Here is a 144,179-nt window from a genome sequence, read left to right on the forward strand (position 1 = left end):
AGCGATTTCACCAGCAAAGTGCTGGGCAAATTGTTCACAGCAGGCTGTCAAGTGGTCAGAATTTTCATCACATGAGCCAGACTGTAGAAGGCCCCTGGCCACTCGAAACAGCTCCGCTATAGTGTAGCCATTGTGACTATATGGTGACCCAGATTTCCCTCAGTTCAGCCATTCAGTCTTCTGGATTCAGCTGGTCTCCAACTTCCCACATGAAAAATACATTTTCTCTTCAGGCAGACACCACGGGAAGTTCATTGTTTACTGAAGCAATTGCCATTAGCTCTTGTTGAAACTTGACTGAAAGAGTTTGATTGCCTTGAAACTACAATCATTGTGATGGCTTCTAAATCTCAAAGATGCCTCTCTCCATAGCTTTGTCTTGGGGTCTCCAGTTTTGTATAAAGGGAAGAAATGCCAGGCATTCCGAGATGTTACAGGCTCAGCCTAAGATATTTTGCTGTCTGAGGCAGACAAGATGGCACTGCCCCTCAGCCCATGTACAAAAGCCAGCCAGTTGAATCTTTCTTCAACACTGGTGAAGGGATAATGTCCTCCACTGTACCTGAGGGCAGCACTGTAGCTTAGGGGCACAGGGCAGACTGTATTGCACCCACAATTCTGTCAGCTCTCTGCCCCTTGGTATCTGCCACCTGAGGTGGCTGCCTCACTTTACCTAATGGTAGGGCTGGCCCTGTCAGATTTGTTGAGAGAATCATTTCCCTTACTGGAGTCATATGTTTGTGTGAATGATGTAACATGTAAACTAACTTATCGACCTCAATTGCACCTGCTCTGGCTGTACTTTGGAAAAATAGGAAATCTCTTAGAGATTGGCTCGCACACATTACATTTCTTATGAGCAAATTACCCCTGTGAGTGAAAAAATGCCAGTAAGACAAGGCAACACATGAGCCAGTTTAATAAAGTATGTCCCAAATCCAAGCATTTGAACCTTGAACTGCAAAAGGTGGCTTGACAATGTCCTCTAAAGAAAGAAATCTGGTGCCTCTATAAAAAAACAAAAATACCCCCCCCCCAACCCAACAGAATAGATTGCATTTATCTGCACAGCATAGGAGGTGCTTTCAGTGCAACCTTGCTGAAAGGGAGGGAGAAAAGGTTCAAGGAAATCAACTGCATTAGGTTACCATTACCATGACAAAGTGCCCAGAGATCTAAGGTTCATTTAGACTGAACATTTTTGTGATGAGACAATAAAGAAGTATACAGTTTCTGACTTCACTTTTCAAAATTATCTTTGGTCTTGTTTGTCTAACCAAAAGCTAACCATGAACATATATGCATCTCTTTTCCCCTGCCCCCTCAATGAGATTTGCTGTTCTATGAAGAGGAGAGAATCACACAGAAGCTAACAGTGTGATATTATGTGTGTATACTCAGACTGCAATCCTGTGTGTACTTCTTTGGGAATAACTGCCATTGAACTCAATAGGACTTACTTCTGAGTAGACGTGTATAGGATTGCATTGTAAGTCCCATTACGTTCTATGAGGCTGTCTCCTAGGAAAGAGATTTCAGCCTAAATAAAACATTTTTATGCTTCAACTTCTTAGGTTGCAATCCTTACTGCATTTATAGACTGGGTTCACACAATACACTAATCTAGTGGTTGAGTGTGAATTGTTGCTGAACTGTACGTTATCGTGTTGTTTGAACACAGCATGTTTTCTGCAGGGTGGCTTGTTAACTATGCAGTGTGGCTTATTTTTCTTGAACAAGACGCCTTGAAAACCCATGGTTTGCTGTTGGGTTGTTCAGTGTGGTTCAGAAGCCTCACTGCATGGTTAACAAGCCACCCTGCAGAAAACAAACTGACTGTATTTAGATGATCAGTGAGGAAACAATGCAATATGGGTTGTTTCCCCCACTCGCATGTGACCAGCATTTCCCTAATTACCCATGCCACATCATGGGTTGCCATGTCATCTGAACCTGATGCATGGCACAGTGGGGTGGCTTCGCACCCACTCCACAACCCCTACTGCAGGCCATGGGTTGCAGGGTGGGTTAGAAGCCACCCCTGTGGCACCATGTGCTGGGTTCAGATGACATGGCAACCTGCAACACAGTGCAGGTAATTAGGGAAATGCCAGTTGTGCAACTGACACCCACGAGGACAAGAAAAAGAACCCACATTGTGTAGTTTTCCTGGCTGATCGTCCAAACCCAGTCACTGCATTCAGACAACACGATAACCCATGGTTCAACAAGAACCCATGGTTTAACAACAACCTCAACCACTAATTGTGGGTTAGCGTGTTGTGCGTACCCAGCCATAACCTGCATTTATGCCAGTGACTTCAGTGGTTTGGCTTTAAACTGGTTTGACATGAAAATCTTGCAACACTTTTTACATTTCACACTGTATTGTCTAACTGGCTAGAATTTACATCTCATGCTTTCTAGCCTTTATCAATAATAAGCAGATGTTCAGATGTGCATTCGCAGAATGTATTTATTTATTCATTCATTCATTTCATTTCTATATGATCCAATAGCTGAAGCTCTCTGAGCAGTTCACAAAAATCTGAAGTCTGTGTGGGCATTCATTTCACTGGAAGAGACAGGGTCCTCTGTAGATTCTGTTTGTCTCTGGCTTTAAAGTGACAGGGTAAGCTCATTTATATAAATCATTCAAGTGTTCAGTGATCTTTGGATTCTTGAGTTCAGTCCTTACAACAGTGCTGTAAGGTGGGCCAATGTTAAAAAGAAAAGAAAAGGATCTGCATTTTGAAAGGGTGATCTAGGGCTAAGATAATACTGGATTGTCCTATTGCTCCTGGTTAGTCTGTGGCTGAAGTAAGATTTGAGTAAGAATTCCCAGTGCTGGATTGTAACAGCAGGGGATCACACCAAATAATGGTGCAAGCTAAGAGTTAATTTGTTATTGGAGTTTTTAAACTAGTTATTAGCTTCAATAGCAGGGGTCACTTGGCGTGCAAAGCTAATTAACAGCTCTGGATGCATCAGAGAGCCTTGGGTGCAAACAGGAGTCACAAGGTGGAGAGTGTGGCTTAGCAGCCTGGTGGAACCAAATGATTGTCCTTTTAAGACTGGGTTTCTTATGTATAAACAGACTAGCATGTTCAGCATGCTTAGTAGTGGTGGGGGTTTCATTCTATTAAAAGCCTAGCCTGATTAGTTCTGCTGAGTTATACTTCTGACTGCTTAGGTAGGGACTATCTGTTTATGACCCAGTAAAGTTTGCCAAGCCCTTCACTTTCTGAATTCAGTCTCCTTTATTCACCCACTTCTGCTAACACCCAGCTCACACACTTAGGCATTAAGCTATGCCAGCACTTACAGCAAAATCCTATGCATGTTGACTCAGAAAAAGTCCAACTGAGCTTAACAGTGAGGCTTACTACCAAGCAACTATGCATAGAATTGCAACCTTAAAGTTCCACAATTATAACTTGGTCCACCCAGATCCTAAGTTTGGGTCAAGAACACAAGATCTACAATGTTTCAGGCCGCTATCAATTTTTATTTTCTCTTTTCTCTTCCCTCTTTTCAGCCATTTTGGATACCTCCTCCTTTCCCATCAGCATAGTGTTGACAGGAAAGCATTGTGTTAACTGTGCACGCTACTTCCCAAGTTAGGTTTCCATGAGCATGTAGAGTGGGGGGGGGGTAAGTTGTTCTCCAGTTTGTGAACTTCTTTCCTTCAGGGATATGTCAAAGCCTGAACCTAAGTATCTTCTGGAAGCTAATAAAAAATTCCTGCCCATTTAAAAGGGGGTGGGGAGGGAAGCAACAACCATGTTTCTAACAGATGCAAAATCTTTCTGTTCAGAGAAGCAGGAGATTCTTTTAATTTAATGCCAAATATAATGTTAAACTACTTTGTCAAGTTTTTTTCTTTAATTTAGCATTTTTATTGCTAAAATGTGTAAACATTGTTATTCTGCCTGAGTACTTTGGAGAGGGGACAGGGCAGGATAAGCATCCAGTAATAAAGAAGGTTTCATGTCAGAAACCCAAGAAGCTAGTAGTAACTTCCTTTCTTTAAAGCAGAGATGGTGTGTGGCAGGCAAGGCAGTACAACTCCTGAAGCAATTTTATCTGGCCCCAGGTGGCCTGTTAAATTTTAATCAAGTCAAGGCAAAAGGCTTGACTGCAGTTTCACTCATAAAGATTAACCAAAAAATCCCCCTACCCATACCCACAAAGTTGTAAGAGATGGAAATATTCTACTCTTTAATGTTACATTTCTCTCTGGGTTTTGGAAGTAATCACTCAGGTTTTCCTGAGTGCATTTGCTCCATAACTGCAAGATGGCAGCCATTTCATTAGAGAATCAGATCACACCTAAAGGACTCATTTTCCAGGGCTGGCCTTACCATCAGGCCCCATGAATAAACCCACGGAGGGAGCAATCCTATGGCTGCTAGACAGCAGCTAGATGGCCAGAGGATATCTGGTTTTCCAGGAACTGACCTCGGAGCCCACACTCCAAGGTCCGTTCCCGGAGAACTGACCTCCCCACACTTCCACGCTGCCTCAGAGGCAGCACGGAACAGCCCCATGCTCCACGCTCACAAGAGAAGTGCGGAGCGGCTGAAAAGGGGCATGTCTGGGGGCGTTCCAGGGCCAGGAGGCCAGAAATGCCTGTACAACACATCCAATGTATCACACAGCAGCCTCCTCCCCTACTCTGCCCTCCCGCGGCTAGACAGCCACAATTGGCTGTCTAGCCGAAAACACAGGGCAGGAGGAGTGCAGAGGGAATGATCCCCTCCATGCTTCCCTTGCCCTGCTTTCTCCTGCTCGAGTTTGGAGGCGGCTGCCTATCTGAATAGGATTGCGCCCCGAGGATAGCTACTTATGCATTGTCAAAAAGGGCATGGGTTTGCATAAAATTTGGATATGCCCATTTGTATGCATAAATGCAAATATAATAATAATTATAATAATAATAATTTAAATAGAAAAACAATATAATGGGCAAGACTAGTGTGCTCGCTGCTCACTCTTCTGTCCAGGTGCTTATGGGCAACTTTAAGGCCCATCAGGCTCTGAGAGAGCTTCAAACAGAAGATTGTCCTCCATAAAGCAGTTCTGTTCCAGGAAGCATTCCTTACATGACTAGCCATGGCTTTTATTGGCATTCTGTTTTTACTAATTTAAATACAGTGTTTTCATCTTTTATCTTTTTTACTATTGTACCTCTTATGTTCGCCACTCCAGAATCTGTTTTAGATGGGGAGTGGTATATAGATGTTGTAAATAAATAAATAAAGTAGGACACAAGGCCCACTTCAAGCAGCAGACTTTGAAGTGCTATACAGGGGGTGGGGGGATATTTTAATATTTTAACCGCGCCCCAAAATGTTTGGGCCCATTTCTAGTGCCCAGAAATTGGAGCCACCCTCAAAAATCCAGAAATCAGCCAAGGCTGCCTCTAAATAAGGGCACAGTCCTATGATTTCCCCCCTCAACGCTTGTAAGCCTCTGAATCTGGAGGCTTATGAGCATCCAGTGCAGAGCAGGAGGGGCAGCAGAGGTGATCGCAGCCTCCCTAGCTTCCCGCTCTGCATTTTGGCTAGACGGGCTTTTTAGCCCATCTAGCTGAGGTGTTCCGGAGGGGGAGGGAGGGAGGTTGGAGAGGACTTTGTATAGCTCATACCTGGCCTCTCCAGTCTCCCCCCCTCCCTGCCCACTGGAACGCCCCCTTTATCTCCTCTCCAAGGATGAGTTCCCACCCTCAGAGTGGCAGCCAGCATGGTTCTTTCTGCACCAGCTGTGAAGGGAAGAGGAGAGAGAGGAGGGATTCACAGACCTGAGATCAGAGCACTTTCTCCAAACTAAGACCTGGGAATCTAAATATCCTATGGCCCCCCAGACACTGTGTAGTAGGCTGTTCACCATAGTTGTGCTCCCTCCGGTAGTCTTACATTTTCATGCTTACTAAGGGCACAATCCTAGGCATGTTTAAACAGAAAAAAGTCCTAGAACTCCCAGCATTCCCCAGCCAGCCATGACTGGGAATTGTAGGACTTTTCTCTGTCTAAACATGAATAGAATTACACCCTAACAGTGAAATCCTGCACATGTCTACTCAGAGGTAAGCCGTGTTAGGTTCAATCAAACTTACTCCCGGGTAAATTAGTATAGGATTGCAACCTAAGACTATCTAACAGACCCCTAGAACGATGGGACATTTCAATAAAGTCATAAGAGTTGGTCACCTTGTACTTCCCTCGTGGGGTATAGATATCTCTTACACAGCTGTGCACATGGCCATTGTCACTTCAGCTATAAGCACAGATCCTTCCATGTCCCTGGAGGTGAATCTGAAACATGCATTTCTAATCACTTATCACATCAAGAACAGGTGGGTGGCTGAAGCATCAAATACACTCTATGAGCTCCGGGGATTCCTTTGAGGATGGAGGTGTTTTGTGCCCCAGATCTTAAAGGCATTTCTTTTCCCTCTTCTCTGCTTGTTCTATTGCTGATTAAAACAGGCACGAATGCCAAGCATAGTGTTTTCCAGTTCAGGTTTCACTGTGCTAACCTTCTGCATTTGAACATTCTACTCTGGGCTGAATGACATAGACTTCTCCTTTGCAATCTAGGAAATCCTATGCTAAATCATAAAATCCTGTGGGCATTTAGGACAGAGGCCACAGTGGCTAATACAAAGAACAAAGGGTCCTCTAACAACTTAATGACCAACAAATTTATTATGGCAGAAATGTTTGTGCACTAGAGTCCACATCATCAGATGCATGAAGTCTAATCCTCTGCTGGTAGGTATTATGCACTCATGTGGGTGTAGAGGAAAACATTGTAAAGCAGTGGGGTTAAATAACAAGGCAACCCAAACAGTGGTCTGTGAATAATTCAACTGAGTGATTGTTCACAACCGCAGACAGCCTACTGGGAACATATTACACCAGTTCTGAAGGAGTTGCACTGGCTGCCAATAAGCTACCAAGGTGCTTATGATGACATATAAAAGCCTACATGGCTTAGGACCTGGTTACCTGATGGAGTGCCTTCTCTCGTGCTAGCTCCAGGTTTCTGAGGGCCCGTCGGCAAGATACCTTCAATGGGCCACCTCCCACAGTGAGGCTGCCTTCTCACTGCCATTGCCACTAGCTGCAATTGCTCCTCGTCCTGTTTCTCCTCATGTATGTATGTATGTATGTATGTATTTGCATGTATATCCCACCTTTTTTCCACCAAGTAACCCAAAGTGGGGTACGTAAGTAATCCTCCTCCTCTCCATTTTATCCTCACAACAACAACCCTGTGAGATAGGTTGGGCTGAGGGTCTGTGACTGGCCCAAAGTCACCCAGTGAGCTTCATGGCCAAGTGAGTGGGGACAAGAACCTGGGTCTCCCAATTCCCAGTCCAACACTCGAACCACCGCACCACACTGGCTCTCTACAGCTACTGCTTTGTTGCTTTCTTGACAGGCAGAGAGCCAGTGAACAAGCAGGTAGTGGCATCTCCTGCTCGACTTTCTCACCACCACTGTTGTCTGGGCCAGAGTGAGAAGCAGGTGAACAAGCAGGTTTCAATGGTGAAGACGAGGAGCAAGTCCAGGGGATTCTTGTCAGTGGTCCCTGCTGGAGTGTGGGCCCTCGGCATGTGCCCAACAGTACCTACCCTTGGCACTGGCTCTGGCTTTCTCCCTTATGTACCTGCCCAGATATTAAGACTGAGTGGGGATCTTGATGGTGCCACATTTGCCTGGGGTTCAATACGTGAGAGAGGGAATTCTTGGTACAGGCACCCAGACTGTGGAACTCCTTTCCCCTCTCAAATACAGGTGGTGCCAGCTAAGTCCCAAACTTTTGATTCAGTTTTCCTCTCTGTTCTTTTGTTGCATCTTGCAAGCTGTTATTTATCTGTTACAATTCTCCCCCATTTGTTTATGCAATTTATTTTGATCAATATTGTATTATTTTACTCTGTTTTATTTTTTTTGTTCCCCACTTTGGGATTATTTTATAAGAAATCTCTTAAATAAATACATTGTTGATAACCAATCTGTTGTCTTTAGTTGGCAGGTATTATTTATACCTATGGGTTTTGAGAGAGAGGGAATTGACCAATGAGATCAAATGGTAATGAAATGCAATTGAAGTAAGACCTTCCAATTCACAGCTTTGACAGTTCAATTAAGAGAGCGATCTTATGGTCCATGGTAGGGTTTCTCAGGACTCTGAGGATATTGCAGACCTCCTTCTTTGTGGGCACATAGGAAGGTCCATGGGCAGAGAAGGAAGTCCATTGCCAGGGGCCTCCTTGTTGTGATGGCAGAAACATCTGCTGCCATTGGTCCTGTGCTGTTAGTGCTCCAATGGTGGTAGGGTGTAAGGGGCAAGTTGGTGGTGGATCAAGGCAGGCCTTGGATGTACAGGATCCAAAGCCTTCCCATTTCCCCAGCACACCCTGAGGCAGCCCAGAAACTATGCCAGTTCTGGAGCTACTATGGTGACTTTTCAGCCATTGAATTTTCACCCATAAGATGAGGTACAAGCTAATCTCCTCAGGGGTAAGACAGCCAGCGCCTTATTCAGAGCCCTCCCAGCCAGGGGACACAGCCCTGCTATGGTCCCCAGGATCAGAAGATAAGTTCCTGGCAGAATGTCCATCTCTCCAGCATCCCAGAAGTTTCAGGCTACAAAATCAGGCCAAGGGCCCTTTAACAGTCTAGCCAGTTCCTCCGGGAGGACAAAACCTGAGGTCTTGTCAGTCTGCATAAGGCTTCAGTAGGGATGTCAGAGAATTCCACCATGGTTCTCAGTTCTGCCTGAAATCCGTGGCAAAACAAAGCCCCCCACCCCACCACCCTGCGAAAGGCGCACGAAACGGAGCACTTACCTGGTGCCATTCATGCTGCTTTGTGAATGGCGGCCGCATCTGCAGCCGCCATTCGCTTCCCCATTTTTGCCATGATAGGCTACATAAATACTTGCGTAGCTTATCATGGCTAATGCAGGGACACCATTTGCATCCCTGCAGAGGCCGTGATAGGCTACATAAATATTTACGTAGCCTATCATGGCAAAAAAAGGGAACACAAATGGCGGCCGCTGTAGCCGCCGCCACCACCACCACCGCTGCCATTTGCACCCCTGTTTTTTTGCCATGATAGGCTATGTAAATATTTACGTAGCCTATCATGGCAAAAGACAGGGGCGCATGGTGGCTGCCCTACCCGCCACCATTTGCGTCTGCAGGCTCCGCATGCCTGCAAATACACCCAGCCGGCAACTCCACAGACTTGCCGCAGAGCAAAGCCGCCCAGGTTAGGATTTCAGGGGGAGGTGCGGAGCGCTTCCCCCCCACTGCGAATCACCCCCTTTGAAAAGGTAAGTGACTTTTGCACATCCCTAGACTTCAGTTGAGTTTAGCTATCTGCTGAGACAACATCCTCCTATTGTAGTAGGAGAAAGTTGCAGCCAGGAAGACTAGCGATGAGTGAAGTTACCACGAGTGAATTTGTTACTTCCTTGGAAAGTAACAAATTTGTCCATGTGAGCTCGGATGAGAGTTCTCATCTAATACAAAATCCTGTTCCATGTTCCAGTTTTTTGCACATGCGCAATATCAAGGTGCATCCCGGGAGCTGTAGTTGCACAGCATGGCATGACATCGCACCACTTTCTTGACTGGTTGCTTTCATGCAGCCTGCCTGCATGATGATGTCATGTGATGTTTTCTTGCTGTTTCTGATTGCCAGTATGAAGATGGACCAGCAGAGTCCTCCTCCTTGGAGCAAGAGCTTCAGTGGCAGCGGGGATGATGATGAAGAAAGCAGCTAATGAGACTGCTTCAAGTAAGTTTTGTGCGGGGGTCTAGGTGGTAGGATGACTGAAAATTTAGCAATGGGAATCTGTGTACTACTTTACTGTGCATGCTCCAAAGCACATAATCAATTCCAAACTTACTCATAAATTCCTAACACATTGATCCAGGCACACTGCAATGGTTACAAGCCTTGCCACCTAAGTACGAAATTCGGTGGCATCACTAAGCAGGACCCACTTGGAGCTATCCGAGGTGCTGCTTTCATCTTGCCTTGTTCTGACCGGCATTGAATATGCTACCAGCTTCCCCAGTGAGCCTCGAGGAACCACAGAGCAGGCAAGCCTTCTTCCGTTGCCTCCGAGGGCCAAGATTCTGAAAGTGTGATGCAGTAGGGATGTTGCAGGAATCCGAGAGGGGGTGGAGTCAAGCAGACGTCCCCCTGTTCAGCCTCCCAAACCCTGCTCACTGAGCTGCTGCACTTACCAGAACTGCTGGCCAAGCTGCCGCATGGTCCGCAAGCACCCGGCAGCCACTTGTCCCCTCAGTGAGCTGCCATTTTTTCACAAAATGGTGCCTCAGGTTTTTCCATAAATGTAACATTATGGAAATGGTGGCAGTAAAGGGACCATTTATGCAACATTACAGGAATAATGTGTTTTAATCTCCCTGTAAACTGCTTAGAGATATTTTCAAACCTATGGTAAGCGGTATATAATGATGATAATGATGATAGCTTGGGGAAGGCTGGGCCAAAAAAGAAGACAAAAGAGGACATGGGCTTGCATATGCTAATTTATAAGTACAGATGCAAATTTAGAAAGAATTAATATAATTTAAATAGAAATACAATATATCTCACCATGGTGGTAAGATCATGATCTGTGTGTGCTTGCGCAGTCTGCTGTCCTTGCACAGTTTATTTATTTAATTTATTGAAAACATTTCTTGGCCGCCTTTCAGGGCGGAAGCCCTCCCGAGGCAGCTTACAGCAATACAATACATAAAAACAGTTTAAATATTAAAAAGCAATAAAAACATAAAAACAGCAATAAAAGCCAACAATAAAACCAGCAGCAACAACAATGGCAGTGACAGCAACAACAGCAGTCATATCAAGAGAAGGCCACAGTAAAGGAATGTGTTTTCAACAGTACAGTGTCATCGTCCCTTCATATCATTCTTCATGTTTAAACCAGACAGCCCTTCAAACAGAGGTCTGTCCTCTATAAAGTAGGGGATATGGACACCCTAGTGCACTAGAAACCATTTGTAAAGGCTCTACATCTTTTAAAAACTCGAGCAGATAGCATGCAGATTTGTTTTAGCTGTCCACGTTGATGAGATGTATTCAGTTGCCCCTGAAGAAATGTCCTAGAACTCAAAATACAATGGGGCCTTAATGAATTGTTTCTAGTGCACTTATGAGGTCTCCGCTTTCCTATGCTTATGTATTCCCTTCCTTCCTCTGTTCCTTTGTTCAGAAATATGACAGGGAAGAGCTCAGTTCACCGCAGGAAATTGCCTACCTGCTTGCTTGTCTCTTTCTTTGTGTCTGGCTTGGCCCAGAAAGTGGATTTCTACACATGCACACACACACACAAGTTCAATACTAGCAATGGTGTGTGCTGTATGGTCTTCCAGCACCAGCCTTACCATTAGGCAAAGTGAGATGGCAGTGGATACTCTATTTTGGAACATAGGAAGCTGGCTTGTATAAGGTCTATTGGTCCATCTATTTCAGTGGTGTCTATGCTGATTGGCATTGGTTCTCCGAAGCTTCCGACAGAACTCATTCCCATCTCATACCAGGAGATTCTAGGGACATTTTACATGCAAAGCATGGGTTCTACCACTGAGCTATGGCCCTTCTCCACTGTGTTATCTAGTGACCTGATAGGATAAGTGATCAGGAGAAGGAAACTAATTAACTCACCCCCTCCCATTTGTAACCACATTGCTTGCAATCTGCATTGTACCTGAAGGCTTCAGCAGCTGAGATAAGAGATATAAGATTGGCTGTTGTAAGCAAGCACAGCTGTGCTTTCCCATACATTTTTCTAAGGGGCCATCTATGTGTTCAGAAGAAGCATGTGGTAAAGCCATCCCTGGACTGTACCACTTAGTAATGCAGGTGAGGGAATACATCTCTAAATTATCTCCAGTGTTTTTGTTTTTATATAACTGTTTTAATTTCATTTTTTTTCCCTAAGGTACATAATGATTTTAACATATAGTCATAACAACAACGGTACACAAATACATGCAGTTTGTCTTACCTTGTTTGTCAGATATGGGAGAATCAGAAAGTCATGAACAAGTAGTTTGGAAACATGGTCTATTTAGATTTTCAGCTGATTGCAAAAGAAAATTAGTATTGCACACTGGAACCACACTACTCTTTCTAGCGATTGTTCCCTGCTAGGATTTTTTTAAAGGAAAGATTCAAAGACCTTCTGTTAATCCTTTAATTTTTTTTCCAAAAGTTAATTTTTAAAAATCAATTTTTATCTTTTCAAATGACATCCTATAATGCTCATATATATATAATGACATCCTATAATGCTCATATATATATAATGACATCCTATAATGCTCATATACTAAACTGCAGTTTTTCTGCTGACTCTTTTGGACTATTTTACATATTTCATTTTTCCTACACAAAAAGATCTTCTAAGTGTGTGAATACACATGTATGCATCATGTACGATGACTATACTCATGTATTCCATCGTTTGTACATCTGTTGGCCATATTTTCACAATTTGTGAGCCCATGTACACCAAGCAAAATGCAATTTTGCGCACAGAAAAATTGTGTGCACAATTGTCAAAATGGTAGCTACAAACAAGATGGAAGAAACACATGATGTGTGAAGCAGGCCCTAATTCCAGCTCACTGTGTTTAGAATTGATCAGCCAGACTCATAATGAATTAGAACCGCACATGGAACTGAAACCATGTGAATAAGAAGAGACTTTTCTTTTCTTTTTTGGCTGTAGCACAAAATGAAATTTGCCATTTGCAACAGGAGTGTAATTTCTTGTTTGTTTGTTTACACCATTTATATACCACTCCACATCTAAACAGATTCTGGAGTGGTGAACAATAAAAGATTAAACAATTAACTCGGTATTAACAATTATTTTAAAAACAGAGTACCAGTAAAAATTGTGGCTAATCAATTGGAGAAGGCTTGTTGAAATAAAAATGTCTTCAACACAATGTTGGCTCCTGCCTGACATCCGGAGACAGGGACTTCCATAGAGAGGAAGCCACCACACTGAAGGCTCTTCCCCGGGGGATTCCAACGAGGCCATGTGGAACCACCAGCAGCACCTCATCTGATGACCTCAGTGACTGGGCAGCTTGATAAGGGACAAGGTGCTCTCTCAGGTATCCTGCTCCCAAGTTGTTTAGGGCTTTATGTACTAGTAACAAAACCTTAAACCTGGCCCAGGTGAGAATAGGCAGCCAGTGCAGTTTCCTCAGCAAAGGAGTTACATGCTGAAAAGGGGCAGCTCCTGACAGCAAGAAAAATGTGACCATATTACTGAAAATAATATCAGGTGACTGGGCTGCCCAGTTTGTTTGTTAAATATAGTGTTGTAGGTATTGGTTTTAATGTTTTGAGCAATGTTTATATCAATGTTTTAGCAATTATTACGTACTTTCATGTATATCACAATGTATTTTAATATATTTAATGTATTTTAATCAAGGCCAAAGGAAGAGGGGCCGACCAAGGGCAAGATGGATGGATGATATTCTGGAGGTGACGGACTCGACCTTGGGGGAGCTGGGGGTGGCAATGGCCTACAGGAAGCTCTGGCGTGGCCTGGTCCATGAAGTCATGAAGAGTCGGAAGCAACTGATCGAATAAACAACAACAAACCACTTAGAGATTTTTTAAAATGATGGTAAGTTGTATATAAATTGTATGATGATAATGATGATGATGATAGGTTGGGTAAGGCTGGGCCATAGTATGTGTAGCACTGGGTGCTTGTGTTGTGTAGTAGTTAAGCATATGAAAACCAGAAGACTGTAAGCTTATGTTGGAATATGAACTCCCCAGATCAGGGCAGGGAAACTGAGAAGAGGCCACACACCATGATAGCATCATTCCCCACTGATGTGCCAGCTGGAGGCTGCTTCATCCTTACTGCACTTTTCCCCATTGGGGAGGATGTAGAATGGGAGAAGTGGCCCTAGTCAAAACCATGGCTAGGGCTGCTTTGCCTGCACTGCATCCTCCCGAATAGAGGAAGGCACCACGCAGGCAAAGTGGCCCCAGCCAAACTCATGGCTGAAGCCTTAGCTGGGGCCATTTGCCCATGCCACATCCTCCCTGATGGGGGAATGTGTAGCACAGGCAAAGTAATTCAGAGGGCAACCAGTGCACTACAGGGAAATCCCCAGTTTTCTCCAAAAACTGATCAGAGATAACAGGGTGATTTCTCTCCCCACCCCTCCAGTAGCCTCCAGCAGAAGGAGCAGGAGAGGAATCTCCTTGTTATCAATTATCAGAGATAACAGGGGATTCCTGCTCCTTCTAAAGCCCCTAGTAGATTCCTGGGTGTGTGATTTGGGCAGGGGGTAGGGCCTACAGGGGGAAATAAAACCTCCATGGATTGGATGGGGAATGCCTGCAGGCCAAAGGTTCCCTTCCACTGAACTAGATGGATTCTTAGATGGATTCTTAAGGCAGATCGCTGTCTCGTAGTCTCAACCCCCAGTTGCAATATGGGAGATTATAATAGTGACCTATCCTTTGGAGTTATAAGGATTGTTGAGATAATAATATATGCAACATACCTTGAAAACTCCAGAAGCGCTACATGAATTCTAATCGGGATATAAATGCAATAAATAAATAAATAAATCATTATCTCAGGAGGGGGTGTTTCTCCACGACAACAGAAGGAGAAGCAAATGGAGGATTACCCGTATTTTTTCAAGAGATCAGCTTTGGTGTGCTGTGGTCCGCGCAGGGCTCCATGAGTGAGTGCACTGCACCAGTATAAGTTGCTTCACAGAACATACTTCCGGGTGGGGTTGGGAGGTTGGAATGAATGTCATCTGACTGGCAGGGGCTGCTCAACCAACAACAGAGGCTCCCTGCCCCATCCAGGCTCTCCCCACCTTTGATAAAATCACTCTCCTTCTCTCCCCCTGCATTACTTACTCCCTTAAAGCAATAATAATTACAAGAACAGAGTGTTCTCTTTGCCTTGAACCTGCCAAAGCTTGAACATTCTCCTTTTCTCTCCCCTCCCGCCATTACTTACTTCTTAAAGCAACAAAGAACACAGCATTCTCCCTGCTGTGTTGTGATCAATCGAAGCTTCGAAGCTCTGACATTAAAGCTCCTAAATGCATTATTTTGATTCATGGGAACCTCAGTAACTTCGGGAGTGCGCATTTCTGAAACAAACCTCATCGACCACAATTACTTCTGAGTGGCACACTTATATTTGTGCTGGGAAAGGCAGGGACAAGAAACAAAGGGATGGGAAACCACCCCCTTTCTAACCCAATGCTGCACAGGATCGGATGATCAAAGGTGGAAGTAGTTACTTCCAAAGAGCAATAAACCAAACAATGGAGAATCACAGCTCCGAGAAAGCGCTTTACAGCTTTTAGGGAAATAGTGCTTTAAAATGTGCTATTTCAATGGTGGAGGGATCTCTGTAAATGCTGATGTGTTTCATTGACCACAATGGGAGTTATTTCTGAGTAGACAGTAATTGGTTTGTGCTGGGAAACACAGAGACAGGAAACACCCCTTGACCAGGGTCATGGTGAAAAGCACACCCCCGGGCAGGGCTAGCATACCCAAGGTCAATGCGGGGGTTGGGGCACACAGCAACTGTACTGCGGAGAACCCGACTTAAGGAACAGAATCAGGCTTTAAGCAGTCTCAGGAAATCTGGTTTTTCTGTGATAAGCTCTGGGGTGGCTGCTGGATGGCCATGACATCATGTATCCCTAATGACCTCCAAACACAGCCAGCTTGGAGTAAATCACTCATGGAGACACCCTAGGTCATTTAAAAGCAAAAGAAAACCGTAATGATCATTATAAGTCTCCATTCTTGTGCTGTGTTAACCTGATCCCTAAAAGCAGGCCTGGATTTAAAAAAATCTAAGTCAATTAATGACATGAGTTTATTGATCAATTCATTGATTGATTAAATCTGCATATGTTTGTATATGATAAAGAAAAAACATACTTTGTTTTCAGATAACACAAGCATGCAAAGAGAGGGAGAAAGAGGGACAGAAGGAGGGGGTGATTCTTTTAAGATGGGTACGTATTGCCTGCAGATTTAGTATTTGAATTCAAAATAATGTTTAATTTAAAATTTTATTTTTCTTGACATTTTCAACAAAAAGATAACAGCTAACATAAAGACAAATAATAAAGCAATAAATGCAAAGTTAATCTAATCAATTACATTACTAAGGCTGCAATCCTATATCTACTTACCTGTGAGTAAGCCCCATTGAACTCAGTGAGACTTAATATGAGAAGGCATGTATAGGATTGCACTTTAAAAACTGCAACCCCACCGGAAAACCAATCCAAACAGATTTTACAATGCTTCCACAACATGATATTGAAACCAATGGGTTGGATCCAGACTTAGTCATTTCTAAAGCAACTTATTGAAATCTAACTTAATTCCCACTGATTTTAATGAGAATAGTCTAAGTATGACAAAGTCTGGATTCAACGCATTGTGTATTTTACTACCTTAGAACTCTTAACAGTGCAATCCTATGCATATCTACACAGAAGTAACCCACTTCAGTGTCCGGGGGCAGGGGGTTACTCCCAGGAAATTGTGTATGGGATTTCAACCATAATTATGAATTCTAGTCATAGGAGGATGTAGTAAGTTATCCAATACCATTATGATTAGAAGGGCTTCCCTTTAGTAGAGTTAGTAAATGTAGCACTAAACTCTCTAAGAAAGCAGTTCAAAATGTATGGGGGGAACTAGATACACTCTTGTATATAATCCTGAGAAAATATTGGCTTGAGAACTAATGTAGTTTAAAAAACACACACACAAGCAACTCCTTAAATATCTACTAGTTTTTTAGTTAAACAGCAAAATTCTTACATTAGACTGTAAGAACTTGGTGCTTTTGGTTTGCAGAGACATGAAATTCAGCCTCCTTTTCCTTAATATATATTAGTTTGTGTTTCCAAATGCATTGAACCATGTGATATTTAGTGCTGGTTCATTTATATCAGATGAAGTGTGACTGGAAATAAAGCTCCACCTTCTAAAAAAACACAGTCATATCTGATCTATATTCCAAACGGAAAACAGACAGGCGAATTTTATTTTAGTGCCTACATTTCATCAAGCTGCTTCTTCTTCTTCTTCTTCTTCTTCTTCTTCTTCTTCTTCTTCTTCTTCTTCTTCCAAAGTGAAGGCTAACATAAGGACAATTGCTAAAGAAGCAATCATAATATCCCTGTACTAATGAAATCCAGACTTACAGCTACTCAAAGGAAAAATACATGACAGATCCATTGTTCTCTATTAGCAGGATATTGTCCTAGCATAAAAACGCAGGCAAACTTTGAAGGCTTTGAATATTTAAGGCAGGACACTAGTGGCTCATCACAGTGGGAACTACCAAAAAGGAGAACCTGATTAAATTTAATGTCATTGTCACTTTTTTTTTTCCATTGCTAAGAATTATATAGGTAGCCATAGCTACCGCACTGTTCAGACACCATGACCACAATATTCTCCCTCAGAGGTTGGCGTCATGGGCTGAATTGTTCACTCAAAGAATGTAAATTCATTATGGGATGTGATTCCTATCAATTAAAAAGACTCATCAGTATCGATATATATTTGTGGGGGGGACAGGATATGCGGAAATCACTGTGCTAAATTCTGGAAACTGATTTGTTTTCTTTGGTAGAACAGCTTATTGGAAAAGCCTTTTGCAAAATATCAAGTAACTCTGTGTAAATTCATTTTTCCTCAGGTCATGCTACCACTTCACATCAAGTTTGTTCTTATTTGCCTGTCATCATTGCCCTTTGTGAAAAAAAAAATGCAAACATTACAGCTTCATTTTTGAACCAGCAACTTGTATAATACCAAATTAAAATTAAAGCAATAGATTGAATGGAAACTGCACACTGGGTTCAGAGCAATAAATAACTTTCTCGAGACTCTAATACTTGAAAATGTAGACAAGTCTGCTTTGAACAGAAAAGAAACTTAACATCTCCATTCTAAAACATTACTTAAATGGAAGCCCCAACAAAAGGACTAAATTTCACATATATGATAATCATATACTGTATATTAAAAACTTTTTCAAAAGTTCTAAATAACGTTGACTTCTTTCATACTGTTTTCACTCCATGAAAGCTTTCTACAAAACAGAGGGACTTTCTGACTCCACTAAGTACAAAGTAATGGCTGTAACATATCAGCTATAGCAAATTTGCTCCATCCTGAAATTTAACAACTATTCTTTAGCTGGATGGACTAATTAGACTAATTTCCATCCTAAATAAGTTGGGCAAGCATGCCTCATTTACCACTCACTGAGACCCATGAATAAAGAAAAGTCTCTATCTTCCAAGGATGGCACCATTGCAAAATAGACAACAAATGACAGGTCTGAGAATAAAACATATCTGCCTTGCTCTCCAATAGCGATGATGGTTAACATTTAAGGCTGATTCACACTTTCTGTGGCAGACCAGTTGTCTCCAAGCAACCATGTTATCACCCACCACGTGACTCTCAGCAAAACCCATTATGTTTAAAAGGGAAACCCATGGCTGTAAATGCATGGTGGACATGCGCCAAGGTCATGCGCAGCCAATTATGATCCCATTTATTTATTGCATTTATACCCCACCTTTTTTCCTCTTGCAAGGAACCCAAGGCGGCTTACATTCTCCTCCTCCTCTCCATTTTATCCTCACAACAACAACCCTGCGAGGTGGGTTGGGCTGAGAGTCTGTGACTGGCCCAAAGTCACCCAGTGAGCTTCCATGGCCGAGTGGGGACTAGAACCCAGATCTCCCAGCTCCTAGTCCAACACTCTTGCCACTACACCACACCATAGCATACATTCATCCTGTGTGTCCATGTCTGTTTGCAAACATTTCCCTTTGCCAGATACAATTTTTTGTTGAAGGGCAGAGTATTCCTGAATGGAGTTGGTGGGGAGCAATGAGGCAAACCTACCACCTCATCCCCAGACCTGCTGGCAGATCAATGTATTTATTATTTTCCCACCACCATCATACTGACCACAATGGGGAAGAGAATTTGCTACACCAGCATGAGGGATGGTGTAGCCTATAAGCCCAGATTAGTCTCCACTGCAGTGGATTCCGCTGGAGGAAAACCCAGCCATCAACATGGGGGAGAGTAGAATTGTGCCATAAGTTCTGATAATTCTTCTGACCAGTGGAGGCTGGTGGCTCTAATGTTAGTGGGGAGGTGCATCCGGTCTGGGTTTCAGTCAGAACCAGTTATTCTCAGAAGCCATTTAAAAGCCGTCAAAGCACTTGAGGGCCAAAGTAGCTGTAACTTTAATGGCATTTTTAAATCCCATGCACAGGTAAAGTGTTAACCTCCCTCCTCCCATGCCATAGTCCCAGTCCAGATCAACCCAGTGGCTGCTTTTTGTAAACAAAATGACAAGTACGAGATCCACACATGCCATCAAATGTAAACGATTAAAACAACATCTTCTTTAGCCCTGCAAGCCACTAAAAGCCAGTTGGGGAAAAAATATGAAAGGCATGGGACAACAATATCATTTTATCTGGTGCATAAAGGTCATCAAATTTGGAACCAGGTGAATTAATATGGGGAGTGAGCTCCATAGCTAAGATACTACCACCAAGAAGGTCCTGTCCCTCATAGCCACCCACTGCATCTCAGAAGAGTTGGGTCTCTGGTGAAGGTCTTAGGGCCAAACTAGATGCACATGATGTTAAATGCATGACTGCATTTAATGTGTTGAGTCCCCCAGCCCTAAATAACAGCTGCTGGGGGAGGAGGGGATCAGGATCAAGAATGCAGCATGCAGAAAGGGTTTTTAACCCTAAGAACATAAGAGGAGCCATGCTGGATCCAACCAAGGGTCTATCTAGTCCAGCATTCTGTTCATACAGTGGCCAACCAGCTACCCATGGGAAACCCCAGTCAGGACATGAGTGCAACAGCAGCACCCCACCCATGATCCCCAACAACTGGTGTACATAGGCATATTGCCTCTGGTACTGGAGGTAGCATATAGCCAGCAGGACTAGTACCCACTGATAGCCTTCTATTCCAGGAATTTGACCAATCCCCTTTTAAAGCCATCCGAAGTGGTGGCCATCACTACATCTTGTGAAAATGAATTCCATAGTATGTGTTGTGTTAACCCTTCCTCCCTTCATCTATTCGGAAGGTGTCCTCTGTTTGAAAGTCTGTCCAGTCCAAGCCTTATCTTTAAATTTAAAAATAAAGAACCATCAGAACAGCCTTTCCCAACCTGGTGCCCTCCAGAGGTGTTGGACTTCAACTCCCAGCATTCCCCAACCAACCATCATCAACATCACCTGGACAGCAGATGGAGCAAGGCACACAAGTCACCTGGTCAGTCTCCCACACTATGGCGAGAAGTTACTGTCTTTCTATTTAAATTATAATAATTATTTATAAATTTGCATCTATACAGATATATTGGGATTTGCAATTTTTATGCATATCAATGTCCTCCTTTTTGGTGATGCATTTCCTCTCTTTTGGCAGTCCATAAGTGGACACCCTGTGCAAGAGATTAAGCACAGACAGGTAAATGGAAATGAGGGTCTTGTTTTGAGCCAGACTCTCCTTCACCTTGGAAAGCAGAAGTGGGCTGGCAGTTAATCCACATCAGGGTATTTATGCTTGTAGTTAGGTTCTATTTTAGTGCCATTGGCTTCAAGGTCCAGTGACATCTCTGTCCCCATTGGAAATCTATAAGGGCCCAACGACGTATGACACAATCAGCAAACATGTTGTAGATTTTAAAAAAATAAATCCTGGGTTGGGCGGATAGTCATCGACACTGCAGCACTTGGGGGGCGGGGGTTAAAGGCTTCCCTCCCCAGCCTCGATCCCAGTAAAATCCCTCCCATGTACCAAGAAGCAATAGGGAAAAACCTTTTGTTGACACCAATGGGAGTTTTGTTCCTAATGCTAATTGGCACATATGGAGCAATTTCTACTAACGTCATGGCTGGGGCGGGAAGATGCAATGTTGTGATTAGCACTCGCACCACTGGATTTTTAAAAGTAAATATCATGGGACAGGTGTTGAGGCAATTGTCATTGGCACCATAAAGCATGATGCAGGGAGGGTCATGCCTTAACCAGTGGTGTAGCGGAGCTGGGGCTCACAGGGACACAGCACTGGCACTTTTTTATGAGCAGGGATGATAGCATCATCTGCCACCACCACCACCACCCTCAGAAATCTCTGCCCCCTCCGAGCTTAGCTGCAATTCTCTCAGAGCTGAGAGGAAGTGGATTTTCCCTAGAACAAAATATAGCTCCCTTTTCTAATGCAAAGTATTTTGGGGTGCCTTGGTCTTGAATGGGCAATTAATTCGCTTTACAAGAGACCTGATCCTGGTAGAGGTGAAAATTGCTAGAACTGGTTTCTTGATATGGATCACAAAGAAGAGAAATGGGTTCTCAGGATGCAGGATAGAAGTTATTATAAGAGGCCCAATGCATTATGGCCTTTTTTCTTATTTTAGGCCTTCTTCAGGGGGTAAAGAAAAAAAGGTCTGCAGAATTTTTTCAGCAAAAGATTGTCTCTCGGAAGCTAAGCAGGGTCAGCCCTGGTTAGTACTTGGATGGGAGACTGCCTGGGAATCAGGCTTCCTGCACTGAGCAGGGGGTTGGGCCCGATGGTCTTGTAGGCCCCTTCCAACCTTATGATTTTATGATAATGCTGCCCTGCTTTACAGGGTTGTAATCAGGATTATTGACTTCATGAATGCGGAGTTCTTGGGGAAGGGTGATACCAATGCTAACTGTTATTATTTCACTGCCCATCGTGTCAAGAGAGGGCTTGCTGTCAATTCTGCTGCCAATTTCATTCCCGCTTGATGAGCGTGCTGGCACTCTAACCAAAGGCTGCAATGCCCAGGGAGTTATTTGAACAAATAATAAATCAGCACATTGGCAAGCTTTCCAAAGAAAGGGTTAAGAAACCCCCAGCATGGGTTTTTCAAGAATTTATCATGCCAAATCAGAAGATGAGGGAGCAGGTGCTTAAGAGAATGATGTGCCAGGGCTTATACTTGCCCAGGAGACATGTCTTCTCACATGCAACCCCCCCACACTTTTAACCCTAGGCCTGCAGGGGATTGTTGGCTGTGGTCACTGAGTATGGAGGGAAAAGCACTCTGTATGTGCAGAGTGGCATTTCATTTTATATTATAAATTCTAGAGCTTCACGGTGGCTTTCAAATCAGATTCCAGAAGTGAGTTCTGGCTTAATACTGGCATTAGAAGGAGAGCGCCACAGCTGACTTGATCTTAAAGGGAGTAATATTCAGCTCTACTTGCTTCGTATATATGAATCTGCCCATGCCCCAAGAGTGGCTGGCATGGCCACTTACACATCACCCCAAAAGAAGAAATCTATCACTGAAAAAGAGGATGCAGATCTACATAAAAATTGCATATGCTAATATAAACATATAGATACACATTTAGGAATAATGGGTTTGATCCAGACTTAGTCATGGTTAGAGTAGACTCCTGTCTCATTGATTTCTATGGGTCTACTCTAGGTATGACTAACTCTGGACCAAATCCTATCACTATAATTTAAATAGAAACAAACCTTACCATATTGAGGAAGACTGTGACCAGGTGACCTTTATGCCTGCTCAGGCTGCTGTCCGCATGATAACTGTGGATAGGGCAACCAACTGTGGTTTTCATATTTTGGGAAAATATCACCACCTAGAGAACTTTTACTAATGGACAGTATAAAAATGTGGTTAAGAAAGAAAGAAATACATTTATTCAGGGAGGGCATTTCATCAATTTGGTAACACCACCGAAAAGGCCTTTCCTCTCCTACCTGTCCATTGAATCTCCAATGGCGACAGTGTCACACTTTACAGAGTACAGTCCTCTATCTGAAGGGCTTACTATTTGAAGACATGCTCTATATGAAGGGCTCTCGGGTCCAAGTCCAGTTTAAACCACAAGAACCATAAGAAGAGAGAGCCACCCAATGGGCTTTGAAGTTGCCGATCAACATTTAGCACCAGGACAGCAGACTGAACAGCACACATATCACCTGGTCAGAGGCTTCCCAGCTATGGTGAGTTGTGTTTTATTCCTATTTTAAATTATAGTAATTATGTCTAAATTTGAATGTATACTTATAAATCAACACATGCAAATGTTATTAAATTCTGAGTCCTCTTTTGTCTTCCTTTTTGGTGGTGCCTTTCCTCTTTTGGGGGTGATATGTAAGTGGCCACCCTCCCTGCAGCCTTGTTATAAAAACCTGCTCCCAAATCCTCTGACATCAATGGAAAGATGCTTTCTACCAATAGCTGCATAAAGTTCCTTAAAGCCCACAGCAACACTGGTGTTCTGTGCAAAGGAAGGCTGGCATCTAGTGGACATTCAGCTGTTGTGTCACAATTCTGCTCTTGAACAGAGAAAGCACTGCGCACAGAGCAAAAGGAAAGCAACATAACCAGGCCTGTAGCCAGACATTTTGTGGCAAGGAGGCCAAAGGGTGAGAGGAATTACTGCAGAACAACCAGCCTAATGCATTTAGGGTGCAATTCTATGCATGTTTAGACAGAAAAAAAGTCCTATCTCCCAGCATTCCCCAGCCAGCATGGCTGCCTGTGTAATGCTAGGAGCTGTAGGATTTTTACTTATATCTGCACAAATAAAAGAGAGTAAGCCCTATTGAACAGAGTGAGATTTATTCTGAGAAAACTTGTATAGGGTTGCACTATTAAAGACTTACAACACAAATCCTACATGTGTCTACTCAAAAGTAACTCCCATTGAGTTCAATGGGACATACTTCCAGGTAAAAGTGTACAGGATTGCAGCCTTACTCTTTTTGCTTTTTTGTTTTAATGAAAGCTAAAAATTAGAGGGGGGCATCTGGACTACCCATTCGGTCACTAGGCTTCCTCTGGCTAAAGCCTTAAACATCACTTTCAAATACAAATGTTCTGAATGTGTTTTCAAAAAAGCATTTTGGTTAGCTTTTAGTATGCTGTAACTGCAAAAAGTTACAATGATGCAAGTTAAACGAGACTGGAATGTATTAATGCTGGACTGAAATGTAGCATTTGGTTCAGCATAGTAAGAAGCAGAGACATCACCTTGCCGACAAAGATTCGTATAATCAGAGCTATGGTTTTCCCAGTAGCAAGTATGGCTGTGAGAGCTGGACTATAAGGAAGGCTGAGCACTGAAGAATTGATGCTTTTGAACTGTGGTGCTGGAGAAGACTCTTACAAGTTCCCTGGACTGCAAGGAGGTCAAATCAGTCCATCCTAAAGGAAATCAACCCTGAGTGCTCATTGGAAGGACAGATACTGAAGCTGAAGCTCAAATATTCCGGCCACCTAATGCAAAGAGAAAACTCCCTGGAAAAGACCCTGATGCTGGGAAAGATTGAAGGCAAAAGGAGAAGGGGACGGCAGAGGATGAGATGGCTAGATAGCATCACTGATGCAATGAATATGAACTTGAGCACACTCCGGGAGAGAGCGGAGGACAGGAGGGCCTGGTGTGCTGTGGTCCATGGGGTCACAAAGAGTCGGACACGACTTAACGACTGAACAACAACAACAACACATTCCTGAACTTCTGAAATTAATTTATTTCACACACCAATTCTGAGCACACAGTTAAATGTAACACATGCTTTAAATAAGAGCAAGAGGCCCAATCAACATGTATGTTACGAAGTAGAGGATTGGTAGATTGCCAAGCCACTTGGTCCAACTGCGATCAGTCGCTAACTACAAAAAAAAAACCCTCAACAAAGCGTATCAATGATGTACATGAAGCATTGATGCTATCTTTGTACATGCATGCCTTTGTAAAGGGAGTCCCTGCCCCATGCCTCTAGAAATGTGGAATGGTCCAGTGACATCGTAATGCCACTAGACCAAGTTATCTAAGAGATGGCCTCCTCCTATGTAAGTCTTTATGTTCTGAGTGGGAGGCCTTGCTTATTGGACCACACCCTACTGATGCGCACTTATTGGACCACACCCTACTGATACACCCTACTGATGCGCACTCCATAGTGTGGAGGAGACTCTTCTTCATTGTGGTGTCCACCATATGGAATGATCTCCCCAAGATCAGGCAGGGTCCTAGAGTGGAGAATTTCTGCCAACAGCTAAAGACATATTTGCTTTCCTGGGTGTTTTCCTGACCACTAACAATGCCAGCTATACTTGCTTATTTTAATTAGATTTTTTTTTTTTTTTTGCATTAGTACTGAAGTATTGTTCTGTTGATTGTTTTTTATTGTATTTGATTATAATTTTACTTTGTGAACAGCTTTGGTGTTGTTGTTTTTAAGAAAATAAAAAGTGATATAAAATATTTCTGAAATAAAAGAAAATAAATCAATATATCCGTGGTGCATGCCTATATAAGGATGGTTCTGCTTGTGTGTGCATCACTGTCATCTGGGCTGAGGAATCTTAAAATGGTGAGAGAGCAGTGTGGACAGCAGCCAACCAAACATTGGTCTGAAGTCCCCCGCTGGAGCAACTCAGCAGCAATGACCTGCTCACCCCTGATGTGAGGATGATATGCTTGCATAACATGGCAGAACCATTTGCCTACTCTAGTGGTTCTTTGTATGTGCTGGAGCTCTTGGGCAGATATGGAGCTCACATGAAGGCTTCACACTCAGGGCCAAACACAATGAGATGTAAATAACAGGCACAGCCCCCCCCCCCAATTCAGATCACCAGCTTGGGGAGTAGAAAGCAGGGTGTCCCAATCCAGATCAGGTCCTCAGCACCTGCTTTTCATATTGGGAAAAAGCTTCCATTGGTACCAAATAACAGGTGTGCCCCCTTCCCAATCCAAATTAGGACTGCAGCGGGAGGCGGGGGCAAAGGGCTAAAGTCCCCTACGACCCCACACGGTCATGATCCAGATCAAGGGGACACACCTGCTATTTACTTTTCTTAAGCCATCAATGTAATTGCAAATTGGGTGAATGGCATCTGGTTTAGTCTGGCTCTCACTTTAACGACAAGGGCAGCTCTGGGTGCATTTCCCTTCGTGAGAGTTCAGCTGCCGCTACATCCCAGTAAACAGAGAAGTCAACCCATAGGTTTTGTTCTTCATTTCGGCCTACATATATTTTGAGGTTTTAAAAAGCATGATGCAGCATGGAAATAACCCACCTTTTGTGTCCAGCAAACCTGCACTCTGTATGTCCCCATTTTAATCATGGGTGGGCAAATTGTGACCCTCCAGGTGTTTTGGCCTACAATTCCCATGATCCCTTACCAATGGCTATGTTGGCTAGGGCTTATGGGAGTTGTAGGTCAAAACATCTGGAGGGCCATTAATTGCCCACCCCTGATTTAAATGAAACTTGGAGCAGGTTTATACATGCATGCATACTGTTTGATAATGATATTCAGCACTTGATTACTGATCACTCGATGGCTCACAGAACTGTGGAGAGAACCACATTAGTACATGTTGAAGTGTTTATCTGTGCTAGATTTTTTAACATGCAATGTGTTTTTAGAGCACTGCAGCCTTCTCCAATGTGCTGCCTGCCCAGATGTTTGGGACTATAACTCCCATCAGTCCTAGCATCACCACTGGTCAGCGCTGATGGTAGTTGTAGTCTAAAACATATGGAGAGCACCAGGTTGGGGAAAGTTGAATTTGCACTATGTGACATTCAAGCACATAGTGCACTGCCCCCTTAAATACAACCCAACATCCAAACTCCCTTGTTTACCTGGGACTTAGGGGAAACCCTGCTGCAGACCTGTGTTAGAGCTCTGTCAGGGGCTCTATATAACCCTGCATTAAGCCTGAATCAGTAATCAAGGTTCAACATAAAACACATAGATTGCCAACTTTATGCTTGTGGCTTGCAATGTTTTCTGGATGCTGTGTTAGTTGGGGTGATTATTTTCTCCCATGAATCTCCAGATTCATTTCTTCACTATGCAGTACACCAGGGGTAGGCAATGCAGTGCTCTACAGATGTGTTGAACTATAACTCCCATGATCATTGACCACTGACCATGCTGGTTGGGACTCATTATCAACCAAATGGAGCAGTCCACTGAGAACCGGCATACCGAGTGAAGGAACAGTGATTGTGTTTTGGACTATCTGCAATATGGTCTCCGCAGTACTGGAGGACAGCAACTGTGCACTTTACATTTTCAGCACATCACGTCTACTCATACAACCAAACTACATGTGTTACAGGACTGCACACCTCTCACTAACCCACTTTTGTCTTATCATTAATGTATGCTCAACCAAATTTTCTGCACCTCTCAAAGTGGTTAAAGGGCCACCCACATGGGCATAGTAACTATTACTGAACAAGATTTTTCTGTAGTCGTCATGAATGTGAATCCTAAGAATAAGATGCATGATCAGCTGATCACATGATGTTGTTGTTGTTCAGTCGTTCAGTCATGTCCGACTCTTCGTGACCCCATGGACCATAGCACGCCAGGCCTTCCTGTCCTGCGCTCTCTCCCGGAGTGTCACATGATGTATCTCCTCCTAAATTATACCACTTCAAAGTGCAAAAGAAGGAATGAGATGTCATCAACATGGGGTGAGATGTGCGTAGAGGAACCTTCCTGCACATTCAAAACTGGGCAGGGGGTCTGGCTCAGTGGCAGAGCACCTGCTTTGCATGTGGAAGGTCCCAGGTTCACTCCCCAGCATCTCCAGGTAGGGCTGGCAAAATTCCAGTCCAAAACCTTGGAGAGCTGGTACCTGTTAGTGTCACCAATACTGGGCTAGGTAGCTTCTTACGTTCCTATGTTGTTGTTCATATGTAAAGCTACAATGTCAGGGAGAAAAACAGGCTAACAAAATGTGGACTTGGGATAATTTAAGTTCTTGAAACTATATATCCAACAGTGACTGTCATAATTGATCTGGACTTTGTAAATTTACATTGTAATCCTTTAGATGTCTACTCAGAAGTCCCATTGAGCTCAAGGGGGCTTACTCCCAGGTAACTGGGTATAGGATTGTAGTCCAAATGAGACATTGTTAAATGGGAATTAATTACTGCTTACGATTCTAGGATATGAACTTGACTCACAAACTTCTCTCCCTCTAGTGGACATGAAAGAGGAATAAAATAAAAACAAAACTACAGCGTGATGGCCCAGTTCTCCCTTCGTTGCTTCAGCAAAGCTCCCTTTGACTCTCAGCAAGATGATCAGGCTCATGACTTGCTCCAGAAATAACTTTTATCCCAAATTTGGAAGCAAGTCACAGTTCAAGTATGAACTTGAGCACACTCCGGGAGAGAGCGGAGGATAGGAAGGCCTGGTGTGCTATGGTCCATGGGGTCACGAAGAGTCGGACACGACTTAACGACTGAACAACAACAACAACACAGTTCAAGTGATAAAGTGTGCGTGGGGGGGGTGGAGGGCATAGTAGCTCAGTGGTAGAGCACCTCCAAGATCACCGCAGACGGTGACTGTAGCCATGAAATTAAAAGACACTTGCGCCTTGGGAGGAAAGCTATGGCAAACCTAGACAGCATAGTAAGAAGCAGAGACATCACCTTGCCGACAAAGGTCCATGTAATCAAAGCTATGGTTTTCCCAGTAGTAATGTATGGCTGTGAGAGCTGGACTATAAGGAAGGCTGAGCACAGAAGACTCGATGCTTTCGAACTGTGGTGCTGGAGAAGACTCTTACAAGTCCCCTGGACTGCAAGGAGGTCAAATCAGTCAATCCTAAAGGAAATCAATCCTGAGTGCTCATTGGAAGGACAGATACTGAAGCTGAAGCTCAAATATTTTGGCCACCAAATGCAAAGAGAAAACTCCCTGGAAAAGACCCTGATGCTGGAAAAGATTGGAGGCAGAAGGAGAAGGGGACGGCAGAGGATGAGATGGCTAGATAGCATCACCAATGCAATGAATATGAACTTGAGCACACTCTGGGAGAGAGCGGTGGACAAGAAGGCCTGGTGTACTATGGTCCATGGGGTCACGAAGAGTCAGACATGACTTAACGACTGAATGACTGAACAACAACAACAACAACAACAGAGCACCTGCTTTGCATGCAGAAGGTCCCAGGTTCAATCCCCGGAATATCCAGGTAGGGATAGGAAAAAATCCTGCCTGAAACCCTGGAGAACCATTTCCCATCACACAATACTGGGCTAGATGGACAAATTGTCCGACTTAGTAAAAAGCAGCTTCTTCTCCTGTTCCATAGCACAGCATTCGCCAACCTGGTCTCCTCCAAGTGTTTTAGACTACATCTCCCAGCATTCATGGACACTGGCCATGCTAGCTATTCTTGCATAGCTGCAGATCCTTTTAGGATCTTGAACAGGAGGTCTTGTTGGACTGTGCACTGTGCTTACTGGTATAATTAGGATAATAGTTGAAACTCCAGCAGATGTTTTGCCTACTAAAAAATGTACCATAGAGGAACCAACCTGGAGATATTATTATTACAAGTATTATTTTAAGTCCTCTGGCACGTACCTCTGACTAAAGGTGCATTATAAGAAGATAAGCATTTCATCAATCATTTTGGGCTAGTTCGGGCTAGCAAACTTTAATTTTATAGAACATTAAGAAATAAAAGGGATGTTATTATCACTAGGTGTGGTTGCCTGGGTGGATGAAAAGAAAGTGGCATTGATCTTTGTTGGTACTTCAAACCACACAGGCAACTGCTGTAACTTTGTGGGAAGCAGCAAACTCATTATTTTTACTGGACTGATTCCACTATTTAAATCTTTATTATTCTTGCTACAAATTGCAAAATCAGTTTAAGGGAGGTATTAGGCAATATCCTGGGGCATGTCCCAGTATCAGGTTCCTGTACTCCAAGGATTGAGAACTAAAATGCTCAAACAGGAACCAGAGAATTGACCTTGAAAGGAGCAGGTACCTTTTTGTCCCCCAACATCCCATAGAAGACACTAAGTAACCAATCACGCGGACTGCTTGCTTTGATCTTAGCATGAACTTTGGTCAGTCTTAGAGATCATCAGAGCATTCTGCAGGGCATCAGATACGCTGAAACTATCTAATTCCTAAATTAAATCTGTCCAAGGGCCTCATTCACACACTAAATTTTAAAGATGCATGCCTACATTTAAAAAAGACACAGATGCACACCTAAAAATGTAAAGTGGCATTTAGCAAACAGCTGCACCCATCAGAGAGCTGTTGTGGCTTCCCACAGAGCATACACACTGCTTGGCAAACCTGTGTGTGGTGTAATGTGTGAAATCAAATGACACTAAGCAGTGCCAGCACCAGGTTTTGGAGGAACCTTGGCCAAGCAGCTGTCAATGCCCCTCCCCTCCCAGTGAGTCTCCCTTCTCACCACCATTGCCACTAACTGCTCTTGCGCCTCATCTTCTTTCTCATCATTGCTACCACTTGCTTGCTTGACAGGCAGAGAGCTGGTGAGCAAGGAGGCTGTGGCATCTCCTCCTCCTCCTCACCATTACTGTCGTCTGAGCCAGAACAAGAGGGAGATGAACAAGCAGGTTGCCATGGTGACGAGGAGGAGCAACTCCAGGGGTTCTTGTCAGTGGGACCCTGCTGGGTGTGGTCCCTCAGCAGGTGCCCAACCATGCCTATGCTTGAAACTGGCCATGACCCTAAGGCTACAAACCTATGCTCAATGGGACTTAGCCAGTACCAGCCCTACCATTAGGCAGAGTGAGATAGCTGCCTCAGATGGCAGATATTGAGAGACAGCAGTAGGGTGCTGGAAGAGACAGTTCTGTGACACAGATTCTGCCCTGTGCCCCCTAAGTAGTCTGCTGCCTTGGGTATCGTGAAATACATTGTCCCATTACCAGTATTGAAGAGGGATTCAACTGCCATTCCGGCCAGCTTTTGTGGATGGAATGGGAGGGGGCACCATCTCATTCTTTTCCTCAGGCAGCAAAATGTCTTGAACCTGCCCTGGACTTACCTCTGAGGAAATGTGCATAGGGTTGTGCTGTAAGACTGTAATCCTAAACACACTTACCAGGAAGTAAGCCCCACTAAACACAATGGGACTTACTTTGAGTAAACACGCATAGGATTGCACTGTAAATGTGCCTTTAGGAATGACTACATAATCAGTGAAATACTGAATGGATGGTTCTCATTTAGTAGAATGTTACAGGACAGCTTTTCCAACATCCATTTGCTGGTGAAGAGCAAGTCCTGGATATAAGAGATACTTTGTTTATGAATATACAGGTAGAGCAGATAGGAAATAAGTAAGCACACACGCTGACAGTACCAGTATTAAAGCAACATCTGTTCAGCAATGCAAAATCCTAAAAGTATGGGGGAGGGATTGTCTTGTCAAAAACTCCCTGATAACCTTTAACAAGGTTCAAAACAGCCATTTCACATTCTGTAGCTAAAGTCAAAACTATATAAATTGTTCCTTTAAGCCAGCTTCCCCTACATGAGTTCTTGCCTTCAGAGCCCCTTACCCAAGGAGCTTTTATCTCACTCAGGGGGCTCCCTCCGATACTGAAAGTTGGCCTGATTTAAAGAAAGGGGAGGGGCTACAGGCACCATAGGTGAAGGCATGGTTCAACACTCCGTGTGCCACTTTGCCCCTTTAAATTGCAACCTCCACTCATCACTTTCTACGTGAATGGGGCAGACCAATGTGTAAAAATATCACATGTAGTATGTTTCTAAGGCAGCTATATCTCTAGCCCTGCACTGCCATTCCCATTTCATTTCATTTTTGTCCCACAGTATCCCAGTTAGGGCAACCACTTACACATCACCAAAAAAAGAGTACGAAAGGGGACACAGATCTGCATCAAAATGTGCATATGCTATTTTATACCTATAACTATAGAGTTAGACATGATTGCTATAATTTCAGTAGAAATACAACACATCTCCGCATACTGAAGAAGACTGTAACTGAGTGAATCTGTGTGCCTGCCTGCTCAGTGTGCTGTCCCGGTGCTAACTGTTGATGAGCAACTTCGAGGGCTCTGCTCTTCTGGTTTCTTATGGTTCGTTATCCTTCAACCAGCTTTGGACTGGACAGTTCTTCCAACAAAGGACTGTCCTCTGTCAAGTAGGAGACATGGCCACTCTGGTCCCAGTACTTCCTACTCACAGAGATGCAGTTTAGGCTCCCCACCCTTAATCCTGTAAGAGCACTACATTTGGGAAACATGCCCTTGTACACACCCAGCTAAAATAATGCAGCTTGCCAAAATGCGAAAGGGAGACTTTGAAATGGGACCTTCAAGGAACCAGGTTTTAATTTCTGCTAAAAGGAGTTAGCCAGTGAAATTAAGAGGGTGGCTAGGTAACAGGATGCATGGTGCAATTTCTGCAAATTCACCACTTACATAGTGAAAGGAAAAGGCTGACAAAAGTGACTACTGTACACTACTGACCAATCACACAAAACTTTTTTTTTTAAATGAGGTATAAGCTTTTGCATTTTTTAAAAAAGGAAAGTGGAGTGCAAGGACTGGCCAATGTTTCTGGTGATCGAGTGTTCTGTGGACTACAGATCAAGTGCAAAACCAACTAATATGGATATATCCTTAAACTGGATGACTGAGAGGGAGATCCTTTTGCCGTGGATTGGATCCAAGGACTGGGGTGTTAGTCTTACAAGTGCCAGCACCTACCACATCCTTAGGGAAAGGGGAATAACTAAGGCACATGGACGCCAATCTTGCACAAGTTAACTGAGAAATTCAGTGGGGCTTACTCTCATGGAAACATGCATAGGAGTACTTAGACTATTCAGTATTTAGAGTATGCATTAGAGTACTTTCTCTAGCAGACCACTGTTTTTTAAAACACACACACACTCGAACTTAAAGGATTTCTTCCAGAAATGTTTTACAAGCATTTAGTATTTTTTTATTTTAAAAGATTGTTAGGCTGCCTTTAAGGGTAGAACCCTTTCAGGGTAGCATACAAGATAAAAACAATACAAAAATATGCAAATACAAAGACAATAGATAAATATTCAATAAAACACTACTAAAACAGGTAACATTGCAGGCCACTGATTATGAAAATGCCAGCAAAAACAAATGGGTCTTCAGAGACTTCCTGTCTGAAGATCTGCAAAAAAGGGGGGGGGCTGGTGAACCACTGATGGAAGCTGATTCCAGAGGTGCGGGGCCACCACTGAAAAGACCCTCTCTCCCTTGTACTCACCAGCTTAACAGCCTTTAGCACTATTTGAGCAAGCGATACTAAAATACGTTGGGAAAGGGTGGTGATGGAATTAAATGGTTCCCAGTCCCTGTCTCCCCATAGCAGACAATAGGGATGCAATCCCCAATTACTTGTATGGACCTATTGCGGATTGCAATCCCAGAAGTGTGAAGATTTGTCAGTTGGTTATTTCCTTATACATTTTCAAGAGAAAGTTTAAAGAAAAAAAAAAAAGCACTCTTGAAACAAAAGAGATAGCACTGGGACAATTTTGACCTGAAGCTATACTCCGTACTCACCAAGCATTCCCTTCAAAATAGTACGGGAATCTGTGCTTAAGGTATGGTGCTGTTGCTACAACAACCTCATGTACTACACACAGCATTGCTCACCACTTTGCCAACTACAGATGTGTGAGCTAGTTTAAACATCTTTGTAATTTTTTTTTAATTGGCAATCAAGTACAATCCCATCTGCCGTTGACAGCTTGTCTTGTTGCTCACAATTTATAACATTAGAAATACCTCCCACCAATTCTATACAAGACCTAGAAGCAGGCCTCGACGTGTGCTTTGAGATTCCATAGGAGCCCCTGTGCTGCAGTTTACTCTCCCATACTAACTGGTTTCAGACAAATTTCAAAACTTACTGGGTATCTGCAGAGAGAAAAACATTGGAAGAAAATCAGTTTTGTTATCAGTCGCCATCATCGACATAGTTTTTAATTAGTGTCTACACTTGCCACAAAACTATATTCAACAGCATTTTGCCAGGGCTCCAGAACAGAACACAATGGCAGAAGGTGCTTTGTGGACCATCAGTCAGCGATCTAAGGTTTTGTGAAGCTCAGTTAAGATCACTGACTGATCTCCACAAAGCACCTTGTATCTCTTGACTTCCATTTTGGGCTGCTGGCAAAATGCTGTTGAATATAGCTTAATGGCGACTGTAGCTAATTATCTTGAAGGCACTCTCACTAGCATTTTATAGCAAAGTTCCAAAGATAGCCTGATCTTATCTGTAATTACAGTTATCTGCAATTACATTTTAGTGGTTTGTAGACGTCAACTTATGTCAAACAATAGAGGTATGCAAAATTATACACAGTGTGGAGGAAGTGGATAGGGAGACATTTTTCTCCCTCTCTCATAATACTGGAACCCAAGGTCATCCCATGAAGCTGATGGGTGCAACATTTAGGACAGATAAAAGAAAGTACTTCTTCACACAGCACATACTTAAACTATAGAGTTCGCTACCACAAAATGTAGTGATTACCACCAATTTGGATGGCTTTAAAAGGGGATTGGACAAATTCATGGAGAATAGGGCTAGTGATGGCTACTAGTCATGATACCTATATACCTCCTGCAGTATTAGAGGCTGTATGCCTATGTACACCACTTGCTGGGGAACATGAGCAGAATGGTGCTACTGTGCTCATATCCTACTTGTTGGCTTCCCACAGGTAGCTAATGGGTCACTGTATGAATAGACTAGACTAGACGCTGGCCTAGATGGACCCTTAGTCTCATTCAGTATGGCTCTTCTTAAGTAAAGGAGAGCTAGCATCATCCAGGTAGGGTGACCAAAGGCAGCGATTTGGTATCTGTAGTAGTTTGCAGAAGAGGGAATTCTTGCATGAGCAGCTTATCACCCAATGTGTAGTATGGATGAGAAAATGCACAGCTACCAAAATTCCCTCTTATATGCATCTTGTCAAGGTACAGGAATGCTATATAAAAGATCTTCTTCCCTATGAATTTGCCCATCAAGAGCTTCTTCTGAGGCCCTTCTCTGTGTTCCCCTTTTCAGACATTAGGGGAATCATGACCAGTCTTTTCTCTTGTGGCTGACACGATCGTTCCTACCTTTTAGACACCAGGCAACCTCCATTCCATTCACTCAGACTTTTAATAGAGTTGGATCCAGAGTTGGTCATACTTAGAGTAGGCCCAGTGAAATCAATGGGACTAAGTCAATCCTATTAAGGGTGCAATCCTGTGCATGTTTAGACAGAAAAAAGTCCTACATCTCCCAGCATTCCCAAGCCAGCCATCCTGGCTGGGGAATCCTAGAGGTTGTAATACTTTTTTCTGTCTAAACATGCATAGAACTGCAACTTAAAATGCCCACTGATTTCACTCTGTAACCAGATCAAGTCCAGCCCATAGTGTTTACGATTTCTGCTGTAACTACTTATATACTTATACTTTTTCAAATTTTTGTGATATTCTTGTCGAATTGTAATGTTTTCATGAGTTTGTAAGCCAGCTTGAGAGCTTTCTTAGTAGAAAAATAGGCCAATTTTTTAAAAAAATATCTTATATTGCAACCATTCACCATAGGCACCAAAGCTTGAGAACTACACTCAGATCCTACCTTTGCCACAGTCTTATTGCATGGGTTAAGCAAACTGTGAAGATCATCATTAATTTATGTGAATTGCTCAGAGACCTTCGGCTACGGGATGGCATAGAAATATAATAAATGAAATAATAAATTAAATGAAAACTGAAAAAACAGGAATAATAGTGATCTACCCTACAGAGTTGTAATTAAAGGGGACATCATAAAGCTTAGAAAGCACTTCACAAATAAATACCACAAGGGGTTGGATCCAGGCTTAGTTAGAGAAGACCCAGTGAAAGCAATGGAATTGTAGTTAGTCACTACTTCATTGGGCACAGTTCAGCTGCTTAACTCTTGTTTACTGCAAGAGCACTCATTGCAGGAACTGCACTCAGAATAAATAAATAGTAGTAAATGATTTACTTTAGTGATTTGTAGACTGAAGTGGGAAAAAATGCTAATCGTCAGGTCTTCCAAGATGACATGCCTACCACTTCTGCTGAGCTCTATGCATTTTTTTTCTTAAAATTACAGCTCTTTTGACGTGCAAATAATTTTTCTTCGTTATGTTCTTTAGGACATTCTCCTAAGACACCCCTTCTATTTCTGCCTGTTGGATTTTCAACCCTATACCAGCACAATCACCAACAAAAACTCTGACTTCTTGGTTTCTCACAAAGCAAGCTCTTGGCTGGTGTACCTGATCCCTCAACTGTTTCTTTAGCCCACTTTCTTTGCTAGGAAGACATCTCAGATATATTTGTAATCATAACAACACTGAGCAATTACAGAGTCTTTACAAATTCAAAACAGTGTAAAAAATAATAATCCATCTATTGCAATATTATCCAAACTTCCACTAAATGTTGTTTTAATATCTAACATGCTTTGCTTTGTTTGTATTCTGTAACTGTGTTTCCTTAATATTTAAGCTTCAGGTTAATTCTCTCTTCCTGGTTTTCTTCACCCTTCACTTCCCCACTGTGTTCCTTCCAATATCCTGCCATCTTTCTTCAGAATCTCTTACTGCAGAATATAAAGAATGCTCAACCATTATGGAATTCTATGGCCTGTCTGCTTTTTTAAAGTAGTAGCAGAACAATGTGGCAATTTGGCCATGGCAGCTGTAGAGATTGCTCTAATAAACACTTTTCTACACAGCTTGTTCGTCCATGCTAGAACACAAGCAAAGCCCACTGACTTTGAAAAGCAAACAGAATTTTTTTGCTATTAGTTCTCCTCCTGCAGGAGTCTGCCAAGCACCACCCCCTGACCTTTTCCTGGCTCCACCCACATACTGATATTTTAGAAATCCAAAGCAGGCAACCTTACCATCATCTCTGGCTCTGCTTTGCTCTGAATCAGTCTTTCCCAACCTGGGGTCCACCAGATGTTTTGGACTTCAAGCCCCAGCCAGCATGGCCAATGGTCAGGGATCCTGGAAGTTGAAGTCCAAAACATCTGGAGGGCTCCAGATTGGGGAAAGCTGCTCTCTGATCAATGTACACATTCATTCTGTAGGGGCCTGGATCAGGAGTGCACAAACATTTTGGCCCTTAGGGCCACAACAGGCAACGCCAGGGAGCTGCACATGAATTTGCACACATATTTTTTTTTTATTATTTCATTTAAATAAATAGCCAAAGCTCTCTGGCCAATTCACAAAATTAAAACCACAAAAATGCAATAGAAAATACAATCTAAAATCTCAAAGATTAAAACTACAGAATAAAAATACAATCAGAGTAAAATCTAGCAGCAGTGCGTACAGTCAGGGCCAGAAATATTGGAACAAGGATAACTGTTTTGGCAGTTGGCCTCTGTACACCACCACATTGAAGTTGAAAGGAAACACACCCAGATGGGAGCGAAGTCAGGACTTTCAGCTGTAATTCAAGGGGTGTGACAAAAGTGGGGCACTAACCATTCAGGAAGGACAGCCAGTGGCATACACACACACCTGTCGTTGGTGGCTCATAAGTAATGGAACAAACCAACAACATTTCAAACTTAAGGATCGCCTTTAATACCTGGATGAAAATCCTTTGCAGTCAATGACTGCCTGAAGTCTGGAACCCATGGACATGACCAAATGCTGAGTTTCCTCCCTCAAGATGCTTTGCCAGGCCTTGACTGCAGCTGCCCTCAGCTGCTGCTTGTTTGTGGGTCTTTCTGCCTTCAATCTTGTCTTCAGTAAGTGAGAAGCATGCTCTATTGGGTTGAGATCAGGTGACTGACTTGGCCATTAAAGAGCATCTCACTTCTTTGCCTTGAGAAACTCTTGGGTAGCTTTTGCTGCATGTTTTGGGTCATTATCCATCTGCAATATGAAGTGGCGTCCTATCAGTTTGGCAGCATTCAGCTGAATCTGAGCAGAAAGTATAGCCCTATACACTTCAGAATTCATCCTGCTGCTTTTATCAGCAGTCAGGTCATCAATAAACACCTGTGACCCAGTTCCATTGGCAGCCATACATGCCCATGCCATAACACTGCCTCCACCATGTTTGACAGATGATGTGGCATGCTTTGGATCATGAGCTGTTCCTTTCCTTCTTCATACTCTTCCCATCGTTCTGGTACAAGGTAATCTTGGTTTCATCAGTCCAAGGAATCTTATTCCAGAACTGGGTAGGCCTTTTTAGGTGTTTGCTGGCAATCTGGCCTTTCTGTTTTTGAGCGTTACCAGTGGTTTGCACCTTGTTGTGAAGCCTCTGTATTTACATTCATAAAACCGTCTCTTGACTGTAGATGTTGACAATGTCATGCCCACCTCCTCAAGAGCGTTCTTGACCTGGCTAGATGTTGTGAAAGGGTTCCTCTTCACCATGAGCAGAATTCTGCAGTCATCCACTTTAGTTGTCTTCCGTGGTCTGCCAGGCCTTTTGCTGTTGCTGAGCTTGCCAGTTAATTCCTTCTTTTTCAGGATGTTCCAAACTGTTGTATTGGCCACTCCCACTGTTTTTGCTATCTCTCTGATGGGTTTATTTTGTTTCCTCAGCCTAATGATGGCCTCCTTCACTCACATGGGCACCTCTTTGGACCTCATGTTGGGAGTTCCAGTGAACAGCTACCAAATGCAAATGTAACACTCAGAACTACCTCCAAGTCTTGGACCTGCTTGATTGGTCATGGGGTACCCAGGAAACAGGCCACACCTGGCCATGCAGCTGCTTGCCAGCCATTCGTTCCATTACTTCTGAGCCACCAATGACAGGGGTGTGTGTATGCCACTGGCTGTCCTTCCTGAATGGTTAGTGCCCCACTTTTGTCAAACCCCTTGAATTACAGCTGAAAGTCCTGACTTCACTCCCATCTGGGTGTGTTTCCTTTCAACTTCAATGTGGTGGTGTACAGAGGCCAACTGCCAAAACAGTTATCCTTGTTCCAATATTTCTGGCCCTGACTGTATATTTAAAACACAGTAGCAGATTTTAAACAGCATAGCTAAAAAACTGGAAAGCTAAAATGCTAAAAATGCCTAGGAAAATAAAAAAAGTCTTCACCTGGCTTTGGAAAGAGTACAACATAGGCACTGGGCAAGCCTCTCTAAGGAGTTTGTTCCACAACCAGGGTGCCACAGCAGAAAATGCTCTTTTCCTGGTAGCCACCTGCCTTACCTCTTTTGGTAGGGGCTCCTGGAGAAGAACCCCCTGAAGATGATCTTAGGGTTTGGGCAGGTACATATGGGAGGGGGCAGTCCTTCAGATAACCTGGCTGCAAGCCATTTAGGGCTTTGAATGTTAATGCCAGCACTTTGAATCAGGCCTGGAAAGGCCTGCACTGGCAGCCGGTGCAGCTGGGAAAGTACTGACATAATATGATCTCATTGGCCAGTCCCCGTTAACAATCTCGCTGCCCTGTTTTGGACTAGCTGAAGTTCCCAGACCATTTTCAAAGGCAGCCCCATGTATAATGCATTGCAGTAATCCAGATGAGAGGTTATCAGAGCATGGATAACTGTAGCTAGGCTATCTCTGTCCAGATAAAGGCACAGTTGGTATATCAGCCTAAGCTGAAAAAAGTGCTCCATAAACATACACACATGCATGCACACTCACATAAACACAAGCACATGCACACAAACACGCAGATGCAGACACAAATGTGTATGCACATATGCACGCACGTGCACATACACACACACACACACACGCCTGGGGTTTTGTGAGGGAATCCTTTCCTTATCTCGGATCAGAGATAAGGGAAAGGGTTCCCTTGCTAGCAAGGGAAAGGCTGGAATTTCTCTTGCTAGCACTATTGTTAGCAAGAGAAACCCCAGGCTTTTCCTTCCTAGCCCTAGCAAGGGAGTCCCTTCCTTATCACTAATCTCTCATCAGAGACTGGAGATAAGGAATGGATTCTCTTGATAGTGCTAGCACAGGGAACCCCAGGCAGTGCCACAATTCTTTCAGTGGCAGCAGCAGATGCAGGGGGTTCTGGTGGACTGCCAGAAATGGCTTGGAGGGCCACACTTTTTGCACCCCTGGCCTGGACAATGCTTGTTTCAGCCTGGACTACAACATGTACAGGTAACATTTGTCAAGCTGATCCACCACTCTAAAAACAAGAATGGACCCACTTCCCTAATGTGATGACATGTTACACAGTTACACTGTAATTTGCTTTCAAGTCAAATTATGAAACTGTAAGTTTACCAGATGCAATAGAGGACAGGGGTTCTATATCTTTAAGAGTGGAGTACAACAGTGAATTTCCACATGCACAGATTTGTTTGTCCTTTCATTACTATGATGTGACAAACTGAAACTGCAGATCTTTTTCATCCTATCCAGGAACTCTTGACCTAGGGTCGGTTAATCAACCTCCTTTTCTGCAAGGTCTGAAGTTGAACTTTCTCATCTCCTCCCTTGCTGTTGTTGTTTTTAAATGATGTTCTAGATTTCATGTTACATAAGGAATACATTAAAATAGTTATCTTTTCCCAGTACAGGATATAGAAGATATGCACCCCAGCATGCTCTCCCTTCTTCTGATGCATGCGAAGTCCACAGGACTGCTTAGCTTTAGATCTCTTATTCTCTCCCAACCACACATCCCAACGGACATTTGCAGTTCATTTCCCCCACTCTGATTCTGATATAACTTCTGATATAATTTTAGGTTTCTCAGTGTGCAATCCTATGCAAGTTTAGACAGAAAAAAAATCCTACAGTTCCCAGTGTGCCCCAGCCAGAATGCTGGAAGTTGTGGGACTTTTTTTTTCTGTCTAAACATCCATAGGATTGCACCTTCAACTCTTCCAGTGTGCCTGTCGACCCTGCCAAGGCAGTGGAGTCTGGTGGCTCCAGTTTCGATGGGGCTGTGCATCCATTGTGACTTTCAGTCAGAACCAGTTAGAACTCTAAAGGAGCTATCCAAGCTCCTCCAAATAGGTTCAGCACCTTCAATAGCTCCTTTAGAGTTCTGGCTGGTTCTGACTGAAACCCAGAGCAGATTCACAGCCCCACTGACATCGGAGTCACTGGCCTCCACTGCTCAGAAGTAACTGCTCCGAAGTAACACAGGAGCAGGGCCAAGAAAAATAGCTGGCAACACTAAATCACACGTTCTTGAGTCTGTACTGGCACAAATACAGGGCAACCAATTCAAGCTCAATCCGACCAGAGGAAAAAGGGCCCACCTTTGGCCAGTGGAAGCTGGTGGCTCCGATTTCGTTGGGGCTGCGCACCCATTCCGGGTTTCAGTCAGAACCAGCCAGAACTCTAAAGGAGCGATCCCAGGTGCTGAACCTATTTGGTGGATGGGTCTCAGCACCTTGGATAGCTCCTTCGGCGTCCCGCCTGCTTCTTACTGAAAACCGGGAAGGATTCGCAGCCCCAGCGAAACCGGAGCCACCAGACTCCACTGCGCCCGGGCGCGCAGCCCTCGCACCTTTCCGGCCGGACCGCGAGTTGGCGAGGCCGGCCCGCTGCCGCCACGCGCGTGCGCGCTGCGGGGGCTCCGTGCGGTGACTTGGGCGAGCGGAATTCGCAAGCCGCTGGCGAGGGCGGGCGCGCAGGAAGGCGGGCGCGCAGGAAGGCGGGCGGGCGCGCGCGCGCGCGCGCGCTCTTGCGTGCGCGCGCCCGCCCGCCTGCCCTGGCCCTTGCGCGCGCATCGAGGTAACATTGTTCCTCGGCTTGCAGGAGGAGGAGGAGGAGGAAAAGGATGCTGGGAAAAAGCCAAACTCCGTGAGGTCATCACCAAGCGCCCGCTTTATTTTTTTTTTCCACAGCCCTCCAGCGGTGCTTTCTTTCTTTGCTACTTTGAGGCGCCGCCGCCGCCGCCGCCTCGCTCGTAGCTTTTGCTCCTTGTCGTCGTCGTCATCACAATCGCCGCCGCCGCGCCCCCCTCCCCCCTTCTCGGCGTCCGCTCGCTCTGCCGCCGTCGCCGCTGGCCGGTGTCGGCGCTCTGAAGGCTCGCGCCTCATCGGAGTGGGGGCGGGGTAAGGAAGGAACGAGGGAGCGGGGAGGAGGCTTCTGGCGGCGCCGGTTTCTTCCCCTCCCCCTTCTCTTTGTCTGCATCTCTCCCCCCCACCACCACCACCACGGCCACCACCACCACGGCCACAGTTTGCTTCGGCCACGGGGCAGGGGGTTGTGCCCGTGTGGAAGAAGTTGTGAGGGGGGCGCTGCGTGTGGGAGGTTTAAAGGGGGGGGGAGAGGAATTGGGGGAGGGGGCGTTCCTCAGTAAGAAAAGGCAGGCAGGCAGCAAAACTGGATTCTTTTATGGGGGGGGGGGCTGGGGAGGATGATGTACGCTCCAGGCCGTGAGAGAAGATGGTGGAAGGAAAAGGCCACCACTATTGTGTGGTGATTATTAAAAGGGAGGGGCGGAGGGGGAGAGAGAGAGTGTGTGTGTATGGGCGGGGGGGGGGATTTTGAGTGCAGAGGAGTATCTAGAGTAAGCTCTCAAAGCATGGTGGGGATTAAAGTTGGCTGCATTATGAAGGGAGAATGGAGTGCTGCGGGGGAGAAAGTGTGTTTAGTAGGAGGGAAATGTAAAATGTATTTTCTCTCTCCCTCCCTTTTTTTTGTTGCTGTGGTGTCCCATGTTCTTGTCATAGGAGTTTGGTTGCAAGCAAATGGTGAGCAGGTTGTTAAAATAATGTAAAGGGAGTGGGGGAGGGGAGGGGAGGGGAGGGGAGGGGAGGAAGAGACAGCACCTGAAGGAATCTGTCCAGATATACTTCTCTGGCTTTACTTCATGCTGAGTTGCTAGTTCAGTCCGTTCCAGTAGTTTGAGGCAGACTAAAACCTCAATCTGAAAAACCATGAGGAAATAACCTTCTAAAACTACTTCATAGCTGCTTGAAGTGACACATTTAAAAGGCACACTATAATTTGCAGAGTGTATAGGCAAGTGAAGCCCCATAGCTGGGGGTGGGGTGGGGGGTGCTGTCACAAAGAATTACTTTATACTGATTCTGAGCTGCATGGGCATGCACAAACTTGATTTAGTCAAGAAGGTGGTGATCTTAAATATTTTGCTGTAACAGCATGGTGAAAATACTTGCTGAGATGTTGAGGGTCCAAGATGTTTAAAGATAAATAGTTCAGAACTAATGACTTCAGTTATGCACAGAGTAATAGTGAAGATGCCATAGTACTGGTGAAGTGCACTCTTAAGCTGAAATCCTGTACACACTTACCTGGGAGCATGTTCCATTGAACTCAGAGGGGCTTACTTTTGAGTAGACTTGTATAAGATTGCAGTTTAGTGACCCAACTCCACATTACACAGCATTTTGCACCAGTTGAAGCCTCTAGATGGGGCAGCCTTCTGTAGATAACTTGTAGCAATACAGGGCAGCAGTCAGAAAAAGGAGTGTACATATTGTACATATAATGAGCCTGTTCAGACATCATGCTAAACCACTGTGGTTTGCATTTTTGAGTGAACCAAGGTGGCTTGGTATGTCATGTGTGGGGTCAAAATCCCAACCACGATGGCTAGGAAACCACCCTGGCTAACCACCCCTCTACAGTGGGGTTAAGGGGACCCAGGGTGGCATACCATGTCGTGTGGTGGGATCTCCATTGGTAAAAATGGCCACTCCTTGTGAAAATGCAAGGACCATAGAGACAGCAGCCTAGAGCGTCTGTCACTTTCGGCGATGCTCTAGACAGTATGGCTGGCTCTGTGGTTGCTGTCACATAGCGATGAATGGAATGGCCAACGCGCACCATTTTCCAGCGCGACGGCCATTGGGATAACTGGTGGTGGGAGGATGATGCGGTAACCACAAAACGGGTATGGGTAAGTAAACCATAGCATGCCACATGGTTCCTGGTCATATGACAGATGTGCATGTCGTGGCTAGCCTAACCCTACCTGCTCCATAGTTACCCTAACTACCCTTCCCCCTTTTGTGTATGAATAGGGCCAGTATCTGACAACCAAAGATAATGCTAAATGCATGAGATAGCGTTAGTACTACAAAACTTATGTCATAATAAATGTGTTGGCCTTTAAGATGTCACAGAACTCTACAGCAAAAACAACAGACTGATATCCCCCCTCCCCCCGGAATATATAATGGGTGACCCCCTTTGGCCATAATTCCTTTAGTTGTGTCTGAATGCTGCTTCAGTTGGTTTACTTTTATGTGCTCCAGTACTAGAGGCAGACACTGAGACTGCAGAACTTCAGGTACTGAAAGATGTAGATCTTTACATGATCAGCATATCTGTAGATATGCTCCAAACCCCTATATAGTCTTGCCAAGTGATTCATACACATTTCAAACAGGAGTCTGACAAGATGAAGCCTTGTGATCCTTCATAGGGAAGGATGCAAGAATATGATATGTAGCCATTGCTGCTGTCTTGGATTATGCCACAGGTGCATTGATGTCTTATGGCTAGCATAAAGCCATATATAAAGTTCATAAAGCAATAATAGTATCAAGTGGTACAGAGATAAGGGCCTTCCATCATATTCTATGGCTTTGTCATGTCTCTTCCACCCATACCCTGCTTATTGCTTTCCAGATATACTTATATGGTGCCATTGTCATTCCGACGGACTGTAAAGTTGAACTCCATAAACTGTAGTAGAAGCGAAAGGCTAAGAGAATGAGTCTGTTTAATCTGGACCGCTTTCGCTTTGAAAAGAAGACAAAAGTTGGGGAAGAGAATGCTCCATCCCCTGCATATCAGGAGGAGGCTGCTACTTCTGCTGCTTTGGATGCCGTAGATACAGATATTAAACTTCCTTGTGCTTCAGAACATCATGCTGCTCTTGTAGGTGGGAAAGATGGCAATGCTACTGATCATAGTAGCAGGCCAGCCACTCCAGTATCTGATGTGTCAGAGAAAACTGGTAAGTTCTGTTTTGTTTAATTCATAAATTATTAGAAAGGCTATATATGTCTAGCTTTAGTTTGCATTGCATATAATTCACGGTTGTTTAAATAGAAGTTTGTGGTTTGTTTTTTTAAAAAAAAACTTTAATTGAAGTATTTTATTAATTATATACAGTTCAAACTTCTCAAAGTTGCGGAGAAGGTTAAGCTCATCCAAGGTGTAAACTGTGCTGTGAATTGCGGAACTTGTTCCTTAATTTTTTGCTGAGTTGACTACTTCTTGTTAATGTATAAACATAAGTACAATAAAATGGAGGAAAGTCTGTATAGTGAAACAACTTTTGTAGCTTAATGTGAACAGATCTCTGAATACCGGTTGCTGGTGAAAAGCAGCTTTGGGGCCATTGTAGAAAATAGAATGAGGGACTAGATACATCTTCAGTCTGATCCAGCAGGGCTTTTTAATGTTATGTTCTTTATGTTTAATTATCCTGACATGATTGGCAGTGTTTTCTGAAGTCCTTGTCTGGTGTGTGTTGATTTATTTAAAATATTTCTAAGGGTGCACTCCTATTCATGTTTAGACAGAAAAAGGCCTACAATTCCCAGCATTCCCCAGCCAGCCATGCCCTTCATTTAGAGGATTCCAGAATGGTGCATGAAAATGTGAATAAAGCTACTTATACAAACATAAAAATATATTATAATAAAAACAGCGAATAAGCACAATGGACTAGAACACAGCAATTAAGCAGATTTTAAGAACAGAATAAAAGCATAAAAACTGAATGGAATTTCATCTAAAATTCCAGGTCTACTAAGAAGGGAGGAAGATCTTAATCTGGTGCCAATAAGTTTTTAGTGTCAGCAGCAGTCAAGCCTCTTTGGGGAACGCATTCCAGAGTTCGATTGCCACCACAAAAAGGGTCCTCTCCTTTGTAAATGCATAATTTGTTGTTGTTCAGTCATTCAGTCGTGTCCGACTCTTCATGACCTCATGGACCATAGCACGCCAGGCCTTCCTGTCCTGCGCTCGCTCCCGGAGCGTGCTCAAGTTCATATTCATTGCATCGGTGATGCTATCGAGCCATCTCATCCTCTACCGTCCCCTTCTCCTTTTGCCTCCAATCTTTCCCAGCATCAGGGTCTTTTCCAGAAAGTTTTCTCTTCGCATTAGGTGGCCAAAATATTTGAGCTTCAGCTTCAGTATCTGTCCTCCCAATGAGCAGTCAGGGTTGATTTCCTTGAGGATGGACTGATTTGACCTCCTTGCAGTCCAGGGCACTCGTAAGAGTCTTCTCCAGCACCACAGTTCGAAAGCATCAATTCTTCAGCACTCAGCCTTCCTTATAGTCCAGCTCTCACAGCCATACATTACTACTGGGAAAACCATAGCTTTGATTAGACGGACCTTTGTCGGCAAGGTGATGTCTCTGCTTCTTACTATGCTGTCTAGGTTTGCCATAGCTTTCCTCCCAAGGAGCAAGCGTCTTAATTTCATGGCTATAGTCACCGTCTGCCGTGATCTTGGAGCCCAAGAAAGTAAAATCTGTCACTGCTTCCATTTCTTCCCCTTCTATATGCCAGGAAGTGATGGGGCCAGATGCCATGATCTTAGTTTTCTTAATGTTGAGTTTCAAACCAGCTTTTGCACTCCCTTCTTTCACCCTCAACAAGAGGATCTTTAGATCCTCTTTGCTTTCTGCCATTAGGGTGGTATCATCTGCATATCGGAGGTTGTTGATAATTCTCCCGGCAATCTTAATTCTGACCTCTGATTCATCCAACCCGGCATTTCTCATGATGTACTCTGCATATAAGTTAAATAAGCAGGGTGACAATATGCAGCCTTGTCGTACTCCTTTCCCAATTTTGAACCACTCGGTTGTTCCATGTCTGGTTCTTACTGTTGCTTCTTGACCCTCGTACAGGTTTCTCAGGAGACAGGTAAGGTGGTCTGGTACTCCCATCACTTTAAGAATTTGCCACAGTTTGTTGTGCATAATACACCTCTGCTAAAGAGAGTACTTGGCTAAGGGCCTCTGCAGAAGATCTTAAGGCATGGGCAGACTAGTATGGGAAGAGACATTCCTTCAGGATTTTAGGTCCCAAGCCATTTAGGGCTTTGAAGGTAAATATCAGCACATTAAATTGGGCTCAGAAGCAAACAGGCAGCCAATGTAATTCTTTCAGAGTAGGTAATATGAGCAATTGTGGATAAACTAATCAGGATTCTGGCAGCTAGTTCTGCACTAATTGGGTCATCTTTATTGAAAGCCCAACATATAACGCATTGCAGTAATCCAGTCTCAAGGTTACTAGAGCATGAATTACTGTGGCCAGTTCTTAAATACAAACCAGATTTTTTTTTCCATTAGTCTATTCAAATAGTTTAAAGGTCTAGAACTGCCTTCCCCAATCTGGTGTGCTGGCTGGAAATGATGGGAGTTGCAGTCCGCATACATGTCAAAAGCACCAGGTTCAGAAAGTCTAGTCTGGAAAGTGGAGAGAGAGGGGGAGAGAGAGGTGCTATGTATTGGCTCAGGAAGGGTGAATTTGAGACTGACCTATGAAAAAACGGTTTGAGTAGCTGACGTTTTACTGTCTTCAGTGGGGTATCTATTGAGTGAATGCAATTTCCATTGATGCAGTTTTCCATGACTTGCCTTTGTAAATGAGAACACCATTGGATTCTTCTTGGTGCTATATTGCTTTTTGTGACTGCAAGGATTTGCAATCTAGCCTTAAGTGGCATATGACTACTGTCTGGTATATGCAATTTTCTGTTCTGCATTTATGTGTAGTTTTGTGTGTGTGCACAGATGTGCACTTTTTGTTTTATGATTTGATCATTTGAGTAACCATTCGTACCACAAACTTGAAAATTCATAGCCTATTAAAAAAAAGATATTTTGCTAATCCTTAAGAGGTGACAATTCCTTATTAGCATGTTCTTGTCTAAAAGACGAGTCTTGTTCTTACCTGTTGCATGCAGCACTCATGGTGATAAGTTGGTGTTTGGCCCCAGCTTAAATGACAACGTAGCTAGATAGACTGTTGTTGTGCTTTGCTTATGTGGTGGTGGAGTTGAGCCAAGCAAGGCAGAGGAGTTAAGACAATGTAGCAAGTTGGGTCCTTTAAAAGGGGGGGGGGATTTTTAACATTTAAATAGGACTTTTTTCTGTCCAGTTACGATTAAACCTTACTTTGATGTATCAGTCGTGGGCATTTCAATTTTGTTTGCTACTTTGATTTTTTGTGAGGTCATGACTGAGCTAAGACAGAGTGAAGCAGAACAGCGCAACACTAGAAAGAAAAAAGAAGACAAAATTGTCCAATGTCCATTTTCCTTTATTCCCATATTAAGGCTGCAATCCTATACCTACTTACTTGGGAGTAAGCTCCATTGAACTCAACAGAATGTATTTATGAATAGAGATGCATAGGATTGTGTGCTGTTAACCTCAAACTGTCATGGGTGTTGGTTGTAAGAAAGACCTTGGATGGGAATATTTTAAAGATATTTCCTCTATACATAAAAAAGAAAATTGTGCAAAATATATACAGTGAATCTTTTATTCAGTGGAGATAGAACCTCTCTTGTGAGAATTCTCCCAGTGCTTGTCAGATCAGGGAGTTCGGTCACTAAAAGGGAAGGGAACAGGGTATTTGTTGCTCCCAGACTTCCTTCTAATTCAGAGAGCCTGAGTGCTCTTGGGAGCAGTCCCTCTAGGCTGGAGGTATTGCTGTTGAATATCAGGTTGGTGAATGGGAAAACAGCCATCCCAGACTTGATCTTGGATGAGCAAGTTGACCTGGCTTGTATCCTGGAGACCTGGCTAGACAAAGGTGGGGCAAATCTTTCCCAGCTGCACCAGCCTGCTCATTCACAGATCTGGTTTTCTGTGTTGGGTGATATGATGGTGATCTGGGTGTGGAGGGACCTCCTACAGTTGTCATGGACAGTTCACTACCTGGCGAGGTTTATACTTACTGGGACTTGGAGCTAATGCAAGGCTAGGGAGCTGATTAAGATGGTCTGCCCCAGAAGGCGGATGGATTCAAATGGCTTCCTGATGGCTGTTGGAGGATTTTCCTGTTGCCTTCGCAGGCAATTCTGTTGAAGCCCTGGTTGACTTCTGGAATGGGGAAATGGGCTGGGCAGCTGACACAATCACCCCTGAGCACCCTCTCCCACTGAGTAGAGCCAAACAAACTTCTTGGTTTTCCAGAGAGCTTGGGGTGGTGAAGCAAGCGGGACAACAGCTGTAGCTATGTTGGTGGCAAACTTGGAATGAGCCTGTCCAAGTCCTTTCTCAGTCCCGCCGCTTTCAGAGGCACACTTGATTGGCGTATGGGAGAGGGCTTTCCTGGTGGCTGTTCTCAGGCTTTGGAACTGTTCGTAGGTGTCAGGAGCACCCTAGCTGCCTCTTGCAGTCCCCACCAATATCCAACTCAGGACACAGACAATGAGGAATTCTTTCCAAGACTTTATTCCTTTATGACTCTTTCAGAATACTAGTTGCTAGTGCCAAAGCAAGGAACAGCACTGGGGAAAGATAGCTGAGTAGTCTAAGCTCCAGGTAAGGCAGTTGGTCCCCGTTTGAAGGAGAATCACGGGAAGACCCTGAACTTATGGGCTAGGGAGAGATCCTCCCTTTTTCCCTTGGGTCCTCGGGACGCGACCGTTCTTTGCATGCCAAACGAGCGCCACACCTCCTTTCAGCGCCCTCCATCTGTCGTCGCTCCCTGCATCTGCGCCGAGCATCCAGCAAGCCCCCCTCCAGTGCTCTCTCACTGCCAGGGTCACTATCTATCCCAGGAATGCTGGCAGGAGGAATCTCTGCCAGCTGCTGTGCTTGTGAGAGATGAGTGAGCTCCTCTCCCACGGATTGCTGTTCCTCCTCAGAATCAGAACTGCTCTGGGGCTCTATTGGCTCAGTTTCCTCGCTCCTATGAGGCCCCCCCTCATGCTCCTCCCCTGGGGCCCCGGGTTTGTGGGGGTACAGCTGGTGGAAGCGCCTCAGCAGCAACGGAGCATGCACATTTTCCGTGGGTTCCCAGGATCGCTCATCTGGCCCGTACCCCTTCCAGTCCACCAGATATTGCAGGCGGCCGCGAGAAAGGCGGGAATCCAGAATCTCTGTGACCTCAAACTCCTCCTCCCCCTCCACCAGCACTGGCTGCGGGGGGGAGCCGGCCGAGCGATGAGGGTTGCCAGAAACCAGGGGGGACAGCAAGGACCAATGAAAAACAGGATGGATCTTCATGAGGGGGGGAGAGCCAGGCGAAAAGCAACAGCATCTAGGCCATAATCTGGAAAGGCCTCGTGCGGCAAGGCGCGAACTTCCTTGCGGGCGAGTGAGAGGGGAGGTATTGGGTGGACAACCAAACCCAGTCCCCCGGTTGCAGAGATGGACCCGGCTGGCGCCGTTGGTCTGCAGAGGCCTTGTAGGCTGTCTTGGCTTGCTCGAGGGAGTCTCGTAAGAGGTGGTGTACTGCTCGTAACTCCTCTAAAAAGTCATGGGCCGCCGGCAACGAAGAGGGAGCTAGGGTGGACGGGAAAGCCTTGGGGTGGTAACCAAAATTGGCAAAAAATGGAGTTTGGCGGGTGGAAGCATGGCAGGCATTGTTATAAGCAAATTCTGTGAGAGGCAGCAAGGAAAACCAGTCATCTTGCTGGTAATTGACATAACAGCACAAATATTGCTCCAGAGTCGCATTGGTGTGCTTGGTCTGACCGTCCGTCTGTGGATGCTGGTTGGAGGAAAGACAGAGCGTCACATGGAGAAGCCCAAGTAGTTCCCTCCAGAAATGGGCAGTGAATTGGGGCCCCCTATCCAAAATGAGACCCTCGGGCCATCCGTGGAGCCGGAAAACATGCACCAAAAAAACCTCCACCGTCTCCCTGACTGTGGGCAACCCAAAGCAGGGGATGAAATGGGCCATCTTAGAAAACAAATCCACCACCACCAGAATAGTGTTCTTACCATGTGAGGGAGGCAAGTCAGTGATGAAGTCAAGGGAGAGCAGTTTCCAAGGTCCTGAGGGGTTAGGCAGGGGTGAAGCAAGCCTGTGGGCTTGCCTGAGGGGGCCTTCGCCTGCTGGCAGGTAGGGCAGGAGGCGACATAGGTCTTGACGTGCCGACACACCTGAGGCCACCAGAAATCCCGCGTCACTCCGTGCAGGGTCTTGGCGAAGCCAAAATGCCCAGTGGTGGGGGAGTCGTGGCACTGATGGAGTACCTTCTCGTGGAGGGGTCTAGAAGGCACATAGACCCGGCCGGAATGGTAAAGCAGGCCACCTCGCAAAGAGAAGGGGGGAGATTGGGGGAGGCCAGAGGCTAGCCCCAATTCCTCCACTTTTGTGCGGACAATAGCATCCTGAGCCTGTTCAGAGTGAATAAGTTCCTCCCAAGAGTGAGGTACCGCAGCTGCCGCCAGGCTCTGGGGGGGAAGAATCAGAGGGGGGGGATTTCCCTCACCCCCTGGCTGGAGGTCCGGCTTACGAGAAAGAGCATCTGCTTGTAGGTTGTCGGAGGCCTTCACATGGCAAATCTTAAGGTGGAACCGGGGAAAATGAAGCGACCACCTAATCTGCCGCTGGTTTAAGGCACGGGCTGTCTGAAGATGTTCCAGGTTGCGATGGTCGGTTCTAACTTCAACTGGGTGCTGTGCCCCCTCCAGAAGATGATGCCAGGTCTTCATAGCGGACTTGATGGCCAACAGTTCCTTCTCCCAGATGGTATAATTCCTCTCAGACATGTTCAGCTTCCTGGAGTGGTAGGTGCAGGACTGCAACCCGCTGCCCGCCCGATTTGGCTGAAAAAGCACCGCCCGCACCGCAGAGTCAGAGGCATCAGTTTGCACCACAAAAGGCTTCCTCGGGTCGGGATGTAACAGGATCGGCTCAGAACTAAAAAGCATCTTAAGTTCCTCGAAAGCCTGTTGGGCAGATGCCGTCCAATGAAAAGGAGATTTCCTGCCTTTAAGGAGGTCCGTGAGAGGAGATGTCAGCCAAGCAAAGCTGGGCAGGAACTTTCTGTAAAAATTAGCAAACCCAGAAAATGTTGCAAGTCCTTCTTGGTGGATGGAGCCTGCCGGGAGAGGACAGCCTGGACCTTTTCAGGATCCATCCTGATACTGTCAGCTGAGATAATGTAGCCAGGATAGTCCAAAGAGGTTAGGTCAAACGCACATTTCTCCAGCTTGGCATACAGATGGTTCTTGCGGAGGTGCTGGAGGATGGCGGAGACATGATGCTGAGGGGCATGGAGGTCCTCAGAAAATATAAGTAAATCATCGCGATACACAATGAGCAAAGTGTCCAAATAGTCCTGGAAGATGGCATTCATAAAACGTGAAAATGGGGGGGGGGCCCCGCAGGCGAGCCCAGACGGCATCACTAGGTATTCATATGCTCCGTACCGGGTGCCGAAACAGGTCTTCCACTCATCCCCCTCCCGGATGCGAATCAGATTGTAGGCACCACGCAGATCCAACTTTGTGAAAATCTTGGCTCACCCCAGGCGCTCCAGAATCTCCGGTATGAGGGGGAGGGGGTACTTGTCAGGGATGGAGACCGAATTCAAAGCTCTGAAATCACGCACCGGGCAGAGTTTGCCTGATTTCTTGCGCACAAACATGGTAGGGGCACAGGTGGGGGAGGAGGAGGGGCGAATGAAGCCACGTCTGAGGTTTGTGTCCAAAAACTCGCGCAGAGCTCGAAGCTCCGGCTCCGACATCGAATACAGGCGGCCAGCGGGGATGGTCGCCCCAGGAATGAGGTTAATGTCACAGTCAAAGGGGCGGTGGGGGGGGGGGAGCTGGTCGGCCTCCTTCTTGTCGAAAACATCCCGAAAAGCCGCATACTTCTCTGGGAGGATCACGGTAGCTGAAGAACTGCCAGAAGCAAACGAAGAGTGGAGCTGTAATCCGGGTCACGGCACCCAAAGAAGGAGGAAGCCCATTGATGGTCTCCACTGCCAAGGGGGCAGGAAGAGGCAGGGTAGGAATCCTGTGTAAGAGAGCGAACGTTTCATCCATGAAACTGGTCATAGCCCCAGAGTCCACTAAAGCTATGGCCTCCACCACACCCCGCTGGGAGGAGCGGAGGTGAACATGCAATAGCAGATGGGAGGGAGGGGGGTTGCAGAAGGCACCCACCTGGTGAGGAACCAACCCCCACACTGGAGACCCCCAACAGGCTTGGGGGGCAGCCTAGTCAGGCCTGGGGACGAGGAGGAGGAGGAAGGAGAGGAGGGGGAGGCAGTGGGGCTGCAGGTCTAGCGCGGCAGGTTTTGGCGAAATGTCCCAGCTTTCCACACCGAAAGCATTGGCGCCCCATGCGCTGCCGCTCTAGTACCTCCAGGGGCAGCGGTGCTCAGGTAGCTCCCAACTGCATCGGGGTCTCCTCCGCCCCCAATGTGGGGGAGGGGGCAGCAAACATGGGGAAATGGGAGGAGGGAAATCTCGGCCCCCGGCGCCCCTCCGGGTCTGCCGGCGCCCCTCCATCTATCTGGAGGCAGGTCTGGATGAGGTCCTCCAAAGTAGGTGGGCTAGGCGTGTGTGCTAACTCATCCAAGATCTCATCGTTCAAACCGTCCAAAAACTGAGCCAGCAGCGCAGCATCATTCCACTGTAAATCCTGCATCAGCAAGTGAAAAGTTGTTGCGTAGGTGGAAACTGAGTCCTTGCCCTGCCTGAGGCTTTGAATCTCTCGGGAAGCCGTCTGCGTGCGCAGGGGGTCATCGAAAAAACTGGCCATCGCTGTCATGAAACCTTGATAGTCCCTGAGCAGGGGGTCATTAGCGAGAAGAAGTCCCGAAGCCCATTTAGCTGCCACGCCTGAAAGTAGGTTAATGATGAAGCCCACACGAGCCTGTTCTGTCAGGAAATCCTCTGGTCGTAGGCGCATGTACAGCTCCGATTGGGCCCGGAAAATCTGAAAAAGTCCTTTCTCACCAGAAAACTTCTCTGGGAGAGCCACCAGGCACTTGCAGCGGTGGGGAATGGGAGGTGGGGGGGGTTGAACCGCAGCTTGCAGACTTTGTACGGCAGTCGTCAGTTGAGCCACTTGATCACGAAGAGCCTGGTTCTCTTGCACCAGCGCTTGCACCGCCGGGTCCATGGCAGCCTCCAGAGGCAGTAGGAGCAGAGAGAGAAAAAAGAGGAACGGGGACCAAGCTTTCAGTAGTGCCCTAGCTGCCTCTTGCAGTCCCCACCGATAGCCAACTCAGGACACAGACGACGAAGAATTCTTTCCAATTAATAATTGTTTATTACTTTATGATTCTTTCAGAATACTAGTTGCTAGCGCCAAAGCAAGGAACAGCACTGGGGAAAGATAGCTGAGTAGTCTAAACTCCAGGTAAGGCAGTTGGTCCCCGTTTGAAGGAGAATCACGGGAAGACCCTGAACTTACGGGCTAGGGAGAGATCCTCCCTCTTTCCCTTGGGTCCTCGGGACACGACTGTTGTTTGCATGCCAAACAAGCACTATGCCTCCTTTTGGCGCCCTCCATCTGTCGTCGCTCCCTGCGTCTGCGCCGAGCGTCCAGCAAGCCCCCCTCCAGCGCTCTCTCACTGCCAGGGCCACTATTTATCCCAGGAATGCCGGCAGGAGGAGTCTCTGCCAGCTGCTGTGCTTGTGAGAGATGAGCGAGCTCCTCTCCCACAGATTGCTGTTCCTCCTCAGAATCAGAACTGCTCTGGGGCTCTATTGGCTCAGTTTCCACCCTGACAGTAGGCTGCTTAGCAGTAAGGCAAGTAATGTAGGCTCCTGTGATAGTTGGCAACACTGGGGGAGGTCGTTTTAAAAATCTCTGCCTGAGCAAAGCTAGACAAGGGTGGGAAAATGGAATGGGCAGAAAACTGGCAGCACAAAGCAATCTTGCCTAAAAGCTCTGCAGCTTATGTATGTAAGGTTGTGTGCGTGTGTGTGTGTGTGTGTGTGTGTGAGAGAGAGAGAGAGAGAGAGAGAGAGAGAAAGAAAGAAAGAGAAAGAAAGAAAGAAAGAGAAAGAAAGAAAGAAAGAGAAAGAAAGAAAGGAAGAGTGAATCATTGAGTTCCCTGATGACAAGACACACTATTGCCAGGTTTAAAAGGTCCCTTAACAAATGTGTGTCCTGAGAACATGCACAAATTTGTACGTGTGCCTAGAGGAGCACATTTGTTAGCAGAACTCATTGCCAAGGGAGGCCAGATTAGCTCCTACTCTGTTATCCTTCCACTGGCAGGCAAATATATTTTTACTCTGACAGGCTTTTGGCACCTAAGTTGATTTGCTGCCCAATTGGGTTTTTAGTCTGGTGGGTGCTGTTATTTCTTTCTTGTTGATGTTCTTTTACTTGTCTTTTAATTTTATTTGTGTTTTATTGGATGTGTGTTTAATTGAAGAGTTCTAATGTCTTTCTTTTTTTCCTTTTTGGTATTTTATTTCTAGCTGCCTTGAGAGCTATTTTAGTGGAAAGGTGGGATATAATTTTAATAATGAAAATAAAGCTTCTCTGCTCCTCATTTGCTGGTGAGACCTCATCTGGTTTAATTCTTGAATCAGCCACTGTAATAAGAATGTTTCAGCTACACTTTGTCAAACAAGGGTTTGCCGATGGTTGCATTTGAACAATCATATCTTGGCGCGCCAGAATGAAATGCAGAAGTTTCCAATTAACTGTAGTTTCCTGTCTTGTCCAAACCAGGAAAATATGGTTAACATCTTTGAAACAAGTTGGAATCTTAAACAGGCGTCAACACTTTTGTTTATTTACACTTCTTTTTTTTACCTCACCCTTTTGAATTTTGTTTCCTCACCAGGTGGCTAACAAACACTGATCCTGTGATATGCCCTGAAATGCACACCACAATTTATTGGGATAAGATTTGAACAGAGCTGTTTAACTTGCAGTTTTCACACAAAACTTTTATCTGCTGACTCTGTATTTGGAGGGAGTGTGGTAGAGCACATTGTTGACATGTTGAACGTCATGGGGTCAGTTCACACACCTCTACCTAAAAGGATCTCAGGCAGCAGGGCTGGAATGACCTCTGTTTTAATCCTTGGAAAGTATTGTATTAGAGTATATAATACTGGGCTAGTTGGACCAATGGTTTGATACAAGGCAGCCTCATTTGCATTCATGTAGAAAGCTGACACTTGACTGGTTTGTTTGGTATTTCCCCGCTGTAGTGAGTGGCTTGTTCATTTGTTACAGTGTTTACTGATTTCCTCTGTATATTTGGTAAACGGTTTCTAGGAAGAAAGAATCGCAAGTAGCATGTTTTTGAATGATCAGCACAACTTATCAGGAAAGACTTTTCGAGTATTGGCACCTACAGGAAAATTTTCCGAGATATTATTGTCAGTATTTGTTGATAGTTTAGGCAGCATGCTTCGTTTTGTAATTTACAGCATGGCACGGTACATGGCATTGCTTTTCTTATTTGTCCTAGCACTTCCCATTAATGAATGTGAATAAACAACTGGTGCTTGTCTTCCTATCTGCCTTCAGTGTTTCTTTCACTCATTTATTTTAACTAGTCACAGTCCAAAATTCTATAGAGGGCTTTTCAAACTCTTTCCCCACCCATACGTAACACAGCAGCTATGTTCCACAGCTCACCATGTACCTGAATCAGATCCCCATTTTCTACCTCCTGCCTATTTCTTCTGAATAACAAAAGTAGCCTTAATTCCAAGCATATATATATTTATAGAATTTGCTTGGAATAATTATTTTAATATTTTATATGAAGCATGAGGTCTTGCTGAATCTTAAACAAACAAGTTAAAGGCTACTGGATGGTAGAAATCAGAATTTCCCGTTGAACTGTCAAGCTGTGTGGCTAAGGTCAGTGGAAAGTTGGTTTTCATACTGTGGACTGATGCATACAGTCAATGAACATGGGTTATGGATTGAGAACAGGCTGTGTGATCATGTGCCCCCGCTCCTTGTGCTGCTCTGTTCCCCACCCCTTCTAGCTGGTTCAGTGTGATGGCTGACTGTTGCTCCACCCTGGCTTATTGGGTACTCCTGTTGAGTTTAGCATAGCTTTAATCAGTCTTGGTGATGATCAGATGACCAGTGAATAATGGGGGCAGGGGGACTATGTGTTCCAATGGCCTGATTATTAAACCATGATAACCTCATTTTACTATTAAATAGAGCTGGTATCTCTTTCTGAACTGCACTTTTCATTCAAAATCCACTGCACTCCAAGTTGCAAGTTCTTTCTTGATTTGCATCTCCCCCTACTTCAGTAAATCTCTCCAACTGTATGCCCTTGCTGCCATTTGGCAATAAACTTTGACTAAAACTCAGGGGGAATGGCACACCTCCCAGCTTCGAAGTTCACGCTGTGTAGTAGTTTTCAGTGTCAGTAAGTTGCTTGAGGTTATAAATGCTCAAGATTTATTGGAATTTCCATTAAGCATCTCTTGAGCACTTTCAGATTTTAAATTTATTTCCCATAAACTTTTGTCAGGCAGCAGTCCCATTCTGCAGCTGCTGTTCTTCTATGTGTTACTGTCTTTCCTATTTAGCCTTGCATGCCTCCAGGGTCAGAATATTTCTAGTCCTGAAAGGAGCCATAGATTGCTATTTGTTTTTGTTTAGGTTCTACACAGTGGGGAAACCATTATCTTTTCACTTCTTTCCCTTTCCCACTGCCAGACATTTAAACTAGGAGTGAGGAAGGACATTGAAGCTCTGCCCTTTGATGCCAGAAGACCTGTACAGACACACTCTAGTTTCTGAGCGTACACATGGCAATGGTTTTAGCTTATGTGTGCTCAATTTTTTCTCTGCAACGATTGGGTTTGCCATTGGGTTCAGTTACTTTTTTTAATGCAAGCTGAGGCTTTCAAGATGCCACAATTAGGATCAGATTTTTATTTATAATTTACCACATTTTCATGCCACCTTTTAACACTTGTTCTCAAGCAGTTTATATACAACAAATGTCTGAAATTACAGAATGTTTAATAAAACAATTCAAAAGCAAAAGCAACAATAAAAGCACACTTCCATTTAACTTATGGATGTTCAGCATGGCCATTTCTGGTGAAACATCTGCTATAGTAAGACATTTGTGTTTATGTAAAATATATTTATTCTTCCTCCTTCAAAATTATTTCAAAGATGACTCCAGTGTTCCAGAAACCCCTGAAGCAAAGAGGACAGTGCAGTCGTCTTATTTTAAGTATCGGAAAGATATTATTGAATTATCATCAGAAAGTGAAGAAGAACAAGAAGAGGAAGAAGAAGGGCCACCAAAGCACTCCCATGCAAAGCAACTCACTGCTCCCAGGAAGGATGTGATTATAATGTAAGCCTTTATAACTCCTTTTGTAATGCCTTTCATTTTGAATTTGGCAATCAAAGTGGATTCCCTAGTTGTATTTGTAAAGTGATATTAAGTCTATGTTTCTGAATGCTTTCTTACCAGTACTGAATTTATAGCATAAAAAATAAATAACCTTGCAAACGTTTACCCCCTTACCTGGAAGTAAGCCTCACTGAACTCAGTGGGACTTAGATCTGAGTAAATATGTATAGGACTGCACCATAAAGCTTTTTAATCGGTAACTTCATGAAAGCCACTGAATAGTGTCTGTGACTTGGTCACATTCCCGTTCAGCCTATAGGCACTGGGTGGTTATGGAGAAACCCATCCCTGAGAATTTGCAACCTGCGTGTGCATATATTTTATATGTCTGTCTGTCTGTCTGTCTGTCTCTCTCTCTCTCTCTCTCTCTCTCTCTCACACACACACACACACACACACACACACACACAGAGAGAGAGAGAGAGAGAGAGAGAGAATGAGAATATTCTTTGAAACCATCTGTAAAATTCAGGCTTATCGTTGCCTCTTTAACTTTATTGCTGTGTGGTCATTGTACCTCTCAGGATGTCAGCAGTGGCAGTAACCATATCTTGTGCTTGACATAACTCTGTGGCGGAGGGGACATCACCATATAATGAAGTATTATACTGACTGGGTTTGGACATCATGATAACCCACGATGGGTTAATTAAGCCACAATGGCTTAATTAACCCATCGTAGGTTATTGTCTTGTCTGGTGGGAGTTTTTTAACCCACGATGGCTTATTTGGCCAAAATAACCCACTCTGATAACCCATGGTCTGCAGAGCGGGTTATTTAACCTATTGTGGGATATCCAGTCATCTGGCAGTCACCGTTGGTTATTTTGGCAGGCTACAGAGCTGTGCAGGAAGAGCAGTCAAAACTTCTGCATGAATTCACAATTGCAGTATTGGGAAGAGGTTAAAGCCTCTTTGTCAGCAATGGCTATGGCGAGAATTGCGCTTTAGCAAATGAGCATTACATCTCTATGAAGCTTGGTCCTGATCCTGCAAACGTCCAAGGTTCTATCGCCACCTTAGGTTTTCACTGCTGTCAGTGTCAGGGCACTGGAATTTGAGTGGGCATGGGGTGCCACCTGAGTAGAGGAGGCTGGCTATGAGGTTTGGTCCTGATGCTGTAAACCCCCATGGTGTTATAGGCATCTTCCTCTTTTTGCCACACTTGGGATTTTTGCTCCCTTGGGGTAATTGCACAGGGTTTTGATGGTGGATCGAGTGCCTCCTGACTAGGAGAGGCTGTGTATGGAGTTTGCTCTAGATCCTGCAAACCCCCAAGGTTTTATAACCACATCCCCCTTTTTGGTACACTTGGGATTTTCACTCCTTGGTGAGTGATCGCGCCAGGTTTTCATGGTGGATAGGGTGCCACCTGACTGTGGGAGACTGTGTATGAAGTTTTGTCCGGACCCAGTGAATGTCCAGCTCTTTACAGGTGAAAAAGCACCAGTGCTCGAGTAAGAGGACTGCAGCAGGACAGAGGTGGGGCGGCGGGGGGCAGTGAGTTAGATTACACACAGTAGCTTAATAAGCTACTCACAGTAACTTATTAGCCTGGTTGTGTAACAGGGCATCGTGGACTTCCTATATTCTCAACCTAACTTCACAAATGTTCATGTCTACTGGTTATAAGAAAGACTCTATATGGGAATACTTTCAGGACATTCTGTCTATAGGTTAAAAAACAACCATGTGCAGTGCAACAAATATATGAAAGTCCTGGTTGTAAGAATGAAATAGTGTAGATAATACTGTAGTAGTAAATCTACATGGTCAGATTTGCACCATTGTTTAGGAAATATATGAAGTCTCAATAGGAAACTTGATTTAAATTGCCTTTTTCTTATTTATGTAAGATGTTGTCCTCTTTTTTCTTACTTATGCGCACCATTGTCTATCCTAATTAGAAGGGCTCACCAGGGCTTCAGGCAGAGGTCTTTCCCAGTTTGGCTGCCTGGGAACCTTTAAACTGGAGGTGCTAGATTCTGAACCTTAGACCTTTATGGATGCAAAATATGTGCTATAGCTCCTCCTGTTTGAAGTTTTTTTATTGTGGACACTGCTGCATGCCTTTGACCCAGCAGCCCCTGGATCAAAAGTTGATAGTGGTAGAAAGCTTGTTCTGTGTGTTCACCTCTTCATATACACACCTCATCCCTAGGAAAAGAGGAAATAGAGAATAAACCCTACAGCCAGCCTCTTGAAATCCAGTAACTTCTGCATCAGAAGCAGAAATTACCATTAAGGGGGATGTGCTCCTTGCAAAGATAGGCAAGCACAGTGAGTAATCTCCACTGCTGTCTGCCTGGGATCTGAATAGCTCAGATCAGAAGCAGGTGGAGGAAGTAGGTACAATGTTCTCTGACCTGGAAAGAAGATGGAGTTCCTGCAGTACAGCTGCTGTATGCACAACTCAGTTCCACCTCTACAAATGTGCTTTGAGCAAAGCAGCTAGGAAGAAGTGAGAGTGAAAGTTTCTAGGGCCCATTCTTTGCATTTATGCCTGAACAGAGGTGGCTCTTCTGGCTTTTCTAAGCCATGGACATTATATGAAAAGGTGGGATATACATAAATGCAGCCCTTCATTTTCATAAAGTTTTCCTTTTTCTTAGCCTAAGACTGAGGCCCAACAGCACATATTCCAGCATATTGCCAAGAATGTTTTGTGGGATCATCACATAATGTTCTTAATCACAGCAGCATTTCTATGTGTTACATACTTCATAAATCCTATACTGTTGAAAGTAGGATGGTAAATTTGAGACTGAAAGAACCATTGTCCATTTAAAAAGTTCTCCCAATTATAGATGAATATCTTCTGCAGTCAGAATTTTCAGTCTGTCTTTTGTTAACTGCATAAAATTATTTTCCAAATCAAAATTCTCAATAGAATACTTGTTTATATGATCAGTTGAGCCAGTTTGCTTTATTTTAAATCTGCTAATACTTTATATTCTTTAATTACACAACATCTTCAAGAAAAATTATAAATGACAACTTGATAATTAAATGTGCATTTTAAGATGCCCTCAAGTATTCAGTTTTATAAAAGATTCAGAAGATAATGTCTTGAGAATTATCTTTTCAGAGAAATGAATGGGGTTTTGAAACTTCTACTTACTTTTGTAATTAACCCAACTATATTTAATCCTTTTTCCCAAGGCAAATTTAAGGCAAATTGACAAGGATTTAACACCTTCTCTTAAGCTGTCCAGCATTTCACGGTCTTCAGATGTTGCAATATACAAAGACCCTATTGCTTAAGCATGTAAACTAGTTAATGTTGGAAAGGAGCTTCTTATTCCTGGTTGTTTCTACTTGGTTAAATGTATTTGAGTGTCTTCTGCTCTTAAGTATTTGCTGTGATCATGAGACAGACGAGGCCGGGCGGGGGGCGGGGGGAGCTCAGTCTGTGTCTCTTCCATCTTGGTGTATTTACTGCCTTTTTTCTTAAAAGGCTTTATAAATAAACAGTGACTTGCAGGTAGACAGGTTTTTGTAAATATAAAAGTGAGTACTTCTTTACCCGCGTGCATGCACACAAGCTCGTGCACATGGTAATGTCCCAAGATGATATCTGGTAGTATGAATTGACAGCTACCAACGTTTGTGGATACATTTGCAAATATAGCCCCATTTCATTTTCAGAGAATGGCCCTGGGTTGCCTAAAATGTTTATGTATGACCAATGTTGTCATATGACTCAAGGGCATTGAGTACCATTTCCCATCCCACCCACCCCACACACACACACATACTTTTCAGCCAGGATTGGGTCCCAAAGGCACTTAAAATTTTAAAAAAGCAGACGAAGTGACAGCTATAGTGGGGGGTGGGGGGAATGAATGGCAGTTTTCTGATTCCTACCAGTTGGTGACATAGCCCAGGCTCTTCTCTCCAGGGAGAGGGTCAGAAGGAGATGCAGATGGACTTAGGCTAGCTGATGGAAAAGTTGCCAGCACACAGAAACAGTCACTTCATTGATCTGCAGAGTCTTCTTGATCTATGCTGTAAGACATGATAATTTTAATGTATGCATGTGGGGTGTGTTATCTAAGAATCATTGTAGCTACTCGCTGTACAACTAATGTAATTCATATGATCTTGGTTGTTCATCTATAAAGCTTTTATTTTATGCATTTCTTAGCATGTTTCAACACTTCAGTCTTCCCAAGGCAGGTTACAATATCAAACATACAATTCAGTATCAACATAACAAATTCACAAAATCATAATATGCTTTAAAACAAGTTAAGAGTGAGCCAGTTAAAAACAATCCAAAACTTAAACATAGCAGCATCCATAATAAAAATTTTCAGTTAAATGCCAAAGAAAACAAATAAGTGTTCAAAACCATCATTAAAACGGCAACAGAATGAGTCAGCCATATATATGTAAGGCAAAAAGTTCTCTATGTCCTCTCATGAATAGATGCAACGTTAAAAGCCAACAGGGCTGGGATACACAAAATTTAAAACAATGGTCCAGTACACTGTATAATACAGCTACAGTTTGTTCTGTTTTTAATGACACTTTTTGTTTCCCTGTTTTTTTTTACAGTTCCCCCTCATGGTGGGTAGGGGATGATTTTCTATGGGACAGCTCTGACAAAATGCTACTTTGATATCATAAAGGGATAATCTCAAAAATCAGTGTTTACCTAGCTGCAGCTGCTGCAGCAAAAGATTCTAGACAATAATGCGAAGACATTCCCCAGAAAGAAACATAGCATATAAACGACTTATGTGTCTGATAAGAGTTTATGAAAAGGCTTAAGTTAAGTGCTTCCTCTCCTGAGAACTTGACTGTTGACAGGACAATTGGTTTCTAACAGTTATATTCCTACAAATGTTACTCCAGTTCATATGTCTTTGAAAATGCTATTTTAAAACTCTAGACTAAAATGGCCTTCATATATTTATGTTAATACTTGACAGCTCTGAACCTTCTGATAGTGAAGAGGGTGAAGGTGAACCACCGTACCAACCTTCAGATACCACAAAGGAAGAGGAGGAAGAGGAAGAGGAGGAGGAAGATCTGAACTATTGCAAACTCCAAACATTAAAGGAACTCTTTCCACAAAAAAGTGACCAAGAGTTATTACAAGTACAGTAATATAATTTTGGGTTGTTACCAGTTTTGAAGTGAGCATCCATATATAGGCCTCTTGTACATTTGGAAGATCAATCTCATTCACAAAATCTGATCGTAGTATGCAGATTGGTTTATTTAGTCTGCTTGAGCAATGTTAGTATACAATTTGAAGAAAGTTCCTCATGCACACACGCTACACCGCTAATGTAGCATAGTGGCTAAAACTGAGCCATAGTCCAGGACATCCCTGTTTCAAATCCTGCATCTCCATGAACACATCATTAGGTGCCTGTGAGTCAGTCACTCATTTATATCCATGTAACAGGTTAACAACTGTGACACCTAAGCTATTTATCTTTCATGGATTGTGCTTGATTAAAATATTTATACCTTGCCATTCTGTCCCACAAAGCCATGCCCCCAGTGCCTCACAAAAATGATTTTAAAACATAACAAAATAACTGTTTAAGTGAACATCAACTTAAATGGAAAACTCTTTGACATTCAAAACAACGTATTAATGCTAAGTATTGTCACTGCCATTGTCAAGAATGTAGGGTGAGCACAGAAATCAGCTTCTTGACAATCTTCCTTTCTTAAATAAGTTTTCTTAAACATGTTTTCTAGCTCTTTTGGCTGTAAAGATATGCTTAAAACAATGTGGGCAATGTCTTCTAAAGATTTCCAGTAGTTGGGTGCATGGTTACATTACCCTGCATGTTGCTAGATTCAAACTTGTTGCAGCATTTGAACACAGTGGGACTTGCTTCTAAATTAACATGCATAGGATTTCACTGTAAATTCTTCAAAGTTATTTAAAATGGCTCTAACTTAAAAAGAAAGAAAGAAATGTTTGGCTTATTTTGTTTTCTCTCTAGCTAATAGAATCAACTGATACAATGGATGAAGCTATAGCTGCTGGCCTGAAGTTGGTTGAAGAAGGTATACAATCATTTTCTGTTAATGATTTCTTGTTCAACCAGAGTGTTTGATGTAACTTTCCTTCCAAAAAAGTCCTTAGCTAAACAATGTAAGAGTATAGGGAAATATTAGGAATTGCAAGGCCTTTGTTGCTAAGCCTTTCTTTACAAAGAATGAATGGACAGTTTCCTATACCCAGGGGCTTACGATCTTAAAAACAGATACAGCAGAGACAACAGGGAAATGGGAGGGAAATGGGGCAGGACATTTAGGAATATCTCTGTGTTCTGGCCTCAACACAGATTGGAATGTGTGTCTATCCAGGCAGCTAAATTCATATCCAGTCCACACTTCCATGTAAATCAGTCTTCAACTTTATTGAAAACACAACTTGAACAGCAAGCAAATAATAAATACAGAAGATCAAATACGTAACTGTAGAAGGAGGATAAATGGAAGTTGAAGCAGTTGAAATAACAAGTAATGGTATGAATGAGAAGAAAAGACAATGCAAAGCCAGGCCTACTAGGCTGCAGCTCAGGATAGTAGCAGAGAACCAAGCCTGAGGGATGCTTGTGTATGCTGAAGAAGAACTACAAACAGGATTACAAGTTATTCCCAGGAACATCCAGTCACTGCATGATAATAGACAGTAAGGCATAATCAGTTGCTGATAGATTTATTTATTTAGATTATTTTTTATCCCACTGCTCTGCCAAAAAGGCTCCCAGGGCAGCTTACTTATTATCAGTAAAACAAGGACAGTCCCTGTCTGCAGGGTTACAAACGAAAAAGGTATGACACACATATCTTAAATTAACAAATCTTACTGTTTTTCTACGACTGAATTTTCAGATCTTGCTTACAGTCTCACATGGGTATCTTCTCTGCAACAGCAAACACTTGCAGCAAATATTACAGTGGGTGTTCCTATGTACCAAAAGTTGGACAAGAGCAAGCATGCCTGAACATAATGCAATGGTGTGTCTGACTCTGGGCACATTTTAAGAGGCAGAGGAATTGCTGAACAGCTGTTTTGTCAGTCAGTGGCTTATTTTGTTTTTTGTTTTTAAAGCTATAGTTGACTGGACAATTTTTTTAAAATGGCAAATGTATCTATTTTTGACCACTTGAGTAATCTGAAGTGTTAATGTAAACAGTTGCGTCAAATTTCTCCTATAAAATACTACTATATCGTATTCATACCTTGAATTATGTTGTCATTTCTTTGATAGCTATTAATATATAGTAATGATAGCATTTATTATACAGTAGGTATGCATACCAAGTGTTACTGATTAACTCCACTAACAGAGCAATCCTAGGCATGTTTACTCAAAAATTAGCCTCGATGTGTTCAATGGGGCTTACTCCCAGGTAAATGTACATAGGATTGCAACCTAAATGAATTAAAAAGTGTGTGTTTTTTTCATTTCTATACTACCCAATAGCTGAAGCTCTCTGGGCGGTTCACAGAAATTAAAACCATAGAGTGCAGCATAAAACAATATAAAATATGAAAGCTTAAAACCACCAAGTATAGCTCTTACTTGAGAATCTGGCTGTTGCTGAGATCCAGCAAAGCCATTTGCACATATTGGGAGGTTGCATGCAAACAGTTTGACTTTTAAGTTATAACATAGCACCATCACCAGTCCCTTGGAATTTAGAAGTGACTTGTAATTTAATGCTGGGGAGTTGGAGGGCTGCCATGCCATAACAAAAACCCCAAAGCATAGCAGGTGTCAAATCTAAAACACACAACATAATGAGATTATGCAGTAATCTGGATTGTGGTTTATGTCTTTACTCAGCCTCTACAATTGTTCAAAGGTGTTGGTTATTCATCCAATGGTGTATGGAATGGCCCTACTTTCAGATATTAAGATTGCAGCGTAACTTTGCTGAAATCTGGTGCAACATCATATTTATGATGCACTAATTCAGAAATTGTTAACTGCTTACTTCCTGGTGCAGCAGATGTAAGATTGGGCCATATGTAGATATGTCTCTTCATGTCCATGTAAGGACTAACTTATGTAATAGGGGAGCATGAAATGGACTTGAAGTTTTAATATGCTACATCAGTTCAGGGAGAAATGTATACCTCTGTACCTGGCACATGTATAGGAAATAAGTATTGGATTTCTAAAACGTGTGGGGATGGGCCAGTCAGTGTTAAGCATTTTTAGGTCTTTCATTTTGATGGAGAAGATCATGGGACTTGTTCTTTAATGGGATTCTGTTCTGCATTAGCTGCTTGTATAATAGATGCAGTGAATGGCCGTTTTGATTAATTGCCAGAAATAACTTAAAACATCCTAAAGTGCTCTGATAAACATCCTAAAGTGCTCTGATATTAGACTGCAAATAGTTGTATTTTTTATGTCTTCTTTTTATTTTAAAAGGTGGATCTCGAAAGAGGAGGCTTGGGGAAAGTGATACAGATGGTCCTAAAGATAATGATGACCAAAGTACAAAAAAAAAAAGGCTTGATCCTGTAAGTACCTGGTCATACCTTCTTTTCATACTGAAACCAAGACCCAATTTCTCTTTGGGCCCAGATATCTGAGAGACCGCCTCCTCCCAGATGAACCTGCCTGGAGCCTACATTCCTCATCTGAGGCCCTGTTACGTGTCCCACCTCCTGGGTAGGTGGTGGGGATCTAAGAGCAAGGCCTTTTGTTCTGCGGAGCTTTTACAAATTAAGGCTGCTCTTTGATTTTAAGAGATTCAACTGTTTTAGTATGAGGAGCAGTGTTCAATCGGGCATTTGATTCCATTGCGCAAGCGGGATGCACTGCTTGTGAATTAAGATTTAACGCTTCCTATAGGAAGCCCCTTAACAAACACTTGTTTCTGGATCAGGACAGATAGGTAGAGCTCCCTTATGCAAGGTCCCCTAACCTGCCCTGTTCCAGAAACTAGCATTTCTTTTCATTTCCAGTTGCTCCCAGAAGTGCTAAATCTCCGTTGCACAAGTGGTGGAGCTTGCTTGTGGAACAGAATCGGGGGCACAGCACCCTGTTGGATACTGCCCAGTGTTTTGTATTTTATCAGTGTTGTTTTAGTTCTTGTTTGGAATTGTTTTGTCTTATATTTATGCTTTTGCTGTAAATTGTCTTGAATGCTCATTGAGTGGAAGGAAGATTCAGAAATGTATTAAATAGATTTTGTTGAATAATTTGCCATAATTTTCCATCTGTTTTCACTTCGTGAATTAATTGTGAGTACAAAGACAGCATTACCAAACCTGAGGTGTGCTGAGAAAATATTGATGACATCAATATTTGAAATACTTCTTCTGTTGGAGGCTGGGAATATTTGGATCCACTCCATAGAATTTAAGCCATATCTGGCTACACAGCTGTGGCTGCTGAACATAGAAGATAGCAATATATGGCTACACAATTATAGTTTCTGATTTTTGTTTTCATTCAAGGGGAAAGTATATGTCAGATTTATAGGACTATGTTTAGTAGTATTTTAATTAGTAGATTAAGATTAATGTTAAATAAATGAAACTTTTCTGAACCATAGTTGCAAAGTCCTGAAAACCAGTGGGAAAAGCGTGAGAATTTGGTAAGCAAACTGCACAAAGAATTTCCCAGCTTGGATAAAGAGGTATGTCGTGTTTGACACAAAATGTATGTTTTATATAACCCTTATTCAGAAATTATAAATAGGTCCATATTCTAGCTATTGTTATTAGCTGCCTCTCGTTTTAAATAAGTTTTGGGGTTGCACGAAGCAAACCAATTCACTCACTTCCATCACTTTGGCCCCCTGGTGCTTGGAAATGTTCCCATGATTGAGTGCAAAGTGTATATTCCCCTCCTACCTGGCAGCTGGAGCTCTGGGCCCTTGGGAGTACATTAGAACTTAACCAACACATGGCTTTTGGCTTGCCCATTTTGCTTAACAAAGGTTGCAATCTTATGTGCACTTACTTGGGAGCAAGCCTCATTGAACATAGTGGGGCTTTAACCCAAGTCAGCATGCATAGGATTGTAGTGTAAGGCCTGTCCCAGGGTATAGACTTCTTTCTCCCTTAGGCTCTTGCTACCTTATGAAAGTTGTCTTGCGTAGTTTGTTAATTGGCTGTTTTTTGGTGGAAGAATTGTTAGAAGGCATAATGGTTAAAATCTAAGTAGATTAAACAAATGGGACTTGTAACAAAAAGTTTCCAACAGAAAATTGGAATGCTCCAGTTCATGGTGCATACCAGCCATGCCCTTTTCCAGGATACTCCACTCCAGGTCATTCCCCATTCTCCCCACATGATATTCTGTGGCCAAGGAGCATGCTCAGTCCTCACTGGGGTGTCTTTGTTCCTCCCACCCGGTTAGGGCTTTTCTCTTAAAAAAAAAAAAAAAAAGTACTTCTGCAAACCTTGGGGTTCCCCCAAGCCTGTTGATACCTCCACCTGCAAGGATGGTGCTGTTTTGTGTGTGGATGGTGCCTTTTTGGCTACATAAGAATTGGCAGTTTTGGAGATGTTTGCTATTAGTATAGTCAGTCTGCGTTATGAAGTAAAAGGGGAAGTCATTATCAAGTTGGTAGATTGTAACTGTAAAACGTGAAGGTTCCTAAAGTTTCTCATCCTGGTTTTAATGTGCATAGATTTAAGTTTGTGGAGTTGTGATAATACTTTTCTATTTATAGGTTATTAATTCTGTGACTATACAGGATTTCTTGTGATATTTTTCTTAACTAGGAACTGAGAGATGTGCTTCGGGAACACAACTGGATATATCAGGAAGCTCTGGAGTCTTTAAAAGTATTTATGGAAGATCAAGATGGTAACTATTCATTTTTGTTAATATATATCATTCACCCAAGAAGCAAACATCTTTTTTACTCTCCTGATTTGCTTTACTTGTCCCAGTGAGTTGCATTTCTTGTTCTAAGTTTTAAATAGGAAAAAATGACTATATTCAATGTTAATGTGGAAATCTACCTATTACCATCAATAAATTTGTGGAGGAGTAATAGTTGAGTACCTGTTAGTCATCTAAGGCTTGAGCGAGAGCTGTCAGCTAATCTCGACAAAGTTGTTGTAATTTATTTTTAACAATGCAATGTCTTATCCTTTGGTAAGAGCCTCATATATATGTACCTAAAGCCCTTCCATGTAAGGAGAATTCACCAACTGCTGCTTCTGCTTGCAGTCCCTCACATCAACCTGCTTCACATGTAATGACGACCCATTGCTTGAAAAACTGAAGGGTTGTCCGGCAGATTGGCTCCTTCATAGGTTGTAGAGTGTGACATGCGAACCTGGTCCACTGGGTTGTTTAGGGGCTAAACAACCAGTCGTTAACCCATGGTTTGTCATTATGTTCAAACAGGACCATTATGTCAAGTACTTCTCTGAAATGTTTCCTGATCTTCACAAATGACTTCTGGGGGGTGGGGGGTGAAATAACAGCAAAGCTGCTGTGTGGAGGGAGAGCCCCAAAAGTCCCAACGCTTGAGTAGAAGCAACTTGTACAGTGCTTCTGTGGATTCCTGCCATTCTTCATTGTTGTTTTCTGCCTTTCTTCCTCCCCACCCAGATAAGTATAATATTGATGTAGCAATGTAGGCGTTTTGCCTATTTCAACAAGCTGCCTTCTCTGTTAATGTCCATTTATTGCTGTTATTACTGTTAAAATCTTTTAGATTGCAAGTTGTACTGGCAGGGACCCTGTCTGCCTTATTCTTTGTATACATTGAAGTGCTTAATACAATGCTGCCAAGATGGATGATGCAAGCATTTTCATATCCTTCGTTCTGTGATGGTTACTAAATACTTCTTTTCACATTCAAATGCACTGCTTTCTTAATGTTCAGTTCAATCTTGATGACAATTTCTGCTGCCGTTTAGGTGGGTTTTCACATATCTTTTCTGCCAGAGAGCTGGCACATACTACTACTATTACTACTACCACTACTACTGGCAGCAGATTCTTCACAGCTTTTTAGATTTACCGTCATACTGCTTGCTTTGACTTTTTTCACCTTAAATAATATGTCAGTTGATATAAAAACAACAACATAAAATGACTTCAACTGCCTCTTTTAAATCAACTACCTACTTTAGAACTAACAGTCAGGTGAGAGTTCGGACTGTTTTTGTATTCAGTATTACCACGTTTTAAATTTTTGTAGTGTTTAGGAGAGTTCAGAAATGAGAAAAATAATAATTTCAGAGTGATTTGTCTGTGATTTGGATCCTAAGTTCTGTTCCATTCACGTAATGGGACTTCCTTGCTTTCCCTTTCCCCCTGCAGTCCCCTGTGCCCCCTGAAAATCTGCTCATGGTAGTTGGGGGGACCTCTGAAAGACAGTGGCATGGGAGGCTGCAGCATTGTGGAGCCTTGCCTGGAAAGAAGGACCTTCTGCTTGAGCAAGAGAAACTTAAAATCCAAGCTTATGTGATGTTTCCAAATGTGTTTGTAATTCTAGTCTTGGGTTGATACCCAAAGGGGTCAGGCCTGAAGTCAGTATGAAGATAAATGGCAAAGTCTCATTCTGCTTTTCTGAAAGGGGTATGTGTATGGATTATGTTTTCACCCAATAGCCAGTTCTGAGTGGCAGCTCAAGAGTTTTATGGTATCAGGTTGGTCAAAGCAACCTTTTCTAGCTTAAGCAAGCAGTCTTCTACTGTAACATTGGTGCTTTCCATCCAGAAAGCATGACATTTCCAGGCATTCTACAATCATCCCCCTCCCCACACACACCTGCGGGCATCTGGTGTGGGAAAGGATCCTGCAAGATTAAAGAAGGCAGGCATCCTATAAGTTTTAAATTGCATGCTGGGCCCACACCATTAATTGCCAACGTAACATACATGTGAATAAGGAACTGGGGGTGTGCACCAAACATCTTTGGGCCACCCCAAATCATACACTGAGACCACTGGGAGACTGTCCCTAATGAGAAGGCTTAGTGTCATGTTGTAGTACAAGAAACTGGCAAGTATGCTGCTCCATTGCCATTTTTGGCAATAGGCATATAAATAAGAAATGGGATGTGTACCCCAAAATAATCTTTAGGACACTCCATCCTACACTCACACTGCTAGGAGAATGCCAAGTACAAGATGCCCTGCTATCATGTCCAGCCCAGTGTTTCGTTTGTATGCGTGTCACTGTCAATTGTGGAAAATGGAAACTATTTTTCAGTTTGTTTTGACATGTTGTCATGGAATTTGATAGAATTTGCTTCCAATCATGTCTTGAAATTCTGCTATGCTGCTGCTTCAAATTCATGAGCTATGAGAAGATCTTTGGCCATTTTGGAGGGCGAGGAGGACTGCAACACCAGTGAATAAGCTAGCTTTGCTTGATCATAGTATATTGGATTCAGGTCAACTAAAGAAAAGATATCTGCCCCATCTTTTTAATGATAGTGGGGACTCTGTCCAGTCTAAAATGTGGCAGGTTTGTTTCTTTTGAGGGGTAGTAGAATGAAAATGTCATGCCAATAAGATTTAACACACATAAGTTACAAGCAGAAGTGTGGCTATCCGTGGTTACTATTCACGATGGCGATATGCTACCTTCCAGTTTCAGAGACAGTGTGCCAATTGCTGGGGAAGTACAGTGGGGGAGGACTATTACCTTCATGTCCTACTTGTGGGTTTCCCTGAGGCATCTGATTGTCTATTGTGGGAATCAGGATGCTACACTAAGATAAGCCTTTGTTCTGATCCAGCAGGGTGGTCATTACTTTCTTAGCTGGGCCTCCGATTGAACACATTGGGAAGCTTACAGGATATGTGCCTCCTTTAACTGCTTCTGAAATGAGGAGCTTTTGTCCAATCTATCTGATGTCCTCAGCGGGGTGGGTAGTAGAATGCCTGCAGATGTCATGCCATTTGGATGGGAAATACCAATGTTACAGGCAGCAGAAGACTGGCTGCTTGAATTAGAAAAAATTGCTTTGGCCATCTTGACATAAAATTTCTAAGGTGCCACTCAGAACTGACTATCATAGTCCATGCACATACACCTGTTAGAAAAACAATTAAGATTTTGCTAACTGACATTATACCAAGATGTTTTGCTTTATAGGCAAGAGCTTGAAAAAATAAGCACATAGCTTACTGAGAGGTGTTGGGGAAAGAGAATAAGTTTGAGTATCTTAAATGTGAAAAGCTAGAAATTAATCATTGATTAAGAAAACAAACTCTGGAGTACATTTATTGATTTTAAAATATGTATGTCCTATCTGACTAACGATTGGCCTTGAAGGCTACTAACAATCAGAAAAATTAACTTGTGATAAATATAAAAAAGAATTTGGCAGTTGTGATAGATGAAGGCACTGATTGGAATGATAAAATGCCCACTCCCCAGTCCTGAGACCTGCAGCTGCTGTGGCTGCTCCAACAACTGCACTTTAGTTCTGCAGTAGCTACGGGGGCAATAACCCCACGGTGAAAGTGTGCTATATAATGACCAGAACCAAGCAGCACCATATAGAATCATAGATCATAGAATCATAGAATAGTAGGGTTGGAAGGGGCCTACAAGGCCATCAAGTCCAACTCCCTGCTCAATGCAGGAATCCAAGTCAGAGCATCCCTGACAAATGGCTGTCCAGCCTCGTCTTGAAGGCCTCCAGTGTGGGAGAGTATTTGTATATGTTTTTATACAAAAGGAGTGAAGCTTATTACTTGAGTGGTTGGACAGTCTGCAACTCCTAGCTCTTCCTAGCAGCAATGATTAGTGTTGAAGACTCTGAAAGGGATGATATAAAACATCCTACCCCCACTCCACACATGCACACGTGAGCGCGCGCGCGCACACGCACACACACGTAAATACACAGTGTCAAAGCCTTTTCAGTTTTAAAAGAAGTATGTATTTGCATATGGGAGCATCTGAGAAATACAAGTTTAAAGACTCGGCCTCACTGTTGTTTGGATTGTGGCCTTGATGTGCTCAAGTAAGCTGCATTAAATATTTTATCTGCAAACATGCAGACTACTTTAGGACACAATCCTATGCATATTTAGACAGAAAAAAGTCTAAATATGCATATTTAGGCAGAAAAAAGTCCTACAACTCCTAGCATTCCCCAGCCAGCCATACTGACTGTGAAATACTGGGAGTTGTAGGACCTTTTCCTGTCTAAACATGCATAGGATTGCGCCTTTAACTTCTATTTTAAGTATTGCGTGAATTGATTGAATTGCTGCAACTCTATGCTGGACATTCCACAAATATACTTTATCTATAGTGCAACTAACTTCCTTGATTTAAATGTTGTGCAGCTACAGTTCTGCTAAATGCATTCCATTTGCCTCTATAAAAAGTCTGTAGCATGCATTCATACTGTCGTGATTGGTGAAATTCCTAAACTGACTTCCCTTAACAAGGCTAAAATACAAAGCCCACTTACTATGACACACATCTTACTGTTTTACAGCAAATTCTTGCTATAAAGTTGAATTCTATAGCTGTCGCCTGTAAACAGTATTTATTACTACTGAGAAATATTACAAAATAACAAGGTATTGAGTTAAATAAGCTACCATAGTGCTAGAAGGAGAACTGAAAAGAGTACACACATTAAAAAGGTATGCGTTATTTTCTGAAAATATTTCACAACAGGTAACATGTCTTTAAAAATAGGGGATTACATAAAAACGCAGTAAGTGCTTGGATTACTAATACAGGGACGTGTTTTTATTGCTACTGAATGGTACTATGTGGTCACTTTATTAAAACAGATTAATGTTTAAAATTGGAAAATTATTTTTATAGTTAAAACTGTCAACAAATGTCCTCGGGAACAAGACATTAGATTTAATATACTTCATTTTGAAGACATACTGGCTAGTTAAATCTCTGATTTAATGAGGTAAGATTTATATATAGCTTGGGGAGCAAATATGTATTCTTGGTTTTAGAACTTATGTCCACCCTATATGTGACACTGACAATGATATTTAAGCTTTTAAAAGCAGTTGTACAGTGTTCTGCTGCAACTGTGTCACAGTATCAGAATAGTATGGATGTGCATAGAAAAACTGCCAAATATAGAATAAAATGTTTTGGAGTGAGGAAAGGGAAGCTTATTCCAGAAGATATGTATTGTTACTTTCTAGTCCCCCTCCCATCACAATTTTGTCTTTGTATCTTTTTTATGTTATATATACAGATACACAATATCCTTCCAAAAGTGAAGTTTCAAATGGAAAGGAGGTCTCCATTAATAATACCCATTATCCCCAGAATGACACTAATGTGACGCTCCAAGAGAAACCCACAAAATCTCAGAATGGCTTCAGGAAAAAAGATAAAAAGAAAAAAATTTGGAGTACTAAAAAGGACTCGCAAGATTTGGAATACGAGTCTGCTTCGGAAGCTGGTAGCTCCCTTGATGAGGACTACAGCAGTGGTGATGAAGTGATGGAGGATGGTTACAGAGCTAAAATACTTAGCTTTCTGCAAGATGCCTCACTTGGTGAACTCACTTTGATCCCACAGTGTTCTCAGAAAAAGGCTCAGAGAATAATAGAGCTCCGTCCCTTTAATAGTTGGGAAGCTCTGGTAAGTCTGCATTCATTTTTTTTAATATCCACAGTATATAATATAGTCAAGGATGTCTTAAATCCAAGAAGACATAGATGGGTGGCCTTTTCCTGATTAGGGTAAAACACTATGCTCATTCTAAGCCAATAGCATTTCAAATAGTGTCAGATGACCTAATTTTGAATGAATTAAGGGGTGATTTTCCTGAAAAACACAAGCTGATTGGCTGGCAATACTGTCACTCACTCTTGAGCACCGAAACTTGGTTCATTTCACTGCAGAAGAAGAATTTAGAGCTTTCATTTGGGAAGCTGTTGTTTGCTAGCCTGTTCTGATCTGCTGTAGCTGAAAAACCATGCAGAAGGCAAAAATGTGGCAGAATTTTTACTGCAACAACTTCAGAGAATCAGCAGCCAACTTCCAGGATTGCTCCATGATTGAAGATGCCAGGATGGATATTTTAAGCTTCACTGTTTGAAGAAACAGTTCTCTGATTATTATTATTTTATTGTTCCTCCTTTAAATCATTATGCGCTGTCTCTTTAACCTTGGTTTTGCAAACTAAGCAGCGTAGCCATTTTATGGCGTGCTGTAAGTTTTTATTTTCAAAAGCAAAATCAAAAAGTCTTAACATGAGGATGAAAAGAAGAAAACATAACTACTGGTGAGTACATGATACACTTCCCAGACTTCAGTGCTAGCTTTCAAATATTTTCCATAGTGGTGTGCTTCAAACTACGTGTGTTCCAGCACCGTGAACAACCTCTAGACTGAGCAGTGTGACTTTTGTGATTAGAAACGGTAATTCTTCAAAGGAAAAATTGTGGAATTCCAGTATTTCTGATTCAGTGACTTCTGTTTGACGTGGTTTTAGAGAAATAGTAGAAAATGGGCCCTTTTATCCAGTTAGCTATTGTGCAAAGTGTTTGTTCTTTAAAACAGTATTTCTTGGCGGAGGGAAGATCCCCCCAAAGTAGATTTTTTGTATGTATTCAATTTTTTACATGGTGGTGGTGGTGGTTGTCGTATGTGTTTTTGAAAGCATTTTTATACCTGCTGATACTACTATATACTAGGAATTTCATTGTATTGGACCCTAAGATAACTTGGTCAACTTTTTGAATGAAAAAATAATTCATGTATATTTTAAAGAGCATACATGAAAGATGCAAAAGTACAGCTTTACTGAGACGCTGCTTCAGAGACTGTTTTGCCTGAAGCATTTACCTTTGAACAGAACATCTGTCTCTTTTGAAACATGTTGAGCTTTGCCTAAACGGATTCTTTGCAAAAAGTAATTGCTAAAGGGCTGCCATTCTTTGAAATGGTCCTATAGAATTAAGTTGTGTGGGCCTGTTTGGATTCAAAATCCCTTTCATAAAAAGTACGTATGTCAGCACTCAGAAATCTACATAGCTGCTGTAACTACATGCCCAAAGTATTAATAAAATGCAGCAAATTAGACTTTTGGAAGTTAAAAAAAGGAGTAGCTTCTAAACATACTTAAGGCAGACTGTGTAGTAGTCCAGCATTTTTGCTACTAAGTGGCACAATGGTATTTTGAAACGTGTTTAAATGTATTATTTTGGTGATAGTTGTAAATAAAGAAGAAAAGACTTCTAGTCTGTTTTCAACAGAGGCGTGTTACAAATGTTAATTTTGATTTTACAGTCTATCCTATTTAGTCTCTGGTTAAAAATTATTTTATATAACATATTTATAAATGGTCCGTCCATCCACCAGTCATTTGAGGTGATACAACATTTAGAATAAATCAGAATATGGCCAGAGCATTCATCACAATAAAATCGAAAACATTAAAAACCAATAAAAGCTTGACAGAACCATATAGTCTTTATTGGCCACCTAAAGTATAATAAAGAGAGGATTAGTTTGATCTTCCTAGGGAGTGAGTTCCATAATCGTCAAATTCTTACCCAGTATTCAAGGCTTAATTGCCCTTAATGCTTATAAGTCGGTAGATATGACAAAATAGAATGAAAATTAATTGATTTTATCCATAAAGGTTTGCACTTCAAATACCTTAATTTATGGAAATAATTCATATAGATTAGGAGTCCACATATTTAATTATATTTAAATTGTTTAATGGTTTTAAATAACGGAAAACATGCTTCATTAATTAATGGAAAAATTGTTAAGAGTTGGATGCATAGGGTTGGATGCAACCCCATGTTAAGTACATAGGGTTGCATCCAAACATTCTCTTCCCTAGCAGAAGGAGCTTCCACCAAAAGAAGGACATACTTGGATGCAACCCATTATGTTCATTCATTTATTTTGTGGGAAGGAAACATGTACCTAAAGCTTCTCAAGGGACATTGGTGCTAGTGGGACCTCATCTTTATATCTAGTTTTTTCTACACTTAAACAAGAGCATGAAGTCTGAGCATGGCCTTTTTTTAAAAAACATGAAGCGTGTTTAAACAAAAGCTTGCAAGTTGCCTTAAATATGAAATGCTGCCTTTTGCCATGTGATATCTGTGTATGTATGGTAGCTTTTTTCACAGATACCTGATGGAACATGTGATACCTTTTTTGTTAGACAAGAGTCAACTCCTAGTAATAGTCCCAACAGTTGTGTATACCAAGTCCTCAGCTTTGTAACAGTGTGAATCTGGTTGGAAAGAGTGGAACTTGAAAAAGGTGAGGATTTGATCCACAGTCTTCCGAGCTGCATACAAGCTTTTGAAAGTGTTGGGTTCAATCCAGCCGCACTCAGGAAGGGGCTGTGGCTTGGAAGCTTTGCAGAAGAAGAAGGAGAAGAAGAAGAGAGACCTTGAATAATTAGTAGGGCTGAGAAAAGCCACCGGTAGGCAGCATGGACTGGATATATTTTATTTGTTTTAATAATTTTAGACTGCTTTTTAGGGCATAGCCCTCACCAAGGCAGCTTATGGGTAATCACCACATATAAAAGTATAATAAACTAAAATAGCAACCAATTTAAAACAATTAGAACAGTGGTCAGTATCCAACAGTGTCATTCCACACCACCAAATCTTTCCATTGCACAACCGGTTGCCCATTATTATGCCTGCACAAATGGTTGCACAAGCAGAATGCGCAAGTGGTTGCACAACAGGTTGCACAAGAGATATGCAAATACTTGCACAACAGGATATGCAAGCATAACATACCACCAGTTGTGCAACTGTGCTTGCACAAATGTAACTTTAGTTGGATTTCCCTCTTGCACATAGTTTGAAACCTGGTTTCTGCTAGCACAGGGTCATTTGCATTAACAGAATTACACAGTTGGATTCTGCCCAGTATCAACAATTATATAAACAGCAGCTTAACTCCTCATACCAAGATATTTCCCTAAAAGTCAGCTTAAGGTTTTTCAGACTTCACTATGAAGAAAAAGTAGCCCCAAATAAATAGTTTCAAAGGAATATTTAAAGTTCTGCACTGAAGGGGCCATTTGAAGGACTGTTGGAAGGGATTTCTACAACCAGATATCATCACTGTAAAGGCCCTAGCTCCCGTGCCCGCCATCCTGACAGATCTTCCTGGTGGATCTATGAGCGGGGCTTCTTAGGCTGGTATTAAAAGATGGAAAGGTTCATATCAGTGGAAGTGGTCAGGTAACTTGACCCCAAACTGTTTAGAGCTTCAAAGGTCAACACCAGCATTTTGAATTGGACCCAGGAATGCACCGGCAGCCAGTGCAACTGATACAGTATTGGTGGAACGTGCTCTGACTGCCTGGCCCCCATCAACATCCAGGTGGCCACATTTTGCACCAGTTGCAGAACCATCTTCAACGGTATCTCCATGTAGAGTGCATTACAGTAGCCTAGACTGGATGGACAAGATGAACCAATGGTCGGACTTGGTTTAAGGCAGATTCATATGTTCATAGACAAGCACTTAACAGATTTATTGACTGAAACTCTCTTCCATTTAAGTCGATGGGACTTTACAGTGGTTAATTTTGGCTGGATTGTGGCCATACTTACCAAAAGGAACAGTGTCTAAACCTGAACTGTTGTGTGCAAACTGGGTATAGCCTATTATTAATGAGGCTCATGTTGGAAAACAGCTGAAGGTACTTCTTGTTGTAACTTGGAAACAGGTGCTAACAATCTGACATGAAACAAAATGGGTGGTGTGTGTTTTATAACAGATGGTTTCACTTCAGGTGCATTGTTTAAAGATTACAAGTCGTACCTTCATGCCAACCTGAGCTTTAGGCATTTAGAATAGTTATTGGAATTTTCAGTCTCTTATTAAAAATACCTTTGTGGTTTAAAAGAAAACTACTTATACTCTTGGTGGTTCAGAGTTACTTAGAATCAAAAATAATTTGTAAAAGTTTAAACTTACTTTCAAAGAAGCTTCACCAAATCTGCCAAATCAGAACTATACCAAGTTCTTGATAGCCATGTTTTCAAATGGAGTGCTGCTTAATCATGGATTTTACCATTGTAAAATAATTAGTTAACATTTGAAAAGATTAAATGGTATAAATCCCATTGGTGTGCCACGTTAAAAAAAAAAAGCCCAGAAAATAAATGTTACAGCTGAAACAGAAATTTTGGAATAGGAAAATATCCTGAATGTGTAAACTATATACAGAAAAGTAACTGTTTTAGAGCTCCCTCTGTTCTTTTAAGGACTGTGTCCCCAGCCAGTATGGGCAGGAGTCAGGAATTCAGGGATTTGTAGTCCAGAACATCTGGAGGACACCAGGTTGGAGAAGGCTGGTGTAGACATATGCTCCATATAAAAAGGATTCATCTTACACATTATGCATGAGATTAACGTCTATAGAAATAGATGCTGTCTCTTACTGATTTGCAGTAGTGGCCACAACAAAAGTCTTTTACAGCTTTAGGATTAGAAAAATAGTGGCTTATTTTGCATTCTGTTCTTCATATCTTTGAATCACTTCCCAGTTTAGACAAGCGTAGAGGGTGGCTCTGGTGCTGGAGGCAATCTTTGAACAGCAGCCAGATACCATGACAAGTATTGTCCATGTGTATTAACTTGGCTTTGAAGGGACGTTTCCCCCACTGTCCATGTGGGAGGTGCAGGACCATGAAGATCTTAGTTGCTCGCGTCTTTCTGGAAATGGTGGTCCAGCACATGTTAGCCTTCTCACTGTTGCAAACTAGGAACATAGTCCCCAGCAGGTCACAAGTAATCCCCACTAATGCTCTGTAGTTCTTTATTTTTGACTGTGAATGATCCTTGCTTTGTCATCTGCAGTTCAAACTCACAAAATAAATAGAAGCAGACATGAATGTAACAAAACTACATGCATTTAACTCGGTATTGATAGTGCTCTCTGTTGTTGAAACATGAATGTTCAGTTTTCATACAATGGTCTAGATGTGATAGCTAAAAACAATATTGGTTTTAAAGATTTTAATATTTTTGATTCTCATTGAGCACATCCCTGACTTGACACACGTTTGTATTTTGTATGGGCCAGAAAATGTAGATTATGTGTTTATTCCACGTGTATTTTAATAAATGCAAAGCCAATCTGGCAGTCACCTAACCAGCACCCTTATTTATTTAGATAAAGTTTCATAGAACTGTTTCATAGAATAGTAGGGTTGGAAGGGGCCTACAAGGCCATCAAGTCCAACCCCCTGCTCAATGCAGGAATCCAAGTCAGAGCATCCCTGACAAATGGCTGTCCAGCCTCATCTTGAAGGCCTCCGGTGTGGGAGAGCCCACCACCTCCCCAGGTAATTGGTTCCATTGTCATATTGCTCTTACAGTCAGGAAGTTTTTCCTGATGTTCAGCTGGAATCTGGCTTCCTGTAACTTGAGCCCATTATTCTGTGACCTGCACTCTGGGATGATCAAGAAGAGATCCTGGCCTTCTTCTCTGTGACAACCTTTCAAGTACTTGAAGAGTGCTATCATATCTCCCCTCAGTCTTCTCTTCTCAAGGCTAAACATGCCCAGTTCTTTCAGTCTCTCTTCATAGGGCTTTGTTTCCAGTCCCCTGATCATCTTTGTTGCCCTCCTCTGAACCCTCTCCAGTTTGTCTGCATCCTTCTTCAAGTGTTGTGTCCAGAACTGGACACAGTACTCCAGATGAGGCCTAACCAGTGCTGAGTAGAGGGGAACTAGTACTTCCCGGGATTTGGAAGCTATGCTTCTATTAATGCAGCCCAAAAGAGCATTTGCCTTTTTTGCAGCCACATCACATTGTTGGCTCATATTCAGCTTGTGATCGACAACAATTCCAAGATCCTTCTCGCTTGTAGTGTGGTTGAGCCACGTATCCCCCATCTTGTAACTGCATTTGGTTTCTTTTTCCTAGGTGCAGAACTTGGCATTTGTCCCTATTAAATGTCATTCTGTTGTTTTCTGCCCAGTGCTCCAGTCTATCCAGATCACTTTGAATTTTCTTTCTGTCTTCCAAAGTATTAGCTATCCCTCCCAATTTTGTGTCATCTGCAAATTTGATCAGCATTCCCTGCACCTCCTCCTCCAAGTCATTAATAAAAATGTTGAAGAGCACTGGGCCCAGGACTGAGCCCTGCGGTACCCCACTCGTTACCTCTCCCCAGTTTGAGAAGGTCCCATTGATAAGCACTCTTTGAGTCCGATTCTGTAGCCAACTGTGGATCCACCAGATCGTTGTTTCATCTAGCCCACTTTGAGCTAGTTTGCTCATCAGGATATCATAGGGCACTTTGTCGAAAACGTTGCTGAAGTTGAGGTATATGATGTCTACAGCATTCCCACGGTCTACAAGGGAGGTTACTTGATCAAAAAATGAGATCAGATTTGTCTGGCAGGACTTGTTTTTGACAAATCCATGTTGGCTTCGAGTAATCACGGCATTGTTGTCAAGGTGCTTCCAGATGGATTGCTTTATCATCTGCTCCAGAATTTTCCCAGGGATTGATGTCAGACTGACTGGTCTGTAGTTCCCAGGTTCCTCCTTTTTACCCTTTTTGAAGATAGGGACAACGTTAGCCCTCCTCCAGTCATCTGGCACTTCCCCGGTCCTCCATGATTTCTCAAAGAGAATAGACAGCGGTTCTGAGAGTTCTTCTGCCACTTCCTTTATGACTCTAGGATGCAGTTCATCTGGCCCTGGAGATTTGAACTCATTCAAAGTAATGAGGTGTTCCTTGACCATATGCCTGTCGATCTCAAGCTGCAATCCTGCCCCTTCAGCCTGTATTTCGCCTTTGCCAGGGGGGTCATAGACCCTCTTTTGGGAGAAGACTGAGCCAAAGTAGGAATTGAGCACCTCTGCCTTTTCTTTGTCATCTGTTATCGTTTTGCCATCCTTATTTAATTGCTGAACCACCACTTCTTTCCTCTGCCTTTTACTATGCACGTAGCTGAAGAAAGCCTTTTTGTTGTTTTTAACATCCCTTGCTAACCTCAGCTCATTCTCAGCTTTAGCCTTCCTGACGCCATCCCTGCAATTCTGTGCTATCTGCCTGTACTCTTCCTTTGTTACTTGGCCTTCTTTCCACTTCCTATATGTGTCCTTTTTTGTTTTCAGGTCATCCCTAAGCTTTTTGTGAAGCCACATTGGCTTCTTCTGTTGTCTTCCACCTTTTCTTCTTGTTGGAATTGCTTGTGATTGTGCCTTGAGAATTTCCTTTTTTAAAAGCTCCCACCCATCTTGGACTCCTTTTCTCACTAGCATCGCTTGCCATGGGTCCTTACTGATCATTGTTCTGAGTTTATGAAAATCAGCTTTCCTAAAATCCAGGGTACGCGTTTGACTACACTCGGCTTTTGCTTCCTTCAGAACCAAGAACTCAAGTACAACATGGTCGCTTTCCCCCAGAGTTCCTGTAACTGCTACTTTATCCACTAAGTCATCTCTGTTGGTTAGGATCAAGTCAAGGATAGCCGATCCTCGAGTTCCTTCCTCTACTTTCTGTAGGAGGAAGTGATCCGCCACACAAGTCAGGAATTTCCTGGAGGGGCCATGTTTTGCAGAATTTGTCTCCCAACAAATATCGGGGAAATTGAAGTCCCCCATTACTACTACATCATGCTTCCTTAAAACATTGGCTATTTGCTTTTCAAAAGTTTCATCCTTGTCTTCTCCTTGATTGGGTGGCCGGTAGTAGACTCCGACCACCAGGTTCCTTTTATTCTTTGCTCCATTTATTTCAACCCAGATGCTCTTGATGGGGCTACCAAGCTCCTCCTCCTGTATTTCTGTGCAGAGATATGTATTTTTCACATACAGTGCAACCCCACCTCCCTTTCTGTTCCTCCTGTTCTTTTTGAACAAGTTATATCCTTCAATTGCTGTATTCCAGTCATGAGAGTCATCCCACCAAGTCTCCATACCTATCAAGTCATAATTTCCCTCTTGTATTAAGAGTTCAAGTTCGTTCTGTTTGTTTCCCATACTCTGGGCATTAGTATATAGACATCGAAGACCATTAGTATATAGACATCGAAGACCATTAGTATATAGACATCGAAGATCATAGTCTGGCTTTCTTCCTACATGTGTCTGAAGACTATTATTGGGCGCTATCAGAGCTGTTCTCTCCATTGCAGTGCATGTGCCTATGTCCATTGTTACCCCCAACATTACATCTCCCTTCCCCGTAGGATTCAGTTTAAAGCCCTCCTGATGAAGTTCTTCATGCTGTGGCCAAACACATTCTTCCCATCCTTTGTGAGGTGCAACCCATCCCTAGCCAACAGCCCATCTTCCAGGAAGTATAGCCCGTGGTCCCAGAATCCAAATCTCTCTCGTCGGCACCACCTTCGTAGCCAGTCATTCACCCGGAGTATTTTTCGTCCCCTTTCTATCCCTCTTCTAACTACTGGAAGGATGGATGAGAAAACTATCTGGGCCCCAAAGTTCTTGAGTTTCCTTCCCAAAGCTTCAAAGTCTGACGTGATCTCTTCGTAGCTCTGCTTGGCGGTATCATTTGTTCCCACATGGATGAGAAGAAAGGGATACCTGTCAGTGGGCTTTATGAGTGCAGGCAACCTTTCAGTCACGTCTCTAATCTGTCCTCCTGGGAGACAACATACCTGGTGAGTCCATGGGTCTTTGCAACATACTTGGGTCTCGATCCCACGCAGCAAGGAGTCTCCCACTACTACCACTCTTCTCTTCTTCTTCTTGTAGGCCTGGGTTTCATCGCCTCTGTTTGACTGACCTTTAGCCTCTTGCTCACTCTCATGCAGGTTCCCCTGTGATTCTTCCTCTGCAGGCTGTCCTCCAGTCTCATCCGCAGGTACCTGGAATCGGTTCCACAGCTCCACTGCTTCCACTGGTGCAGAGTGGCGTCTAGTTCTTCTTCTCCTAACTGTCACCCTTTTCCAAGGAGTATCCTTTATTCCATTTTTCTTCACCTCAGCATTTCCCACTGCCTCATCTTGCTGTTGCTCTTCAAGCTTCTGGTCTGCCCTTTGCTGCTGTAGTTCCCCCATTCTGTCCAAGAACTCTTCGTGTTCTCTTATTCCCCGGAGGGTTGACAGTCGCCGCTCCAGTCCACTTACTTTTTCCTCCAGCAGCGTGATCAACTTGCACTTGTTGCAGGTGTAGGCCATGTTGTTCTCAGGCAAGAAAACAAACATTGCACACACCTTGCAGGTCACCACCACTGGAGAGTCTTGTCCTTCCATAGCCTCTTTTCCCTTTTTGTGTCTAGCTTTGTGATTGTTCTAGACTAGCCTGTGCCTGCTGCTCTACTCAGTAGAGGTTAAAAGTTATATCCTGCCTTCCTTCTAAATTTAGTGCTCATGGTGTCTAACAGTAAAATACAGAAAAGTTATTATCAAAATATTAAGTTAAATTACATACATTAAAAACAACTTCAATAAAAAGACCAACACAAGCACATCAATAAGAAAATTAACAGCACCCAGCAGATTTAGAAACCCAATTCAGCAGCACATCAGCTTAGATGCCAGAATCCTGTCCGCACTTATAAATCACCTTTCTGCCAAGGCACCCAAGGCTGTTTACAGCTTAAAATACTAAAACAAAACAAATGCTACACAATACTTTTTTTAAAAAGAGTTGTCTTAGACTGTTGATAGTCCCTTCAGGACCTGATGCATTCCTCAGGGCACACAGGTCTTTTAAGCAACCAAAGAAAAATGTAGGGAAGGGACTGCTCCGTTTCCTTTAGCCATAATAGCTAGTAGCCATTGATGGACTAATTCTCCATGTATAATTAAAGCCTTCTAAGCCTGTGGCTATTTCTTTTCTAATTTCCATAGATTTCTGTCTATCTGTGTTTTGCACTCCTGGATTTTCAAACAAGCGTCCTATTTTCATTTTGCATTTGCTAACTTAAAAAAAAACTCTTAATATTTAGGGAGGTTTGTTAGGAAAAAACACAAAACCTGTGCAATCAGAATGCCAGGGGACAGAATCTAAAAGCAATATCTATTGTCAATAAACCCACTTTTAAAAGCCTTCATTTACATCCTAAGGGCTGTTTTTTTAACCATGTCCTAAAAATTAATAAAACTGCATTCACAAGTATGTGTTCTCAAATACATGTTTCACTTTCTTCCACATACATCAGTGCCCTCCATTAATTCGTATTGGGCATAATAAATAGGCTTATATAAACCAAAGAGGACTCCTGCTAGATCAGACCAGAGCGCCATCTGGCCAAACATGGTGTTTCTCACAGTAGCCAACCAGATGCCTCCAGAAAACCTGCAAGCAAGGCATGAAGACAACAGCTTCCCCTCACTCTTGGCCTGCACCACCTGGTATTTGGGGTATACTGTCTCTGAACATGGAGGTTTCATTTAGTTATCATGACTAACAGCCATTGATAGGCCTATGTGCCATGTATAATTAAAGCCTTCTAAGCTGGTAGCCATTATGACATTTTGTACCAGGTCATTTCACAAATTAATTGTTGTATAACTACTAATTATGGGTAATTGGCAAGATTGTTGGAGGGGATCACATGGGGAAGTGGCAAATACATCCTCTTGTTTCCTCCAATATGTGAGTTTCCTGTGCAGAAAAAGAAAAGAACTGCACTCAGGGAGAAAACTTTCCTCTGACACGATGCTGGGCAGCCTCCGCCATTGGGGACCCTTCAGTATACAGGTGGTCTGGGTACTTTGTTAGGATACCCAGTATGCCTTTTAACAGACTTTTGTTGTTTTTTTAATTTTGCTGATCTGTAGCACAATGGCCTGGATCCAGAGTTGTATGGAGTGAAACTGTGCACACTGGATGATCCAGCAAGCAGAAAGTGGGAGGGGTCTTTTGCTGATCCTTCTTCCCCTGTGCTCCCCAAACTCTACTATGTAGGGTTGGGGGACCCTCCAAAACAGTGTGTGAGGTGGCGCTAGGGGCCATACAGGGAAAGAGGAATTAGAGCAAATTGCCTCTCCTTCCTCCAGCAGAGAGGCTCACCTGGATCCTTCTTCTGTCAACAGAAGAAGCTCTTCACAGAAGGTCAACTCTGGATCCAACCCAGAAGAATAACTGAGTAGTCTGGGGCACTAAGTGACATATGAGTTACTTCAGGCTCAGTTCAATTTTGTCTGTTGTATTTAGAACTAGTGGCTATTTTTTTCTTCCTGTCCTTTCTCAGTTTACAAAAATGTGCAGGACCAATGGCTTGTCAGAAGATATTATATGGAACTGCAAAATATTGCTAAGAGAGAGGGATGTCGTGTTAAAACTTATGAACAAATGTGAAGAGATCTCAAATAAATTGACCAAACAAGTGACAAGGATTACCGGAGATGGAGGAGGTGGCTGGAACATCGAGCAGCCTTCCATTCTGAATCAGAGGTTGGCAGGATTGCTCTTTACTAAATGCTAAATGTACAGAAAAGATTATGTGCTACAAGATTCTAGAAGCCAGGCTTCCAAAGCCTCAAAGTCTAAATAAGGAAACTGGCTTTTGAAAAGTGCCCAGCACTTGAGGAGGATCCATATGCCTGTTCTGAAAGGAAAATCCATGTGCAGCAAATCCTAAGGAGTTGCTTAGAATTCCACTTCTGTCTTTTAGCAGGAGTTGTCTGTATTGGGTCAAGTTTTAGTGTTCAAAGTGCTGTATGTGTATTATGTAGTCATAAGCTTCACAGCAGTCAGTATTATTTCCCATATTATTGTTTGGGGCAGGGGGAGGGGCTGAGGCTGAGAATGAATGGCTTGCCTAAGGCCACCTAGTGAATGTATAGCACTGGCAAGATTCAAACCAGGAACTTCTTGATTGTAGCTCCATCTCTTCGCTGCTACTCTGCATATCAGATGAACTGCAGGTCACTAGTTCTGAGTTTATATAAGAATTAATAATGTACTTTCTTTTCTGTTGTCAGCATGGAGCTTAAGCCATATCAGAAGATTGGTTTAAATTGGCTAGCGCTTTTGCATAAGCATTCACTGAATGGTATTTTAGCTGATGAAATGGTAAGTTGAAACATTACGACAATTCATAATTGTCTGACCCAGCATTGAGCAAATTGCCTAGGGCTGGCCTTACCTATGCAGGATGAGAGTGGAATAGGAGATGGAAAAGAAGTTTCCTTGAAGTACGCATTGGCGCAAGTACTTCTACTAGATAGTAGCAGCGGGTGTGGGGGAGGGGCAGAGATTAGGAGAGACTAGCCAAAGGGCTGATGCCTGGCTATTCAGTAGTTTTAGTTACTGGACCATAAAAATTAACGAGAAAGGTGATGGAAGCAATTCACATATACGTACACAAGGTTAAGCTGGGTTGGGCAGTAGCGGAAGAGCCTGCTGCTTCTCTGGGAGGAAAGTAGGGGAAATTCTGAGATACCCTAGCAATTAATGTCAAGTTTCCAATGTCTCTTGGCTTGTATGAGTGAGATAGGGAGGCATGTCTAGATAGGTGAGCAGCTGCCATCTTTAAGGACCTGGGCGCTGAATAGGGATGCTGGAGAAATTCAAGACGGACTAAAATGATCTCAGATTTCTAAAATTCCAAAATGCAGAATCCACTGCAGAGTGACCCCCTCAGGCAGCACCGAGTCCGTGGACTTCCGGATGGTTGTTTTACTTTCCTGAAATTTACGCATATAAATTTGTAGGAAAATACGTAGGTTTCTGCTGAGGAAACGTTGAATGGAATGGGGGGACAGTACACTAAATATTACATATTAAGGTTAATTATGTAAACACTTACATAATGATTTGCGTATTTTTCCACACACCAAAAAAAAATTTGTATCCGTCTGTGGGCGGACAACAGAAGAAGAGGCACCTGACAATCTGCGAAATACAGACAGCAGATTTTACACAGTCCATACATCCCTAGTGCTGAAAGAATTAGTCCAGATCACAAATGGAATGTGGGGAGGAAGAAGAGTGAACTAGTGACTTTATAACTATAGGGAGGAGAGACTGATGTGGTCAGGCTTCAATTTGTAAGCTACTACTTTAGCCAGGATTCCAAAATATCAACGGCCTGTACTGAAAGTGAGACAGACAGACACTTATGGGTGGATGAACAGCAGCTGCCTGTAAGGAACTGAGGGCCAAGACGTACTCAGAGACCCAGTTCACATGATCACCACTGCCTACTGTGGCTTGTTTAAGCCATGGTGAACCACAGCACATGCCGGGCAGTTTTTGACTAATTAGGCCACCGCCATAGCTTGTCGTGTCATCTGAACCCAGGGAACTTGGGTTATGAAAAGGTTAAACAACCCTTGCATAACTCATAGTCTGTTGTTGGATTATGCGAGGGACCCATAGTCCCTGGTTTTGGATGACATGGCAAGCTATAGCTTGAAAATTCAAAATGATGGCCAGCCACTGTGGCTTATATAAACCAGGGTGGGCTGTTTGATCATGCAAACCAGCCCAGAGAGTGAGGGGAAATGGGTCAACAAACCCAGTTGGCTAATGGAAATACGTAGTGAAGAAAGCATTGTTACGCCTGCAGAAAAGTCAATACATTTCAGTACTTGAAAGTGTATTAAGCGTTCAAAGGTTGTAATGTGATGTGGTGCATTCTCTGCCTTATTGTAGTTAAGTGTGGTTCTTAAAGTAGAATTTAATAACATGATAAAAGTGTTTCAATCCTAGAACCAGAAATGGCTTGAGAAATACAATTAAAGAGCAAAATATTAATCCACAGTATCATATCATAAATGTAACTGTATTCTATTTTATTACTCTAATTTTCACTTAGGGTTTAGGAAAAACCATTCAAGCGATTGCATTTCTGGCATATCTTTACCAAGTGGGTGATATAGGTCCACATTTGATTGTAGTGCCAGCATCAACAATAGGTGAGTAAGAAATTTCATAAACTGTTTCTACATAGGTTGCAATTTTAAACAAGCTTACAAAGGAGTGAACTCCATTGAACTCAGTGGCACGTACTTCCAAGTAAACATACAACAATTGCATGTTACACTTTAAAAAAATATTTCACAATTTTATTACATGTTCGTCCCATTCTTTCTCCAAGGAGCTTGTGGGCAGCACACATGGAATTTCCACATTAACAGTGCAATCCTATATGCATGTATATTCAGAAGTATACCTGAGTTCAATGGAACTTATTCCCAGGTAAGTGTGTATAGAATTACAGCCTTAACTTCTTAATCCTAATTTAGTCTGAGAGATACTAACTGACCGTAGAGCACCCAATGAACTTCATGGGTGAGTGGGGTTTTGAACTTGGTGGTTCTTTGCCCAGATGTACCCTGTCCACTGCACAACAGTGAATCTAATCAAAACAGTATTCTAGATTTGTAGTTTAGTGGAAAGAAAGTTGGAACTAATATTGATCCGTATGTACACTTCTTAACTCCCTCTTCTGTAATGATTTTGATCCCTTTCTAAAAAATAGATAACTGGATAAGAGAAGTTAACCTGTGGTGCCCTGAACTCCAAGTCTTATTTTATTATGGTAAGAAATTCTGTTTCAAGATGAAACTTTTGTAGCTAAAATATAGCTAATATGTGGGGCAGGGGTGGTCCAGATGTAACATAACAACCCAAAGTTGTGATCTGCAGTAAAGTTCATGAGAATTTTTGAAGGCTTCTCTAGAACTGCAAAGAAAAGTATTTGCTGAACTGTTATTTCTGCCTAGGATCTCAAGAAGACAGGCGGCATCTCAGAATGGATATCCACAATAAAGTTGTGGATTTCAATGTGATCGTGACAACGTAAGTATAGCTACTGTGAGAAACTTAGCCTAACAAGATACTTCGGTCCAGCTCTTCTACCAGACACTGAAACTTCTGCCTATTGAATCAGTTCCAAACATTCCATTGTAGAATCCATTATGAAGCTATACAGATAGGAGTAAGCTTGACTCTCAATGACTGGGATCACAAGAAACAGCTTTTTACTCCTATGGTATCTGCATGCGCACCTCTTCCCTTTCTCCCATATAAGGGAATAGTTAGCATTCACTCCTATGGAGAAGGGAAAAGTTGCATTGAGAAAAACTGTTACAGTGTAAGCAAAGTATATTCTTATGACACTCTGTGACCCAACCCATCCCCACTCAAAGGATTCTGCGGGGGGCTTGCAATGTCCCTTTGATTCGTCTATCCAGAGAACATTGTTCCAGAAGTCTTGGAGATCATCTGTGTGATCTTCAATGAACTTTAGGCAGGCAGCAATACTCTTTTTAGAGAGCAATCATTTCCTCCTAGCGATCCTCCCATGAACACCATTCTTGTTCAGTCTTTTTATGAGCGTGGAGTTATGGACACTCACATTAGCCAAAGCGAGAGTGGCCTGCAGATCCTTGGATGTTACTCTGGGGTTCTTTTTGACTTCCTGGATGATGCACCAGGTTGTTCTTGGAGAGATTTTGTCTGACAGTGAATTGGTGGAGCCCCAAATCCATAGAAATGGTTTTGTAACCCTTTCTAGACTGATGAGCAGCAATAACTGCTTTTCTGAGGTGCTCAGAGATATCTTTTGATTGTGGCATGGCATGTTTCCACACAACTGCATGGTGAAGATGAAACTCATGAGGTTTCTGATCCTTTTATAAGGTGGGCCTCCCAAACTCATGCCTGAAGATCTAATTACCTAAACACCTGATTCTAATTATTCCCTTTAATTGAGCTGATGCAACCAGGGGTTCACTTACTTTTGCACATACCCTGACTCTTAAATACTCATTGTTTGCCTAATTTATACATTGTTTTATTTCACAAGACACAGAATTGGTTAATATGAACCCTATTGGATGTTTAGAAAAGGAGTGGTTTTGATTCACGAAGGCCATCATGATACAACCATGGAATTTCTGTAATTATCAACTATGGAATTCCATAATTCTGTCATTATAATTAGGGTTCACAAACTTTTTCTCACTGCTGTATATGAAGGGAACCAAGGTGAAAAGTACATTATTGTTCTATCGCAGCTGCCTCTCTGTATTTGTATATAAAGTGATGTTTGCTCTCTTGATAGGTATAATTGTGCAATTAGCAGTCCAGAAGACCGTAGTCTGTTTCGCCGGATGAAACTTAATTATGCAATCTTTGATGAAGGTCATATGTTAAAAAACATGGGCTCTGTACGCTATCAACACCTAATGACTATTAATGTAAGACTTTGCCCCCTTACTTGTGGCACTTTCTCTCAAATGTTACATTACATTTTAAAGTGTTATTAATCACTGTGTCAAAATGAAATAGTTTTAAGATGTGCGTAGGTTGTAATCATATTCTTGTTTTGTACAATTATGCTGCAATCCTATGCACCTTTACCTGGTCAACTTCTATTAGCACATGGTAGGGCTTACTTCCCCCTTCATGGATCACTGCCTTGTTGTGGCGAAGGGGCTTGCGTAACTCAGTGAAGCCATAAGCTATGCCGTGCAGGGCCACCCAAGACGGACAGGTCATGGCAGAGAGTTCTGACAAAATGTGGTCCACTGGAGAAGGAAATGGCAACCCACTCCAGTATTCTTGCCAAGAAAACCCCATGGAACGTATCACAAGGCTAAAAGAGATGACGCCGGAAGATGAGCCCCTCAGGTCGGAAGGTGTCCAATATGCTACTGGGGAAGAGCAGAGGGTGTTTCCAAGTAGCGCCAGAAAGAGTGAAGCGGCTGGGCCAAACCCGAAAGGACACTCAGCTGTGGATGTGTCTGGTGGTGAAAAGAAAATCCGATGCTGTAAAGAACAATATTGTTTAGGAACCTGGAATGTCAGATCAATGAATCAAGGTAAGCTGGAGGTGGTCAAACATGAGTTGGCAAGATTGAACATCGACATCTTGGGAATCAGCGAACTCAAATGGACAGGCATGGGCGAATTTAATTCAGGTGACCATCATATCTACTATTGTGGGCAAGAATCCCTTAGAAGAAATGGAGTAGCACTCATAGTCAACAAAAGGGTGGGAAAAGCAGTACTGGGGTACAATCTTAAAAATGATAGAATGATCTCAGTACGAATCCAAGGCAAACCATTCAATATCACAGTAATTCAAGTCTATGCCCCAACCACTGAGGCCGAAGAAGCTGAGGTTGATCGGTTCTATGAAGACCTACAACACCTTCTAGAACTAACACCAAAAAAAGACGTCCTCTTCATCATAGGGGATTGGAATGCTAAAGTAGGAAGTCAAGAAATCACCGGGATAACAGGCAGGCATAGCCTTGGTGTACAAAATGAAGCAGGACAAAAGCTAATAGAGTTTTGCCAAGAGAACATGCTGATCATAGCAAACACTCTTTTCCAACAGCACAAGAGGCGACTCTACACATGGACGTCACCAGATGGTCAATATCGAAATCAGATTGATTATGTCCTTTGCAGCCAAAGATGGAGAAGCTCCATACAGTCAGTAAAAACAAGACCTGGAGCTGACTGTGGCTCAGATCATGAGCTGCTTCTTGCAAAATTTCGGCTTAAATTGAAGAACGTCGGGAAAACCACTAAACCGTTCAGGTATGACCTAAATCATATCCCTGATGAATATACAGTGGAGGTGAGGAATAGATTTCAGGGATTAGACCTGATAGACAGAGTGCCTGAGGAACTATGGACGGAGGTCCGTAACATTGTTCAGGAGGCAGCAACGAAATCCATCCCAAAGAAAAAGAAATGCAAGAAAGCAAAGTGGCTGTCTGATGAGGCTTTACAAGTAGCTGAGGAAAGAAGGGAAGCGAAAAGCAAGGGAGAAAGGGGAAGATATACCCAACTGAATGCAGAGTTCCAGAGAATAGCAAGGAGAGACAAGGAGGCCTTCTTAAGTGAACAATGCAAAGAAATCGAGGAAAACAACAGAATGGGAAAGACTAGAGATCTCTTCAAGAAAATTGGAGATCTCAAGGGAACGTTTTGTGCAAAGACGGGCATGATCAAGGACAAAGAAGGCAGGGACCTATCAGAAGCAGATGAGATTAAGAAGAGGTGGAAAGAATACACAGAAGAACTATACAGGAAAGATCTGAATGTCCCTGATAGCCATGATAGTGCGGTCACTGAACTTGAGCCGGACATCGTAGAGAGTGAAGTCAAGTGGGCCTTAGGAAGCATTAGTAACAATAAAGCTAGCGGAGATGACAGTATTCCATCCTAGCTATTTAAAATCCTAAAAGATGATGCTGTTAAAGTGCTGCATTCAATATGCCAACAAATCTGGAACACTCAACAGTGGCCACAAGACTGGAAAAGGTCAGTTTACATTCCAATTCCAAAGAAGGGCAATGCCAAAGAGTGTTCAAACTACCGCACAATTGCGCTCATTTCACATGCCAGCAAGGTGATGCTCAAAATCCTACAAGCTAGGCTTCAGCAGTATGCGAACCGAGAACTACCGGAAGTACAAGCTGGGTTTAGAAGAGGCAGAGGAACTAGAGATCAAATCGCCAACATTCGCTGCATCATGGAGAAAGCAAGAGAATTCCAGAAAAACGTCTATTTCTGCTTCATTGACTACGCTAAAGCCTTTGATTGTGTGGATCACACCAAACTGTGGCAAATTCTTAAAGTGATGGGAGTACCAGACCACCTTACCTGTCTCCTGAGAAACCTGTACGAGGGTCAAGAAGCAACAGTAAGAACCGGACATGGAACAACCGAGTGGTTCAAAATTGGGAAAGGAGTACGACAAGGCTGCATATTGTCACCCTGCTTATTTAACTTATATGCAGAGTACATCATGAGAAATGCCGGGTTGGATGAATCAGAGGTCGGAATTAAGATTGCTGGGAGAATTATCAACAACCTCAGATATGCAGACGATACCACCCTAATGGCAGAAAGCGAAGAGGATCTAAAGAGCCTCTTGTTGAGGGTGAAAGAGGAGAGTGCAAAAGCTGGTTTGAAACTCAACATTAAAAAAACGAAGATCATGGCATCTGGCCCCATCACTTCCTGGCATATAGAAGGGGAAGAAATGGAAGCAGTGACAGATTTTACTTTCTTGGGCTCCAAGATCACCGCAGACGGTGACTGTAGCCATGAAATTAAAAGACGCTTGCTCCTTGGGAGGAAAGCTATGGCCAACCTAGACAGCATAATAAGAAGCAGAGACATCACCTTGCCGACAAAGGTCCGTCTAATCAAAGCTATGGTTTTCCCAGTAGTAATGTATGGCTGTGAGAGCTGGACTATAAGGAAGGCTGAGCGCCGAAGAATTGATGCTTTCGAACTGTGGTGCTGGAGAAGACTCTTACGAGTGCCCTGGACTGCAAGGAGGTCAAATCAGTCCATCCTAAAGGAAATCAACCCTGAGTGCTCATTGGAAGGACAGATAATGAAGCTGAAGCTCCAATATTTTGGCCACCTAATGCGAAGAGAAAACTCCCTGGAAAAGACCCTGATGCTGGGAAAGACTGAAGGCAAAAGGAGAAGGGGACGGCAGAGGATGAGATGGCTAGATAGCATCACGGATGCAATGAATATGAACTTGAGCACGCTCCGGGAGAGAGCGCAGGACAGGAAGGCCTGGCGTGCTATGGTCCATGGGGTCATGAAGAGTCGGACACGACTGAACGACTGAACAACAAGGGCTTACTTCTGAGTAAAGTGTGGAAGCATTTCCTGTACAACCATGTGCATCTAAGCACTGAGAGAGTCTTTTTCAGTACTACACAGGGGAAAGTACTTACCTCGAATCAGCTGTTGATTGGAGATAAGAGTTTTTCTCTGTGGGGCGGTGGGGTGAAGTCAGGGGAAGAAGTTGCTAGGCTGGTGGGGACTCCCCATAGGCCTTATCAAGCCTGCTGGCCAGAGATTCCTCATCTCTGGCTTATGGGGTACAGTAGATAACTAGTTCTGCCTCTTGCCTGAACCACCAATTTGGTGGACCTTGGGATTCCAGCAAAAAATGCAAAGTATGTTCCACAAACCTGAAGTCTGCCCACACCTGATTTATGGAAGCAAGCCACCTTCATAAACCATGAAGTTGGCTTGTTTCCCTAAACCATCACTAAGACTTACCGCAGTTTGTCCATGTTTGGACATAATAAACTGTATTTAGTTAAAGAGGAGGAGGAGGAGGAGAGAGCTGATGAGAGCTCCATGTAACGTGAAATCATTCATTTGTTACATCCAAATGAAACCATTATCTTCCTATTTGCAGCTGCTCCTTCATTCAAGTAAGACTAAACAGAATGTCACCAAGAAATCAGCCAGTTATTTTCTTAAGATATAACTAGCAGAGAGTATTAAATTTCTCAACAATGAGATTATTCTGCTGATGCAGTATCACTTTGAAGAGACTGCTGATCTCATTTTGTAACTGCTGTTTTCTATTTTTTTTTATTATGAAAATAGGCAAAAAACCGTTTGCTGCTAACAGGAACTCCAGTTCAAAACAATCTTCTCGAGCTTATGTCCCTCTTGAATTTTGTGATGCCACACATGTTCAGTAGTAGTACCAGTGAAATTCGGAGAATATTCTCTTCTAAAGCAGTAAGTATACTTCAAATGTGTTTTTACTGCTCAGAAACACAGATTAAATAGTGAAAACTGTTTTTTCATCTTACCCTAACAGACAAGCCCAAAATATATTTCTGGAAAGTCACCATGCAGTCATCAAACTTGAGAATACTCCCATTTTTGCCAAGTGGGGCTATACTGTAGTAAATCTTCTAGAAATCGCAGCCATTCACCACAGTATATTTTGGATCAAAACATTCACAGTTAGAGCTCTGTCACATTCCATTGGAGTGAATAGTAACATTCTCTCTCATGTTAACATTCACCAAGTAAAATACAGTTTATGCTTTTGTTCTTTTGTGCCTAGAAAGCATCTGAGGAGCACAGTATATATGAAAAGGAGAGAATTGCACATGCCAAGCAGATAATAAAACCATTCATCCTGAGAAGAGTAAAAGAAGAGGTATGTCTTCATTTTTAACCTATGCTAGTTGTGTTAGGTTGCAGTGTGAACTAATCAGTAGGAATCAAGTTGTCTTAATTAATTACCTTAAATAGCTCCCAAGTAAGTATGTTAGGATCGTGGTATAGTCTCCAAATAATTCAGAATTTTGTTTTGGTCCACCAGGTGCTCAAGCAGCTACCTCCCAAAAAAGATATTGTTGAGTGGTGTGAAATGTCTGAGAAACAGGAAGAACTATACCAGGATCTCTTCAGCTGCTTAAAAAAATCTATTGACAATCAAGGTATGCAGGTGTTTAAATTTTCTTCTGCTTCTTCTGTCCTGTAGTACAGAGCAGAAATGCTGAGCTCATTTGGATGTGTGTATATCACTCAAGACAGCAACATGTTTTACTGAACACATTTGTAGGTAGTAGTCTAATTCAGTGGATATTTTCATGTTATATCATTTGTTTCTTTTCGTAGATAAGAATTCAGAAATGGGCAATGTCATGATGCAGCTGAGAAAAATGGCCAATCATCCTCTGTTACACCGCCAGTATTATACATCTGAAAAACTTAAGACGATGTCAAAACTCATGCTGAAGGCAAGATGCTGAATTTAAATAATGCAGCACGCTCATGATTCATTTTAATTTGGTCATGAATATATTTTCACCAAATAGCAGCTGTTCAGCTGTGTATCCAGCATTATTCAAGTTATGATGATTAAAGCATGGAATCAACTAAATAGATCAGGCTTCCTTGGGAAAAATGGCTAGAATTGTAAATGGGTCACAGAGTGTGGGATGGAAGAAGTTCGAGTCCAAGTTTCTCATTTATGCCCACAGTTGGTATTAATGATCATGAATGGATGGGAAACACTGGAGAGTGATCGCACAAGACACAATATAGCCTCTTCACACGTCATTGTAAAGCAGTCTTCCCCTGGTGCCCTCCATATATTTTGGACTACCAGTATTCCTAGCCTTTGGTCATGCCAGCTGGGTCTGATGGGAGATGAAGTCCAAAACATCTGAAAGGCACCGGGTTGGGGAAGGCTATGATAAAGTCTGGCTTAGTGCAACATGAGGGAGTTGCAGCAAGCCTTGGGCTCGCACACTCCCCCCTGTGCTCTCCTCCTCCTGCCCACCCAAGAAGAGGAGTTTGGAATCTTCCGCTTTTAAGACCCAACTACATACTGTGTTAATTGCGTGACTTGCACCCACGTCAGGATTTTAAAAATGTAAACCTAGGCATCAGGACTGCTGAGTTCAGGGATGGGAGGTTTAAGAGTTTGAAGAGTTAACTCTGCTAATATGAACCATATTTCAGATTTGACAAGATGGCTTTATAACAATATGTGCACAAATGACAGATGAAATTGCATCTTAATGTTCTTGGTAGTTCCTAAATAACTTGCTTCATTCGTTAACTTTTTTAGGAGCCTACACACTGTGAAGCAAACCCTGACCTTATATTTGAAGACATGTCTGTGATGACAGATTACGAATTGCATTTGCTTTGTAAACAGTATCGAAATATTAATGACTTCAAGCTTGAGATGGATCTGATTTTGGATTCTGGAAAATTTAGAACACTGACGCGCATTTTGTCAGACTTCAAAGAAAAGGTTATATTTTGGAAAATCTACAATATGCACATCTTATACATAAATGAGCTGAAGTTAATTGTTACTTGTTCTGATGTCGTAAAAGCATGCATAAAACCATTAGAGTGTTGAGCTTGAACGTGGGAAGCCCTACTTCAAATCCCTGACTGTGGGGGTCATTGGGCAATGCAGTAGATATACCGCTAACCAGGGTTAAGAGGTGCTCAGCAGTTATTTGTAGGGTCTTAAACTCCCTTCTTCAGCCCTCTCTATCCAGGTTTGTCATTAATCCTTGCTAAAATTCCTGCCTGCTCCCAATTTACCCATGGATAGTGTAATATCTGCATAGGGACTCTCCACCAGGAAGGTGCCTCATAGGTTTGGTACACTAAACAGGTATTCCAGTTCTCTCAGAGAAAGGGCAGAATACCTGTAACAAAAACAAAGCTTGCATTGTTCAAATAAATATTTGCATTAGTTTGCTTTTGAGTATTCAAGCCTTAAACATAAACATTGTTTAGAAAATATCTTAAATCAAGGTTTCAGCCCTTGAGAGGAATATCTGCTAAAATTTGGTATGTGTGTTCACACAGCATTTTTGTGCTATTTAAGCTATGGTAAATTAGTGTAATCCTGGGGCACTTTCAGCCTATTTCTGTGGTTTTTTGGCAGTATACTGTGAATGTCCCCAGTAGGGCTCTGCTTATGTCTTACGAATTACTACTAGCAAGTGCTTAGATACAGGTTTTCAGCTAAAAAAGTACACTGTTTATCTCTTGGTCCAGTGAAGCTGTATGCATGGACTCTTCCCTGGCATGGAAGAGAATGGGGTAGTCCTGCTTGGCCCACTGCTTAATATGCATGTCGGAGCCCCTCAGAAATTTGAATCCTGGCTTTCAGGTGGCTCTTGTTTAAGTGCCTACACTATGCACCAAATTGGCATACAGGTATAAACCAAACTTCTTATTTTTGTGTGCTCTTATTTCTGAAGTATACACGCAATTTTTCTTAAATGAAGTGTGCTCTTTCTCTTCTTAGGGTGACAGAGTTGTGCTGTTCAGCCAATTTACTATGATGCTGGACATCCTAGAGCTTCTTCTGAAACATCAGCAACATCGATACCTTAGGCTGGATGGAAAGACGCAGATTGCCGACAGGTAGGTAAAAGTCCCCATGATAATACAAAAGCACCATTTTTAGGACCAGCTAATGTTCATTTTTGCCCCTATTTGAATTTGACTCTGGGTATGTACTGACGATGAGGGAGGAAGTACAGAACACCTAGAGTTAATAAAAAAACTGCTTTAAAACAATTTGGTTTTAATTTCATACCCTTGATTTTAATGTAATCAAGGACGAATTTAAATAAAGGTATCCATCTCCATATGCTTTAAAATCATTCTGAAGTTGAATAATTCTCCTGTATAATTTCACACTGCAGTTTCTTCCCTTTATATGATGTATAAAACAAAGGGAACTAGAGAGATCGCCATAAAGCTTAAAACAAACATAATAAAAGTAATTGCACAATGCACAGGTGACCTACGTATAACTCTAGATAGATTCAGTGGAAATAAGAATATAAATGACTAATGGTCAAGATGACTGAGAAGCTCTGTGTGTGTGTGTGTGTGTGTATTTGCATTCAGTGACTGGCTGATGAATGTGTGAGCTGACGCCATTGAAATGCGTTGTGTTTCAGGTAATAAGAAAGGTATGTCTGTGGAGTGAGATCTGTGATGGTTCACTTGCACCTATGATTGATGCTACAGTCAGTAAGTGAACATGCATGTATTCTACCCCTTATGGTATGACTACTTTGCTTTCTGTCTCCCTCTTCCTCTCTCTGTAGGATACATCTGATAGATGAATTCAATTCAGATATGGGTATCTTTGTCTTCTTGCTTTCAACTAAAGCTGGGGGTCTTGGGATTAATCTGACCTCAGCCAATGTGGTTATCCTTCATGACATTGACTGTAACCCTTACAACGACAAGCAGGCTGAAGACCGATGTCATAGAGTAGGACAAACTAGGTATGTTGTTTTTTTATTTGTTTAATTTACAAGGACAAATGTCAATAGTCATACATGGTGCAGATTTTATTTTACTTACAAGTATTGGATTGCCCATGGAATTTAAGATTGGATTGCCCATGGAATTTAAGATGAGTGCAAGTGTACACATGTGTAAGCTGGCATAGGTGGCATGGTGTAAGATAAATCCATTACCCGTTTTTCATTCTTCTCTCCCGCTCCCTGCATTTTTTTTAAGCTGGCCATAGTACCAGTATATGTGAAAAAGGCTTGACACTGTTTCCTGGCAGCAGCGCTCACTGTGTCTCACTTAGATGAGCTGATGGAGAAATTGCTTTTTATACCTTTGAAACGGTGGGCCAGTTCTGTGTTTATCATGTCACATGAGTGGATGATGGGGAAAATCGCTATGCACAGGAGCATAGCAGGAGCAGGTACCAAGACTTAACCCTTGCAAACTGGAGGCTCCTGGTTAAAGTATTCTTTCACTTGCTGACTTATCCCTCAATGACTCGAGCCTGAATGTATAAATTGTCTCCATTGAAAGGTGTTGTGTGAATCACAACGCAGTTTCTGGCCTGGTTTGCGCATCACAACTAACCAAGGAGCAGGAGCAAGTGTGCTGGGTCCTGGATGTTCGATCGCTCCCGCTGCAAATGGGAGTTGCTAAACAACCACGGACACTTCATCCCTGAGTTGTTTATTGTGATGTCCGAACATGGAACTCAGGATTGTTCAGGGAGAGACAACTCAAAGTTGGAACACGTGATTGTTTAGTTCAGTGGGAGCGATCGGGCAGCTGGGAGCCAGCATGTTTACTCTCTCACTCTTGCTTGTTCACAACTACCCAGGGTTTTAAAAAATACCTGAATAATTGTGATGTGCAAACTGGGTCTACATCTGTGACACTGCATGTGCAAATGAGCCACCTCAGATCTAAATCAGCTCTGAAACTTACTGTCTTTCTGTGGCAACGTGCATGTTCGCTCAGAGGTTTTAGAACTGAGTTTATATTGACATACTATTTTTTTTCAGTGTGGTGTATATAAGATGAGGCACTCACCCTCTCCACAACAACAATACTGTACAAGCACTATTTTCTGAAGACTCATGTGAGATTTAAATGGAAATATTCTTGTGAGAAAATCAGGAATATTGATTTACATAATTATATGAATAAACTCACTCTTTTTTGTATGTTTTTAGAGAAGTGAAAGTTATAAGGCTCATAAGTAAAGGGACTATAGAGGAATCCATGCTCAGAATTAGTCAACAAAAGTTAAAACTAGAACAAGACATGACAGCAGCAGATGCAGGTACGTTCTTGCAGGATAGTTTTGTACATGTTAAGTTGTAAGAAGCAGGTCTGGGTCCAAAACTATTTGAGATAGAAGAGTTATTGTTATGCTCATTGTGCCAGAAGATTAATGGCGGAGGGAAATAAAGAGTTAGTGGTCAGGTGTAGCTAGTGTTATTTTTATAGAGATCTTAAATACTAGGGCTGTGCACTGCTTCCGTCTGAAGCCCGAATAACAAGGCAAAGCAGGCTGATTCGGAGGTGCCTCCTCTTGCTACAAAGCAGATCAGAACAGCACCGAGGCACCTTGAACCGAAGTGGGTCACCTACGTGGCGCCTTGGTCCACCTCATATATTCAGAGCTCTTCTTACGCCTTCTGAGTAACCCAGACAGGCTGTCTCCAAAATGTATCAACTTATGAAAGATCCTGTGGAGCGGGAGGAGGGAGGGGAGCAGAGACGGAGGTGCCAAAAGTATCGATTTGAGATAGATACGGCCACCGGGAGGGGTGGGGAGAGGAGAGGAGGAGGAGAGAGCGAGCTTTGCTGTGAGACAGCCTCCATTTGCAAATTGTGAGAGAGGTGGTGTTACTGGAGAGGAGAGGACTAGAAGCTAGAGTAGCGGTCTCTAAAGTGGGGTGCACGCAAGACGATTCATTAGGGTGCACAAGCTGCCTGATAGTTGAGCGGCCTCCTGCTGCCCTGACAAGCTGCCATTGTGTGCAATGATGGTGGTGGCGGCAATGGCAGCAGGATGAGATGGGAGCCAAGAGGGAAGCTCCATGGCATCTCTCTCTCGGCTCCAGTCCTATCCTGCCTCTGCTGCAGACACCAAGAGCAACTGTGCCAGTCTCTGCTAGGTATGGCAGAGAAAGCCTTACCCTTCCCACTCTCCTTTGGCAGAATGAAGCAGAGAAGAAAGTGCATGCTATGACAGCTATGTTAGTGTCTCCCCATCCCACCCCACCGTTCTGTAATAGGTGTACCGTTCATTCTTTTTGTTTGTTCACTTAAACATCCAGAAAATTTCACTGTAGTTACTTATTTTACACACACGCGCACACCTTTTCAATTCTGTCTCAACCATTACTTTGCCGTTACTTCGATTCTGTCTAGATTTTTTATAAATATAGTACTTTCCTTTCTTTGTTCTTGGCTCCCCACCACCTCCCCTTCTCAATTCCTGTATTGCTTCCCTTCCCATTTTTTATCTCTTTTCCCTTAAAAAAAATGTAAAAACCCTTTCTCTTCTGTTAGGATTATGGTTCTATAATCTAGTATGGCAGGGCCAGAGGCAAAAGCAGAGTCCAAACAGGCAGGGGTTAAGAACCAGCAAGGCATAGCAAAGATCAGGAACAAGCAACTGGACCACGATATTGCCACCACAATGACTCATGTTGCTGTGGCAAGATTTGAAAGAAAGAGGAAGCTCTTATAGGTCTCCCTGAGACTCCCAGCTGGTCTGCATTATAGGAGGGTTGGACTCTATGGTTTTGTATGCCCCTTCCAACCCTACTATTTTATGACCTGGGAGCACCTGCAGGGCCATGCCCTAACCCTGCAAATACTGTGAGCCAGACTGCCTTCTATGTCTGGCCCCCAGATGGAGCTGCAGAGCTTCCCAGACTGAGCAGATCCTGATAGAAACAGTGAAAGGGTATAGCTCTTTGTTTTGAGAGTTTTTGTGGGGGAAAAATCAAATTTCACCTGCACCTAGCACAAAAACCACTGGGTCAAACTGTCTGAACTATGGCAATTGGGATGCCCTCCAGGCGGGCTGAGAGTTCCCAAAATTTCATATATGTGTCATAAAAACTGAAAAAGTTATGGCCGTTCCCATGCAAGTCAATGGGAAAACACCAAAAATGTTGACATCCAGACATCCGAATCTCACTTTGTATACGGATCCAAATTGAAGCAGAGGGGGTCAGAATTGGTCTGAAGCAGAGCGGGCCTGCTTTGGAAGACCTGAAGCAGAGCAAGGGGTCCGTGCACAGCCCTATGAAATACAACGGTATCTTCAGTTCAAGCAAAATTTAGTTTAGCTCATTTGCAGCACAAACAGCTGGTGTAATTGCAGATAATTCTCAATATTATTAACTGTACATTTAATAGATGCTGGAGAAAGACCTTGTTATTTCTCCTTCCCACATAGGTTTCTAAAACATTTTGAAAGAAGAGTCCTAAAAGACAAATATTTAATAGACAAAAGAAATTAGACACAGTGGAATAAAGCAGCATGTTGCTATTTGGAATGAATGTTCAGACTGTGCATTCAGCTCAACACACAGTTCATTGCATGATATTCCCAGAGTAGAATGTCCCATATTGTTTAGTCTGGAGCTCTTTGCTTCATTTTGTTTGCCACTCTTTTCCAAAGGCAGAAACTGGGTGGTAACATTTGCTGAAAAGCTAATACGTCACCTTTATTGTATTGTATTGTATTGTATTTTATGACTTCTTGGCAGTGTACAGAACCAAGTTTTACTCTTTTTGCCCATCTCCCTGGTCAAAATCCAAAGAATAATGCAACTGTAGTTCTGCACTCCCAAATGCATTTTGAGGTGGTGTTTCTCAAATAGCCCCTTACCATGCCGCATAGCAAACCACTTCAAAAACTCAGCAAACTTTCGAAAGCAGCTTGTGACATGGCATTAAAAATACCAGCTTTCGGCTGTGCTAGTTCGGATACTGGATCACAATCTGAACATACTAGCAGGCAGAACAGTAACGATTGTGCAAAACCTGGAGAGTCACTTGGAGCACATAGATTGGTTTACATCCGTGGCTTACAAGTAGGGATGGTGGAGAATTTCTCCACGAATCTCCGGGAGGCCGAATGCCAACGCATTCGGCCCCCCGAAATTGTTGGGGAAATTCTCCGCCACCCCCACCCCCCCGCCACCCCTCCGGGATGGGACTTACCTCCTGTGAATGTCCCTCTCGGCGGCGGGTCCCGGCAGCGTTTCGGCAGTGGCGGGGGCAGCGGCTGGTCTTCCAACCGGCTACCGCCATTACAAAGTAAAGTAAAAAAAAAAAAAATGTGATAGGCTACGTAGGGATTTACGTAGCCTGTCACGGCTAGATTTTCAAAGTCAGCCGTGATAGGCTACGTATATCGTTACGTAGCCTATCACGGCTGACTTTGAAAATCTAGCCGTGATAGGCTACGTAACGATTTACGTAGCCTATCATTTTTATTTTTATTTTTTTACAATTTACTTTTTTTATTTCGCGGCCGGGGAGACGGGTGTTCCCCCCCGGCCTGAATTTCGGCGGCGAGGGATGGGGCGCCTTCCCCCCGGCCTGAATTTCGGCCGGGAGGGGCAGGGCGCCTCCCCTCCCACCAAGAATTTCGGGAGGAGAAACAGAGCGCCTCCCCCCCACCGCGAAGCAAGCTGTGGGACCAGGTAAGGGACTTTCATCCATCCTTACTTACAAGTATACCAGCCAAGCAACCCTTGCATCCCTTGTTCCATCTTACATTAATGTAGCATCCACGTTAACCCCAAATTACTGAGAGTTTTCCCTGCTAGGAAGTTAGCAAGCTTGCAGAAAAGGATGTTTCTTTATTTCAATTGCTTAGGCTATAAATAGTAAATTGCATGAAATGTTTCTTACATGTGCAACTCTGATACATTCCTTTTATTCTGCAGGAGAAGAAGGGGCCATTCCAGCCGATATAGCAACACTATTAAAAACATCATTAGGTCTCTAATAATATAAAGAAAAGCGTTGTAGATATCTTTTTTTATTTGAGAAAAAATAAAATGTGGTGCTTCAAGAACTTTTTGTTTTTAAATACATTTGTATGGACATTTATAACTTTTTGTAACTTCCTTGTTGTATTGCTCATGGCATAGTTCTTACCCCCACCCCACTACTGGTACTCAGAAGCAAACGTAGAGTTGCCACAAAAATGTAGTGCATAAAATGCCACATAAGCTATCTTACCAAGGCAGTTTTTAAATGGGGACCCTAGTTCTAACAGAACTGCTAATGCTTAAAATTGTTCCATATTTTTGTAATTATTTCTACCTCCAAATATATATATAGAACCTGTCTATTTCACTGGATGTGTTTTTTTTACATGTGCCTTATTTGAAATGCCCATATTTGTTGTCTCTCAACTTGTTTTTATTTGAAGTACTGTAATGTTTTGTATCAAATTGTTCACATAAATAAAAGTTGGTCCTGAACAGATTGTGTTTCGCTAAATGGTTATTTGAAATGCAGAAGGGGATGGCAAAAGTTTAAGCTCTTCAAATTTAACTTGTATTACATATGGTAGCATTGCGGTAAGGCCTTCTTGGTAGTAGCCATGGTTCTTCGGAATTCTTTGTCCAAGTACTGCCTGAGTCCAAGCTTTGATAGTGGTAGATCGCAAGTCTTTTTTTCAGAAAGCTCTGAGAACCATTAATTATTATATTTTTACAGCATATTACTTTAATGTTTTAACCAGTTGTGCATTTGTAATCCCTTTTCAGTTGTCAAATTAGTTTAAGTGTATGGATTATATATTAAATTTATTGACTTTATGAATTTTCTTGTTAAGGCATAATTGTATGGTTTTATGGATCTCCTATGAGAAGAGGCAAGATGATGATAACTGAAGTGCTTAAAATACTAGGTGCTGTACAAAATGTATAAAAAGGGCAGACTATACCTAATGGGCTTGCAATCTAATATAAATGTAATAAAGTGTTAACCTGCCTCCTGTCTTTTCACTGTCCTGGAGTGACGGATCTATTTTCCTTGTCTCTTTCTCCCTCCACATGCCCAGTTCCTTTCAGTTGTTGTTTGTCAGGCTTCTCGTTTATTTTATTTATTTAATGTGTTGGGGGGGGCAGGCCAAGAAGACCTCAGGGCCTGCCCCAGCTGGACTCACCTACCCCTCCCTGCCCCAATAGGGCCATCTACCAACAACTGCCCTGTGGGAAGAAATCCAGGATAGAGAAGAAGGTAGATGAGGGTAACACCAAACACCTGTTCCTGTTCCAGTTGGACTTTCCTTGCCCCCAGGGCAAGGGGGCAATCTTCCACCAATTCCCTATGGGAAGATTTATTTCTTTAACTTATTAATATTGTTGTGATTTTATTATTTTTATTTTACTTGTAAGCTGCCTTGGTAGAATTTGTATCCTGAAAGGTGGCATACAAGTAATTCTTCTAAATAAATAATACATATAAACCGACCTTTAGACCCATTATACTGGGTCCCCAAGGTGGTTTGTACAACATTATAAAAAACCGCCATGAGGATAAGCCAGCATCAACTAAAGAACACAACAGCAACAAATCAACAACAAAAAACCCAAAATCAACAAAGATAACTTAAGTCAAATAATAAGCTTACTGAACTCATCAGTATATCATCAATCAGGGGTCACCAACATTTTGGGACCTGTGGGCACATTTGGGACTTTGAGAAACTTCTGTGGACACCACTAGAAACTGGCTCCCATGGAGGATGTGGCTACTCACATAATGCCTGCTGTGGGGGCCTGGCTAGTCAAAAATGAGCTAAAGAGTGGTGGGGGAGAAAAATGGGCTAGGAAGGGGAGAAACAGTGAGTTAAAGAGGTAGCGGGGAGAGAAATAGCAAGGGTAAAGGCTGGGAGGGAGGGGGAAATAGCAATGCAAAGGGGTAGAAAAAGAGCAAGAAGATTGCCCTAACATTTTCCAAGGTTTTTCCAAAAAACAATTTTAAGGGGTGAGGGAAGGGAGAGCTTTGTGGCCACCATTGGAGGTCTTGATGGGTGCCAAGTTCGGGAGCCCTGCCATATGTCAACCCAAGAATTTGTTTTCAGGACCAGCACTGATCTCGCAGTCCTTTCACCCACAAATCCACTGCTGTTCTTTGCCACGAACTTCCTTTGTTTCAGCAACCAAATCGGAGTGAGGGACCTTTTTGGGTTGCTTTTGTTAAACCATTGGAAGTCAAACTCCTGCCAATCTACTGCAGATCACTCCAAAATCTAGCAATAGTTCCCAATCTATCTTCTACCTGCCACTCCCCTGCCCCCCAACAGATGGAGATGACTTAAGTGATTTTCAGTGTGTTACTGTTTTAAGTTTTTAATTGTTTCTTTTTGCCTTTATAGTTTTATGTCTTTGTTTTTAGATTTCTGGTACAATACCTTGGTGGCTTCATGGCAAAAAGGTTGGTACAGAAATAATAAATGTGTATAGATAGGCTGGTCCTTTTGAAGAACCTTGCTCCCAAACTGTTTAGGAATTTAAGTGTCAAAACTAGCACTTTGAATTTGGTCTGGATCTACTGGAAGCCAGAGGAGTTGTTTCAAAATCAGTAAGTTAATTGTTCCAGGCAGGTTACATCTGTTAATTGGACATCTGCATTCTGGGCCACTTATAGTTCTGGGATATTCTTCAGAGGCAGACTAGATTACTATCTGAATGTCACAAAAACATGAATTGCCACGGCCAGATCTTTTCTCTCCAGGAAAGGGTATAGCTAGCATACCAGCATCAGTTGATAAAAAGCACTCCTGACCACCATCACCACGTCAGCATCCAGGAGCAATGTCTTAGTACTTAATAGGAACCAATCATGCTTTTATACACTGAGATCATACCTTTGAGCAGGAGCCTTCTGCAGAAGACCCTTGCCTGAGACCCTGGAGAACTTTCTGCCGGCAGTGGTGTAGTGGAGCAGGGCTCACAGAGTTGAAGAGCCTGGATTTTTTGATTAGCTGGGAAGATGGCATCACCTGCCAACCCTCTCCAGGTCCCCTGTTCCCTCTGAGCTTACCTGTAATCTTCACAGTAGCTGGGGGGTGGATTTTCCCAGCAACAGTATATTGTTGTGCGCTATTGCTGTTGTAATGCAAAGTATTTTGTGGTAGAGATGAAAACTGCTAGAAGTAGTTTGTAGACCTAGATCAACACAGCTGCCTGAATTTTTGGACTCTTGGGGGGCGTGGCTACGGGGACTGTTGGGATGACTCCCTCCGCTTCGACATTTACCGCTACACCACTGACTGCCAGTCAGAGGAGGCAACGCTTGGATAGATGTCATCTTCCTGGGTCCCTAATAATTAGATGGAGTTGCTCGGTTCTTGCCTTTTAGGTTAACAAGAGGTGCCCAGAGAGAGATTTCTATTTTCTGAACCTCCTTTTCTAGACAGTGGCTAAACAGTACTGGGCTCAGTCAGTGAGGGAAACCAGGCAACAGCTTAGGAGGGATGAATCCTGCTAAAATTTAGTAATTTTTTTAATATCCCTTTGCCTCGATCCACTGTAATATATGCAGCTGTACAGGAGGATCTCTGCATGCTCACCTGCCAAACAGATGGTTGGGAAAATAAATCAGAGGAGATTGCTGATTTCAAAAGATTTGAGAAATACTCCCTAACTAATGTTACAGAACATGATCATCTTCATTCCCCCCAGAAGATGGCAGCATTAGAACTGAAAGAAAAGTATAGGAGAGATCAGGGGGAGAAGGTGCAACTAATTTGCAAAAGGAACGGATGCTCTAATAAAATGGTTATTTAAAAGTGTGGGCTTAAAAAAAAAAAAGAAGAGCCAGCCACCATTTAGTTTAATGCAGCTTAAGCCAATCAACGGAATCCTTGAGAGCCAATGTGGTGAAGCTGCCTGTGACCTCCATTCCATGCAAAGGTCCTCCTCTGTGTTCCCTTCCTGTCTGAGGTGTAGCATGCAGGCATTTATTGATTAGATTTATATCTCGTGTTTGGATGGGGTCCTCAAAGTGGCTTACAATATTTATAAAATAAACAGATGCAGCAAGAACCACATGCCCCCAAAACCCAAACGGAGCAACATAGCCCGCTGTACTTGAGCAAAATCCAGCCTCTGGTGTTCCTTCCCACAGCACAGTTGGTATCAGTTGGCCCTATTGCGGGAGGAAGCGGTTCAACTAGAGCAGGCCCTGATATTTTCATCGCCTGCTACTGTCTCCTCACTCCATCTTCCTCCTTTGTGAGAGAGGGAGAGGGTCTTCCCTCTTGTGGCGCTTCCATTCTCAAATAGCTTGCCAAGAGCAACACTTCTGGTCCCTTTGCCGCCTGCCTTGCACAGGGCAATGAAGAATGTTTTTATTCCAGAGTGCTTTTAAGCAACTTTTGCCTCTGTAGAGGCATATTTTAACTGTTGCAGTTTATTAGTTTTACTCTTCTATGGTTTATACAGTCAGGGCCAGAAATACTGGAACAAGGATAACTGTTTTGGCAGTTAGTCTCTGTACACCATCACATTGAATTTGAAACACACCCCAATGGGAGCGAAGTCAGGACTTTCAGCTGTAATGCAAGGGGTGTGACAAAAGTGGGGCACGAACCATTCAGGAAGGACAGCCAGTGGCATACATACACACCCATCGTTGGTGGCTCATAAGTAATGGAACAAACCAACATCATTTCAAATTTAAGGACCGCCTTTAATACCTGGATGAAAATCCTTTGCAGTCAATGACTGCCTGAAGTCTGGAACACATGGACATGACCCAATGCTGAGTTTCCTCCCTCAAAATTATTATTATATTATTACATCTTTATCTTGCCCTTCCTCCAAGGAAGGCAGGACATCAAACGTAATCAAGGCTGTGTAGAAAAATCTGCACCATGGTTTTTGAGCAGCTGTTGCTACCACATTCACAGAAATACAATTAACATGAGCAACTAAATCCTATGTCAAAGATGTGCTCTTGGATTGTCATTATTCCCCTGATTTTGATTGCTGGTATGGGCGGGGTGTGTGTGTGTGTATTTTTATACTAATGCACATCATTTCTCTTATCAGCTCTTGGAATAGGTGGAATTATGAAAAAAAAAAGTAAGACTATTGTGGGCTGTAGTTCATCAAAGTTTATGCCATAATAAATTTGCTACTCTTCAAGGTGCCACAAAACTTTGTTGCTTTTGCTGGAACAGCCTAACACAACTACCCTATGGAAATTGGTTTTAAAAACATACATCTACGTAATAAGAGTTCCCCCTGCTCCATTTGGCTTGGGAAAAAGGAGGGCAAGGGGAGACATCATAGAGGTGTACACAGTTATGCACGGTGTGGAGGAAGTGGATAGGGAGACATTTTTCTTCCTTATAATACTATAACCCAATGTCATCCCATGAAGCTGATTGGTGGGACATTCAGGACAGATAAAAGGAAGGACTTCTTCACACAGCACGTAGTTAAACTATGGAATTCGCTACTACCGAATGTAGTGATGGCCACCAAGTTAGATGGCTTTTAAAGAGGGTTAGACAAATTCCTGGAGGAGAAGGCTACCAGTGGCTGCTAGTCTTGATGGCTATGTGCTACCTCCAGAACCCGAGGCAGTGAGCCAATGTGCACCAGTTGCTGGGGAACATGGGTGGGAGGGTGCTGTTGCACTCGTGTCCTGCTTGTGGGTTCCTGGTCAACAGCTGGGTGGCCACTGTGTGAACAAAATGCTGGACTAGATGGACCCTTGGTCTGATCCAGCATAGCTCTTCTTATGTTCTCATCTGGAGCTCCTCAAATTCCGCAGGACCACATTAAACATGGGCAGAGCAAGCCTATGGCCTCTAGATTTTGTCCGAGGAGCCATAGGATACTGGGGATTTTCACCTCTGAGGCCATAGACAGAGCTGAAAATCCCTGCTCAGTTCTTCACCCCCTCCCAGCCACCACAGAAAGCTCCATGGTGGCTCCTCTTCCAAGGTGGGTCACAGCCGCTGGAGAGCACAGGGAGAGGCAAGAGGGTGTATGGAGGGGAGAGAGGAGGGAAATCATAGAATCATAGAATAGTAGGGTTGGAAGGGGCTACAAGGCCATCGAGTCCAACCCCCTGCTCAATGGGAGAATCTGCATGATCCTAAAGCATCTCAAGCCTGAGTTCTGCCCCAGCAGCATAGCTCCCCCAGACAGGCTCAGAGGCCTGTCTAGTAGAAAAACTATAGAGGACAGATGCAAGCATTGCCTCCATTGTGCATGCTGCCAGCAGCCAGGCAGGGCACAGGATTCTTGGAAGGCTCTGAGATCGGAGGCTTCCATCTAGTGGATAGCACTCCAATAGGATTGTGCCCTGAGCTATATATTCCTTTCACCTTGTTATGCCCCAACTCACTTTGAGTGTATGACCACCTGATGCCTCTACCATGAGTTCTTGGAACAGGAAGGGGTTACAGAAATGACAGTACATATATTGCCTGATTAAATTGCACTTCACAATTATAGTCATTTCTTCCTTCTCCCTCTATTTCACATTCCTTTAGCCACCTCTGTTACCTTCCTCTTCGCTGTCCCAATTTACCAGCTTTTTCCTCCCTTTCTGCTCGTAATGTTGATCCTCCTTATGTGAGTCGTTGTGTCCCCCCACTCCCCTTTTGTCTACATTAAAGCCGTTTAATAGTGGGGGCAGAGGTTAAGCTGGCAGAGGTCAGGTCAGTGATAAAGCACTCATGTGGGCCCAGAAATCTCATTCACTAATGGTACAATCCCAGCAGACTAGAAACTGGCAAAGAAACTGTTAGGCTTAGTGTGTTGGAACAGTGCTGTTTTCCCCACTCTGCATATATGCACTGGAAAGCCACAACTGACTGCTGAGTTTGTGGTATGTGTACAAGACTGGTGAGGAATGTGTGTGATTGTCACCAGGAACAACCTGTATGTGGGGCTGATATTTATTCATACTCAGAAGCACTTCGTAGGATTTTTATAATGTGTGGGCTAGCCCTTAAATGAGTTGTTGGCAATGTTCCAAGCAAAACTCTTCAAGGACATATATGCTCGCTTTGGGAGCTTGCAACCATAGGGGGTTGCTTTATTTGCCATCCAGCCCGGGATTGTCTACTCTGATTGGCAGCCTCAGGCCTGCTTTGCATGATCACAGAATAGTTGACAAGTCACCATGGCTTGTTAACCAACCCCACACATGCTGGTTGCTGATTAGTATAATTACCCTCACCAGGCACAGCTTCTCGTGTCGTCTGAACCCGGCAAGGGTGGCTTTTGGGGATAGGTAACAAACCACCCATGGGCTGTTGTAGGGTTGTGTGGTGGCTTGTGAACCACCCCAACTAGGCACCCTCGCTGGGTTCAGACGACACGAGAAGCTGTGGGGGGGGGGCTTGGATCAGCAACCTGGCACCCATGGGCACTGCAGCCTACTGTGGCTGATGAGCCACGGTAGGCTGCAGTGATCATGTGAACCAGGTCAGAGATCTCTTTTCCATTACTGGAACCTTTTAACAGGAAATGCCAGAGACTGGACCTGAGGCCTTCTGCATGCAAGGCCACTGTTATACCACTGCACTATGGTCCTTCTCTTGGGTGACCACATACACATTGCCGACGAAATGCGTCACCCAAAGAGAGGACAAGTGAGGACACAGATTTGCATATGCTAATTTTTATGCATAGATGAAAAAATAGAAATAATTACTATAATTTAGTGAGGTTCGCCTGGCACCTACATTGTATTCCTTTCGGCGCCAGGTAAAGACCTTTTTTTTTTCCCAGGCATTTTAGCATTTTAGCTTTCTAAATTTTTAGCTTTGCTGTTTTAAGTCTGTATTTTAAACTCCTGCACTGCTGCTAGGTTTTATTGTGGTTGTATTGTTATATTGTGGTTTTAATGTTCTATATATTTTAAATTGTTTTATTGTGTGTTGTTTGGTTTTAATTTTTGTGAAACACCCAGAGAGCTTCGGCTATTGGGCGGTATAGAAATAAATAAATAAATAAATTTAAATAGACAGTATACACATGACCCATGTGTCTGCTCAGTCTGCTATCCAGGTGCTAACTGCTGATGGGCAACTTCAAGGCCCCTGCTGCTCTCTCTTCTTGTGGTTCTTTATCTTTAAGCCAGACTTGGACTGGATAACCTTTCAAATAGAGGACTGTACTCTATGGCCACCTTCTCCCATAGGTAGGACTAGGAACTAGAGCAGGGGTAGGCAACCTTGTGCTCGCCAGCTGTTAGACTACAATTCCCATGATCCCTGACAATTGCCATGCTACAGGGGGCTGACAGGAGTTGTATTCCAGCAACATCTGGAGGGTACCAGGTTGCCTCTCCCTGAATTAGAGTCATCATATGACTTCATAAGCAGTTGCCGTATTTTTACTTATTTATTTCTTACATTTCTATACTGCCCAATAGCCAAAGCTCTCTGGGCGGTTCCCAGCAATTAAAACCATAAAATACAACACAATAAAATGCAATATAAAAGTTTAAAACTACAGTATAAAATAAAAATAAAGAACAAAATAAAACTTAGCAGCAGTGCAAAGATTTAAAATGAAGTAACAGACTTAAAACAACAAACTGAAAGACTAAAATGCTTGGGAAAATAAGGGCTTCACCTGGCTCCAAAAAGAGCACAACGTAGGCACCAGGTGAGCCTCTCTGGGAAGCTCATTCCACAACTGGGGTGCCGCTACAGAAAAGGCCCTCTCCTTAGTAGCCATTCACCTCACTTCCTTTGGCGGGGGTTTCTGAAGCATTAGATTTCAGAGTTTTTTTAAAGCACTTCTCTCTCTAGAATTAAAAATGTGCACACTTTATTTCAAAAAAGGCTAGCCCTGGCATTAAGCAGAATGAAGCACTTTTCCTCAGAGGGCAAACATTGTGGTATCGTTAAAAGGCAGCAATCTGTAAATGAATTTCTACTTTTACTACTACTTGGGGATGGGGGATGCTATTTGCATCTTTTGCTTCAGACACCAAAGTGTCTCGGGCCATGTGTGTCCAAAATGCAACCCACTCATTCCAAAACAGACTGATAATTTCCATGAGGCTCCCCTGGAGAAAGATGTTTGAGGACCAGAGCCTAAAACTATACTCTGCAAGCCATTTAGTCTAAGGCAATTTCTCTGACATCTATGGGTTGGGTCCACATTTATGCTCAGCGGAGTTCCACGTGCGCCAGAGGAATGGGATGGAAGGGGATTTTTGCCATTTCCATTTTGCCCCTTGTTGTTTATTCGTTCAGTCGCTTCCGACTCTTCATAACTTCATGGACCAGCCCATGCCGGAGCTTCCAGTCAGCCGTCGCCACCCCAGCTCCCCCAAGGTCGAGTCCGTCACCTCCAGAATATCATCCATCCACCTTGCCCTTGGTCGGCCCCTCTTCCTTTGCCTTCCACTTTCCCTAGCATCAGCATCTTCTCCAGGGTATCCTGTCTTCTCATTATGTGACCAAAGTACTTCAGTTTTGCCTTTAATATCATCCCCTCAAGTGAGCAGTCTGGCTTTATTTCCTGGAGTATGGACTGGTTTGATCTTCTTGCAGTCCAAGGCACTCTCAGAATTTTCCTCCAGCACCACAGTTCCAAAGCATCTATCTTCCTTCGCTCAGCCTTCCTTATGGCCAGCTCTTGCAGCCATAGGTTACTACAGGGAATACCATTGCTGTAACTATGCGGACCTTTCTTGTCAGTGTGATGTCTCTGTTCTTAACTATTTGATCAATATTTGTCATTGCTCTCCTCCCAAGAAGTAAACGTCTTCTGATTTCCTGGCTGCAGTCAGCATCTGCAGTAATCTTTGCGCCTAGAAAGACAAAGTCTGTCATTGCCTCCACGTTTTCTCCCTCTATTTGCCAGTTATCAATCAAGCTGGTTGCCATAATCTTGGGGGGGTTTAGGTTTAACTGCAACCCAGCTTTTGCACGTTCTTCTTTCACCTTCGTCATAAGGTTCCTCAGCTCCTCCTCGCTTTCAGCCATCAAAGTGGTATCATCTGCATATCTGAGATTGTTAATGTTTCTTCCAGCGATTTTAACTCCAGCCTTGGATTCATCAAGCCCAGCACATTGCATTTTGCCCCTATTCCCCTCGAAAAGCTCCAAAAGGTGACAGCTATATGCGATCTCCAGTATCAGAGGCAGTATACCTATGTACACCAGTTGCTAGGAACATGGGCAGGAAGGTGCTATTGCACTCATGCCCTGATTGTGGGTTTCCCACAGGCAGCTGTTTGGCCACTGTATGAACAGAATGTGGACTAGATGAACCCTTGGTCTGATCCAGCAGGACTCTTCTTATGTTTGTATGACCCTTCAGAGAAGCATGCAAGGTGGCTCTGGGACTGCATGAAGTCAGGGGAATCAGAGAAAACCACTGCCTCGCTCCCCTGGGAAGCCTGTGGCAGATCCTGTTTCCCCTTGAAAATGGAAGGAGCCCTTCTGATCACAGTACATCTAGATCCAACCACAGACTCATAGGGTTGAGTCCAGAATTACTGACTGATCCAGTTGAAAAAAATGTGCTCAAAAAAGGCTGATCTCAGAACACATTGAGACAACTCCTATGACTAGCAAGTGCCCTTGCATCTTTGCAGGGGCTTCACCCACAGCCAGCAAAGTATAGTGCTGGATGTAGATCTGAGAGTCCTGGGGTCAATTCCCTATCCATGCCAACCTCCGATCTTTGGAGAAAGGGCCGGATACAGATCAGATCAATATTTCACAATGTGATCATACATTACAAAGAGTTAAATTGAGCTTATGGGCAAGAGGAGATGGCAGGTAATCCTGATTTCCGGAATGATACCCTGTTGCATACCTATATGTTGCATTCACACTTTTGTTGTTGTATAGCCCCCCTCCCCAGCCCGGAAATGTAATGCGTTAAGCTGTCTTATGACTCTTCTTGCAATACATCTTGATCGGGGCCCATCTATGGAATTTCAGTTCTGGTAAGCGTTTCTCATGCATGCTGCCTTGAATGCAAATCTGTAAGATGGAGCATGCTTAGACCATTGTAGCAAAAGTTCTGCAGGGGTGGCCAATCAAAAGAACAAGGAAGATTGCTCGAGGAGACCAATTTATTTATTTATTGGGCAAAGTCTGTCCAGATTTGCCTGTTTTTCATTACAGCAGAATGAATTATTGTCACAGTAATCGCTGCTCTCCACAACTTGCCCCTGGGCGTATCAAACACACTTGGCAGCTAGGAACACCCTCTTCCTATGATCCCACTCTCTTACCTTTGATCGTAGTGCGCTGGGGATGAAGATCCAGACCGGCCCGCAAGTCAGGGAGAAGTCCAATATTATCCCTTCTGCACCACAGTGGGGATAAAAAACAGGAGCTCTCCACAACTCAGCTGAGCCATGGAGAAGTACCAGTTTTTATCACTGCCATGGCATGCTGGGGATGAAGATAACGGATGCCTGTGCACCTGCAGCAAAGGTGAAGCTAAGCACACTATTGATGGTAACTGAAGGTTTTTGAAGCAGATCCCCCCCTGAATTGAAACAAGAATTGTAGACTTCCTATGCATAACAGTTAAGCGCATAACAACTCCATGGGCTTCAAAGTTCAAGAAATCCCACTCCATGCCAAAACAGAGCGGCCATATGCAATAGAGTACAGGGGTTGTGAAGCAGACTTAAGGCTTGCAGGATCTACTTTGTTTTTCACTAGAACCCCAAACTCCACCAATTTTGTCAGCTGCACATTAAATTTTAAAAACAGTGTGCAAATAGGTGCAAACTAGCGGCTCAAGAAGGCAGAGGTGGTTCTGACTTCATGCTTAGTCCAGGAATTTGCTTTCGGTATCAGAACTGGACCTTTCACACACACACATATCGATTCCTGTTCTCCCCCACTCCATGCTTTCTTGATTATAGCAGTCTAATTTAAGGGGTGGGGAAGGCTATTTGTGTTCGCTGTTCTTCAGCCTTTTTTTGGAAATGTTTGTGGATAGACTGTAAATCACCTGGAGATCCATCAGTAGATTCTAATCTGCCTTCTACCCACCCCACAAATAGAGGACCTTGAGCCCTTGTGGAGAAGTCAGGATTTCATCAGCTTGAATTCTTCAAACCCTTTGACAACTACAAGAGGTGAAATTTGAAACGTTGCCATCAAATTTTTAAAAAAATATTTCTAAATATTAATTTCAGCTACATTAGATTGTGTCCCAAAACAAATGGAATGCATACCACTTTGATTTACCATCCCTGTCAATCGCCAGACACTGTAAACCATAAAGTCCACATGACCTGCAAACTCAGAACAGCATATAGTACAGTGTTCTAAGGCTGGAACCTACACAGGATAGTGCTGTACATGTCTACACTGAAAATGTATGGATGGCACCAATAATTCTAGAAATTTGAATGAATTTACATGCAAAAATGATTATGAAGTAAAGTATACACTGCTGGCCTTGGTTAATATGTGAAAAGTTCAGATTGCCCCTTGATTGTCATTGAACTTTAGATTTAAGCATAAGAAGAGCAGTGCTGGATCAGACCAAGGTCCCTCTAGTCCAACATTTTGTTCACAGTGGCCAACCAGCTGTCTACGGGAAACCCAATAGCAGGACATAAGTGCACTCCTGGTCATGCTTTTAAGCAAATGGTGTATATAGGCATACTGCCTCTGACAGTGGAGGTAGCATATAGCCATGCATAGCCTTATCCTCCAGGAATTTGTCTAATCCCCTTTTAAAGCCATCCAAATTGGTGGCTATCACATCTTGTGATAGCAAATTCCATAATTTAACTATGCGCTGTGTGCAGGTCCTTCCTTTTATCTGTCCTGAATCTCCCACCAATCAGCACCATGGGACGATTCCAGGTGTTTCACAATGCAAGAGATGCTCTCCAGCATCTTCTGTTGTGTGACCCTTGCAGGATGTACATATCCAATTCCACACTTCTTCACTGGTGCCATCAGCCAGTCCTGATTAAAACTTGCAGGCTGGAAAAGCAAAACATAGGAGGTTAATTCTTTATCCACTGGAAGCACTCCATTTGTTACCAGTGGCTTCACGGCTGAGGCCTTCTAAATCTAATCAGACAACCTTCAAGGAACAACGGAAAAGGTTCTTCAGTTCAGGGCATTAACCTGGACCCTGAAAGGGAAGAGTGAATAGTAGCTGCATTTTTAAAGAACAACAACAAAAAGGACCAGATGAACAATACCACATTCATGAGATTCTTATTAACAAAAGAAAGTAAGATCTAAGGGGACAGCTAGCTTCCTCCTTAGGCTGTGGAGAAAAGGTGGATGTGGCTGATTCGGCTGTTTCTGCTTGTGTCTCCACAGCTAAGGGTGACAATGTCACCTTTAATTGCATTTTCTGGTCTTGCAAATTCGTTTCTACAAACCGTGTTCATTTATGCTGCAGACACTGTTGGGAACAAATAGTCCCTAATTGTCAGGGGAACCAAAGGGCTGCTTTTTCCCAGACTTCTGCAGCATTTAAGAGGTCAGTCCAGACTTTTGGGGTGGGGAGAGAAGAAGGAGTTTATTATCTTGATATAGCATATTGATTTTACTTTAAAAAAAAAACAGTTAGGCCTCCCTCACACAGCTTTGTTTGGAGGACAGTACTCCTTTTTGTCTTAGCATAATTTTGCTTTAATGTGTGATCCATGTTTGCCTCCTGATTGCTAAAACTCAGTGGGATTGATTAGGTCTTTGGTGTTAGACCCTTGGCCATCCCACCATCCTCCTGCACGGGTAACCCTTCTGGCCCAGGGGATAAATTTGGCCTTCCTGGGGTCACAGTCTGGTGCTCCAGCATTCCACAGATAACCATATCCCCTTTCCCCCAACCTCCAATGATTGGGTGGTTTCCCGACTTTTGTGCAGTTTTTTCCCCATTCTAAAAGGTTGACGTGCCTCTCCTAAGGCTGAGTCAGTGGTGGTCAGAGCTTTAAGCTCTGGTATTTTTTGTTCCGCCCCTTTTGCCTTTGGTCTGGCCACTACTGGACTACAGCCCCTGAGAGCCTCTCTCCTTGGGCAGAAAGAGGGGGCTCCACACCCCAACAGGGCCTTTGGGACAGGCCCCTGACCAAGGAAGCAGGCACAGAGGCAACCGTTCCAGGCCACACTCTTCAGCAGGCATCGTGCATGTGCCTGCATTGCTCTGCTCATGTGGCACAGGCTGGCGCTGCTGCACTGCAGCATTTGTTTGAGTGGGCAGCAAGCAGGAGCCAGGCAGAGCGGTGAGCGAGTGATGACAAGGTGCTGGAGGACAGAGTTGTGCAAGCCGTTCAGCCTGCCCTGTGCTGCCTAAGCTATCCGGCTGCCCTCAGGTGTGCCCCACAGCCTGTGTTGAAGCAACATTCAACTGCTAGCCTGGTTGGCTGCTTATACATGGAATGGGCAGCTGCGGTTTCCCCCTTTTTCCTTTGCCTCATGCAGCAAAATGTCTTGGTCCAGCTTTGTGCTGAAGTTTGTCCTCACTTGGTTTGAGATATCATTTGTCCAGCTTGCTATCTCTGGCTGTATTCATGTCAGGGCCCAGGGGGTTCAGAGACAAGGGCCAAGGGCCAAGGTGGGCTGGTAGTCAGTGTGAAGGATTGTTGGTTTCATACCAACAACCCTGCAAGGTAGGCCAGGCCCTGCTTGGCCACAAGTTCCCCCAAAGTTAACAGTAGCTGCCTTCCCAGGCCAATAGGCACTGTATTTAGCACTGAAGTTATACAGGACACACCACACCAACTGGAAGTTGGATAAAAGTTTATTAGGGGAAAGGAACAAAGAGGAAGAAATGGGTGGGTTGCACAGGAAATTACAAGCAAGGTACAAAACTCTAAGCAAAACCAGAAACGCCAAGCACCAAGGCACAGACTCCCAAGAGCAAAACAATAAAGCTAGCTAGTCTATCCTACACATACCAAAGTATGGGCCTCTCCAGTTAGCCATAGACCAGCAGTACACCCTAGTACCATCAGGGCCAAGAAGGGATGCCTGCCTGTTCCTTAGCCCTCTTTTTATTGCCCAGCCCTAGCAACTCAGGGCAGATTTGAAACACCCAATCCAAGCCCAGGCTCAGGACACCCCACTCCACCCTCCAAGGAGGCTGAATCTTCCCACCAGGCACGGCTGTTATTATTTTCCCAGCTATCTGGAGCAGAGCATGGCCTTGAGCTGCAGGACTGAGAAACAGCCAAAAAACAATCAACTTCCAAGTGGCTGCTTCGTACATGACTACCCAAGCGGTCCTCATGGCTCCCACTACTACTATGTAAGGATGTACGAAAGTCACTTACCTTTCACAGATTATGTTGATGGGGGGGCGCTCCGTCCCTCCCCCCAGAATCCTTGCCGGCAGGGATTCTGCGGAGCCACCGGCCGGCTCCGCCAGCAGCCAGATATCCAGCTGCTGGCTAGCAGGGACGCAAATGGTGGCAGCCGTAGCCGCCGCCGTTTGCGTCCCTGCAGTCAGCCGTGATAAATGTTTACGTAGCCTATCACATCTGACTTAAAAAAAAGAACAACGCGCTACACTATTTGCGTTCCCCTTATTTTCGCCGGCTTAGTCTACGTAAAACTAAGACGTGCCAAAATAAGGAACGCAAATGGTGGCGGCTCTGGCCGCCGCCATTTGCATACGCACGGTTTTGTTTTGTTTTTTTTAAGTCAGACGTGATAGGCTACATAAAGATTTACATAGCCTATCACGGTTTTTTTTTTTAACCTAGCCATGATAGGCTAAGTAAATCTTTTTCCTCAAGCCGCCGCCGCCAGGAAGATCTGCCCCAGGTAAGTCTCGTCCCGGGGGGGGGGGCAGACCGTTCTGCCACCGATTTTGGGGGGCCGAATGCGCTGGCATTCGGCCTCCCCGAGATCCATGGTGGAATTCTCTGACATCCCTACTGCTATGCCATTCTTGACAGTCAGGTTCTGGGATACACAAGGATGGCAGCAGCAGGAGCTTCCCCCAAAGACAAGTTGCTGAGACTGAGGAACCAAAGCTGGAATAGCAGAACCAAGCCTAGAACCAGGCAGCTTTCTAAGTGCATGTGCAGATGTGTTGTAGTTAGCATGGCCACTTTGACTGCCAAAACGGAGGAAATGCATCACAAAACGAGGACACTGATTTGCACAACATTAGCAAATGCTAACTTTTATGTCTAGATGCACATTTAGAAATTATTATTATAATTAAAATAGAAATACAGTACACCACACCATAGTGTGGAAGACTGTGACAAGGTGACCTGTATGCCTTGCTCAGTCTGCTGTCCAAGTGCTGTTGACGGCTGGCTGGGGGATTCTGGGAGTTGTAGTCCAACACATCTGGAAGACGCCTGGTTCAAGAAGGCTATTATGATGGTTTTTTATCTTTAAACTGGACTTTGGACAGCCCTTCTAAACAGAGAAGACTCCTCTGGCAGCCCTTCAAATAGAGGACTGCCCTCTGTAAAAGAAGAGACATGGCCACCCCAGTTGTAATGTTAAGCTCTTACTCTTGACGAAGCACTCAGTCATCATGAAACTATGTTTGTCCCCAGTTGCATCTGCAGAAGTTCTTGTATGTTACCCCCTAACCTCAATGAAACTCTTGCTGATTACCGTGAAACTATGTAACCAGACCACCCAATGAAGCAGCCTTCCATTTGGAGAGTTATCTTGCCTTTTTAGCTCAATTCCCTTGAGTGTTCCTTGCAAACATTTTGTAGTGTTGTTGTTGCCCCCAATCCAGAGTAAGCCCTCTCTCTTCTTCCCATATGGATTTGTTTATGGGGGAGGAATTGACTTTCCAGTTGGTTTTTCACCATGGAGGAAAACTCTTCCAAGAAGGCAATGTGCTAGAATGCACCTGTGTACCAACATTACAAGCTGAAAGACAGCTTTTGGAAAACAGACAAGCCAATTCCAAATTGAGTCAAAGTAATCTCAGTCAGCAGTACTGAAAATATCAGGGTAATAATACTAGTGTTATAACTCCTGGTCACTGTAATTAGGTAGCAACATTGCCCTTCTTCTCACCTAAGCATGATTTAAAAGCGACATGGGACGTGTAAAAGAGAGTAACTCTGCATGGATAAATGCACAGTAATTAAGATCTTGTTCAAATTACATTGGTTGACCCAGTGTTTGCTCAGGCTAGGGGAAACGTTGCACTGAGGTGCTAATACCACACAGGGTTAAATCCAATGTTAGTCCTACTTAGAATAGACCCATTGCAATGAACGGAACATAAATTAGTAATGACTAGCTTAAGTCCCATCTATTTCAGTGGGTCTACTCTAAGTAGGACTAACATTGGATTCAACCCATAGGAACTGGCACCAATTTAAACAAGATGCTGCTCAAGGGGAAACCCACCCACCCACCCCCCAATTCTGGGTATGCTTCTTTGACGTGACTAGTGTCACTTTTAAAGCAGGTCATTATAGCAGACTGAGGAAGCAAGGCATACCAGGTGAGAATGGGCTCATTCACAGCTTACCAGATGAGCATCTTTGACACTTTTTTGTGACTGGATCACACACCACACTGGTAACATTTGGACAAAGAAATCACGTGGGATGCGTGATGGCAATTTTCATAAGCATGGTACCACCATGTTCATGCAATATCCAGGAACACACCATGTTGGCTGTTACTTTACAACTGTATCCAAGGAAAAGAACAGGCTGTTTTGCATGGAATAATTTATTCACATCTGAACAGAATGAAGTTGATTGAATGCTGAGCTGGTAGAAAGGACTTTGGGGGATACAACTTTTGAATGTCCTCCAGGTAAAAACAAAGGACAGTATCCTATACTGCCACTGCTCTTCCGTTAGTTCTGTTGCTCTAGCAGAATGGACCTCTAGAGCAACAGGAACGAGCGGTTCCTAAAATAATCCCAGAAATGAATGGAAATACTCATTTCCAGAATGGAATAGTCAACAGAGCTCCCTCCTGTGAGCTCCACTGACCTGCCCCATTCTGGAAATGAGTGGGGGCTGTGTAGGATACTGCCCAAAAACAAAACAAAAAACCCACTCTCTCTTAAGTAGAAGATTAATACATCAGGGAGAAAGATTCTAACCCATCCTTTTGCCCATTGTGCTATTTTTCTATTTGCAAGGATTCTTTAATGTTGGGGAGCCTTAAAAAATGGTATCGCCATCAACAGTCTGAAGAAGCACACTCATTCACTACTTCATTCAGCTGCACACGTAAACCTAGCCATACCTCTTAAAAACATAATAGGCTTAAGTGAAGGGTGAATTACACACTGCAGTAACCAGAGAGAGGTTGTTTCAAGCAGCTTCTATGTAGTGAGAGCTCCATGCCACAGAGAAATACCCTGGTAGCATGGAGACTCTCCACACAATGCTGGGGAGTCATGGGTTGTCATGCTGTACACCAGGGGTGGGCAACTTGTGGCCCTCCAGATGTTTTGGCCTACAACTCATAGAATCATAGAACAGTAGGGTTGGAAGGGGCCTACAAGGCCATTGAGTCCAACCCCCTGCTCAATGCAGGAATCCAAGGCAGAGCATCCCTGACAGATAGCTGTCCAGCTTCATCTTGAATGCCTCCAGTGTGGGAGAGCCCACTACCTCCCTAGGCAATTGGTTCCATTGTCGTATTGCTCTAACAGTCAGGAAGTTTTTCCTGATGTTCAGCCGGAATCTGGCTTCCTGTAACTTGAGCCCATCATTCCACGTCCTGCACTCTGGGATGATCGAGAAGACATCCTGGCCTTCCTCTCTGTGACAACCTTTCAAGTACTTGAAGAGCGCTATCATATCTCCCCTCAGTCTTCTCTTCTCAAGGCTAAACATGCCATGTTCTTTTAGTCTCTCTTCATAGGGCTTTGCTTCCAGTCCCCTGATCATCTTTGTTGCCTTCCTCTGAACCCTCTCCAGTTTGTCTGCATCCTTCTTAAAATGTTGTGCCCAGAACTGGACACAGTACGCCAGACGAGGCCTAACCAGTGCTGAGTAGAGGGGGACTAGTACTTCCCGGGATTTGGAAGCTATGCTTCTATTAATGCAACCCAAAATAGCATTTGCCTTTTAAAAGCCCTAGCCAGCATTGCCAATGGTGATGGATTATTGGAGCTGTAGTCCAAAACATCTGGAGGGCCACGAGTTGCCCATCTCTGTGTACACATTCCACCTCCCAGCACAAAGGAGGATTTTCAAGTGGAAATTGATAGTAGCATGAAAATGATAGTAGCATGAAAAACCAGCACTAAGCCCCATGGATTTCAGCTGGATTGTAGATGTAAAAGGTTTGAAGAACCTTTGTCCTTGGTTCCCTGATCATACTCTCATTTACTTAGGAATAAGTACGTGAATCCAGTGAAGCTTTCTTCCAAATGGCAGCACAATCCTATACATGTCTACTCAGAAGTAATTCCCAGTGAGCTCAATGGGGCTTACTCCCAGGAAACTGAGTATACAATTGCAGCCTGATTGTTCTTAGAACTGTAGTCTGGCAGTGGAGGCTGGTGGCTCTGCTTTTGGTGGGGCTGTAAATCCATTCTGGGTTTTAGTCAGAAGTCTAAAGGAGCTATCCAAGGTGCTGAACCCATTTGGGAGACAGGTTTCATATCTTGGATAGGTCCTTTAGAGTTCTGGCTGGTTCTGACAACAACCCAGAATGGATTTACAGCCCCACCAAAAGCAGAGCCACCAGTCTCCACTGAGTCTGGCTGAATCTCCATTTAACTCTTGTGACCAATTTTATTGAGATCTGAGTTTCAGAAAGTAGTTGGAATTCCTGCTGTCTGTGTGCGTGCGTGCGTGCGTGCGTGCGTGCGTGCGACAGTGACAGCATGGGGCTGGGGGAATTAAAGTTTTCAATATGTCTCTAATTGATGTCAATATTCGAAGAAGAAAAAATAAAGACCTACTTCTAACATTCCTGACCATTTTGTTTACTCTGATAACAGCTTTGCTCAATTTCCTCAAATTCCTGCTTTTTCCAGACACATTTATTGCGCGTCCTCCAGACAATGGTGGTCTGTTTTGATGAGTGATTTCAGTTTAACAGCTATATTTGTGGCATTGTTGTTATAAACCTCTCCAGGTACCTAAAATATGGCACTCTTAGGAGCCACAAATCATAGCTGTGCATACAGAAAAGAAACAGGGGCTGGACAAGGTTCCTTTTGCAATAGCAATAGCAAAAAAAAAAATTAAAGCAATAGCTTTAGAAAGCTACAGAAATCGGCAAAGCCAACTTCTGACATTGTGTGCTCCTGTGTTTCTTGCCATTTTTGTTCAGAATATGCATCAGAAAAAATGTCAAAAATCATTACTGGAACATTCTTGGTGAGCTTGAACATTTGTCTGACTGTATAACAGGATAGTCTAAACAACCACAGATAAAAACAGTTTTTAATTTAAAAATTCCTACTTGTTTGTTTATTAGTTAATTTATGGTTTTTATAGGCCAGCCTATAACAAGGTTCTCAGGGTCACTCACAACCAGAAAGAAAACAATTTAAGATTCAACAATAAAAGTATAAATACAGCATTAAAATAAACACTTATAGGTTTTTCCCAGACGAAGCTGTTATCTGACAATCGCTCAGCCTCAAACATAGAACGGGGGGGGGGGGGAGGGCAGGTGACACATCTACCATTTGTTACCCTATGTTTTCCAATCACTTCTTCCATCTTTTCTCTTAACAGAAAAATCCATTCAGGAAGTAAAGATGGAATAAGTGCACAATGCCTTTTGATTGGTAGCAGGAGAAGCCTTCCACCTGGTAGCTTTGTTGTTCAGTCGTTCAGTCGTGTCCGACTCTTCGTGACCCCATGGACCATAGCCAGCCAGGCCTTCCTGTCCTGCGCTCTCTCCCAGAGCATGGTCAGGTCCATATTCATTGCATTGGTAGGGATGTCAGAGAATTCCAGGATGGATCTCGGTGAGGCCGAATGCCAGTGCATTCGGCCCCCCGAAATCCGTCGCGGAACGAAGCCCCCACCCCCCAACCCACAAAAGGCGCGCGGGATGAAGGCCCTGCTGCCCCCAACCCACAAAAGGAGTGTGAAATGGTGCACTTACCTGCTCCCGTCCGCGCTGCGTTGCGAATGGCGGCCATCCTGAGGCCGCCATTCGCTTCCTCTTCATAGCCGTGATAGGCTACGTAAATACTTACGTAGCCTATCACGGCTAACACAGGGATGCCATTTGCGTCCCTGTGGAGGCTGTGATAGGCTACGTAAGTATTTACGTAGCCTTTCATGGCAGGGGGGAAAAAACCCAGCACACGCAAATGGTGGCGGCTACCGCCATTTGTGTACGCTGGGTTTTTTTCCCCCTGCCGTAATAGGCTATGTAAATATTTATGTAGCCTATCACGGCTAAATACAGGGATGCAAATGGCGGCGGCTACGACAGCCGCCATTTGCATCCCTGCAGGGCTGCCCAGCGGCCGGATGTCCGGCTGCGAGTGGCCGGAGCCAGCTGGTGGCTCTGAGGCTTGGCCGCGGAGCGGAGCCAGCTGGGCAGGATTCCAGGGGGGTGGACCGGATAGCCTCCTCCCCCATCAAGGATTCCGGGGGGAGGGACGGAGCGCCTCCCCCCCCAGTGGAAACAGAACGGAACGGAAGATAAGTGTTCCGTCCATCCCTATGCATCAGTGATGCTATCTAGCCATCTCATCCTCCGCTGTCCCCTTCTCCTTTTGCCTTCAATCTTTCCCAGTCTCAGGGTCTTTTCCAGGGAGTTTTCTCTTCACATTAGGTGGCCAGAGTATTTGAGCTTCAGCTTCAATATCTGTCCTTCCAATGAGCAGTCAGGGTTGATTTCCTTTAGGACTGACTGATTTGACCTCCTTGCAGTCCAGGGTAGGGATGTCAGAGAATTCTGCCACAGATCACGAAATCCGTGGCAGAATGGCCTGCCACCCCCCCGCGCTCCCCCACAGATCCCCCCCTGGATGAGACTTACCTAGGGCGGATGTTCCGGATGGCGGCGGCTTCAGCGGTGGAAGACCAGCTGCCACCACCACCATTTGCAGTCTCGTCTTCTTCTTTTTTTACATAGACGTGATAGGCTACATAAAGACTTACGTAGCCTATCACATCTGGGTTTTTTAAAAAAAACGTAGTGGGCGCTATTTGCGTTCCTTTTTGATTCGCCATTTCAGCCTACGTAAATATTTACATAGGCTAAAATGGCGAATCAAAAAGGAACGCAAATACTGCCCACTATGCTATTTGCATTCCCCTTTATTTTCACCGTAATAGTCTATGTAAATATTTACGTAGACTAAGATGGCCAAAAATAAGGAACGCAAATGGCGGCCGCTGTAGCCGCCCCCATTTGCGTACGCATTTTTGTTTTGTTTTTTTAAAACTCAGATGTGATAGGCTACGTAAGTCTTTATGTAGCCTATCACAGTTGAAAACAGGGACGCAAATGGCGGCGGCTACAGCAGCCGCCATTTGCGTCCCTGCTACCCAGTGGCTGGATGTCCAGCTGCTGGTGGAGCCGGCCGGCGGCTCCACGGAATCCCCGCGGATCGAAGCCAGCCAGGCAGGACCCCGGGGGGAGGGACGGAGCGCCTCCCCCCCATCGTGGATTCCGGGGGGAGGGACGGAGCGCCTCCCCCCCCACCGTGAAGCAGATCTGTGAAACAGCAAGTAACTTTCGTACATCCCTAGTCTGCGGTGATCTTGGAGCCCAAGAAAATAAAATCTGTCCCTGCTTCCATTTCTTCCCCTTCTATATGCCAGGAAGTGATGAGGCCAGATGCCATGACCTTAGTTTTTTTAATGTTGAGTTTCAAACCAGCTTTTGCACTCTCCACTTTCACCCTCAACAAGAGGCTCTTTAGATCCTCTTTGCTTTCTGCCATTAGGGTGGTATCGTCTGCGTATCCGAGGTTGTTGATAATTCTCCCGGCAATCTTAATTCTGACCTGTGATTCATCCATCCCAGCATTTCTCATGATGTATTCTGCATATAAATTAAATAAGCAGGGCGACAATATGCAGCCTTGTACTTGCAGCACTTTAACAGCATCGTCTTTTAGGATCTTAAATAGCTCAACTGGAAAACTGTCATCTCCACTAGCTTTGTTGTTAGTAATGCTTCCTATGTCCCACTTGATTTCACTCTCTAGGATGTCCAGCTCAAGTTCAGCGACCGCACTATCATGGCTATCAGGGACATTCAGATCTTTCCTGTATAGTTCTTCTGTGTATTCTTTCCACCTCTCCTTAATCTCATCTCCTTCTGTTAGGTCCCTGCCTTCTTTGTCCTTTATCATGCCCGTCTTTGCACAAAACGTTCCCTTGAGATCTCTGATTCTCTTGAAGAGATCTCTAGTCTTTCCCATTCTATTGTTTTCCTCGACTTCTTTGCATTGTTCATTTAAGAAGGCCTTCTTGTCTCTCCTTGCTATTCTCTGGAAATCTGCATTCAGTTGGGTATATCTTCCCCTTTCTCTCTTGCTTTTTGCTTCCCTTCTTTCCTCAGCTACTTGTAAAGCCTCATCAGACAGCCACTTTGCTTTCTTGCATTTCTTTTTCTTTGGGATGGATTGAGTTGTTGCCTCCGGAACAATGTTACGGACCTCCGTCCATAGTTCCTCAGGCACTCTGTCTATCAGGTCTAATCCCTGAAATCTATTCCTCACCTCCACTGTATATTCATAAGGGATATGATTTAGGTCATACCTGAATGGTTTAGTGGTTTTCCCTACGTTCTTCAATTTAAGCCAAAATTTTGCAAGAAGCAGCTCATGAACTGAGCCACAGTCAGCTCCAGGTCTTGTTTTTACTGACTGTATGGAGCTTCTCCATCTTTGGCTGCAAAGTACATAATCAATCTGGTTTCGATATTGACCAGCTGGTAATAAAGATGTCCTCTTCATCATAGGGGATTGGAATGCCAAAGTAGGAAGTCAAGAAATCACCGGGATAACAGGCAGGCATGGCCTTGGTGTACAAAATGAAGCAGGACAAAGGCTAATAGAGTTTTGCCAAGAGAACATGCTGATCATAGCAAACACTCTTTTCCAACAGCACAAGAGGCGACTCTACACATGGACATCACCTGGTAGCACCCACAGAGTAAAAACAGTTTAGGGAGCAATCCTATGGCCACTAGTCAGTGACTAGATGGCCATAGGATATGTAGTTATCCGGGAACTGACCTCAGAGCCCGCTCCAAGGTCAGTTCCTGGAGAACAGACCTTCCCCGCCTTCCGCGCTGCCTCACAGGCAGTGCGAAGAAGCCCCATGCTCTGCACTTGGAAGAGGAGGATGGAGCGGCCAAAACGGGGCATTCCGGGGGGTGTTCCAGGGTGGGGCAGGTGGAAATGCCGGCACGACACATCCTATGTGTCGTCCAACAGCCTCCTCCCCGGCTCCGCCATCCCGTGGCTAGACAGCCAAAATGGGCTGTCTAGCTGCAAATGCAGGGTGGCTGAAGCATGGAGGGAATGATCCCCTCCGTGCTTCTCCTGCCCTGCATTGGATAGGTGGCTGCCTATCCCCATAGGATTGTGCCCTTAAACCTTATAGAAATTAAAAGGTCTGGGGAAATTAGAGGTTCAGCCTGCTGCTGAAATTATGACATCAAAAGCTGGCACCAGGCAAGCCACTCTGGGGAGGTCATTCCACAGATAGGGTGCCACCACTGAAATGGCTCTCTGTCCCTTTGTCAACTGTGTGCCTCACTTCTTATATATCAAAGAACATCAGAAAGCACCTGCCTGATAGAAAAATACCCAGAAGAGCATTCCAAATTTTAAGCAATCAACAAGACAAACCTAGGCCAGGGAGGAGCAGTGGTGTTTCTTTTATTTCTGTCTTAAGAACTGGAATGAAATGTTGTAATATTTTTGAAATGCACTAAACACTCACATTTTGTTGACAAAACTTGACTTTAGAATGCAATAATTTACATTTGGAACTGAAACACAGACTGTGACAATAAACTAACAGCACAAACCTATAAATGTCTACTTATTAGTAAGTCCCATTGAGTTCAATGGGGATTGCTCCCAGGGAAGTATGTTTAGGATTGCAGCCTAAATACAAGTAAAATAAGTACATACAAATGAAATAAATACAGAGACCATGCTGATATAACACAAACATCTTGGCACTGAAAAACAATTAACGCTGCAGTGGACTTAAAAAAAACACCATTATCTCAATTCAGGCCACATATAATAGAATTGAATTTCTTGATAAGTTGTAATTCATGATTTCACAGTAGAGCAGGGTGGCTCATGGACCAGATTCAGCCTGTGACACCTTTCCTATTGACTCACCATGCTCTTTCAGAGCTGCCCTCCTACTGGTATTGTCTGTCACGGATAACGGGATTACTTTACTGCCATGTTTAGTTCCAGCTTTCTCCTAATCACTCAGCCTTCTTTGGAAGCACTCAGGTTTCTTTAGAAACACCAGTGCATAGCTGGCACCTCCCACCTCTCCTGAAGCTTTGACTCCAATAGGGTAGCAATTTATGCATCGCCCAAAAAGAGGAAATGCATTACCAACAAGAGGACAAAAGAAAATGTGGCTTTGCATAATATTTGCATGTGCTAATTTGCATAATGTTTGCATATGCTGATTTATATGTATAGATGCAAATTTGGAAATAATTACTAAAATTTAGATAGAAATACAGTGTGTCCTGCTCAGACTGCTGTCTAGGTGCTAACCGTTGATTGACAATTTCAAGAGCCTGTTTGGGTCTCCCTTCTTATGGCTCATTATCTTTAAACCAGATAGTCCTTTAAATAGAGGACTGTCCTCTAAAGTAGGACATATGGCCACCCTAACCTCCAACCTGTTGTGGAGTTTAAAGTCTATGGCTAACTAAAAACCAACCAGCAAAACCCAGCACTCCTTCGTGGATCACTGCCTTGTTGTGGCGAAGGGGCTTGCGTAACTCAGTGAAGCCATAAGCTATGCTGTGCAGGGGCACCCAAGACTGACAGGTCATGGTGGAGAGCTCTGACAAAATGTGGTTCACATTGGTCCACATGGTCCACTGGAGAAGGAAATGGCAACCCACTCTAGTATTCATGCCATGAAAACCCCATGGAACGTATCACAAGGCTAAAAGATATGATGCCGGAAGATGAGCCCCTCAGGTCGGAAGGTGTCCAATATACTACTGGGGAAGAGCAGAGGGAATTTCTAAGTAGCACCAGAAAGAGTGAAGCGGCTGGGCCAAAGCCGAAAGGACACTCAGCTGTGGATGTGTCTGGTGGTGAAAAGAAAGTCCGATGCTGTAAAGAACAATATTGTTTAGGAACCTGGAATGTCAGATCAATGAATCAAGGTAAGCTGGAGGTGGTCAAACATGAGATGGCAAGATTGAACAACGACATCTTGGGAATCAGCAAACTAAAATGGACAAGCATGGGTGAATTTAATTCAGGTGACCATTATATCTACTACTCTGGGCAAGAATCCCTTAGAAGAAATGGAGTAGCACTCATAGTCAATAAAAGGGTGGGAAAAGCAGTACTGGGGTACAATCTCAAAAATGATAGAATGATCTCAGTACGAATCCAAGGCAAACCATTCAACATCACAGTAATTCAAATCTATGCCCCAAACACTGAGGCTGAAGAAGCTGAGGTTGATCGGTTCTATGAAGACCTACAACACCTTCTAGAACTAATACCAAAAAAAGATGTCCTCTTCATCATAGGGGATTGGAATGCTAAAGTAGGAAGTCAAGAAATCACCGGGATAACAGGCAAGCATGGCCTTGGTGTACAAAATGAAGCAGGACAAAGGCTAATAGTTTTTGCCAAGAGAACACGCTGATCATTGCAAACACTCTTTTCCAACAGCACAAGAGGCGACTCTACACATGGATATCACCAGATGGTCAATATCGAAATCAGATTGATTATGTACTTTGCAGCCAAAGATGGAGAAGCTCTACACAGTCAGTAAAAACAAGACCTGGAGCTGACTGTGGCTCAGATCATGAGCTGCTCCTTGCAAAATTTCGGCTTAAATTGAAGAACGTAGGGAAAACCACTAAACCATTCAGGTATGACCTAAATCATATCCCTTATGAATATAAAGTGGAAGTAAGAAATAGATTTCAGGGATTAGACCTGATAGACAGAGTGCCTGAGGAACTATGGACAGAGGTCCATAACATTGTTCCGGAGGCAGCAACTCAATCCATCCCAAAGAAAAAGAAATGCAAGAAAGCAAAGTAGCTGTCTGATGAGGCTTTACAAGTAGCTGAGGAAAGAAGGGAAGCAAAAAGCAAGAGAGAAAGGGGAAGATATATCCAACTGAATGCAGAGTTCCAGAGAATAGCAAGGAGAGACAAGAAGGCCTTCTTAAATGAACAATGCAAAGAAATCGAGGAAAAGAACAGAATGGGAAAGACTAGAGATCTCTTCAAGAAAATCGGAGATCTCAAGGGAACGTTTCGTACAAAGATGGGCATGATAAAGGACAAAGAAGGCAGGGACCTAACAGAAGGAGGTGAGATTAAGGAGAGGTGGAAAGAATACACAGAAGAACTATACAGGAAAGATCTGAATGTCCCTGATAGCCATGATAGTGCGGTCACTGGACTTGAGCACTTGACTTCACATCCTCGAGAGTGAAGTCAAGTGGGCCTTAGGAAACATTACTAACAACAAAGCTAGTGGAGATGACAGTATTCCAGCTGAGCTATTTAAAATCCTAAAAGATGATGCTGTTAAAGTGCTGCACTCAATATGCCAACAAATCTGGAACACTCAACAGTGTCCACAAGACTGGAAAAGGTCAGTTTACATTCCAATTCCAAAGAAGGGCAATGCCAAAGAGTGTTCAAACTACCGCACAATTGCGCTCATTTCACATGCCAGCAAGGTGATGCTCAAAATCCTATAAGCTAGGCTTCAGCAGGACGTGAACCGAGAACTACCAGAAGTACAAGCTGGGTTCCGAAGAGGCAGAGGAACTAGAGATCAAATCGCCAACATTCGCTGGATCATGGAGGAAGCAAGAGAATTCCAGAAAAATGTCTATTTCTGCTTCATTGACTACGCTAAAGCCTTTGATTGTGTGGATCACAACAAACTGTGGCAAATTCTTAAAGAGATGGGGGTACCAGACCACCTTACCTGTCTCCTGAGAAACCTGTATGAGCGTCAAGAAGCAACAGTAAGAACCAGACATGGAACAACCGATTGGTTCCAAATTGGGAAAGGAGTACGACAAGGCTGCATGTTGTCGCCCTGCTTATTTAACTTATATGCAGAATACATCATGAGAAACACTGGGTTGGATGAATCACAGGTCAGAATTAAGATTGCCGGGAGAATTATCAACAACCTCAGATATGCAGACGATACCACCCTAATGGCAGAAAGCAAAGAGGATCTAAAGAGCCTCTTGTTGAAGGTGAAATTGGAGAGTGCAAAAGCTGGTTTGAAACTCAACATTAAAAAAACGAAGATCATGGCATCTGGCCCCATCACTTCCTGGCATATAGAAGGGGAAGAAATGGAAGCAGTGACAGATTTTATTTTCTTGGGCTCCAAGATCACCACAGATGGTGATTGTAGCCATGAAATTAAAAGACACTTGCGCCTTGGGAGGAAAGCTATGGCAAACCTAGACAGCATAGTAAGAAGCAGAGACATCACCTTGCCGACAAAGGTCCGTCTAATCAAAGCTATGGTTTTCCCAGTAGTAATGTATGGCTGTGAGAGCTGGACGATAAGAAAGGCTGAGCGCCGAAGAATCGATGCCTTCGAACTGTGGTGCTGGAGAAGACTCTTACGAGTCCCCTGGACTGCAAGGAGGTCAAATCAGTCAATCCTAAAGGAAATCAACCCTGACTGCTCATTGCAAGGACAGATACTGAAGCTGAAGCTCAAATATTTTGGCCACCTAATGCGAAGAGAAAACTCTCTGGAAAAGACCCTGATGCTGGGAAAGATTGAAGGCAAAAGGAGAAGGGGACAGCAGAGGATGAGATGGCTAGATAGCATCACCGATGCAATGAATATGAACTTTAGCACACTCCGGAAGAGAGCGGAGGACAGGAGGGCCTGGCATGCTGTGGTCCATGGGGTCACGAAGAGTCGGGCACGACTTAACGACTGAACGACAACAAAACCCAGCAAATTCAGCAAATAAGGATGCAATCCTATGCATGTTTGGACAGAAAAAAGTCCTAGACTTCCCAGCAGGCCTCAGCCAAAATGCCTGTTTAGACATGCTGGCTGAGGCACGCTAGGAGTTGTAGGACTTTTTCCTGTCTAAACGTGCATAGGATTGCACCCTCAATAACCGAAGTGAAGACTGCATGTGTGAGGTGAGAGAGAGAAGTGAGGGGGCCACCGAGGTAAGGATCTAATGAAGTCTGGGCCGTGGGAGTGGGACAGCAGGAAAGTCACTTCTGTCTAGATGCAGGAACTAAAGAAATTACCACCATCACCCCAGCAACAATTCATGGGGTGGTGCCAATAGCAAATTTGGGATGCTGAATGCACAAGCGGAGAGGGAGGGTTTTGGTCACATTAAAAAAAAATAATACCCCCCCCCCCCAAATTAGGATTCATTATGGGCAGGGCAATAGCTTCCAAATTGCAAGTTTGGCTGAAAGAGGAGGTGGAGGCCACACCAGGCAGACACAAGAGCACACTGACCCAAGGTAAGAGTCACAACCATAGCCAAGCCCCCTTTGGGCTTTGGTGCCTGCTGACTGCTGGCATAGGCCCTCGGAGGGTTTCCCTTGGGGGAATGCAGCCCTCAGGCAGGGTGGCCACTTATGAATCCCCCAAAAAGAGGACAAGAGAGGAACTGTGATTTTCCATAAATTTTGCATATGCTAGTGTATATGTATAGATGCAAATTTAGAAAAATCACTTGTGGAAGAAATCTCCTTGGCCTGTGTCCCTCCATCTTGTCTCTATAGGGAAGGGAAGGGAAGGGAAGGGAAGGGAAGGGAAGGGAAGGGAAGGGAAGGGAAGGGAAGGGAAGGGAAGGGAAGGTTCCTCCTGTGCAAGCACCGAGTCATTGCTGACTCCTAGAGGGACACCGCTTTCTCTGGCGTTTTCATGGCAGACTATAGCGGGGTGGTTTGCCATTGCCTTCCCCAGTCGTGACTACCTTTCCCCCAGCAAGCTGGGTGCTCATTTTACTGACCTCGGAAGGATGGAAGGCTGAGTCGACCTGAGCCGGCTACCCGAGACCCAGCTTCCGCTGGGATTAGGGATGTACAAAAGTCACTTATCTTTCCACGGATTATGTTGATGGGGGGGGGGAGGCGTTCCATCCCTCCCCCCGGAATCCTCGACGGGGGGGGAGGCGATCCGTTCCTCCCCCCCGGAATCCTCCGTGGCCGGCTGTGCTCCGCAGCAGCTCCGCAGAGCAGCCGGCCAGGCCCAGCCAGGCCAGAGCCATCCGCAGCCGGTATCTGGCCGCGGAGGGCTCTGGGGGGAAAAACAAGCAAAACCGCGTACGCAAATGGTGGCAGCTACGGCTGCCGCCATGTGCGTTCCTTATTTTTGGCCGTCTTAATCTACGCAAATATTTACGTAAACTATGACAGCGAAAATAAAGGGGAACGCAAATAGCGTAGCGGGCGCTATTTGCGTCCCTTTTTGATTCACCGTTTTAGCCTACGTAAATATTTACGTAGGCTAAAACGGTGAATCAAAAAGGGACGCAAATAGCGCCCGCTACGCTATTTGCGTTCCCCTTTATTTTTGCCATCATAATCTACGTGAATATTTACGTAGATTAAGATGGGCAAAAATAAGGAAAGCAAATGGCGGCGGCCGTAGCCACCGCCATTTGCGTACGCGTTTTTTGGGGTTTTTTTTAACCCAGCCATGATAAGCTACGTAAATCTTTACGTAGCCTATGACATCATTTTTTTTTTTAACCCAGCCATGATAGGCTACGTAAATCTTTACGTAGCCTATCACATCATTTTTTTGTTGTTTTTTTTACAAGACTGCAAATGGCGGTGGCGGCAGCTGGTCGGAAGACCAGCCACCCGCAGCTGCCGCCGCCAAAGCCGCCACCGGAGCCGCCGCTGCCTGGAAGATCCGCCCCAGGTAAGTCTTGTCCCGGGGGGATCCGCAGGGGTCGGGGGGGTGGCAGACCATTCCGCCACAGAGTTCAGGGGGCCGAATGCACTGGCATTCGGCCTCACCGAGATCCGTGGTGGAATTCTCTGACATCCCTAGCTGGGATCGAACTCAGGTCGTGGGGAGACTTCCAGTTGCGATACTGCCGCCTACCACTCTGTGGCACACAAGGCTCTATAAGCTGTGTCTTAATGCTGAACTGAAAGCTGCCTGACCTTTGTGCTTTCCGAAACTGCGGAAGCTGCCAGACGATCTGAAAGCAGATAATCTTCTGGATTTATCAACAAGTCTGAGAAGCTCCCTTTTGATTTAAGGCAACGCTTGCTGTGAGAGTGCCGCTGGCAGCCTGCCAAAGGGCGGTGGCTGTAGGATCTTCTGCATGTGCTCATACCGCGGCAAAATTCAACCAATCAGGTTGTTCCAAGTCGACTGCTCCTCCCTACCAGGTCATGTTTACTTGTGTATATAAAAGATGAGTACGACTGTTGTTCCCCTTCAAACAGAGGACTATTCTTTATAAAAGAGGACACATGGCCACCCTACAAGCCAGAAAAGTATCCCTGCCACTGCCCTAGGGTCTCCCTTTGAAGTTACTTTGTTCAAGAATGCCCACTCTATGGTCAGCAACAGAGTGTCTTGAGGTGTTCAAATGTTTATTCCACTGGTTTCTCAGTATAATGCTTTGCGGTGTCATATTGTGGTCATTTATTCTTATGCACAGAACTGACCTTTATGTCCTGTTTTAGCTTTAGTTTGTAGCCTTCTTGGAACCAAAATATTCATTTTTAGTGTTCCAGCTAAAGTGTGCCAAGGCAAACCTCCTTCAGATTTAGCACTCATAGCTGCAGTTTCATTTATTTATTTATTTATTCATTCATTCATTCATTTCATTTCATTTCATTTCTATACCACCCAATAGCCGAAGCGCTCTGGGTGGTTTACAAAAATTAAAACCAAACAGCACACAATAAAACCATTTAAAATATATAGAACATTAAAACCACAATATAACAATACAACCACAATAAAACCTAGCAGCAGTGCAGGAGTTTAAAATACAGATTTAAAACAGCAAAGCTAAAAGTCTAGAAAGCTAAAATGCTAAAATGCCTGGGAAAATAAAAAGGTCTTCACCTGGCGCCGAAAGGAATACAATGTAGGTGCCAGGCAAACCTCACTAGGGAGCTCATTCCAGAGCCGGGGTGCCACAGCAGAAAAAGCCCTCCTCCTAGTAGCCACCTGCCTCACTTCCTTTGGCAGGGGCTCACGGAGAAGGGCCGCTGACAATGATCTTAAGGTCTGGGCAGGCACATATGGGAGGAGGCGATGCTTCAGATAACCTGGCCCCAAGCCGTTAGGGGCTTTAAATGTTAATACCAGCACTTTGAATCGGACCCAGAAATGGACTGGCAGCCAGTGCAGCTGAAAAAGTACTGGCGTAATATGAGCTTGCTGGCCAGTCCCTGTTAACAATCTTGCTGCCCTATTTTGGACCAGCTGAAGTTTCCGGACCGTTTTCAAAGGCAGCCCCACGTATAACGCATTGCAGTGATCCAGACGAGAAGTTATCAGAGCATGGATAACTGTAGCTAGGCTATCTCTGTCCAGATAAGGGCGTAGTTGGTATACCTGCCTAAGCTGATAAAAAGTGCTCCGTGCCACTGAGTTAACCTGTCCCTCAAGTGACTGTTCTGGATCCAAGAGCACCCCCAAACTACGAACATGATCCTTTAGGGGGAGTGCAACCCCCTCCAGAACAGGTTGAATATCACCTAGCCGGGCAGACGAACCACCCACTAACAGTACCTCTGTCTTGTCTGGATTTTTTCAGTTTATTGGCCCTCATCCAGTCCATTACCGTGCCCAGGCACTGATCCAGAACTGCCACTGCCTCACCTGGGTTTGATGAGAAAGAGAGGTAAAGCTGGGTGTCATCCGCATATTGATGGCACCTCAGCCCACACCTCCCCCAGTGGTTTCATGTAGATGTTAAACAGCATGGGGGATAAAATAGAGCCCTGTGGAACCCCATGGCACAATTGCCATGGCACAGAGCAATAATCCCCCAGCACCACCTTCTGGAATCAGCCCTCCAAGTAGGAGCAGAACCACTGCAGTGCAATGCCTCCAACTCCCAACCCAGACAACCTATCCAGAAGGATACCATGGTCGATGGTATCGAACGCCGCTGAGAGGTCCAGGAGAATCAACAGGGTTGCACTCCCCATCCCTCTCCCAGCAGTGGTCATCCTGCAGGGCGACCAAGGCAGTTTCTGTTCCAGAACCAGGCCTGATGCCCAACTGAAATGGATCTAGATAATCCGTTTCATTCAAGAGTGCCTGGAGCTGTCCTACAACCACCCGCTCAAGCCCCTTGCCCAGGAAGGGGATGTTGGCCACTGGCCTATAATTGTTAACATCCTCTGGGTCCAGGTTAGGCTTTTTCAGGAGTGGTCTAATTACCGCCTCTTTTAAAGCAGCAGGCACTGCTTTAAAACAGTTTCATGACTGTTTTCTGACACTACTCTCCCACTAGTACTTTCACCGTCACTCAGCACTCTGGAGTGAGTGAGGAGCTGGGAACTAGGAGTCTATGCCAAATAGCATCAAGATCAGAGGGCAAACCAGAATGCAGGACCAGAGGACAAGCTTGGCCCAAAGAAAAACCATGAGAGCCAAATGTCAGTCTGAGTGAAGTCCGTCTAGAAGTTTCTTTACTGAAAAGAGGTAGTGATGCAGTTTCCCACAGGGGGTAGTGGTCAGCAGTTCCTGACATTACTGCAGTTAGTAATGATACTCCAGCATATCTGTCATGGCAGCTGCGTATCTGGTGTTGTGCTGGCATAACAGGGCTTCTGCTAAATCCTAAAGCCCTCAGGAGGCATAACCTCAGTATAGGATCGTACCATATAAAAACAGGACAAAACAAGAGAGAGACAGAGAGAGAGAGAGAGAGAGAAGCAAGTTCTCAGGCGTAAATACATGGCATGCAGCTGACCCTCACTTCTTCTATTACCTGGAAGAAAGTGTGTGGGGCACCAATCCGAATTAGGACCACTGCACATGGGTAGTGGAGATATAAACCTTCCCACTCAGCCACATTTTTTCCTAAATCCCACCCCCAGCTCCCCAACAGCACACACACACACAGGCTAAAAAGTATGGGGAGGGGGGATCCAATGGTGCCAATGGAATATTTTTCCTCTTTTTTAAGCCATGGGGGAGGGGCAATTCAGGGGGGGGGGAAGTGGCTGGTTCTGATCCAGATCATGGCGCTGCATGCTTACTTCAAAGTAAAAAAAAGGTGAAGATTAGCTGCACAATACATGTTTAACGTAGTGTGTTGTTTAGTCTCATTCTATACGGCAAAGTTGGCTGTGTTGCTTTTGATTTGCCTCTGAAATCCTTAAAGCGATTTCTAACATGTGTATGCCTCCCTCAGTGTTGTGTTTTAGCCCACCAGGAATATAGGCTGGGAGACAGCAATTTGCCCGTAGCTATTTGTCCATAGCTAAGGGACAAATCACGCTTTAGTGATGTTGTAACTAGGCTTTTTCCTGCCCGCAGCGAGCTCCTAGTTCTATGCCTTCCCACAGAAGCTGGAGCCAGGGAACATTGACTGATTGATTGATTGATTGATTGATTGCATTTATATCCCGCCTTTTTCCTCTTGCAAGGAACCCAAGGCAGCTTACATTATCATCCTACTCTCCGCTTTATCCTCACAACAACAACCCTGTGAGGTGGGTTGGCCTGAGAGTCTGTGACTGGCCTAGAGTCACCCCGTGAGCTTCCATGGCCAAGTGGGGACTAGAACCCAGCTCTCCCGGCTCCCAGTCTGTCACTCTCACCACTACACTACACTGGCTCTCAAGAATAGTGTTGGACCTTTAAGGGAACTGATGTCAAAATTCAAATTTCTAGGTACACAGATAAATTACTCCTACATAGAAACTGCTGTACAAATAACCTGCTGACTGCCCAGCGTCACATGTCTCCAATTTTCTCCTCCCCCACCAGCAATTCTGAATGGCTGAATGTACTCTGCTGTGTTAGGCTGCAGTCACGGGGCCAGTCAGAAGCTGCAACTGCACCATATGGCCTGGCCTCGTGCTCCCGTCGCTAAGCCTGTGAGCAAGCTGCTATCTGGCTTTTAATTTATTATTATGCTTGTGATGCATAAGTTGTCAACTGAGTGTGTGTGTGTGTATTAAACATGACATTTATGGGCAACCCAATAACAAAACATTCTCAAAGTGACTCATAACATTAAAAAAGTAAATGTAAGTAACAAGAAGAATAAAATCCTAAAATATGATGCAGCATAAAGAGGACAGAATAAAACCATACCACCTAAAACAGATTTTAAAAGGGTACAATCCTATGGCCGCTAGACAGCGTCTAGACAGCCATAGGATTTTTCATTTTCTGGAAAACTGACCTCAGCGCCAGCGCTCTGAGGTCAGTTCCCAGAAAACTGACTCCCCTCCCCAATGCCTTGTAGGTGGTGCAGTTCATCACCAGCTTCTTACTCACAAGAGCAGCATGGAGTAGCCAGAAAGGGGGCATTCCTGGGGGCGGGGTGGAGAGGGGACAGTGGACGCGCCATTACAACGCTTCCTATGCGCCGTCTGGCCTCCCCCACCCACCCCTCACCCCCGTGCAATCATGTGAACTGGGTCAGCATGTCCTGAAATACTACTGAGTCTGAACTGAGGGTTTTAGCGCGGCAGTTCCTATATTCCCACCAGCAGGAATGTCAGCCCTTTTGATGATGGTCTTCCACCCCTTCCCTGCACTGGGCTGGTTCATCTCAGGATCCTGTTTAAAAAGCAGGTGTAAACAGAATGGTGACAGCCCCTTTAGGGGAAAAAACAGTTTCTCTCATTCTGTTTTTGTAAGCTATGTGGGTAACCACCAATTCCCCCTTCCCCCCTTTTCTTATTACATATCCACACTCTATTAAAACACAGCATGACAGGTGGGGGGGGCAAGGAGGGTCTTTTGGCTGAGACAGAAGAATTAATCACAGTTACCCTGACAAGTACTATCATAAATGTATGGCTAAACATTCAGGTTAACAAGCCATTGGTATGGGGATGCTCTCTGCTATTTCCACTTTTTTGGAGAATGTGCAGGAGGGGATACATTAAAGGAGATGAGAACATTAATTACATGACAGAATTCTTGATGAATTCTGAGGCTCTGCTCATTAATTGAAAGCGCCAACTAAATCCAGAGGAAGTCAGATGGATTAAAATTAAATCCAAGATTTAGTTGGGCATATGTCCATTTTGGAAGGTTCATGGGCTGTTATTGGATCAGTAAATCATGGTACAGTTTTCTACAGCCCTCTGTCTCAATAGTCCTGTAAATATTGTTGAATCGCTACTCTAACTGCACCTTCCCTTCCTCTAGCCCCCTCCCTCAGCTGTCTAAGAGAGACAAGCCGCATTATTCTTAATGAACATTCCAGCACCATTTTTTTGAAGCAACAAGCCCAATGATAGTTCATTCAGCTGCAAAAGAGGTTTAATGTGGAATCATGTTTGATGTTTGCATGTTCATGCAAACATTAAATCATGTTTGCATGAGAGGAAGTGGACTACGAGACTGTGTAACTGCAGGATCGATGGCAACCACCATCTTGCATGGTGTGGAGAATGTGGATAGGGAGACTTTTTTCTCCTTCACTCATAATACCAGAACCTGGGGTCCTCCCATGAAGCTGATTGGTGGGAGATTTAGGACAGATCAAAGGAAGGACTTCTTCACACAGCGCACAGTTAAACTGTGGAGTTCGCTACCAGAAGATGTAGTGATTGCCATCAATTTGGTTGGCTTTAAATGGGGGTTGGACAAATTCCTGGAGGAAAAGGCTATCAAGGGCTACTAGTCCTGTTGGTTATATGCTATCTCCAGTATGAGAAGCAGTATGCCTATGTGCACCAGTTGCTGGAGAACATGGGTGGGTGGGTGCTGTTGCACTCGTGTCCTGTTTGTGGTTTCCTGGTCAATGGCTGTTTGGCCACTGTGTGAACAGAATGCTGGACTAAATGGACCCTTGTTCTGATCCAGCAGGGCTGTTCTTATGTTCTTATGATCTTCAATGAGATGTGAATTTTGGCAGTCATTTGCCACTGGAGATGTATATGGAATCTGGTGTTGTGAATGAGTTTTTGAAGCCTGAAGATGTGGACAAGATCCTTACATCTATGCAACCCACCACATGCTCTCTTGCCCCTTACTCTTCATGCCTTCTTTGAGCTAGCTGTAGGGGACTGACAGAATGGATCAGGGGAGTGGTGAACACATCATTGCATGACAGCATGGTCAGGCCCAGCATCAGAAGTCGGCCTGGGGGGCAACTGCTGAAAGCCCAAGAAGCTCAAACAGGCCCATCCTTGCTCCTGAGCCTGCTGCAGCTGTCACCCTCCCCCTCTTCCTCCTTGCCCATGCAGCTGGACGGAAACACCATTGCAGAGCCTGCATGACCCATGGTGGCCCATTTTAAAAGAGGAAAAAATGCTTACATTTTGAGTAGCAGCAAACCAGTCAGACACTGCCTTTGGGGTGGCCGTGGCCAATGAAGCCAAAGAGTGGTCTTTACATCACTCATTGGCCAAGTCCTCCCCACAAAGGCAGCATTTGATTGGTTCAGATCACTGCTACTTAAAACATAATCCCAAAAGATTATCCCTTGTGCGGCCTCTAGGCTCGGGCAGCCAGGTGCTGTGGCATGTTGCCAGTGGGGCTGGGCAGCTGAGGAGGAGGAGAAGCTGCTGCTGCCACCCCCAGGTTTAAAAAATGGATGGATGGACAAGCAGGAGCGACGGCAGCAGGTGCGGAGCTTCGGTGGCGGTGGATGGGTAAGCAAGTGAGGGGCTTTGGCAGCAGCTGGCTGGCTAGGTGAGGGAGTGAGGGCCTTCAGTGGGGGTGGGCAGGGGGCTGAAGCAGTGGGAGAGGAGGTGGCAGGGGCCCATTAGCAGCAATATTCTCAGGGCCCACTGGAGTCTACTGCTGGCCCTGAGTTTGCTTCCTGCTTCCTTGAAGGAGGCGGTGGTGCAACCGCTCCTGAAAACCCCTCCCTGCTATTTATAATCACCAGAGATTTATAATAACTATTGTCCAGTTGCAAATATCCCCTTCTTGGGTAAAGTGCTTGAGAGAGCAGTGGCATCTCAGCTGCAGGTGCTCTTGGATGAAACTGATTAATTGGTTCGATTCCTGTCTGGGTTCAGGCCCAGTTTTTGGACGGAATCGACTTTTGTTACCCTGACGAATGACCCTCTTTGGGTGATGCCTGGGGCAAGTGTGAACCTCTTACTTCTTCCCAATCTCTGGACAGTTTCTGATACTTTCGACCAAGGTATCCTTCTGGACTGTCTCCATGAGTTGGAAATTGGAGTACCGTTTTAGGGTAGTTCAACTTGTGCGGTCAATTCCCAATAATAATACTGGATGACTGTGCCTTGGCCCCCTAAGAGTTGAACTGTGGGGTGCCACAGGGCACTATTTTGTCCCCAGTGTTGTTTAACATCTATATGAAGTCATTGGGTGTGGTCATTTGGAGATCTGAGGCAAGGAGTCACCAGCATGCTAAGGACATGGAGCTCTGTTTCTTTGTGACATCTAAATCAGAGTTCCGTGCCTCTCTCAGCATGAAGAAAGGAACACAGCTGGCGCTGGGAGGAGTGCTGTCCAAGACCCAGGCTTTGTGGAGCACCTGGCATCCTTGTGGGGTTGCTGTGCAAAGCGACTCAGCCAGGGCTGGGAAGAACAGCCATGTCTCCTGCTGCCCATATCTCTGCTGTTATCTCCAAACTGAGACTGGAGAGAACAGTGGGGATTCCCCTGTGTGCCACTCCGCAGGGGAATCCCCACTGTTATCTCCAATCTCAGATGACAGCAGGGGATTCCTCCAAGGGACTTGCAGACCTCTCCCCCTGGAGGAACCCATGGTTGTCATGTCTGATAGGTTGGATTAGGCCCATGAGCTGTGGGCTCTACACCCCTGATATATAGCCATCATGACTAGTAATCTTCCATGAGGATAGCCCTCTGCTTTTTTTTGTTCCTCAGCATACTGCCTCTAAACCTGGAGATTCCATTTTGCCATCATGACAATGAAGGAACTACTGATAGACTTATTAGGTACTGCCAGACAGAGGGCTCCTAGCTGTACCAATCAAAAGCCATTGTGCAGCTATTCCATCTTTTCCTCCTTAATCTTATTTTTTTATTTATTTCTATACCACCCAATAGCCAAAGCTCTCTGGGCAGTTCACACCAATTCAACACAGAAGAAAAAATACAAACTACAATATTAAAACATTACAC

General features: G+C 43.8%; 1 protein-coding gene across 7 annotated transcripts; it reads left to right on the top strand.

Moving 5' to 3' along the window:
- The first annotated feature begins 41,733 nt into the window (after positions 1–41,733).
- SMARCAD1 (SNF2 related chromatin remodeling ATPase with DExD box 1) lies at positions 41,734–106,598 on the top strand. 7 transcript variants are annotated; one of them, XM_084855635.1, is made up of 25 exons: positions 41,734–42,077; positions 42,699–42,719; positions 44,626–44,956; positions 58,077–58,263; positions 63,261–63,429; positions 64,296–64,359; positions 66,747–66,838; positions 67,879–67,962; positions 69,056–69,140; positions 74,494–74,885; positions 86,432–86,634; positions 87,165–87,255; positions 89,003–89,102; positions 89,669–89,728; positions 89,913–89,988; positions 91,256–91,391; positions 95,578–95,715; positions 96,050–96,145; positions 96,311–96,428; positions 96,610–96,731; positions 97,568–97,756; positions 98,774–98,892; positions 99,588–99,770; positions 100,977–101,086; positions 104,724–106,598. In XM_084855635.1, exons 3-25 carry the CDS (start codon positions 44,710–44,712, stop codon positions 104,783–104,785), a joined length of 3,123 nt encoding a protein of 1,040 aa, XP_084711761.1. In that variant the 5' UTR covers positions 41,734–42,077; positions 42,699–42,719; positions 44,626–44,709; the 3' UTR covers positions 104,786–106,598. The 7 variants fall into 7 exon arrangements, 5 of the variants coding, with proteins under 5 accessions (XP_084711761.1, XP_084711765.1, XP_084711764.1 ...); XR_014791978.1 differs by lacking the exon at positions 104,724–106,598 and having other exon boundaries at positions 99,588–100,204; positions 100,806–101,070; XM_084855639.1 differs by lacking the exon at positions 104,724–106,598 and having other exon boundaries at positions 100,009–101,070.
- The last annotated feature ends 37,581 nt before the right edge of the window (positions 106,599–144,179 follow it).

This window comes from Heloderma suspectum, chromosome 5 (assembly GCF_057233095.1).
Source record: "Heloderma suspectum isolate Gila_16-S chromosome 5, 16-S_ref, whole genome shotgun sequence".
NCBI lineage: Eukaryota > Metazoa > Chordata > Lepidosauria > Squamata > Helodermatidae > Heloderma > Heloderma suspectum.

Excerpts from the sequence above, each read along its gene's own strand:
- SMARCAD1 (XM_084855635.1), top strand. The coding sequence starts at position 44,710 with ATGAGTCTGTTTAATCTGGACCGCTTTCGCTTTGAAAAGAAGACAAAA. Across the intron at positions 64,360-66,746 it reads CCTGAAGTTGGTTGAAGAAG|GTGGATCTCGAAAGAGGAGG; the intron begins GTATACAATCAT and ends TTATTTTAAAAG. Across the intron at positions 101,087-104,723 it reads CATGACAGCAGCAGATGCAG|GAGAAGAAGGGGCCATTCCA; the intron begins GTACGTTCTTGC and ends TTTATTCTGCAG.